Genomic DNA, 144179 nt, shown 5'->3' with positions numbered 1-144179 from the left:
TGCTTTCCCTGCATCTCCCTCGGAGCCTCTGAGTCCAGTGCCATCACTCCCCTTCCGCTTCCTCTCTCTATACCCTGCCCTGTCCCTCTCACCCTGTCTCTTTCCCTGCCCCTGCTTCTCTGTGCCACTCTTTCCATTTCACTATCAGTTACTGTCCAAGCCTATTGCTTTCTTTCACTGTTTTCTCACCCTAACTCTCTGTGTGTGGCAACATCTCTCCCTCTCTCTGTCTGATGTTTTACCTGCGTGACAGTCCCTGTTTCTGTCTCTCTCACTCCCTGTTGCTCTCTCTATTTTTATCTGGCACTTTCTTTCTATCTGTCTCCCTGCATCCCATTGACTCCCTGTTTCTCCAATGCTGCTCTACCTTGTTGTTTCTGTCACTCTTTGTTTCTGTTTTCAGTCTCCTCCGCTGTCTGTCTCTCTCCCTTTCTCTGTCCCTTTCCTTAATCTCTGTCTATTCCTTAGAAACATTTTTTTCTGCCTGTTTTACTTCTTTGTTTCTGCCCTGTGCTGTTTCACTGTGCCTGTCTGGTTTACTCAAGCTGCCTCGGTCACTCTGTCTCTATTTCACTTTCTGCGTCTCTCTCTCTCTCTCACTCCATCTCCCCATGACTCTGTCTCAATCTCTCTCTCTTTGTCTCACACACGCTATCCTTATCTCTATCTTTCTCTCAAACACGCACACTATCTTTGTCTCCCTCAGGCACTGAATTTATGACAATCCATGTATCTAATAAAGCCACTTAGCCTTAAAATAATGTACAATCTCACCTGAAGACCAGGCGTAACTAAATCAGACCCTGAATCTAAAACAGATTCTAATACAGACTCTGACACCAGCGCAGAACCTGAGCCTGAAAGAGACCCGGTAACTCTAACAGTCCCTGAAGTAAATACCGAGTTTCAAATCACATATTTTCGCCTTCTTCCAACAAGCTCGTATATACCCTCTCCCGGTCGAACTTAAATATTCACCCCACCTTCGCCCTGGTGAACCTGGTAAACCTCCCCTCTCACCCATTGTAGCAGTTCCCATCCTCCTGTGTACCTGATCTATCAGATATTCACCCTGTGTATGGAGTAAATCTGTCCCCTTGTGTAACTTATATATCACAGTGTTCATTCTCTGCAGCTTTTATAAATCTCCCTTTCTGCATTATCTCCCTCTCCAAGGGTGCCGAGAAAACTTGATGCTAACTCGGTCAGTCAAGTCTATCTCTAACGATGCGTGTACCTCTTCTATCTAACTCCCTGCCCCAGTGTACAGGATATAACCCCCCACCCCACGCGCAATGTGCAGCAAGTATATCTCCTTTCTCACTTGTGGACAAAGACCACCTCCCACCCGGAGCAGCTGGTATATCTCCCCTTAACGACGGATTCCTGTGATATCACCATTCATCCAATGTCCCTGAGATACCAGCCCCTAACTGTGCGTTTTCTGTTTGGACAACTTTCCTGGTTGCTACGGCGGCAGCAATGGGAGCGGTCACTTGTGACCCACGTGTTCGAGAGGGGCTTGTCCACTCAACTTGAAAAGGTGAGCGCTTTCCCCATAGCCACACCCACTAAATCACTGAACCGACAGGCCCCACCCAACCCTGACATCACAATGGCAGCACCCGCACGCACCCTGACAATGGAGCAACAGGCCCCGCCCCGCTCTGACAATGAAGCAACAGGACCCGGCCCCGCTCTGACAATGGAGCAACAGGCCCCGCCCCGCTCTGACAATGAAGCAACAGGACCCGGCCCCGCTCTGACAATGGAGCAACAGGCCCCGCCCCGCTCTGACAATGAAGCAACAGGACCCGGCCCCGCTCTGACAATGAAGCAACAGGATCCCGCCCCGCTCTGACAATGAAGCAACAGGACCCAGCCCCGCTCTGACAATGAAGCAACAGGACCAGGCCCCCTCTGACAATGAGGCAACAGGACCCGGCCGTGCTCTGACAATGAAGCAACAGGACCCGCCCCGCTCTGACAATAAAGCAACAGGACCCGGCCAGGCTCTGATAATGAAGCAACAGGACCCGGCCCCGCTCTGACAATGAAGCAACAGAACCCGGCCCCGCTCTGACAATGAAGCAACAGGACCCTGCCAGGCTCTGACAATGAAGCAACAGGACCCGGCCCCGCTCTTACAATGAAGCAACAGGACCTGGCCCCGCTCTGACAATGAAGCAACACGACCCGGCCAGGCTCTGACAATGAAGCAACAGGACCCGGCCCCGCTCTGGCAATGAAGAAACAGGACCCGGCCACGCTCTACAATGAAGCAACAGGACCCGGCCCCGCTCTGACAATGAAGCAACAGGACCCGGCCCGCCCAGGCGATGAAGCAACAGGACCAAGGCCCCGCTCTGACAATGAAGCAACAGGACCCGGCCCCGCTCTGACAATGAAGCAAACAGCCTCCGCCCCACTCTGACAATGAAGCAAACAGGCTCTGCCCCGCTCTGGCAATGAAGCAAACAGGCTCCGCCCCCGCCCAGGCAATGGAGCAAAATGCCCGGCTCGGGTAAGACAATGAATCAAACGTCACCGCTGCGCGCTTATAGAATGGAGCAACAGGACACGCCTCCGCTCGGACAATGGAGCGTCAAGCCCCACCCCTGCTCTGACAAAAGAGCATGGGGCGCGGCCCAGATTCTGAAGATGGATCAAGAGACTCCGCCTCCGCTCTGATAATGGAGTAACAGGAACCAACCCTGTTCTGAAAATGGGGTGTTATTCCCCGCCCCCTCTCTGACAACGGAGAAACAGGCCCCGCCCCCGCTCTGAAAACAATGTAACAGGCCCCGCCCCCATCATGGCAATGGAGTAACAATCCACGGTCCCGCTCTGACATTGGAGTAGCAGGCCCTGTCCCCACTCTGACAACACAGCAACATGCCCGGCCCCCGTGCTGACAATGGAGCAACAGTTCCCGCTTCCTCTCTGACGCTGGAGAAACAGGCCGCGCCTCCGCTCTAACAATGGAGCAACAGGCCCCGCCTCTGCTCTGACAATTCAGGTACAGGCCCATGCATCCGCTCTGACAATGGAGCAACAGACCACCCTCCGCTCTGACAGAAGAGCATCATGCCCCGCTCCTGCTCTGATAAAAGAGCAGCGGGCGCAGCCACCGCTCTGACAATGGAACAACAGGCCCCGCTTCCGCTCTGACAATAGAGAAACAGGCCCCACCCAGCTCTGAAAACAAAGTTACTGGCCCCGCCCCCGGTATGGCAACAGAGAAACATGCCACGCCCCCGCTCTGTCAATGGAGGAACAGGCCATGCCCCCCTCTAACAATAGAGCAACAGGCCCCGCCCCCGTGCTGGCAATGCAGGAACAGGCCACGCATTATCTCCGACAATGGATGAACAGGCATTTCTCTGCTCGACAATGGAGGAACAGGCCTTCCTCTGCTCTGACAAAAGATCATCATGCCCCACCCTGCTCTGAAAAAAAAGTTCCTCGCCCCACCCCCGGTATGGCAACAGTGAAACATGCCACGCCCCCGCTCTGTCAATGGAGCAACAGGCCCTGTCCCCACTCTGACAATACAGCAACAGGCCCCGCCCCCGTGCTGACAATGCTGTAACAGGCCACGCATCCTCTCCGAAATGGTGCGAAAGGCCCCGCCTCTGCTCAACAATAGAGCAACAGGCCTTCCTCTCCTGTGACAAAAGAGCTTTATGCCCCGCCCCTGCTCTGACAAAATAGCATTGGGCGCAGCCCCGCCTCTGACAATGCATCAAGAGGCCCCGCCCCCGCTCTGACAATGAACTTACAGGCACCGCCCGCGCTCTGTCAATGGGGCTACAGGCCCCGCCCCCACTCTGACAATTGATCAACAGGCCCCGCCTCCGCTCTGACAATGGAGTAACAGGAACCACTCCCGCTCTGACAATGAAGTAACAGGAACTGGTCTCGCTCTGACAATGAAGTAACAGGAACTGATCCCGCTCTGACAATGAAGTAACAGGCCCCGCCCCCGCTCTTTCATGAGTACTTCAGTCTCCGACCTGCTCTGGCAAAATAGCAACAGGCCCCGCCTCCACTCTGACAATGGAGTAACAGGCAACGCCCCCGATCTGACAATAGAGTAACAGGCAACGCCTCCTCTCTGACAACACAGTAACAGGTCACGTCTCCCCTCTGACAATCCAGGAACAGGCCCCGCCTCCGCTTCGACAATGGAACAAGAGACCCCGCCTCAGTTTCGAAAATGGAGCAATAGACCCGGGCTCTGCTCTGACAATGGAGCAACATGCCCCGCCTCCTCTCTGACAAAAAAGGAACAGGCCCCACGTCCGCTCCGACCATGGGGCAGCATGCCCAGCGTCGGATGTTTCAATGGAGCAACAGGCCCCGCCCCGCTCTGGCAAAAGAGCAACAGGCCCCGCCCCGCTCTGGCAAAAGAGCAACAGGCCCCGCCCCGCCCTTGCAAAAGAGCAACACGCCCCGCCCCACTCTGGCAAAAGAGCAACAGGCCTCGCTTCCGCGCTGACAAAAGAGCAACAGGCCCCGCTTCCGCGCTGACAAAAAAGGAACAGGCCCCAACTCAGCTCCGACCATGGAGCAGCATGCCCAGCCTCCGATCTGAGAATTGAGCAACAGGCCCCTCCCACGCTCTGACAATGGAGCAACAGGCCCCGCCCCGCTCTGGCAAAAGATCAACAGTCCCCGCCTCCGTTCTGACAATGAAGTAACAGGCCCCGCCCCCGCTCTGACAATGAAGTAACAGGCTCCGCCCGCGCTCTGACAATTGATCAACAGACCCCGTGTCCGCTCTGAGAATGAAGTAATAGGCCCCGACCCCGCTCTGACAATGTAGTAACTGTCCCCGCCCGCGCTCAGACAATGGATTAACAGGCCCCACCTCCGCTCTGACATTGGAGTAACATGACCCGCCCCTGCTATGACAATCGAGCAACAGGTCCCATCCCCGCTCTGACAACGTAGCAACTGTCCCCGCCCCTGCTATGACAAAAGAGCATCCGGCGCAGCCCCAGCGCTGACAATGCATCAAAAGGCCCATGCTGCGCACTGACAGTGGAGTAACAGGCCCGCCCCCGCTCTGACATTTGATAAACTGTCCCCGCCCCCGCCCTGTCACTGAAGCAACAGGCCCCGCCCCCTCTGTGACAATGGATCAACAGGCCCCGCCTCCGCTCTGGCAATGCAGTAACAGGCAACAGAGTATCTGGTCACATCTCCGCTCTAACAATATAGGAACAGGCCCCGCCTCCGCTTCCAAAATGGAGCAAAATGCCCCGCCTCCGTTCTGAAAATGGAGCAAACGGCCGCGCCACCCCTCTGACACTGAAGCAACAGGTCCCTCTTCAGGTCCGGAAATGGAGCACCAGGCCCCGGCTCTGCTCTGTCAATGGAGCAACAGGCCCCGCCTCTGCTCTGACAATGAAGCAACAGGCCCCGCCTCTGCTCTGACAATAGAGCAACAGGCCCCGCCTCTGCTCTGACAATGGAGCAACTGGCCCCGCCTCCACTTTGACAAAAATTAAAAGGCCCAGCTCCTCTCCGACGATGCAGCACCAGGCCAAGCCTCCGCTCTGACAATGGACAAACGGGCCCCACCCAGCTCTGGCAAAACAGCAAAAGGCCCCGCCTCCGCTCTGACAATGGAGCAACAGGCCTCGCCTTCGCTCTGACAATGGAGCAACAGGCCTCGCTCCCGCTCTGACAGTGGATCAACATGTTCCGCCCCCACTCAGACAAAGGAGCATCATGCCCCGCCCCTGCCAATGTTCGAGCCAGCCAATGTTCTATCCGTGTTACTGTGTTACGCGCTAAACACTGAGCTTTTGTTTTCTGCAATAGCCTTTCATGTGGCAGCTTATCAAATGCTTCTGGAAGCCCAAGCACAGCACATCTACAGGTTCCCCATTTATCCACGGCGCAAGTTGCAACATCAAACAAATCAAATAAATCGGTTAACCATGATACTTCTTGCACAAAACCATGCTGACTCTCGCCCATTACCTTGAGGTTTTGCAAGTGCCCAGCTAGAACCCCGTTAACGATCAATTCTAACACCTTCCCCACGACAGGCGTCAAGCTAACTGGCCTATCGTTCCCTGATTTCCTCTCCCTCCCTTCGTGTTCAGAGGGGTTAAATTTATTGCTTTCCAGTCTGATGGGACCTTTCCAGAATCCAGCGAATTTTGGAAAATTAATGCCCACACATACCCGACCTCTACACCGAACGTTGCAGAAACAGAATCTGTCCACGTCTCAGGCCTGTGAATGTGACCATGCACGTGGATAAGATTGTTAGAAAATACATATTTCGAGTCATAGCAGCACTCAGGAAGGAGACACCTGTTCCATTGGGTGCTGTCTGGCCCCCACATTAAAGGGACAATATACTTGTGTCACAATCTAGTTGGGGATTGCTTCACTGCGGCTCTCCCAGTTGCTGCTAAACAATCTCAAGAATCTGGCAGATCTACTGAAACCACAGAATCTCCGAAAACTCCAACAGTCTCCACGGTGACCTGGCATTTTCTGGTATCTTGTCAAATAAACCTTTAGTTTACGCATCCGTAATTTGAAAATGTTTCACTGATATGAAGAAACATATCGACCCTACAGACCCTCAATGTCCATTGATTACACTTGAACTAATTTAGCTCCAATACTTAAAAAAAAAATATTTTGACCGCCGGCCCTGAGTGAAATGATTGCAACCGCCAACTCTAGACAACAAAGCTCACAGAGAGATCATCCATTGTTTCAGTACCGTTGCCTTGTGACTCTTACCTTTCCAATCCGGCCTGTTAAATCTGGCTTGAGGGGATGGAAAGATTGATTCACATAGCAAATGGTTCTGGACTGCAGTGGACTAACTGGAAGTGTGTTGGGTGCAGGTTCAATCGAGGCATTCAAGAGGCCATTACATGATTATTCATATGGACACAATGTGCAGAGTTACATGGAAAAGTCAGGAGGACGGCACTGAGCCATGATGCACATTCGGGCGGCAGGAAGAGCCACGATGGGCCGCATGGCCTCTTTCTGCTCAGTCGCAATGCGGCGATTCTGTGATTCTCTTATTATTTCAGGTGTCCAAACCTTTAACAGTGAGAACATGTCGGTCCACTGAATTCACGACTACCTTATTGTATAAGAGCGGTGGAGGTGGGGCTCAGTGCTAATTGAAGGGAGCGGGGGAATGTCAGACGTTCAGTAATGAGGAAGTGCTGCACAATCGGAGTGTCAGTACTGAGGGAGTGACGCACTGTCAGAGACTCTGTACTGAGGGGGCAGTGCACTGTCAAATGGTCATTGCGGAGGGAGTGCTGCAATGCCGCAGGGTCTGATGTGGATTATTACCTTGATCCATAAGGGGCTGTCCCAGATAACGACCTCTTCCCTGATAATTACTTTCACCTGAATTTAAAATGTACACCTCTCACATACTCTTGCTTGGGGACTGAAGAAATGATCCACCACACACTGAGTGAAAGATTCCAGCAGCGATCGTACCCTTCAGTAAGGTTGTCCTTTGAAAACAATATAATGCTCAGCTATGTAACAAATACACAGATATTATAATGGTCCGTGGCTCTCGTTATAAAAGTTAATTCCCTCATTAGGAAGGTGCACTGTGGAGCTCTGTGAAGTCGTATACAGAATACTGAGTGAGACATTATGTTTCCTACATTATTCAAATATTTATTCAAGAGCCAGAACATGCAAGTTACCTTAAATAGTTAAGTACATGAAACGTTAAAGATACACACAGATGGAAAGCATAATCTTAGTTTTAATATAGAATCCATAACATAAAACTATACAATGTACAGTCAGAAATATCTTATAATGTTGCATCAAGCTTTAAAGCAAATTATTACTTTCAGTGCCAAGAAGAGTGAGCCGATTATGGTCAGCGCAATGAAGTTCGAAATGTCTAGCCATGCAGACAGCTCTAGTGAGAAGCGGTAAATTGAGGATTTTAATACTGCTGGCTTTTTCAGCGGTATGATTTCCTCTCTATCTGTCAATTCTGATTGAATTACGTTGCCCTTGGCAACTGTGGTGTTGCTTCTTTGTCTAAGCTGCTTTCTCTTTAATCATCCTCTTAAGGTTCTATTATTCAGTGTTTTTGATAATGGTGTAATTATTGAGGACTGTGTCATTATATGGTCACTCTGAGTGTTTAAATGGTAAATATTTTTTTCTAATATGTTCTAATAACAACTCTTACAACCAGTATACCTTGTTTTAGTATTCTCATCATCTGTATTTGTGTGAACTAGATTATTAATTTTTTACAGAATGCTCCTACAATATATATATATATATATATTTCCAATTCGGTCATTGAAAGGCTATATCCCCGCCGCATCGGCCCTTCATAATGGTTTCTGATAATGTTCATTTCTTATTGAATATAGTCCACTAGAGCTTAGTGATACACTGGACCAGGTTAAAAGGATTCATTCTTGAAACTTCAATGACTCCAAATTGCACATTAACTTATAATTAATGAATGGTACTATCGTTTTAACATGCCTTTGCTAAAGGGTGAAACTTTATCACATGGACAGAATTTACATTTCCTGATTTTTTTTTTCCTGGAGATTGCCCATATCTGGTACTGGATTCCGAAAAGGCTTCTGAAATGTCAGTGAATTCTCACATCATCAGGGAATGTTCCAATGGTCCTCTGAAATGACTGTACGTGCAAAGTATCCTGTGTGAAGACTTTAACCGTTTTGTACGCCTTAACAAAGAGTGACCACTGATTTAACTCTAAAGTAAAATGTCCTAATGATATTCAACCTCACTATTTCTATCTTCCACCACAGGCTGGAGGGTCAGTGGTGGGAGAATAATGCACTCTTGAAAGGTGGAGAATTAGAGAGTGATGCACAGTCGGTGGGTTAGGACAGGTGGAATTCTGCCCTGTCGGAGCTTCAGTGCTGAGGGAGGGCCAGCGTGTCGGAGAGTGAGTACTGAGGAAGTGTTGCACTGTCGGGAGGGTGTGTAATCAGCTGGTGTTGCACTGTTTGTGGTTCAGTATTGAGGTAGTGCTGCACTGTGGGAGTGTCAGTATTTAGACATTGATGCACTGATTAGGAGGTCATAGACAGTGAGAGCTGATATAAAGGCGGGTCAGTAAAAACGGGATTCTGCAGTGTTGTGGCGTCAACATTTTCGGAGAGCTGCACTGTGAGACGGTCAGTACTGATGGAGCTCTGCTCTATGGGAGAGGCCGTACTGATGGAAAGCTGTGCTGTCAAAGGGTGAGTGTTGAGAGAGTGCTGCACTGTCAGAGGGTCGGCACAGGGGAGTGCTGTACTATCGGTGGGTCAGTGCTGAGGGTGCGCCACACTGTCAGAGGTTCAGAGCTGAAGGAGTGCTGCACTGTTGGATGTCCAGACCGAGAGCGTGCTGAACTGGCAGAGGGTGAGTACTGAAGGAGCTATGAAGTGTCCGCTGAGGGAGCACTGAGGAAGTGCTGCACGATCAGATGGTCAGTACTGAGGGATAGCTGTATTGCTGGAGAGTCAGTATTAAGGGAGTGCTGTACTATCAGTTGGTAAATGCTGAGGGATTGTTGCACTGCTGGAAGGTTAGAACAGAGCGAGTGCTGCACTGTTAAAAGGCGACTACTGATGGAGTGCTGCATTGTCATCGAGTTAGTACTGAGGTAGTGTTGCATTTTTGCGTGGATTGTAATGAGAGAGTGCTGAACTGCCAGAGGGTCAATACTGAGAAAGCTCCACAGTGTTATTGGGGGAGCACAAAGGGCTGCACTATCAGATGGTCAGTAGCGAAGTAGTGCTGCACTGCTCGAGGGTCAGTGTTTAGGGAGTGCTTCACTGTCAGAGGGTCATAGTGAGGGAGACCTGCACTGTTGAAGGTTCAATACTCAGCCAATGCTGCACTGTCAGACGGTCAGTACTAATGGAGTGCTGCACTATCGGAGGATCAGCACTGACGGATAGCCGCACTATTGCAATGTCAGTGCGGAGTGAGTGCGGCACTGTCAGAGGTTCAGCACGGAAGAAGCGCCGCATTGTCAGAGGGTGATAACTGCAACAGTGCTGCACAGATACAGGGTCAGAACTGAGGGACTGCTTCACTGATATAGGCTCAGTGCTGTCACAGTGCTCCATTATGAGAGGGTCAGTACTGAGGGAGCAGTGCACTGTAAGAGAGGCATCATTGAGTGAATGCCGGCACTGTGGACGGATGAGTACTGAGGGAGCGATACATTGTTGGAGAATCACAGTACTGATCAGTGATGTGCTGTCATGGGTCAGTACTGAGGTATTGCTGCACAGTTAGAGGGTCGGTATTGGTATAAAAGCCCGCTATACCACGTTTCCTCGCACGCTATACTTGATATATCACATCGCTACACCGCCACATCTAGTGCACAAGGTATGATACCCTTCCTCCCGCGGTATACCTGGATTATCACATCGCCGTACCCCCACAGCTTGTGTACCCGGTATATTACCTTTCCTCATTCGATTTCCTGGAATACCATACACCTTCCGACGCTGCACCTGTTGTATGACCCCACTTACTCGGTGTAACAGTTATGGGCGCCTCCCCCACTGTTGCTGCTATATTACCCTCCTGCCCTGGTGTGCCCGGAATACCCGCCAAACACAATTACCTGACTTAGCACTCCCCCGGCCAATGATAGACACCATCACTACTTGTTGTTGCTGCTTTTGTTGATGCCCTGGTTGCTATGACAACCAGGAGTGGGCGGGCTCAATGATGACACGACCCTTTATATCTCTGTGCTCCAGTCAGTATGAGCCTCTGTGCAGGGCTAGCAAACAACATCCTGTGGAACAGACTCTGTCCATTTGCACTGTCACCATAAAGATAACAGCACCACCCTGCTCTTTGCCTGCTGTCGGCACAGTAACAGACCCGCCGCCAATGGAAATACAAAATTAAATGGACATTTTCAGTCAGTCAGTGTTAATGTCATTCAATGGATTGAAGAATTGGAGTAGAGGGATATTTCAGCACATTCTTCAACTGCTCCCTGAACTTAGTCTGGGTCACGGCGTAAATCCCAGTGTTTGTGCAGCAGCTCAGGAGCTGCAACATGAAGCCCAATTCCATCACAATATAATCTAGGTCAACTTGCACATTCCCCAAGAATGATATCCGGCTCCATATAGAAAACAATATTAACAATGCCCACAACAGGATGAAATTGGCTGAGATAATGACTAGTAAAATTATGGATTTCCTCCGACTCTCCATCTCTGGGTCTCTGGGACTCTCCCCACTGCTGTGAGCCCGGAGTCTCCTGCGGGTTCTGCTGCTGACTAAAATATGTCTGACGGTGAGAACATTGAGCAGCAGAATCAAGAAAAATGGGGCACAGGGGGTAAGAATGTAATGGAGAAATTCTATAGTCATCCAGACCGTAGAGAGCTGAACAGCAAAAGGTATATATCAAAACCAGGGCCGGTTACTCAGAAAATACCGACCTGTGAGGGTAAAATACCAGATGATGTTCTTTAAACAGCTCAGCACAGTCACTGTTCCCAGAACAACAGTCGCTGTTTTCTCGGTACAATATTTAACTTTCATATTCTGGTGACAAATAGCCAGAAATCGATCAAAGGTGAAAGTGACAGTGAACCAGACAGAACAGTCAGTGGCGGCATATAGGAAGGCAGCATGGATATTACACACAGGGATAGAATACAGGAAACGAAACTGTTCCGCAAAAACGATTGGAATGTGTCTCAATATCAGGTCGAGGATAACGACCAGTAGATCTGCCGTTGACATGGCCACCAGGTAGCGAGAGACACATTTAGATAGACCGCAGTTTCCCCGAGACAGAATGACAATTGACAATAAATTAACTGTGTGGAAGAAAGATAAGCATAGAAATTAGCTTGGGACAAAAGTGACCAGTTTGATTAGGCTAGTCTTGAAATGTTGAATTGTGCTCTTCTTTCCTGAGCTGTGTGAATATGATTGTGTCGTAACGAATAAAGGAAAAGCCAGTGATGATCTGGAAGGCTGGAGAGATTAAAGCGATAAAAGGTTGTTACTGAAATATTTGAATTAAAATCTATTCCAAATTCTGTTTTACTTTCCCTGCATGGCTTAAAATCTGTTGACCCCCTACCCTCAACCAAATCTAAGCAACCTTCCCCCCTTCCTACTATCCCTGGTGAAATTGAGTTGTCACAATGCTGAACGCTAAACTATGAGTTTTGGACTGGACAGGTTATTTTCTTCCAGCTGTGTAATCCTCCTTCCGCTGCCCTTCTCCTTTATTCGCCCAGGGGCTGGTAAGACAAACGCTGGTTTGCCTGGATTACTGACTGGGTTCTCCTTTTGCCAACAGTTTTGTGAGTGGATCTCAAACCCGGGGCTTCGGCTAGGCTGTATCTGACAGGTCCTAAACCCCTCCATTATCAAGGCTCAGCGACCTGAAACATCACATTTGCTTCCTCGCTGCAGTTTCTGCCTGACATGTGGAGCATTTAAAAAACAACAACAAAGACAGCTTACAATAATATAGCACCTTTAGTATAACCAAACATTTCTAGGCTTTTGACAGGAGCAACATCGGACCAAATACTACACCGAACTGAAGAAGAAGCTATTGAACCCATTAAACCAGAACTGGAAAACAGAATTACAATTTACAAAAAGTTTTAAAAGGAAGAAAGAGAGGTTGGGATGGGGAAAATATTGGAGAGGATACAATCCAGTATAAGGTAACGAATACAAACTCCACTGTCCAAATCAGAGGCAGTGCAAGGACAGAGAGACCTGGGCTGTTTGTGCACAAATCTCTGCCGAGGGCAGGACAGGCTAAGAACGCTCTGAATAGAGTTTATGGCATCCTCCACAGTGTTAATAGAGGCAGAGGGAACACCATGCGCGGTGGTATAATAAAGCTACGTAAAGCACTATTTTGGTCCCGTCCTGTATGTTGTTTCAAACATCGGGCGCCAAACTTTCAGAAAGATGTAAAGGTTTGGGAGGGAGTATAGGCGATATTTACCAGAGTGGATCCAGTGATGTTTGATACATGGACAGACTGGAGAAGCTGCAGTTGTTCTTTCCCCAACTGATCCCCACCTCGTACCCCAGCTCCAGCGCGCCATGGATGCTGGGCTCAAGCAGGGATGAGGCAGCGCCGGGGCAGTGGTTGGTAGGGACATGGAAGGTGGAAAGGGAATGGGCCTTGCGTTCTGGTCTTCTGGGGGCTGTTGGCAAAAGTCAGTCTAGGGAAGAAAATGAGGGGACTCAATTGTGGCGCAGAACTGCTCAACTGTGGGTCTGAAATGGGAATCTTGGCTGGCAGTTTCTGTGTGTGACTCAATTTCAATTCTCCCCGCGGGGTGCGAAGCCTGGCAACACCCTTGACAATGCAGAGAAGGGAGGGCCACCTGAGCCCTCAAGTTCAGCCATGACCCAGAACCTTAGAAATGAGCACATTGTAGGTGTGGGGTCCGTGGATCAGGAATGGAGATTGTGGTCAGAACTTCATACAACGACTTTGGTCTCAGCAAAATTTAGACGACATGCACTGTAGTGAAGTTAAACATGCTGCACAAGTTAATGTCTGAATAAAAAAACTTACCAGGGACACCGAGAATAGCGAGGATGGGATAGTAAACCCCTTGAAGAACCAGAAGCGCCCATAAAATGCGTCAATTTAATATTATCCAATGATCTTCTGCAGAAAGTAAGTTTAGCGCCGTGGTGAAGCTCCTGCTGATTGTTGTAACATTCCAATCTATTCTTCTCAGGTTCTGATCCATTGTTGTAACATTCCAATCTATTCTTCTCTGGTTCTGATCCATTGTTGTAACATTCCAATCTATTCTTCTCAGGTTCTGATCCATTGTTGTAACATTCCAATCTATTCTTCTCAGGTTCTGATCCATTGTTGTAACATTCCAATCTATTATTCTCAGGTCCTGATCCATTGTTGTAACATTCCAATGTATTCTTCTCAGGTTCTGATCCATTGTTTTAACAAATCAATCTATTGTTCTCGGATTCTGTCCTCTCCTCTGCCTCCCTATTAAGCCGACGATCCCGGCTGGTTGAGGATGGAATGCTCCCGATAATACTGTCGGATAACGCATTGAAAGGCGTCGCTTTTAAATAGAAGAGGGCAAACTGTCAGAGGCACAGTTAAATTCCATGGGGACTGACATTAATTACAACCACCGAACAAACAGCTTCAGTTAACTACTTTCATTCCAGCACTCTTGTGTCAGAACAGAGATGTACGAGTTTTGCTGAGTGAAGGGTGGTGGTCTTAGCAGAGGCACTGATCATAATCTTTCATTCTTCCTTGAATACGGGAGTGACGCCCGATCACTTGAAGCTTGCAAATGTTATAACCTGCTTTGAAAAAAAGAACAAACACTCTAACTGCAGCCCGCCAGTCGAATGACGCTGGTGACTCAATTTCTACAGGCCATGATGTAGGGCAAAAATAGTGACTGCTCTGTAAACAATGTATCGGTTCATAGAATATAAGTGACATGGGAATCTTAATAGGAAAGCAAACATGTCTGATGAATTGGATCGTGGCCGCTTCCGGAAAAGCTGAAAGTGATGAAGATATTCAATTTCTTGTCATATAGATAGTACTGCAAAAGGCGTGCGATCAGACGTCAATAGTTAGAAATATAATGAAAGCGGACACCCATGGGGTGTCGAGGCAGTGGCAGAGTGGATGTGACATTGAATTGGAGACAGAAAACTGAGAAAGGGTGATCAGCTTTTTAAAAAATTCTTTCACCGCCGTGGCCTTCACTGGCTGGCCCAGCATTTATTGCCCATCCATAATTGCCCCTTGAGAATGTGGTGTTTAGCTGCCTACTTGAACCGCTGCAGGCTATAGAATGTGAGTACACCAACAGTGCTTTAGGGAAGGAGTTCCAGGGTTTTGACCCAGCGAAAGAGATGGAACGCCGATGTATGTCCAAGTCAGAATGTCGAATCACTCGGAGGAGAACTTCCAGGTTGTGGTGTTCCAAGTTATCTTTTGTCCTTGTCCTTCTAGATGTTAGCCGTCGTCTGTTTGGAATGTGCTGTGTAAGGAGACTTGATGAGTTCCTCCAGTGCATGTTCTAGATGGTACACACTGCTGTTACTGTCTGCCGGTGGTGCGGGGTATTTATATTTGTGGATGTGCAGCCAATTAGGTGGGGCTGTTTTGTCCTGGACGGACTCAAGCTTTTTGAGTTTTGTGGGAATTGCACTCATAAAGGCAAGTGGAGTGTATTCCATTGCACTCCTGACTTCTGGCTTGTCGATGGTGGACAGGCTTTAGGGAGATAGGGGATGGGTTACTCATTGCAGAAATCCTAGCCTCTGAGCTGCTCTTGTAGCCACAGTATTTATGTGGCTGGTCCCATTCAATTTCTGGCTCATATGAACAGTGTGAAGAATAGCAGCTGGCTCATGGAGGATGCAGGCAGATTGGTGAGACTAGCAGCTACATGGCAGATGGAATCACAAATAAAAGGACATGAGGAAGGCATCTGGTACAATTACAAAGTATTTTCTTTAACAGAGTTGTATCGATGCAAGTTAGCTGGACAAGCATGTCCGGTTGAAAGGATAAGTAAGATATTCTTCCTGAGGAGGAACTTCACACTGACATGTTATAACTCACTGGTTAGTCCTCGGCTGGAGTATTGTGTCTAATTCTGGATATATTACTTTACAAAGCAGGGCAGGTCCCTGGTGAGGCCGTTGATGATATTTCCAAGAATGGTTACACGGATGAGGGATTCCAGCCACCTGGAGTGGCTAGGACTGTTTTTTTAAAAAATATTATCATGTAAAAGGAAGTCATAAAAGAGGCATTGGAATCGGGATGGGTTTTTCACAGAGTCAGAAGGCATAAACAGGTTCCATTTGAGTATGGGTCGGAAAACACTTCCCGGGTGAGTGCTGTTCAAACAATACTCAGAAAGCAGGACACCATCCAAGCCAAAGCAGCCCCGCTTGATTGGCACCCGATGCAGGAACATTCACTCCCTCCACCACCGGCGCACATTGGCAGTGGTTTTCAGGGATAATGGAAAAGATCAGTGGAGGAACTAAAATGATAACGTTTGTTTGTTTGTAAGTGTGCACATAACGACTTGTTTATTGCTTTATGGGTATGTGTGTAGCTAACCATTTAGTTATTATTTGCATTTATGTATGTACATAATCAAATGATTACCATTTGTGTATGTGTGTTTGAATAACTAATTGTTTACTATTAGTGTGTATCATCTACTCTCTGCTGTTTGCTTTCTTTTTTCTCGGACTGTCGGTTTAAAATGTGACTGCTGCTTTAAAAACGACCATAGCTACTGTTTAAAAGAAAGTTCTCTGGAATAGGAAGAGGAATATCTACAATCTTGCTACCTTGGAAAATAGTGTGCCATAAAAGAACAGGATGGTTCTGGAAAGGAGCCCTGGACTAACGGGATTTGCCTGCCGACAACATTTGAATTAGCTCCTGACCAGGTGACAGGGTTTTGTGTGGTAACAGTGCAGGCAGTTCAGATCCTGGCCTGCAAAGAGGGGAGACATAAAACCTCTCTCTCTCCTGTCTTTGTCAGGATTCCAGTAAAGAGCTGGCTGGCTATTTCTCACATTCTTGCATCCAGCTTTCTCTCAAACCCCCTTTCAAGAAGATTTCTCAGGCCTGCTCTGCACCTACAGCTCCACTCTCTTTACCCCTGAGACCTGATCTCTCTCTACAGCTCCACTCTCTCTAAACCTGGACCTGCTCTCTCCCTACGGCTCCACTCTCTCAAACCCCCAGACCTGCTCTCTCCCTACAGCTCCACTCTCTCTACACCCCATACCTGCTCTCTCCCTACATCTCCACTCTCTCAACTCCCAGACCCAAGCTCTCCCTACAGCTCCACTGCCTCAAGCCCCCAGACCTGTGCTTTCCCTAACACTCTACAACCTCTGCACCCCAGGCCCGCACTCTCCCTACAGATCCACTCTGTCTGCCGCCCCCCACCCCCTCAGACACGCTCTCTCCCAAAAGCTCTACTCTCTCTACCTTCGAGACCCGCTCTTTACTAACAGCACCAACTCTCTAACTCCCAGATTCGCTCTCGCCCGAAAACTCCACTCTCTCTACTCCTGAGACACCCCCTCTAACTACAGTTCCAATCTCTCTCCCTCACCAGACCCGCTCTCTTCCTAAAGCTCCACTCTCTCAACCCTTCAGACACACTCTCTAACTACAGCTCCAATCTCTCTCCCTCACCAGGCCCGCTCTCTCCCTAAAGTTCCCTCAGGCTTCCCCCCACAGATGCGCTCTCTCCCTACAGCTATACTTTCTGTACATCCCAGACGCGCTCTCCCCCTACAGCTCAACTCCCTCTACTCCCCAGAACCGCTCTCTCCCTGAATCTCCATTCTCTCTCCCTCACCAACCCGCTCTCTCCCTAAGTCACCAATCTCTCTACCCCCCCAAGACCCGTTCTCTCCCAAAAGCTCCACTCTCCCTCACTCACCACACCCGCACTCTCCCAGAAGCTACACTTTCTGTATACCCCAAACCGCTCTCTCCCAACAGCTCCACTCTCTCTAACCACCACACCCCCTCCCAGACCCGCTCTCTCCCTACAGCTCCACTCTCTCTAACCACCACCCCCTCTCCCAGAACCGCTCTATCCCTACAGCTCCACACACTCTAACCCCCTCAGCCCCAAGACCAGCTCTTTCTCTACAGCTCCACTCTCTCCACCCCACCCCCCCGCCCCCCCAGACACGCTCTCTCCTAAATGCTCTAATCTGTCTACCTTCCAGGCCCGTTGTTTCCCTACAGCACCACTCTCGGTAAACCCCAAACCCCCACTCTCCCTAAAGCTCCACTCTCTCTATCCCTCAAACACCAAAACATTCAAATTAAACAATCAGACAAATAATCACCATACCCCACTCAAATCAAACAACCTGACCAATACCTATCCCATCCCATTCAAATCAAAAAACCTGAAAAATAAACATCCCACTCCTATAAAATCATACAATCTCTCCCATATCCACCCCTCCCCATTCAAATCAATCAAACTGACCCATAACCACCCCACCCCATTCAAATCAAATAACTAGTCTCTTAACCACCACGCCCCACTCAAATCTAACAAGCTGACCTATAACCAACCCACCCCATTCAAATCAAATAACCGGATCCATAACTAAACCACCCCACTCAAATCAAGCGTCCCAATACAAACTCCACACCCAATTCAGATCAAACAACGTGACCCATATCCATCCGACCCCTTCAAATCAAACAACCTGACACATAACCACCGCACCAATTTCAAATCTAACAATCTGTCCCACAACCACCCCATACCTTTCAAATCACAAACTGTCCCATAACCATCCCATCAGATTCAAATCAAACAATCTGACCCATAACTACCCCAGCAAATTCAAATAAACAAAAATTTACCCATAACCAGCCCACCACATTGAACTTAAAAAATGTGACCCATAACCACCCCACGGCATTCACATCAAACAATCTTACAAATAACTACCCTAAAACATTCACATCAAACAATCTGTCCCATTACCAACCCACCTCACTGAAACCAAACAATCTGACACATGACCACTGATCACATTTAAGCCAAATGACCTGACCCATAACCACCTCACCCCATTCAAATCAAACAACCTGAGCCACAATTACCCCACCCCATTCAATTATATCAAACTGACGCCTAACAACACCAGCCCATTCAAATCAAATAAATCTAACTCATAACCACACCAAAGCATTCAAATTAAACAATAAGACACATAATCACCCCAACCCATTCAAGTCAAACAACCTGACCAATAATTACCCCACCCCTATCAAATCAAACAATCTCCCCCATAGCCAGCCCATCAATTCAAATCAAACAAACTGACCCATTACCAAACCACCCCATTCAAATCAAATAACTTGACCTTTCACCACCACACCCCTTTCAATGAAAACAACCCGACCAAAACCCACCCCCACCCCATTCAAATCTAACAACCTGACTGATAACTACGTCACACCATTCAAATCAAACAGCCTGACCCTTAACCGCTCCACCCAATTCAAATCAAACATCCTGACCCTTAACCAACCAACCCCGTTCAAATGTAACAATCTGAACCTAAACCACCCCACCTCATTCAAATCAAACATCCTGCCCCAAAACCATCCCACGACGTTCAAAGCAAACGATCTGACCCTTAACAAGCCAAAACATTCAAATCAAACAACCTGTCCCATGAACACCTCACACCATTCAAATCAAACAACCTGACGCATAACGTCCCCACCCCATTCAAATCAAACAACCTGACCCATAACCACCCCACCACATTCATATCAAACAACCTGTCCAATAACTACCCCACCACATTCATATCAAACAACCTGACCCATAACGACCCCAACCCATTCATATCAAACAATCTGACCCATAACAACGCAACCCCGTTAAATTACGAACAAACTGAGCCAAAAGATCTCCACACCATTAAATTAAAACATACTTACCCAAAACCACTCCATCCCTTTCAAATCAAACAAACTGACCCATAAAGACCCCAACCTATTCAAGACAAACAACGTGGCCCATAACCACACCACCCAATTAAAATCAAAAAACCTGACCCACAACGACCCGACCCCATTGAAATATATCAAACTGACGCCTAACAACACCAGCCCAATCAAATCAAATAAATCTAACTCATAACCACACCAAAACATTAAAATTAAACAATCAGACACATAATCACCACAACCCATTCAAATCAAACAAGCTGACAAATAATTACCCCACCCCTATCAAATCAAACAATCTCCCCCATAGCCAGCCCATCCATTCAAATCAAACAAACTGACCCATTACCAAACCACCCCATTCAAATCAAATAACTTGACCCTTCACCACCACATCCCATTCAATGAAAACAACCCGACCGAAAACATCCCCACCCCATTCAAACCTAACAACCTGACCGATAACCACCCCACGCCATTCAAATGAAACAACAGGATCCCTAACCTAACCGCCCCTTTCAAACGAATCATCCTAACCCAAAACCTCCGCACCCAATTCAAATCAAGCAACCTGACCCATAACCACCTCACCCCATTCAAATCAAAAAACCTGACCCATAACCACCGCACCACCTTAATATCAAACAACCTGACCAAAAACCATCCGTCCCCACTCAAGTCAAACAACCTGACCCATAATCACGTCTGGCAGCATCGGTGGAGAAGTGAAGAGTCGACGTTTCGAGACCACATGACCCTTCAACAGAACTGAGTATAGTTAGGAGAGGGGTGAAATATAAGCTGGTTTAAGGTGGGGAGCGGGGGGAGAGAAGTTGAGGGTGGAGTGGTTGTAGGGACAAGCAAGCAGTGATAGCAGCAGATAATCAAAAAATGTCACAGACAAAAGGTTCAAAGAGGTGTTGAAGGTTGTGATATTATCTAAGAAAAGTTCTAATTAAGAATGGATGGCAGGACACTCAAGGTACAGCTCTCGTAGGGGTGGGGTGGAAAGACTGACAAGGTATTAGTTGTAGATTTAAAAATAATGGAAATAGGTGGGAAAAGAAACAGCTATATACATAAGCACCCCACCCCATTCAAATCAAACAAGCTGACCCATAACCACTGCACCACGTTAATATCAAACAACTTGACCAAAAAACATCCCTCCCCATTCAAGTCAAACAACCTGTCCCATAACCACCCCATCCCATTCAAATCAAATAACCTGACCCATAACCTCCTTCCTAATCCAGTCTGACCGCTTATCCCCTGATTCTCATATAACCTATCAACTTCAAGTGTCCCCCTCTGTTCACTTGACACGATTGGACCTCTGTCCGTTGATCCAATGTCATCCCTGATTCCCCATGACCCTCTGCCTAACCACTGATCCTCCGCCTAACCTCTGGCCATCGGCCCAACGCCTGACCATCTGTCTAACCCCTCCCCATCTGACGAAACCTTGACCCTCCGCCTAAACACTGACATTAATTCTAAACCGTGACCCTTTGCCAAATGCCGACCCTCTGTCCAACCCTGACCCAGCCTGTTCCGTTACCCACATATAACCTGTGACCTCGAAGCTGACCTTGGTTCTCCTGACCCAGTGTGACCACTGCTCCCTCGACCCTGCGTCTCACCTTTAATACCACGACCCTCGGCCTCACCCCTCACCCTCTACTCGGCCTTTCTGCTCCGACCCACACAGTAGCCTTAGACCATCAGCCTATCTCCACCTCGGCCAATCCCATCACCAACCCAACCTGAGCCACACCCTATGCCATCCCGACCCCTGACAATGTAGAAAGTGTGTGTGGGGATGGGGAATAAGAATTGTTATTGAGATGGGAGGATTCTCGATTGCAGCCAAAGCAGTAGAATTCCCTGGATATTGTCAAGCGCCTCGTCCACTATTCTAGATCCTATGGATTCTCTGTGAATCTGATTCACTCCATTCCGGCTGGATCAGCTCCTATAGGCTGCACCAGTTTAATGAGGACGGTTAATGTTATAGACACTGAGCCGCCATCTCACAGCAGTGGGGTGAGTTTATCATTGCTCCATCAGCCTGGCAGCTGAAGGATCAACTTACTGGTGATGGATGAACTTAGAGAGATCGGTCAGTTGATTGGAGTTGATTCAGTTTATGGACGCTGAGTGAGCTTTTTGTGTCTTAGGTGCTCTGTCAACTTATTAGTGTTTTATTGTCTCTCTGCATCTGTAAGTGTCTTTACCAGTGATACCATATCTGTCATACACCCCATCGCTGCCTTTGAATATTGGGAACTGTATTCTGACATTTGGGGATATTATTTTCACACACAGTTTAACATAAGTTGCGAGGTGTGGAAAATAATAAGGGAGTGTTGACCTTGGTTAAGCTAATCCCTTTGGTCAGGTAATTAGCACCAGTCTGCCTGGATACACACTCACTCTGCCACCAACAGGGTTCCCAATGATATTAATGGCAAAACCATTCCAAAGTGTCATTGCACACAGTCAGTGTGAACATCAGCATCGTCTCTAACACAGACCAGGAGCTCCACAGAGAGGCCCACAATGCACTCGGGTTATTCACTGGATCTGAGGATTGAAATGTTCCTCTATGAGCTTCAAGATATTTTCTATCCATTGCTTGCTGCTCTTGCAGTTCCTGGTAAGTCTCTCCAACCAGCATTGTTTCTGTCAGACAGATATTATTTCATTCATGTTTCTGTCATTGAGTGTCTCTTCGCTTCACTGTTACTGCTGTTCCTGGTAAGACGCTGTATTCAGTAATTATTCAAGCGGCTATCATTTGTTGCATTACTCTTACAACTCATTAAGTCCCAACACACATCATTATTTTATCCTCCTGTGCTGCAAATAGGCGTTGCCTGCTACTTGTGTGCTGCCAATGTTGTTGCCGCTGATCAGCATCAGCTGAATGTTGCCTGTGCGGTGCTCTGTGTCGAGACTTTCCGCTTCAGTTTTCCAGGAGTGACGAATAGTGCTATGCAAGTTATAATGATCAGTGAACAACTCGACGCCTGTCCTTATGATGTAGGGAAATTCATTGCTGCAGCAGTTGAAGATGGCTGGGAGTAGGACACTACCCGGAGGGTCTTTTGGAGCTCATCTACTTAGACTCAAACAATTTAAAGCACGTTCCTTTAGCCGGGCTGCTGGCCAACACAGGGTCAAACGAGGACTAAACTCAAGGGCTGTCACCACAATCTTATATCTTGAATAGAGCATTTTCCCCTGTTAGGCCCACGGCTGTAATGAGTGCTGCCAACCAGTGGCCTTACTGAACACAGAGTGATCCTCGGTGCACAGGTTTGACCTGTGTAAGTGGCACCTGCTTTCACTGCCTGTCAAACCTTCCATCACATTGTTGATGACTGAGATCGATCCCGCTTTTCCATTTCTTGTGTGTTGTTCTGTTCTGCTGTTCTGCTTTACTCAGTCACAGATTGTTCTGTCTGGTTCACTGTCACTTATACATTCGATCGATTTGTGTCTATTTGTTGCAGTAAGTTGAGAGCAAAATATTGCACCACAAAAACTGCATCTGTGGTTCTGGGAACAGTCAGTTTGTTGAGCTGTTTGAAGAATGTGTTCTGGCGTTTTATGTATAAGGCTCAGTATTGGGGTATGAATTTCCCCCGGTTTTGTTTTGTGACATTGGATGTTCAGAATTCACTGACATGGGCAGCAATCGGGTTTCTTCATTACATTGTATCGCCGGGTGTCCCATTTTTCCTGATTCTAGTGCTCAATGCTTTAGCAGTCAGGTATAGTTTAGTGAGAAGCAGAGCCCGCAGGAGACTCCGGGCTCAGAGCAGTGGGGAGAGTCCCAGAGTACCAGAGATGAAGAGTCGTAGGAAATACATCATTTTACTGTTTATTATCCCATGAAGTTTTATCCTTTTATCGACTGTCTTAACGATGTTTTCCATATGGTTGCGATTGGTAGGTTTCGGCTACACCTACCTAAGACCACCACTTTATATTTCGGAAATAGGCTTCATGCCGCAGCTCCTGAGCTGCTGCACAAACACTAGTTTGTATGCAGTGACCCAGACTAAGTTCAGAGAGCAGCTGAAATACGCCTTCACTCCGATTCTAAAACTAATTCAGTGCTGAGGTGAACTGAATGAATTCACAACCAGAACACGCTCACTCCTCATGCTCTGCCCGACCCAACTCTCCACAGCAGGTCCAGTGATAGTGATTAATTATAAATCTCTGTGACACAGGGAGAGCCATCCTCAGGCAGTGTCAGAGATATACTATACTGAGAATTGGGAAAAGACACCGGCTACCATCTAGATTAGATATTGGGTTTTGGAAAAGTGTAGGGTGGGATTATTCTACCTGGAGCCCCTGTTTGAAAAGACCATATATCTGCATCTCACACAAAGTACCATGTGACTGCCCCCCACACCAGTCAGAAAGTGGCTCCCATCACACCCAGCATAAAGGTTCCCTCCACAGCAAAACACAAAGTGATTCCTGTGGTCCCAACACCCGACAACAAGCTGGACCTCCACTTCCGAACTCATTAAGCCAAATCAAAATAATTCTCTCCTTTAAGACTGATCATGTCCAATAGAAACCTCAGCAGTGATGTTATTCACAGTCAATGTGGTATCAATGTGTATTCTGGGATCAATGTCACTTCATATGGGCTTTTAAAGGCTTCCATCCCAATTCGACAATGACTGCCTCAGCCTGGACTCGCATCTTTTGTCAGCGTTTTTGTCTCTTTGGATCGTTTGATCAAGGAATGAATTTAAAAAGGGTCAAATCCTCTTGTCAAACCCGTTTCACCGTCTTGGGATTAAAATGATACAACCCTACCCTCTGCTGGCCACTCCCCGCCACTACAGGCCCTGCACTTTGCCAGCCTCAGAGAAGTTCAGTTACTGCATGGCAGCATTTGGAAACAGCTCGAAGAAGTATGCATATTGAGCAATATTGTCAGGGATTGAAGTTTGCAGCATGTCGCACAGTTCACTCGGGTGGCGCATTCGCCTTTTACCACCTGACCCTGTAGATGAACTCTCTCCTCATTTCCCATTGGAGGTATTGTTTTGAGATAGTGTTTGGGGATTATTTCAGAAAGATAGGTGCACATTTTGTTCAGTTATCTGGATATACTCCAGTTCAAATTGGGAGTAGATAAAATTTGCTGTACTCTGTAAATCCTCTGCAATTGATTGTCAATGTTTAAACCGACAACTTGGATTTTGATAAAGATTTTTATTAAATATTTTTCCAAGATAATTGTCTCGGTTTCTTATACAGAGTCTTTGTCCGAGAAAAAAAAACATGGAAAACACAAACAATAAATGGGAGAAAATTTATTTTTACATCTATACAGCCTCCATTCACATTGTGTCCGTGCTGGCATAGATATGAAGAGCCTTGCCATCTATTCCCATTATACGGTTCTTGGTCTCCACTCCTTTCCGACACAGTATTACAGAGAGAGGCCAGCTGAGTTGGAGTCCAAATGCATTAACTCCACTCATGCCCCTTTTTTAATCCGCCAGCCACAAACATCAAAAAATCTCCAAAAAAATTGTCAAGGAAAGTTTTCCTTTCATAAATCTCTGTTGCCAATTGTGAAAGTGGTGACGCTTCTACAACGCACAATAGACATACAGAGGCTAAAAGATATCTCAGTAATTTTTGGAAACAGTTAACATCAACAGAGCACAGGGTGCGTAAAGTGATTCTGTTCCAAAGGTGAAATGTGTTGCTGTTTTACAATGCCAATCACACACTCTCACACACACACACACACACACGTAGACAGATACATACACACTCATGTGCAGACAGACATAATCACACTCACCCAAATTCTTACACATAGACTCATTCTCACACACACAAACACACACACAGACATACACAGACACACACACAGTCACACACATGTATGGACACACATATACAGTGACACAGACACACAGCACAGATGGTTAATGTCAATATCAGTCTAGTCAGTTGTTTATTAGAGGAATAAGACAAGCAGAGTTGAAACTCACTCTGTATTTTGATTCTGAAATGAGCCAATACAAATGCAAGAACAACCTCAAGATTGAAAATCACCAACAAATTCAACTACACCCTCAACTTTAAAAAACACTAACAAATTCAACAAAATCAACATTGAAAACACGAACAAATGAAACAACAACCTCCATATTGAAAAACAACAACAAATTCAACAACAACCTCAACGTTGAAAAGCAACGAGTTCAACAACGCCAACATTGAATGACACCAACCAATTAAACAACAACCTCAACTTTGAAAAACACCAACAGTTTCGACAACAACATCAAGATTGATAAACACCAACAATTTAAATATCCTCAAAATTGAAACCATAAACTTTTTAAACAAGAACCTCAAAGTTGAAAAAAAACAACAATTTCAACCACAAACTCAACGCGGAATCACCACAACAAATTCCACACCAACCTCAAAATTGAAAAACGCCAAGAAATTCAACAACAACCTCAAGATTTTAAAAAACACAACGAACAGAGCAACAAGCTCAACTTTGAAAAAACAACAACAATGTAAACAACCTCAACATTGAAAACAATAACTTTTTCAACACGAACATCAGCATTGAAAAAAACTAACAATTACAACAAAAAATTCAACGTGGAATGACCCCAATAAATTCAACAACGAAATCAACATTGAAAATCGCCGACAAATTCATCAAACAACCTCAACATTGAAAAACACAAGCAAATTCAACACAAACCTTACATTTAAAATCACCAATAAATTCAACAACAACCTCAACTTTCAAAAACACCAAGAATTTAAACAACTTCAACACTGAAAACAAAAACTTTTTCAACAAGAACCTCAGAATTGAAAAAGAAAACCATCAATTTCAACAACAAACTCAATCACCACAACAAATTCAACAACATCATCAATATTGAAAACACCAACACATTCAAGAACAACCTCAACATTGAAAAGCACCAGCTAATTCAATAACAACCTCAACTTTGAAAAATACCAACAAGTTCAACAAAATAAAAAATGAAAACGCCAACAAATTCAACAAAAATATAAACGTTGAAAAACACCAACAAATTCAACAACAACCACAAAATTCAAAATCCTCAACAAATTCAACAACCTCAACATTGATTAACAACAAGTTCAACAACAACCTCAAATTTGAAAAACAGCAACAAATTAAACAACCTCAAATTTGAAAAACAGCAACAAATTAAACAACCTCAACATTGAAAACGCCAGCAAATTCAATAACAACATCAACTTTCAAAATCACCAACAACTTTAACAAACTCAGAATTGAAAACACCACCAAATACAAGTAGCTCCATATTGAAAATAACAGTTATTTCAAGATCAACCTGAACATTGAAATCACGAAAATTTTCAACAACAAACTCAACGTGGAAAAACCACAATAAATTCAACAACAACCTCAAATGGAAAAGTTCGCTCAAATTCAAGAACAACCTCAGCATCGAAAAACACCAACAAATTCAACAGCAACTGAACGTGGAAAAACTACATCAAAATGAACAACGACCTCAATGTTGAAAAACACCAACAAATTCAACAACAACCTGAGCTGTGAAGAACATCAACAAATTCAACAACCTCAACAATGAAAAGACCAAAAAATTCAGCAGTAACCTCAAAATTGAAAAACACCAACGAATTCAACAACTTCAATATTGAAAAACACTAACAAATTCAACAGCCTAAATATTGAAAACACCAACGATTTCAACAACAAACTCAACGTCGAAAAACCCCAACTAATTCAACAACAACTGAACGTGGAAAACGAACATCAAAATGAACAACAACATCAATATTGAAAAACACCAACAAATTCAACAACAACCTCAACTTTTGAAAACACCAACATATTCAACAACCTCAACATTGAAAACACCAACACATTGAAGAACAACATCAACATTGAAAAACACCATCAAATTCAATAACAACATCAGCATTGATAAACACCAACATTTTAAACAACAACATCAACTTTAAAAAAAAACAACAAATTAAACAATCTCAAAATTGAAAACAACAACTTTTTCAATAAAATCGACAACATTGAAAAAAACAACAATTTCGGCAACAAACTCAACAAGGAAAAAAAACAAAAAATTCAATAACAAACTCAAGGTTGAAAAACACAAATAAAATCAGCAACAACATCAACATTCAAAAACCTCAAAAAATTCAACAACTTCAAGAGTGAAAAAGAACCAACACATTCAACAACAAACCGAGCTTTGAAAAACACCAACAAATTCAACAAACTCAACCGTGAAAACACTAACAAATTCAACAACAACCTCAACATTGAATAACATCAACAAGTACAACAACATCCACATTCATAAACACCAACAAATTCAACAACAGCATCAACTTTCAAAAAACGCGAATAAATTAAACAACCTCAAAAATTTAAAAGCACCAACAAATTCAAGAACAACCTGTAGATTTTAAATACACCAACAAACTCAACAACAACCTCAATTTTGAAAAACGCCAAAAAATTCCAGAACCTCAGCATTGAAAAAAAAACATCAAATTCAACAACAACCTCAACATTGAATAACACCAACACATTCAACAACCTTGATATTGGAATACACCTACATCAACATTGAAAAACACGAAGAAATTCAACAACAACCTCAACTTTGAAACATACAAATTCAACAACCTAAATTTGAAAAAAACAACAAATTCAACAACAACCTCAACTTTGAAACATACAAACAAATTCAACAACCTAAATATTGGAAAGCACCAACAAATTCAACAACAACCTTAACATTGATAGCACCAACTATTTCAACAACATCTTTAGCATTGAAAACACAAGGAAAATCAATAACAACTTCAAAATTGAAAACAAAAACAATTTCAACATTGAATAACACCATCAAATTCACAACAACCTCAACATTGAAAAGCACCAACAAATTCAACAGCAACAATAACATTGGCATACACAGACAAATTCAACAACAACCTCAACATTAAAAATACCAACAAATTCAACCACAATTTCTACATTGAAACAACAACAATTTAGCAACCTCAACAATGAAAAACAGCAACACATTCAAGAAGAAGCTGAACATTGAAAATCACCAACAAACTCAACAACAACCTCAACATTGAAAAACACCAAGATTTTAAACAACAACATCAACTACAAAATCGATATTGATAAACACCAGCAAATACAACAACAACATCAACTTTCAAAAACACCAACAAATTAAACAACCTTAAAAAATTAAAACGCACCAACAAATTCTAGAACAACCAGAATGATTTGTAAAACACCAACAAACTCAACAACAATATCTACTTTGAAAAACACTAACTAATTCCTTAACCTCAACATTGAAAAAAAACCTTCACATTCAACAGCAAACTCAAGATTGAATAACATCAACAAATCCAACAACGTCGATATTGGAAAACACCTAGAAATTCAACAACAACCTCAAGATTGAAAAACACCAACAAATTCAACAACAACCTCAAATTTGAAACACACAAACAAATTCAGCAACCCAAATATTGAAAAACACCAACACCATTCAACAACCACATCAACACTGATAGCACCAACAGTTTCAACAACATCCTTAACATTGAAAACACAAACAATTTCAATAACAACTTCAACATTGATAACACTGACAAAATCAATAACGACCTGAATATTGAAAACACCAACAATATAAACATTGGATAACACCATCAAATTCACAGCAATCTCAAAAATGAATAACACCAACAAATTCAACAAGAACATCAACATTGGCAAACACCGACAAATTCAACACCCTCAACATTCAAAACACCGACAAATTCAACAACAACCTTATCCTTGAAATACACCAACAAATTCAACAACAAACTCAATATTTAAAAACACCAACAAATTCAAAAACATCCTGTACACTGAAAAACACCAACACATTCAACAATATCTTCAACACTGAAATACAAAAACACATTCAACAACAATTTCAAGTTTGAAGGACACCAACATATTCAACAATAACCACAGCTTTGAAAAACAACAACAAATTCAGCAACCTCAACATTGCATATCACCACCAAATTCAGCAACAACCTCAGCAATTGAAAAAAAACAACGCAAATTCAACAACAACCTCAACATTGAAAATCACCAATAAATTAAACAAAATCAACATTGTAAAACATAAAAATGTTCAATAGCAACATCAAGATTGAAAATCACCAACAAATTTACCAACAACTTTAACTTTGAAACACACCAGCAAAGTTAAAAAGATTGAAAACCACCAACAATTTCAACATGAGCCTCAACATTGCAAAACTCCAAATAATTAATTAACGAACATAACATTGCAAAACACCAACGCATTCAATAAGAAGATTAGCATTAAACATCACCAAGAAATTCAACAACAATTTGAACATTGAAAATCAGCAACAATCTCCACATTGAAACGCATCAAGAACTTAAACAATGTCAACATTGAATTACTCCATTAAATTCAACGACAACCTCAGCTTTGATAAAGAAAACACCAAATTGAACCACAACTTCAACGTTAATAAGCAACAAAAAATTCAATAACGTCAACATTGAAAACATCGAATACTTTAACAACAAGCTCAACATTGAAAAAGTGCAACAAATTCAACAACAGTCTCAACACCGGGAACAACAACGACAAATTCAAAAACGTCAACATTAATCATCACCAACATATTCAACAACAACCTGAATATTGTAGAACACTGAAAAATTGTACAACTACTTCAACATTGAAAAATACCAAAAAATTCAACAACAACCTCTACATTGAAAAAACCAACAATTTAGCAACCTCAACAATGAAAAACAGCAACACATTGAAGAACAAGCTGAACATTGAAAATCACCAACAAACTCAACAACAACCTCAAATTTGGAAAACACCAACAAATTCAACAACTTCAACATTTAAAACACCAACAAATTGAAGAACAACATCAACATTGAAAAACAGCAACAAATTCAACAATAACCTCAGCATTGATAAGCACAAGCAAATTCAACAACAACATTAATTTTCAAAAACACCGACAAATTAAACAACCTTAAAAATTAAAAAGCACCAACAAATTCAAGAAAAACCTGAAGATTTGAAAAACACCAACAAACTCAACAACAATATCAAGTATGAAAAACACCAACAAATTCCAGAACCTCAACATTGATAAAAACCTTCACATTCAACAGCTAACTCAACATTGACTAACAAAAACAAATTCAACAACCTCGATATTGGAAAACAACGACAAATTCAACAACAACTTCAAGATTTTAACACAGCAACAAATTCAACCACAACCTCAACTTAGAAACATACAAACAAATTCAACAACCCAAATATTGAAAAACACCAACACATTCAACAACAACCTCAACATTGATAGCGCCAACTATTTCAACAACATTCTTAACATTGAAAACACAAACAATTTCAATAACAACTTCAACATTGATAACACGGACAAAATCAATAACAGCCTCAATCTTGAAAACACCAACAATTTCAACATTGGATAACACCATCAAATTCACAGCAATCTCAACGTTGATTAACACCAACAAATTCATCATCAACATCAACATTGGCAAACACCGACAAATTCAACAACAACCTCAACTTTGAAATACACCAACAAATTCAACAACATGCTCAACATTGAAAAACACCGACAAATTCAAGAACTTCATCAGCACTGAAAAAAACCAAGAAATTCAACAAAATCTTCAACATTGAAATACACCAACACATTCAAGATCAATCTCAAGATTGAAAAACAACAACATATTCAACAACAACCTCAGCTTTGAAAAAAACAACAAATTCAGCAACCTCAACATTGAACATCACCAACAAATTAAACAAAATCAACATTTTAAAACATAAAAATGTTCAATAGGAAGATCAAGATTGAAAATCACCAACAAATTTACCAACAACTTTAACTTTGAAACACACCCGCAAAGTGAAAAATATTGAAAACCACCAACAATTTCAACAAGATCCTCAACATTGCAAAACTCCAAATAATTAATTACCAAACATAACATAGCAAAACACCAACACATTCAATAAGAAGATTAGCGTAGAAAAACACAAAGGAATTCAACAACTGCAACATTCAACATCACCAAGAACTTCAACAGCAATTTCAACATGGTAAAACAGGACACATTCAGCAACAACTTCAACTTGGTAAAAACTCTGACAAATTCATCAACAACTTCAACATTGAAAATCAGCAACAATCACAACATTGAAACACATCAACAACTTAAACAATATCAGCATTTAATAACCCCAGCAAATTCAACGACAACCTCAGCTTTGATAAAAAAAACAACAAATTGAACCACGACTTCAACGTTAATAAGCATCAAAAAATTCAATAACGTCAACATTGAAAACATTGAATAATTCAACAACAAGCTCAACATAGAAAAAGAGGAACAAATTCAACAACAAACTTAGCACCGAGAACAACAACAACAAATTCAACAACGACAACATTGATCATCTCCAACATATTCAACTACAAGCTGAATATTGAAGAACATTGACAAATTCTACAACTACTTCAACATTGAGAAACACCAACAAATTCAACAACAACAAGATTGAAAACACCAACAAATTGAAGAACGACATCCACATTGAAAAACAGCAACAAATTCAACAACAACCTCAGCACTGATAAACACCAACATTTTAAACAACAACTTCAACTACAAAATCGAGATTGATAAACACAAGCATATTCAACAACAACATCAACTTTCAAAAACACCAACAAATTAAACAACCCTAAAAATTAAAAAGCACCAACAAATTCAAGAACAACCTGAAGATTTGAAAAACACCAACAAACTCAACAACAATATCAACTTTGAAAAACACCAACAAGTTCCAGAACCTCAACATTGAAAAAAACCTTCACATTCAACAGCAAGCTCAGCATTGACTAACAGCAACAAATTCAACAACCTCGATAATGGAAAACACCTACAAATTCAACAACAACCTCAACTTTGAAACACTCCAACAAATTCAACAACAAACTCAACATTGATAGCACTAACTATTTCAACAACATCCTTAACATTAAAAATACAGACAATTTCAATAACGACTTCAACATTGATAACACCGACAAAATCAATAAAAACCTCAATCTTGAAAACACCAACAATTTCAACATTGGATAACACCATCAAATTCACAGCAATCTCAACATTGAATACCACCAACAAATTCAACAAGAACATCAACATTTGCAAACACCGACAAATTTAACACACTCAACATCCATAACACCAACAAATTCAACAACAACCTCAACCTTGAAATGCACCAACAAATTCAAAAACATCCTCAACACTGAAAAACACCAACAAATTCAACAATATCTTCATCATTGAAATACACCAACAAATTCAACAACAATCTCATGATTGAAAAACACCAACATAAGCAACAAAATCCTCAGCTTTGAAAAACACCAACAAATTCAGCAACCTCAACAGTGAAAACCACCGACAAATTCAGCAACCTCAACATTGGACATCACCAATAAATTCAACAACAACCTCAACATTGAAAATCACCAACAAATTAAACAGAATCAACATTGTAAAACATAAACATGTTCAATAGCATCATCAAGATTGAAAATCACCAACAAATTTACAAACAACTTTAAATTTGAAACACGCCAGCAAAGTCAAAAGATTGAATACCACCAACAATTTTAACAAGAGTCTCAACATTGCAAAACCCCAAATAATTAGTTTACAAACATAACATTGCAAAACAACAACAAATGAAATAAGAAGATTAGCATTGAAAAACACAAATAAATTAAACAACTGCAACATTGAACATCACCAAGAAATTCAACAACAATTTCAACATTGTAAAACAGCACACATTCAGCAACAACCTCAACTTGGTAAAAACACTGACAAATTAATCTACAACTTCAAAATTGAAAATTAACAACAATCACAATATTGAAACTCAGCAACAACTTAAACAATGTCAACATTGAATAACCCCAACAAATTCAACAACAACCTCAGCTTTGATAAAAAGCAACACATTGAACCACAACTTCAACATTAATAAGCAGCAACAAATTCAATAACGTCAACATTGGAAACATCGACTCATTGAACAACAAGCTCAACATTGAAAAAGAGCAACAAACTCAACAACAAGCTCAACACTGAGAACAACAACGACAAATTCAACAACGTCAACTTTGAATATCACCAAGATATTCGAAAACAACCTGAATATTGAAGAACATTTACAAATTCTACAACTACTTCAACATTGAAATACACCAACATATTCACCAACAGCCACAACATTGAAAAAAAAGGTAAACTTAACAAAAATTCAACTTTGAAAAACAGCAGCAAAGTTAAAATGATTTGAAATTATCATCAAATTCATAAACAGAGTCACAATTAAGAACCATCAACAAATTCAACAATTCTTTGTTAAACGTTGAGGTTGTGTTTGAAAATGTTTGCGCTTTTGGTTGATGACGTTTTTGTTGAACTTGGTGTTTTTCTGCGCTGCTGTTGAATATCTAGATGTTCTTCAATGTTGACGTGAACTTGTCGGTATTTTTCAATGGCGAGGTTGCTATTGAACGTGTTATTGTTTTTCATTGTTAAGCTTGTTGAATTTTTTTGATGGTTTTCATTGATGAAGTTGTTGTTGCTTTTTTTGGTATTTATCAATGCTGATGTTGTTCATCGGTGTGTTGTTCATTTTCTATGGTGACGTGGTTTCTGGATTTACTGGTGTATTTCAATCTAGTTGAATTTGCTCGTGTATTTCAATGTTGAAGTTGTTGGTGAATTTGTTGATGTTTTACATTGTTGAGGTTGTTGCTGAATATGTTGGCGATAATTAGTGTTGAGTTTCTTTATTAATTTGCTGGGGTTTTTGAATGTTGTAGTTGTTGCTGAATTTGCTGCTGTTTCCAATGTTGGGTTTGTAATTGAATTTGTTGGTGTTTTTTGAATGTTCACGCGCTAATTGAATTTCTTGGTGTTTTCAATGTTCCTGTTGTTGAATTTCTGTGTGTTTTGCAATGTTTATGTTGCTGAATTTGTTGGTGATTTACAATGTAGAGTGTTTTTGCTGAATGTATACATATTTGTCAATGTTGAGGTTGTTGTTAAATTTGCTGGTGTGTCTTAATGTTGAAGTTGTTGTTGAATTTCATTTGTTTTTTCAATGTTAAACAACTTATTGAATTTGCTGGTGCTTTGCAATGCTAACCTTATTGTTGAATTTGTTCGTGTTTTTCAATGTTGAGTTTGTTAATTAATTAGTTGGCGTTTAATTTGATACAGCAATGTATCAACAGGTGAACGAACCCTGGTTATGTTCTGTAATATTATATTTTTATTACTGTACGGTCTGGGTAACAATCGAGTTTGTCCATTACATTCTAAACCCGTTAGCCCCATTTATCCTGATTCTGCTGCTCAATGTTCTCACCGTCAGACGCATTTTAATGAGCAGCAGAGCCCCCGGGAGAGTCCGGGATCACAGACGTGGGGAGAGTGCCAGAGAGCCAGAGATGGAGAGTCGAAAGAAATCCATCATTTTACTGTTTGTTATCTCGGCAAATTTCCTCCTGTAGTGGGCACGATCACGGTGTGTTCTGTATGAGTCCGGATGTATAATTTGCGCTATGTTATTGCTGCATCCTTCTGCGCAGGAATTGGGCTCCTGAATTGCTGCACACATTCTTGCATTTATGCCCCGACTAAATTCCGACAGCAGTTGAAGGATGTGCTGACATGTCCCTTTGGCCCTATTGCAAAATTCATTCAAAAAGGAGAGGAGCTGAGTCAGGGAGTTTCCAGCATTATCTCATTTTAATTCTCATTCCCAATGAATGAGTACGGTGCAGCGGATTTGGGGGTGGGGAGGGTGGGTTGCTTTCGACCGATTGTTGGGAGCAAATAAGTATCTCCACCAATGGAATTGGACATGTCGGCAGGGACCTTTTCCCAATGGTGTCCGGCTTGTGGTGTGGAGCCTGACCAGCGCAGGTCCCGGGGAGAGGGCTGGATGGACATGTTCCCCATGCGTGTGCAACCTGATCCCCAAAGATCCAAGAGAGCTGGCGGGCAGGAGGGACCTTTTCCCTATGGTGTCCGGCTTGTGTTGTGGAGCCTGACCAGCACAGATGCCAGTGAGTGGGTTGGAGGGACATGTTGCTATTCGGCAGGGAAATTCGGGCTGCGCCTATTCGCTTTGCTGGTCGCACAACGGGCAGGGGGCGGAAAATGGTTCCCATGGCGACGGCATCATGGGAGGGGCGGCTCCTAAAAGGAACAAAGGGCAAGTGGCCGGACCTGCTCCCCATGCTGACGGCATTATGGGAGGGGAGACTCCTAAACGTCACAAAGTGAAAGGGGCGGGAGCAGGTCCCCATGGTAACGGCATCATGGGAGGGGAGGCTTTTTAATGTCACAAAGGGCAGGGGGCGGGACCTGCTCCCCATGGTGACGGCATCATGGGAGGGGCGGCTCCTAAACGTCACAACGGCTTGGTGGCGGGACCTGGTCGCCATGGCGACGGCATAATGGGAGGGGCGGCTTTAAACGTCACAATGGGCAGGGGGCCGTACTTGTACCCGTAATGACTGAATAATGGGAGGGCCTTGTGCCCATGACGAACGCCCTACGTTCGGTCCGAGTCTTGTGACGGCACAATGGACATGGTGGAGGGACCTGGTCACCATGATGACGGCTTAATTGGAGGGGCGTGTCCGTTGACTGCACAATGGAAGGGGGAAGGACATGGTCCCCATGATGACGGCAAATACAGAGGCGTCGTCCTTGTGACGGCACAATGGGCAGGGGTTGGGGCATGGTCATCATGATGACGGCATAACAGAGAGGGGTGTGTCCGGAAGCGGCTCATTGGACGGGCCAGCGACCTTGCCCCTTTGATGAAGGCACAATGGAAAGGGGCGTGCCCTGCTTTCCTTGGCCAGTGTAAGCTGGACTGGGTTGGAGCAGGGCTCCCGCCGGCCCCGCCCATGACACTCAGCCATTAGAGCAGGCAGAAAATGTGAGGGGGCAAATAGTCACCGCCCCACCATTCCCACCGGCGCTCTCCTGAACAACCAATGGACCAGCAGCAACAGGTATAGAAAAGGTATTGTGAAAATTCATGCTGAATATTTCTCCTGCGTTGCATAACGCCCTTCAGTTACCCTTTGATGTTTTAATAATCCTCAGGAAAATCAGTAAAGAGGAATCTGGTTGTAACAAAGTCAAATTCTGGCCTGTAAAAGCACTACATGATCCCTGGGGTACCTCCACGAATTACACCGTGAATATTTCACCATCATCACACAGCAAACACGCCCCAGTTAGAAACCACAGGATCAGAAATGATAAGCATTGGCTGAGGCCTATACTGAGAGACCCCCGACACACACAGACACACATCCACCAACATAAAGGACACACACACATGCAGACACATACACACGCACACACACAGAGAGACACACACTCACAGGTACATACACACAGACACACACACACAAACATACATACACACGCAGACACACATGGACACACACGAACAGACACATACACACGCAAATGCTCACAGGCACAAACACAGACAAACATACACACACAGACACAGACACACACATATAGACACACACACAGACACACCCACACGCACACACTCAGAGGCACAAACTCAGACACGCACATGCACACACAGACACACAGATACGCTCTCACACACACAGACATACAGCCACACACATACACACACACACACACAGACGCACACACACACAGACAGGCGCACACACGGACAGACACAAATAATTCACACGCAGACACAGAGACAGACACACAGGTTCCACAGACACACACTCACACACCTCTGTTAGTTGCAGGATTTGTATTAATTTCAGGGTCTGCATTATTTTCAGTATTTGTATTGGTATCGTGGTTTATTATATTTTCAGGGCCTGTATTAATTTCAGGTTCTATATTAGCTGAAGGGTGTGTATCAGTTTGAGGGTCCGTTTTTAGCTTCAATATCAGTTTAGGTGTCTGTATTAATTTTAAATTCTGTATTTCTTTAAGGATTTTATTAATTTAAACATCTGTATTAGTTTCAGGATCTGTAATAAATTAAAGATCTGCATTAATTTAACGATCTGTATTAAATTACAGGTCTGTATTGGTTTAAGGATCTGTATTATTTTCAGGATCTGTATTGTTTTCATACAGGACATTGCAGATTTTTTTGAACCAATAATTGTTCATCCCTTTTCAGCTTTTTGTCAATAAATTTAAAACTCTGTCAGCCCGTGAATGGCCCATATTCCAGGATGACCAGTTCCTTGTTACTTACCCTATCAAAACCGATCGTGAATTTAAATCACACTATTATACCTCCCCTGTGCCTGATCTGCTCGATGGAAAACAACCACAGCTTCTCCAGCCTCTCCACGCAATTCAAATCCCTCATCCCTGTTCCCATTCCAGTATAATTCCTCTGCGCCCTCTCCAAGACTCTAACATCCTTCCTGAAATACGCTACACAGAATTAGGCATTATACCCACCAAGCCTCACCAAGGCTTAAGGATTTATACATCCTTTGTCTGAATTTCGTATTTTTGTAAACTCTGATTCTCTTTATCAATAAACACTAATTGTTGTTTAAATGCACTAAAAAGCTTGTTCTGCCCTTTTCAAATATTTGCTTATATCTGCCGAACATATTGTTGAACAACTCCAAAATTTGTCTACGTTACATTCCTCTATATACAATATTCCGTCCCTCTAAAACCATCGTACATCTCAGCTAGACCAGGGTAAACTTTACCACTTTAGTGTGGTGCAAGACTAATTGTATTGAAAGGGTTATCTGAGGGATTCCCACTCTTGTTTAAAATGGAGTGCCTTGAAGGCGTTACCTGACATTGTCAGCGGGAGCATCGGCTTTGTCACTAACAGGGACCTGCAGTTTCAAGAGAGGGAGAGGCGATCTCAAAATCTGAGAGCAATGGATTGGAAAGTTACAACAATGGATCAGAACCTGAGAACAACATATTGTAATGTTACAACAAAAAGCAGGAGTTTATCGGAAGCTCTTTATGAACTTTCCACATATTATAATTGGATGCCATTAAATTACCAGATCTATTGGGCAATCCAGCTTATTCTGCCATTTTACTATCCGATCATCGGTATAATTGGCGTCTGTTGTAAGTCTGATTGTATCCGACAAGCAATTCTATAAGCCATGTTTAACTGCATTAATCTTCTTCACCAAAATTAGAGTTGTTCCGAGGTTCCAAATTTGACTAAACTAGTTCAAGTGAGCAGGGGCGACAGTTTAATGATTAACATCTTTTTCAGAAATGTCACTATCATATGTATTCCTTTTTAACATCTGCTTTCTTCCACCATATCACAGAAATTTCAGTTTGTTATCGCATGTAAAGTAATTTCATTGCTTCACTGGATGCAACAACATCATGGATCAATTCAGCACCTTCAGCCAACCTGAAATTTTTTTTTTCCTTTAAGCTTGATGCATAATTCCACTGTTTTCTCTGTTCCTTGCAGTGAACGTAGTGACAATTGTGATCTTAACTCAGGGAAATTGTGGTCTCTCCAACTGTGTCAGTCGCTACCTGGTGTCCATGGCAGCAGCGGATCTACTGGTCATTAATGTGGACCTGATGTGGACCTGATATCGAGGCACATTCCAATTGTTTATTGGGAATATTTTAATTTAATGAGGGCCATACGTGTGTGTAATATCCATGCCGTCCTGCTTTATGCAGCCGCTGACTGTTCTGTCTGGTTCACCATCACTTTCACATTTGATCGGTTTGTGGCCATATGTTGCCAGAAGCTAAAAAGTAAATATTGCACTGAGAAAATGGCGGCTGTGGTTCTAGGATCAGTGAGTGTGCTGAGCTTCTTAAAAAATATTTTCTGGTATTTTATGCTATCAGGTTTGTATACGCTGATGAACAGACCCTGGTTTTGTTTGGTAACATTCGGAGTTCAGAACAACCCGGTCTGGATAATCATCGAATTCCTCCATCACATTCTTACTCCCTGTGTCCCATTTGTCCAGATTCTGCTGCTCAATATTCTCACCGTCAGACACATTTTAATGAGCAGCAGAGCCCGCAGGAGAGTCCGGGCTCACAGCAGTGGGGAGAGTCCCAGAGACCCAGAGATGGAGAGTCGGAGGAAATCTATAATTTTACTGTTTGTTATCTCGGCTAATTTCATTCTTTTGTGGGCGATGTTAATGGTGTATTCTATCTGCAGGCGAATGTTTTATATGGGGGCTGATTCTCTATGGATGGATGAATATGTGCGGGAATTGGGCTTCATGTTGCAGCTCCTGAGCTGCTGCACAAACACTGGGATTTACGCCGTGACCCAGACTAAGTTCAAGGAGCAGTTGAAGAATGTGCTGAAATATCCCTTTACTCAGATTCTTCGATGCTTTCTATGATTTGAAGAAATTAATCAGTGAGAGTTTCTCCTTTTCTTCCTTTTGATGTCACTCTTCCAGCGGGGCAGTAAGGTGCCTCTGTTGTGGCAGAGTGGTGACCATCCCTGACCCATTGTAAAATATGGGGGCCAGGGCGTTTCCCTGTCACGGCAGAGCGGGCTGCCGCCTATCGCCCTGGTGACAGAGGGGATGATGGATCCTATGACCATGGTTAGAGAGCTGGGAGGGCACTGCGGCCATGGGGACAATGAGGCTCGTGGCTTTGCATTGGAAACAAAGAGGGAATCGAGCCTGGCTCTCTGGTGTCAGTGAGGGGCAGGGCCTGACGCTGTGCTGGGCACAGCGGGGCATTCCCTCTGGCTCTGTTGGCAGAGGGGGAGCAGAGTCTCTGACTCTGCTAACACAGTGCGGAGGGCGCTCTCTCTATGGGGACAGAGCCAAGCTAGAATCTGTCATCATGGCCATGGCCTAATCCCAATCCTGGCACCCGCTTCCTCCCTCTTGGGCCTTCACAAATTGGAGACTGGATGAAATGGGGGTGGGGGAGTGGGGGCAATGCCACCGTCGGCCTGCAGAGAAATAACAAAAGGAAGGGGGGGAGTCATACAAGGTAAACTACGCGAACTTGCTTCTACTGAATTTTACTGGGACAGACTGAGACATAGCAGGAAGATGGTGGAATGGGGTGTGTGAACAGCAGCATCACTGGGTGTTTATTATAAAAATAAATGTAACAATCAATTCTGTCCCATATATTGTTTGTGTTTTCAAAATATTTTCTACAGCCAAATCATCAGTGCGAGGAATTGAGAAAACGATCTTGGAAACAAATAGAAACTTTTATCAGGATCCAATGTGTCGGGAAAAACATTGCCAATGTATTGCAGAGGAATTACAGAGTACAGCAAAGTTTATCTACTCCCATTCTGAATGGGATTAGAATCTAATAACTGTACAGAATGTGCACATTGCTGTCTGGAATATTAACAAACTACAATCTCCAGCCAATATCTCCAATGGGGAATGAGGATTGAATTCTTATACAGAGTCAATTGGCAGAAGAGTGAATTCCCCACCCCAGTGACCTGTGCACCCTGCTGCAAACCTTAATCCCTTACTGTATTGTTCAATATTCACACTTCATCAATCTATTTCCAGATGCAGACAGGCAGTAACTGAACTTCTCTGAGTCTGTCAAAGAACAGTAGAGGCAGTGAGCTGCTAGAAGAGTTTGGGCATGCATTCCTTTAATCGCAGGCGAGTCCTGTTTCTGTCTTGTCAGAGGGGCCGGGGGCCTGTTACCTCATTGTTAGTGCGGGGGCGGACCCTGTTGCCGGATTGTCAGAGCGGGGGCGGGGTCTGTTGCTCCTTGGTCAGAAAGGGGACGGGCCTGTTGCTCCATTCTCAGAGGGGGCGGGGATTGTTGTTGCATTCTCAGAATGGGGGCGGGGTCTTTAGCCTCATTTCAGAGCGGGGGCGGAGCCTGTTGTACCTTTGTCAGGGCGGGGTCGGGCACTGTGATTGTGATGTTAGTGTTGGGCGGGGCCTGTTCTTGCATTGAGAGAGCGGGTGTGGATATGGGTTGAGCAGCAGAGTGGACGAGCTCCTCTCGGCCACGCGGTCACAAGTTGCCCTCCCACTATGGTATCCATAGTAACCAGGAAAGGAGTCCAACCAGAACACGAGCAGGCAGGGACTGATGTCACAGGGACATGGGAGGAGTGTTGATATCACAAGTATTCGCGGGTAGGGGGAGTTTTACCAGTTTCAATGGGTGGGAGGGTCTCCATGTCCCCCGATTGAGAAGGCCGATATACATGCTGCATTATGGGTGGGGGTGCATACCCAGTTCATCGGAGCCAGGAGGTAGACTGAAGAGGTACACGCATCGTTAGAGCTAGACCAGATAGGTGGAGGAAGGAGGTGATATGCCAGGCACTCTGGGAGAGAGCGAAGGTGGGGGTGGTGTGGATATTGCAGCTGAATCTTGGAAAGAGAGAGATATACCGGCAGTAGGAATGGAGCAGTGTGATATACAAGGTACAAAAGGCGAGATATTTACTCCATACTCCGTTCCGGTGGGGAATAGGCCAGGTACACAGGAGCAGCAGGGAGGAGCGATTGAATTTCGTAGGCAGTGCAAGGGAGGGTGATATATCAGGTATAGAGGGGCATGGATGAATGTACCAGCTACACCAGAGGAGGGATTCTTATACAATGTGCACTGGGGAGGGTGCTGATATACCTGGGGGACAGTGGGAGGTTTAGGTTTAAAGGGCAAAGTTGTGTGGAATATGCAAGTTGCCCCAGGGCATTGTTTGTATGACATTAATAGGGGAAAGGGGAGATATATGGACCTGTGCTGAAGCTCTATATTTGTTTCAGAGACTGCAATAGTTTCAGGAACTGTTTCGGGCTCAGGGTTCTTGTTTTCGTTTTCAGAACCTATACTGGGATCAGGATCTGTTTTACATTCAGGTTCTGGTTTATGTACATGTCTGGTGTTCATTTCAGGTTGTGTTATGGTCCCTTGGCACGGTTTCCCCTGGATAATCGTGATCCCAGTGTGGAGCCCAGCTTGATCGATCGTAATTTAATTGTTTGTTTAGATACGTGGAGTTTAGCTAATGAACAGAGTCAAGGTAGCCAGCTGAAGATCATTTTACAAATAAACGAAACATTTTTCAACAAGAAACGATGAACCATATTACACTACTCATTCACACACAACTATACCTTTAAGATAACTATATATTTATAAGGATAACACAAGTTACAAAAATCATCTTATGCCTTAGTGTCCACAGTAAGTACTCAGTCCAAGTAAACCGAAGAGATCCTGTGGTCAGACAGACAACACTCTGACCTCATGTGACAGATGTTTTCTCAACCAGATGTTATCGTTCTCTCTTCAGATCCCTCCAGACACTTGTAACCCCGTCTGCCAACCAGTCTCAATGAATTCTGTCCTTTTGTTGAGGGTTTCGCATCTTCACTCTCCAATACTTCACCTTGGAATCTTCTCCCAAATTGACATTTCCTCTCAGACACCTTCCACAAGGGTTCAGCTCCAGGATTTAGAACCATACTTTCGATGTTCCTCTTCCCTTTGACACCACATGCATTCAAGCTGTCTTCCAAGCACTGTCTTTCACAAGTTCAACTTTAACAGTACATCACTGCTTCACATGCCCATAGCAAAGATTTAAAGACCTTCAGTTGTCTCTTTCAAACTTGCTTTTTGCAAATTTCTCTCACTTTAAATCTAAAGCTTTGAGCCTTTCTCCCTGCCCCTCACTCTCAACAGCGATTAACATGACCTATCCCCTGTTTCCACAAGTTCGTTTGACTATAACTTCTCCTTTGGACTTAGTCATTCACTCCGCCGCCTTTTGGGGATTTTACTTTAGCTTGGTACATTTTTGTTCTTCTGGGGTTATCTGCAGCTCCGTCTCCCGGTGCCCAGTCTCTCTGGAGTCCTGGCTTCAACTGAACTAAAAACTGCTGTTTCTTTATTTCTGTGTGTATGTCTGTGGGAGGATCCTGTCTAGCTGGCTCCTTGTTGCTGCGCAGCAGCATTGTTTGTCTAATCTTATCTTTTGCATTTACCTTAGAGCAGACATAAACTCCAGGTTTGAAATGCAAGCAACGTTTTAAAGTGTAACTAAAGCTTCCATTTGACCTCTCTTAAAAGACACAGATACAGAAATACATATCAAAATTAAACTTTAATGCTAAAACTCATCCTAACTTCCACAAATTCAAATATAACATTCTTAAACAATCTCTATTTCCTAAGGTGGAGAATATTAGTTTAAATCGGTGTTGGTTTAAGTGCCTGTGCTAGTTTAAGTAGCCATATTAGATTCATGGCCTGTAAGTGATTCAGTGGCTGTGTAAGTTTCTGGAGCTGTATTAATTGCATGGTCCATATCAGTTTCCTTGCCTGTATTATTTCAGCCACACACTTGTGTCATCGGCTCTCTAGGTTTCACCGTCTACATTAGTCATAGACTCTGTATTAATTTCAAGGCCTGTATTAACATCTTGGGCCCAATTAGTTCCTTGGGCTGGAGGAAGTTAAGGGCCTTTGCGATTAAAGGTTCCTTAGTGATTTCAGTGACTGAAATTTGCTGACTCCAAACTGCAACAGCACAGGAGATGCCGGAAATTCTTACGGAAAACGAATGAAACTCAACCTTGCTCTGAACCAGAAAGTGGAGCTTCAGTTCAAGAACCAGAAGACAACAGTGTAGCAACAGATAACCTGGCAAAGCCTGAGAGCCCTGAACACTATCAAAGGGATGATGGTGACAGAGAGCTGGAGAAGTCCCCTTCTCATTCATAGTCACCTCGGTCATCATTCAGAATATCCAGTGGAAGAACTGAGAAAGGAAAAGCATTGAGACACGGAGATGAGTAAAATATAATCGAAAAATCGAAACAGTGAGAAGGAATAGATAAGACCTTGTGCGCTTGAGTTGCATAAAATATTTTAATTTAAAATAAGCAGAAACATCATGCTAATAACTGATTGTGGTTGTGGACTCAAGCATTAGATACCATACGGTGCTCTACCAGATACGACGTCACCTGACCTGAGGGGGGCTGAAGGTCAGAAAACACATGTTGGAAACTGTCTTGATAGAATTCAAACACTGTAGATAGGTATTCATGTTAGGTAGGAGGCAAGGTTTCTGCCTGGCTTAAAAAGTAGGGACATAGGACGCATGTACCTGTTTAATGTGAATCTATATGTTGTTGAGATTTGAATCTGGAAACTGTTCTTGTACATGACCGATAATGTGTAAATATGTTGAACACTTGTAATTTAGCAGAGTGCGATCTATAGCTGCTTTTAGATGGTTCTCTCCTTGCAATTGCTCGAATAAACGATGGTGACCTATCCCCGCGCCCCCTGTGGCCCGTTTGTGAAAGTAAACACAACAGTTTGGCGTAGTCGGCAAGATACTCAGATTGGATCCACGGGGCGGCTCTGCAATGTAGGCGAATCTAATTATTTTGCCACCTGTAGTTAGTGCAGTAAGCCTACGCGAGAACAGTCCGGTCAAGTTTAAAAATAATCGGGAGGACGACTCAGGACAGGAGATAGGAGGCGCCGATAGGCGGCAGAGCCGCGCAGACGGGCTACGGTTTTAGAAACAACCTTGACCGAAGCCCCGCACATCAGACCCCAGTTGAGAGGAGTTAGAGCCGTGCAGACGGGCTACGGTTTGAGATACAACCTTAGACGAAGCCACGCAGGCCGACGCCAGTTAAACAATTAGGCCGCATATACCTCAAATAATTAAATTGTTAGGGCCGCGCGAGCATACCGGGCTAAGACAAACGTGGATATAAGAACAGGAGCTCGTTAGCAAAACAGAACAGTGCTATGGAACTCGACGGGGAACCGTGGAATCCATTACTAGTTACATCTTGAACAACATTCAAGTTTGATCACAGAAATGCTGAAAGTGAGGTGCAATCTATAGGGAACCCTCGGAGAACAAAAACAGTGGTGCGTAAAATTAAAAGGATAAGGCAAAGAAAGGGGCGATGGTTATTCTTAGCTTGTATAATTGATCTAATTTTTAAGAGCTGCTTGTGCTGAAGTGAGAAAGAGGGAGAAAGAGACAAAATGGGGTAGCCCTATGAAGTTACTAAGCACCGACAGGCAGGAGCAGGGGAAATGGGAGCTTTCGTCAATTTCGTGGTCCCTAAATGTGGAACCTTCAAGATCCTTTTATTTCCCCCACTGCTATTTGAATTTTGATTTGGAATATGAGAGCTTTAAGTCGTTAAGTCAAGGATACAGGAATACAAATACACACCTCTAAGCATATGTTTGTTTGTGTGCAAGGAAGCATTTGTATGTGAGCTTGAATGTAATTCCTTCCGTAAATTGTCATTTGTGTGTGTAGATCAGCACTTTAGGGTCGAAAGCCCCATGTTAGATTAAAGAAAAAGTACAATGAAACATTGCAAAGTTTTGTGTATGAGGTTTGAATTGAGATTTCTGGCAAGGAAAGATCGCAATTTGAAAGCATCATGAAGCTAAACAGGGTTAGATGAGCCAATATTTGTACCAGTCCTTTGCAGACTAGTTCCACCAGCTCCCAAACTGACTGGGATTGACACACACGAGTTGGTGTTCTAAAATTATTAGGGGAAAAAAAGATTACCCGAAATTCAAAATGATTCTCGGAAAACCAAAAGGCATAAAAACACGGTCTAGGTTCCAATGTATAAAAAGGGGTTTATATTAAAGAGATTATCTAAATATTAATGGAAGTCGGCATTTTAACAGCACTGTAATTTGAATGTGGGACAATATTGAGATGCAACGTGCAGTGTAATTTAACAGATTACTTTGAATACCGAGGATGCTATGCTTAGATAAAGAACGTGTCGATAATCAAATGGGGCTTCTAATCAGGATACAAATCATTACACATGCAAAATAGGCTGTATAATTTTAATAGTTTAAATTACGTTTCTTATCAAGTTTACAATTTGAGATTTGGTTCCTGATACTTTCTCAAAAGGGGATTTTATTTTTTTAAAGGTTTGACAACAATTGGCACTGATTCAAATGGTGCAGGCTTTTGTATTTTTAAGTCAGTGCCCTAAATATGAAGATAAGCTCAAGACCTTGACAAAGTTTGGCAGAAATCCAATTTTCGGCGACTAATGAATCTGTGATAATTCTAAATAGAAAAGGCTAGACACAATTTAGTGGGTTACTTTTGGGACAATAAAATGTTGTTTGAGAAGATGATATGGAAGCAAAACATGTCAATTCCTGATTTCTGTTTTAAAACTGTTATGAGAATACTTTACTGGATTTCAAATTCTCTCCACACATCTGAACAAGATAAGATTGTAGACTGTTGTATGTGTAAAATGGTATGAGGAACGTAGGAGAAAGAGTTAGGGAAAGAGGACACAATATATAAACTCTTGTTAGGGAACTGAATTTGATCATCTGGCCATCAACTGAGACATTGGAACTGCACAGGGGAGATTAAAAAAAATCTGGAGGCAGAGATCCTCATTGACACAGAATAGTTAATACAGCCTAAAGAGCAAGGAAACATCATACACGATCAAGACAATGGGGACAGGGCTGGTCACCACTCTGCCACAACAGAGGCAGCTCACCGCCCCGCTGGAAGAGTGAAATCAAACGGAAGAAATGTAGAAACTCTTACTGATTAATTTATTCAAATCATCGAAAGCATCGAAGAATTAGAGAAAAGGGATATTTCAGGACATTCTTGAAATGCTCCCTGAACTTAGTCTGGGTCACGTCGTAAATCCCCGTGTTTGTGCAGCAGCTCAGGAGCTGCAGCATGAAGCCCAATTCCCGCACATAGTTATCCATCCATAAAGAATAAGCCCCCATATAAAACATTCGCCTCCATATAGAATACACCATTAACATCGCCCACAACAGAATGAAATTGGACGAGATAACAAACAGTAAAATGATTGATTTCCTCCGACTCTCCATCTCTGGGTCACTGGGACTCTCCCCACTGCGGTGAGCCCGGACTCTCCTGCGTGCTCTGCTGATCATTAAAATGTGTCTGACGGTGAGAACATTGAGCAGCAGGATCAGGACAAATGGGACACAGGGGCTAAGAATTTGATTGAGGACCTCGATGATTATCCAGAACGGATTATCCTGAACTTCGAATGTTACCAAACAAAACCAGCGTTTGTTCATCCGCATAAACAAAGCTGATAGCATAAAATACCAGAAAATATTCTTTTAGAAGCTCAGCACAGTCACTGTTCCTAGAATCACAGCCGCCATTTTCTCAGTGCAATATTTACTTTTTAGCTTCTGGCAACAAATTCCCACAAAACGATCAAATGTGAAAGTGACGGTGAACCAGACAGCACAGTCAGTGGCTGCATAAAGCAGGACGGCATGGATATTACACACACGCTTGGCCCACAGAAAGTTAAAATATTCCCAATAAACAATTGGAATGTGTCTCAATATCAGGTTCACAATAATGACCAGTAGATTCGCTGCTGCCATGGATACCAAGTAGCGAATAACACAGTTGGAGAGACCACAATTCCGCTGAGTTAAGATCACAATTGTCACTACGTTCACTGTAAGGAACAGAGAAAACAGTGGAATTATGCATCAAGCTTAAAGGGGAAAATAAATCAGCATGGCTGAAGGTGCTGAATTTATACATGATATTGTTGTATCCAGTGATTTATTGAAATTACTGTACATGCGACAATAAATTGAAATGTCTGTGATTATGGTGGAAAACAGCAGATGTTCAAAAGGAATACATATGATACTGATATTTCTAAACAAGTTGTTAATCATTAAACTGTCGCCCCTGCTCACTTGAACTAGTTTAGACAAATTTGCAACCTTGAAACAACTCTAAACTTGGTGAAGAAGATTAATGCAGTTAAACATGTTTTATTCAATTAATAGCCATGTACAGTGAGATTACCAGGGACGCCAATAATAGCATGGATGGGATCCTAATCCGCCTAAGTAACGTGGAGCGCCCAATAGACCCGACGTTTCAATGACATCAAAGTATAATGCGTAGAAAGTTGATAAATCGCAGCCGATAAACTTCTGCTCATAGCTGTAACATTCCAATCTATTGTTCTCAGATTCTGATCCATTCTTGTGACATTCCAATCTATTGCTCTCAGATTCTTATCTATTGTTATATAATTCCGATCTATTATTCTCAGATTCTGATCCATTGTTTGAAATTTATAATCTATTGTTCTCAGATTCTGATCCATTTTTGGAACATTCCAATCTATTGCTCTCAGATTGAGATATAACCTCCCCCTCTCTCGGAACTGCATGTCACTGTAAGTGAGAGAGCTGCAGCTTCCGCTGTCACTATGAACTAACACATTGAGGAGACTCCCTTATTAACAGCAGCCGGAAGGATCCATGGAGACAGGCATTTATTCCAGCCACTGAACAAACAATCCAATTGCTATTGCAAACCACTACATTTGTACATTTGCCTGGTCAAGCTGGGGTGTATGAGTGTTTTGTAGGGGCAGAATAGTGTAAAGAGAGGATGGAGTAGTAGAAAGTTTGGGAAATAACTGAGTTGTTCAATAAAAAAAGATGGGGTGGACACAAGCAATTCATTAAATATGGCAGGGCACACCATTAGGAGTATTAAAGTAACAATATATTTTTATTGAGAAATGGAACAAGAGTTTACAAAAGTAAGACAATCAGACAAAAAATGTGTAACTCTATAAGCCTTGGTGAAGCCTCAGCTGAAGTATCATGTCTAATTCTGTGGAACCCATTTCAGGAAGGATGTCAGGGCCTTGGAGAGGGTGCAGAGGAATTGGAACAGGGAGAAGGGGCTTGAATTAGGTGGAGAGAATTCAGGGGAGGTTTAATGGAGAAAGTTAAATTCATGATGGGCTTTAATAGAGTAAATAACGAGGAGCTGGTGATCCTGGAATCCGTGTCAGGAACGAGAAGAATGAGTTCAAAAGTGATTGACAGGGAAGCAGGGATGGGTTGAATAGTTGTTGGCGCAAAGAAGCCTGCAATGTCCAGCCTGAAAGTCTGGCAGAGACAGAGAGACACAAGACATTCAAAGTACAATTGGATGTTTACAGACAGTGGGAAATGGGACAACCATTTGAGGGGAGGAGATAACGATTGATTATATAGGCCTTGAAAAATGTGGTAAGAGATACGATCGGCCAAATGATCTTTTTCTCAACTCTATGATTTAATGACTGTGTTTCAACAGAGTATATTGGGTCCGTATATAATGTTTACAGTTGTTATTGAACAGATTCATTGAGAGACAGGTTGATCATATTTGTATGTTCATGGATGCCAGAGTGGATAAGAAAACACTCAGGAAGTAATGATTGCCCTGAAACTAATAAAGATCCTGAAACTAATACAGACCCTGAAACTAATACATGGCCTTGAATTAATATAGACCCTGAAACTAATTCATGGCCTGGAATTAATACAGACCCTGAAACTAATACATGGCCTGGAATTAATACAGACCCTGAAACTAATACATGGCCTGGAATTAATACAGACCCTGAAACTAATACATGACCTGGAATTAATACTGACCATTTAACTAATGCATGTCGTGTAATTAATACAGACCCTTTAACTAATACATGTGGTGGAATTAATACAGACCCTGAAACTAATGCAGAACCTGAAATTAATACAGACCCTGAAACTAATGAGTTCCCTGACATTAATACAGACCCTTAAACTAATGTATGTCATGGAATTAATACAGACACTGAAACTAATACAGACCTGAAATTAATACAGACCCTGAAACTAATACAGACCGAACACTAATACAGGGCTTGGAATTAATAGAGACTCTGAAAGAAATGCAGACCTGCAATGAATAACATAGTTCCAGAATGGAATTCAGGCATTGAAACTAATGGAGCCCCTGAGACTACGATTGACCATCAAACTAATTTTTGGCCCTGATCATTAGTGAGCGCCTGAAACTATTACTGAGCCTAAAATAAATATGGCCCCTGAAATTACAATTGCACGAGGAAAAATAAAGACTTCTAAATTTATTCAATCACTGAAACTAACAAAATTCCTGAAATCCAATATTAAACACTGAAACCCACACGGGCAGTGAAACGAATAAATATTCATAGAGGCCATTAAAGTAATACAGACACGATGGGCATGATGCCTCTTCCGCCGATGTATGATTCTTTGGGTGTGTGCTAACAGAGGCCACCGGAGGCCTGAGGCCTAACAGAAGCCGGGGGCCCTTAGGTCTTGGTTAAGGTTGTGCTGAACAGTTTCTTTGTGCCAGAGGCTGATCTTCCTTGTGCGGTAATAAATCAAGAGCAGAAACAAATACACCCAGCAACAACTGGATCCCCTCAAACTGATCAAAACCATAAAACAAACACAGGCCCCGAATCTAATAGAGACCCTGAAAATAATGCAACATTGAAACCGTTAAAGATCTCGATAATGATCCAGGCCGTGAATCGAATGCAGACCCTGTGAGTGTTACAGGTCCTGAAACTATCACTGGCCATGAAGTTAACAGGATACCCCAGTCCTTACCCAGTGTCAGCATGGAGCAATCCCGTGTCACGTACAATGTAGAGCTGTGCTCGGTCAATGCTCACCCACCATTGAATTCCACAGGGTATGTGCAATGCAGATATTCCTCAACATTCCATCAACCGTGTAATCTATTTTCCACCCAGTGTCAGCTTTGAGCCGAAAGGTGCAGGTACAATACAATACAAAACAACATGTGTGTCCTTACATTATGCACAACCTTCAGTTTGAGCACATCCATGGCCCATCGAATGCAGAGCTATATTTTCGTCAGAATATTTTTTTGGCAACATTGCACACTCAGCTCCACATTCAAGAACTCCAAAATCAGGTAAATCAAGAGCTCCTTCAAAATCACTTTGACAATCTGTCCTCACTATGCACTAAATAGTAGACAGCATATGAAGCTCCAACTACCTTACTCTGGCAATGCATTCCCACTTCATGCCGAGTGTCAGCATCCATCACTCACAGGACAGTTACAATACAATGCTCCAACTAAACACGATGGCCCTGTATCACACATTATCCGCAGTTTCAGCACCAAATATTCCAGGGAAAAGTACAAATTTGAGCCCCCAGGCAGAATGAAGGGGCAGGTTGTCTCCTAGTTGGTGAAGCAGTTAAAAAATAAGATAGGCGTGCATCCAAATGACCGACACGTTCTCACTTTCAAAAGCTTGGGCACGTGAAAGCTAGTTCAGGAACACCACTCTCTGCTTTATATCTCTTACCAATGCCATATTCACACTGTCACAGCTGTTTCAATTCACCAGTTACTGTTTCCTAACAAATCCATCAACTGTCACCTGATCAAACTTTGTCCTTATAGTTCACAAAAAACACACTATCATCATCTTCCCTCTCTGGTACTTCATCCAAAAACTCAAACAAGTTTCCCAGATGTATTTTTTTCATTAACATGTCTCTTCTGGCTGTTATATATACAGCCATGGTTTCTAATCCACAATCTAGGGGAAATTCATAACCCAATACTGAGCCATATACACAAAATACCAGAACACATACTTCAAACAGCTCAGCAAACTGACTGTTCCCAGAAACACAGATGCAGTTTTTGTGGTGCAATATTTTGCTCTCAACTTACTGCAACAAATAGCAACAAATCGATCGAATGTAACAGTGACAGTGATCCAGACAGAACAGTCTGTGACTGCGTAAAGCAGAACAACATGGATATTACACGCAGGAATAAAAAAAACAGGTTCATAAACTCGATATTATAACGAATTGGAAGATGCCTCCGTATCAGATCTATGATAACGACCAGTAGATCTGCCCCTTGCATGGCCTCAAGGTAGTTAGTGACACATTTCGAGGGACCACACTTTCCCCGAAAAATGATCACTATTATCAGTACGTTATCTGTGAGGAAGGGAGACAAACAGATGCATTAATCTTCAGGCTGGGTCGAGTTACCAGCTTAACAGAATATGGTTGAATTTTGTAAATGCACTGCTGTACCCAGTTCTGCCTGCAAATGCTTCTGCTCATGACACCACTATCATCTGCAGAAAGGTGCTGATTTTAAATAATGTAAACCTGTCAATGTTTGTTAATATCCGCGATGGATTAATCCATCTGCACAAGTCGCACCTCAAAATGAGTTAAGAACATGGAAAAGCTACATCAATATTGCAGGAACCCAAACAGCGGAGTCCAATGCGACTGGAAGAAATAAGACAATGTCCCGGTCAGATTAAAGCTCTGCATTTCTGCAACATTTAATGTTGGTTCCATTAAAAAAATAATAAACAGACTGGAGGAAGAGGCTCTGCAAACACCCACATCCTCAATGATCTGGGCACACAGCAGGTCAGCACAAAAGACTCTGCTGCAAGATTTGCAACCATCTTCGGCCAAAATGTCCGAGTGGATGATCCATCCCGACTTCCACCTCAATTCCTCTGAATCGTAGATGCTAGACTGAAGCCACTCGATTCACCTCGGTAATATCAAGGTACGTGTGAAGTCTCTGGGCACAGCAAAGGCCCTAGGGGCTGATTGCATCACAGCCAGAGCATTGAGGACCTGTGCCTCAAAATTTTACCGCAGCTCCAGCCAAGCTGCTGTAGGACAACTACATGACAGGCACCTTCTGGGAGAAGTGGGTAATTGGCCTGTTATGTCCTGTACACACGCACACAGACAATGAGGGGAAAAGCGGGATCGATCTCAGTCATCAACAATGTGATGGAAGGTTTGACAGGCAGTGAAAGCAGGCGCCACTTACACAGTCTAACCTGTGCACCGAGGATCACTCTGTGTTCAGTTAAGGCCACTGGTTGGCAGCCCTCAGTACAGCCATGGACCTAACAGGGAAAATGCTCAATTCAAGATATAGGATTGTGGTGATTGCCCTTGACTTAAGTCTTCGTTTGACCCTCTGTTGGCCAGCAGTCCGGTGAAAGGAAAGTGCTTTAGATTGTTTGAGGCTAAGTAGATGAGCTCCAAAAGACCCTCCGGGTAGTGTCCTACTCCCAGCCATCTTCAACAGCTGCAGCAATGAATTTCCCTCCATCATAAGGACAGGCGTCGAGTTGTTCACTGATCATTATAATTTGCACTGCACTATTCGTCACTTCTGGAAAACTGAAGCGGAATGTCTCCACACAGCACACCGCACAGGCAACATTCAGGCTGATGCTGATTAGCGGCAACAATATTGGCAGCACACAAGTAGCAGGCAACGCCTATTTGCAGCACAGGAGGATAAAATAATGCTGAGTGCAGAGACTTAAAGAGTTGTAAGACTAATGCAGCAATTGATAGCTGCTTGAATAATTAGTGAATAAAGCGTCTTACCAGGAACAACAGGAACAGTGAAGAGAGGAGACACTCAATGACAGGAACACGAATAAAATAATACCTGCCTGACAGAAACAATGCTGGGTGCAGAGACTTACCAGGAACTGCAAGAGCAGCGATCTATGGATAGTGAATTTCTAGAAGCTCATAGAGGAACATTTCAATCCTCAGATCCAGTGAATAACCCGAGTGCATTGTGGGCCTCTCTGTGGAGCTCCTGGTCTGTGTTAGAGCCGGTGCTGATGTTCACACTGATTTTGTGCAATGATACTTAGGAATGTTTTTTTTTTTCCCATTAATATCACTGGGAACCCTTCTGGTGGCAGAGTGAGAGTGTATCCAGGGGGACTGATGCTAATTACCTGAGCAAATGGATTAGTTTAACCCTGGTCAACACTCCCTTATTATTTTCCACACCTAACAATTTATGTTTAACTGGGTGTGAAAATAATATCTCCAAATCTCAGAACACAATTCCCAATATTGAAAGACAGTGATGGGGTGTATGACAGATGTGTCCTTCACTGGCAGAGACACTTACAGATGCAGAGAGACAATAAAATATTAATAAGGTGACAGAGCACCTCAGACACAAAAAGCTCACTCAGCGCCCAGAATCTGAATCAGCCCCAATAAACTGACCGATCATTTCTAAGCTCATCCATCACCAGTAAGTTGATCCTTCAGCTGCCAGGCTGGCGGAGCAATGATAAACTCACCCCACTGCTGTGAGATGGCGGCTCAGTGTCTATAACATTTACCGTCCTCATTAAACTGGTGCAGCCTATAGGAGCTGAACCAGCCGGAATGGAGTGAATCAGATTCACCGTGAATCCATATGATATGTAATAGTGGATGAGGCGTTTAACCATATCCAGCGAATTCTACTGCTTAGGCTGCAATCGCGAATCCGCCCATCTTCCTCATCTCAATCTAACTTCTCATTCCCCTCCCGACACACACTTTCTATATTGTCAGGGGTCGGGGGAGCAAAGGATGTGGCCCAGGTTGGGTTGGTGATGGGATTAATCGGGTTGGATATAGGCTGAGGGTCTAAGGCTACTGTGTGGGTAGAAGCAGAAAGGCCGAGTAGAGGGTGAGGGGTGACGCCGAGGGTCGTGGGAATCAAGGTGAGACGCACGGTCGAGGGAGCAGTAGTCACACTGGGTCAGAAGAACCAAGGCCAGATTGAAGGTCACAGGTTATGTGAGGGTTACGGAAGAGGCTTGGTCAGGGTTGGAAAGAGGGTCGGGTTTAGGCAAAGGGTCAGAGTTCTGAATTAATGTCATTGTTTAGGCGGAGGGTCAAGGTTTCGGCAGAGGGTGAGGTGTTAGACAGATGGTCAGGGGTTGTGCCGATGGCCAGGGGATAGGCGGAGGGTCAGGGGTCAGGCAGAGGGTTAGGGGGAATCATGGATGACATTGACTCAATGGACAGAGGTCCAATCGGGTCAAGTGAACAGAGGGGGAGACTTGAAGTTCACAGGTTATATGAGAGTCAGGGGATAAGCGGTCAGTCTGGATTAGGAAGGTTGTTATAGGTCAGATTGTTTGATTTGAACGGGGTGGGGTGGTTATTGGTCAGATTGCTTGGTTTGAATGTGTTGGGGTGGTTATTGGTGAGGTACTTTGATTTGAACCTGGTGGGATGGTTATGGGTCAGGTTTTTTGATGTGAATGTTGTGGGGTGGTTATAGGTCAGGTTATTTGGCTTGAATGTGGTGTGTGGTCATGGGTCAGATTGTTTGATGTGAATGGTTTGGGGTGATTATTGTTCAGGTTGTTTGATGTGAATGCCGTGGGGTGTTCATGGGTCACATTTTTTACATTGAATGTGGTGGGCTGGTTATGGGTTAGATTTTTTCGATTTGAATTTGCTGGGGTGGTTATCGGTGAGATTGTTTGATTTGATTCCGATGGGGCGGTTATGGGTCAGTTTGTTTGAACTGAATCCGATGGGGTGGTTATGGGTCAGTTTGTTCCAATTGAATCAGATGGGGTGGTTATCGGCATGTTTCTTTGATTTGAAAGGTATGGGGTGGCTATGGGTCAGGTTGTTTGATTTGAAAGGCAGGGGTGGTTATGGGCCAGATTGTTGCATTTGAATGGGGTAGGGCGGTTATTGGCCATGTGGTTTGACTTGAATAGGTTGGAGTGGTTATGGGTCAGTTTTTTTGATTTGAAAGGGATGGGATGGTTTTGGGTCAGATTGGTTTATTTTAATGGCGTCGAGTGGTTTTGGGTCAGTTTTTTCGAATTGAAATGGGTGGGCTGGTTATGGGTCAGGTTGTTTGATATGAATTGGGTGGGGTGGTTATGGGTCAGTTTGTTTGATTTGAATGGGGTGGGCTGGTTATGGGTCACGTTGTTTGATTTGATTGGGGCGGTGTGGTTATGGGTCAGTTTGTTTGATTTGAATAGGATGGGCTGGTTATGGGTCAGGTTGTTAGATTTGATTGGGGTGGTGTGGTTATGGGTCAGTTTGTTTGATTTGAATGGGGTGGGGTGGTTATGCGACAGATTGTTTGACCTGAATAGGGTGTGGTGGTTATGGCTCAGGTTATTTAATTTGAATGGGGTTGGGAGGTTATGTGTTAGGATGATTGATTTGAATGGGGCGGGGTAATTATTGATCAGGTTGTTTGAATTGAATGGGGTGGGGTGTTTATGTGTCTGATTGTTTAATTTTAATCTTTTGGTGTGATTAGATTTTTTTGATTTGAATGTGCTAAGGTGGTTATGGGTCAATTTGATTGATTTTAATGGGGTGGGGTGGTTCTGGGTAAGGTTGTTTGAATTGAATGGATTGTGGTGGTTATGGGTCAGGTTGTTTAAATTGAATGGGGTTGGGAGGTTATGCGTTAGGATGATTGATTTAACGGGGGTGGGGTAATTATTGATCAGGTTGTTGGAATTGAATGGGGTGGGGTGGTTTTGTGTCTGATTGTTTAATTTGAATTTTTTGGGGTGGTTAGATTTTTTTGATTTGAATGGGCTGAGGTGGTTATGGGTCAATCTGATTGATTTTAATGGGGTGGGGTCGTTGTGTTCAGGTAGTTTGATTTGAATGGCGTAGGGTGGTTATGGGTAGCGTTGTTTGATTTGAATGGATTGGGGTGGTTATGGGTAAGGTTGTTTGATTTGAATGGGATGGGGTTTTTAAGGGTCAGTTTGCATGATGTGAATGTTTTTGGGGTTGTTAAGTGTCAAATCGTTTGATTTGAATGCCGTGGGCTGGAAGTGGGGCAGGATGTTTGATTTGAATGTGGTGTGGTGGTTATGGGTCAGATTGTTACATTTGAACGGGTTTGGTTGGTTAAGGGTCAGGTTGTTTGATTTGAATGGGGTGGGGTGGTTATGACTCAGATTTTTTGACTTGAATGGGGTGGGATGGTTTTCGGTCAGTTTGTTTAATTTGAAATGGGTGGTGTGATTATACGTCAGGTTGTTTGATTTAAGTGGGTGGGGGTAGTTATGGATCAGAGTGTTTGATATTAATGTGGTGGGGTTGTCATGGGTCAGGCTGTTTCATTTGAGCGGGATGGGGTGGATATGGGTCAGGTTCTTTGATTTGAATGTGCTGTGATGATTATGGGTCAGGTTGTTTGATTTGAATGAGTTGGGGTGTTATGGGTCAGAGTGCTCAGGATGCGTAAATAAATACATTTTGAATAAGACAGGGCATGTTTACAGAGCGCTTAATAACACACACAATATCTTGGGCTTTATTAATAGGGACGGTTAATAGAAGAGTATCGAGGTCTTGCTGAACTTGGATAAGACACCAGTTAGGTCTCATCTGCGGTATTGCATCAAGTTCGGAGCGCCATATTTGAGGAAGAATGTGAAGGCGAGAGTACAGAGGATAGTCACCAGATTCATTCCAGGGTCAAAGATCTGTATGTATGAGGATAGAGTGGAAAAGTTAGTGCTCTTTCCCTTGGATAAAAGAAGTATGTGAGGAGACTTTCTAATGGTATTCAAGATTCTGAGGGGAATGAAGAGGGTAAATATTGAGAGAGTGCTTTCACTCAAGAGATCATCCAGAACGAGAGGGAAGAGATTCAAAATCAATTGTTAATGGAAGTTAAAGTGACATGAGGATTTTTTTTTCTCTTTCATGCAGATGGTGGTTAGAATCTGGCACGAGGTATTGGAGACGTTGCTCGAGGCGTCTTCGACCAAGATATTCAAAGGGCATTTGGATTGTTACTTTAAAAGAATAATGCACAAGGTTATAGGAATGAGGCAGGGGAGCAGGACTAGGTAGAATGCTCCTTCAAAGAGGCAGTTCAGATTCCGTGGGCCGAACGGCCTCCTTCGGCACTGTAACGTTACTGTCCTTCTGCGATTTTGTTCATTCTATGAAAGGGATACAGCAGCACATTCTTCAACTGCTCTCTGAACCTGGTCTGGATGAGGGTGTAAATAGCAGCGTTTGTACAACAACTGAGGAGCTGCAGCATGAAGCCCAAATCCAACACAAATTCATCTATATATGCAGACTACCCCAAAAACAACATACGGCTCGTTATAGAATAAACCATTATCATTGACCACAGCAGGATGAAATTGACCGAGATAACAAACAGTAAGATGATGGATTTCCTTCGACTCTCCATCTCTGGGTCTCTGGGACTCTCCCCACTGCTGTGAGCCCGGAGTCTCCTGCGGGCTGTGCTGGTCACTAAAATGTGACTGACGGTGAAGACATTGAGCAGCAGAATCAGGATGAATGGAATACATGGGTTTAGAATGTAATGGATGAATTCGATTGTTATCCAGAACCGAGAGAATACGATCGCCCACTGAAAATCATAAAACCAGGGGGAATTCAACAGTCCATACCCACCTAATAACATAAAATACCAGAAGACGTTCTTGAAACAGCTGTTCACAGTCACTGTTCCCAGAACCACAGCCGCCGTTTTCTCGCTGCAATATTTCCTTTTCAGACTCGAGCAACAAATGGCCACAAATCGATCAAAGGTGAAAGGGACGGTGAACCAAGACAGAACAGTCGGTGGCTGCATACAGCAGGACAGCGTGGATATTACACACAGGGATTAACTTCAGGAGGCGAAACTGATCAGGCAACACAATCGGAATTTGTCTCAATATCAGGTCAAGGTACATGACCAGTAGATCCGCCACAGTCATGGCCACCAGGTAATGAATAACAGGTTTGGAGAGGCTGCATTTTTTGAATTTCAGGATAACTATTGTGACTAAGTTCACTGTAAGGAACGGCAATAAACAATTAAATTGTACATCACTCTGGGGGGAAAATATCACATTAACTGAGAAATTGTTGAGATGTGTTACTGCATCCTGCAATGTCTTGAGGTAAATGGACCTGAAAGAACAAATGGAAAGTTCTGTGATACAGGGGAAGGAAGCAGAGATGAAACAACAAATGCTGGGGTTCAAGGCGGAGAAGAGGCAGGATTGACAGGGAGCCAGCAATGAGGTTATCGGCGAATCTGGGGGATAATGGGAGACTGAGGGTTGATTGAGAACTGGGGCTTACAGGGATGAGCTAGCGCTGACTTATGTGTTTCGGACAGTTTACTAACATATTATAATCTCTCTTTAGTCCCATTTCTCTACTGACTTCAACAGAGCGTATTTCTCAGACTGTTTAATGCCTCCAGTGCTTTACATGTTAAGGAAAACCACAAAACCGTATTTCTTTTAACTTTAAATATCAAATGAAATTTTAATTATTTATTCATTGCCCAAATCAAAACGCGAAAGGGAGCAAAACTCAATTCCCAAACACACAGAAAGGAATGTAAGAAAATATTAATTCTGTTAAATGGCATGAACTAAATTATTCGAATAGTAGAACAGAAACAGGTCCCTTATTTTCCATCCTTCAGATGCTGGTTGAAACGCTTTCGACCTGATGGGTTCTCTCGTAGTTTGTTGAAGACAAATGGAGCTTAGAAATTAAAACAGAATTACCTGGAAAAACTCAGCAAGTCTGGCAGCATCGGCGGAGAAGAAATCAGTCTTAAAAAAAACGTTTCGAGCCCTCATGGCCCTTCGGCAGAACTGAAGCATAGTTTCAACAAGGGAGAAATATAAATTGGTTTAAGGTGGGTGGGGGGGAAGAGACACATTGAGGGTGTGGTGTGAGCAGATAATCAAAAGATGTCAGAGACAAAAGGGTCAAAGAGGTGTTGAAGGTGGTGGTCTTTGTCTGGTCTTTGACTGATTTTTTCTCCGCCGATGCTGCCAGACTTGCTGAGTTTTTCCAGGTAATTCTGTTTTTATTTTGTTTTGGATTTCCAGCATCCGCAGTAGCTTTTAGCTTTTTGTTTTTATATTTTGGAGCTTAGAAATTTCCGGCTTTCACTCTAAATTGTGTTTCTGCCACTTTACTGAAGAAATGTAATATCAGGTGAAACATATTAGCCTATTTTAGCAGCTGAGGTGATTCTAAACAGGCTGTTTAAATTTGCCATCAGGGCCTTACTCCTTTCTTCAATTAACTGTCTGCCGGTATTGCAAAAAACATGGCATTTATACAACGTACATTAGTAATTTTCAGGGTTTTTTTATCTTTCACGGGAAATAGGCTTTGCTGACTGGGCCAGAATTTAATACCCATCCCTAGTTGCTCTTGAGAAGGTAGTGGTGAGCTTCCTTCTTGAACCTCTGCAGTCCATGTAGTGTTGATACACCCAAGATGCTTTTGGGAATGGAGTTCCAGGATTTTGACATGTCAAGTGTGTTTTTCCCGCTTGTTTGTTCCCGCACCACATGCTGCATATCCCGTTCAGACTTGACCAGCTCGGTCAGTGGTGGTGCTAACGAGACAATGTGGACATTAAACTCATTCACCCAGAGTGAATTATCTGCCGTTGCCAATTCTATGCTTCCTCCAAGTAGTGCTCAACTTGGAGGAGCTCTGCTTATCAGCTAAGGGAGGGCGGTAGGTGATAATTAGTAGGAGGGGAACACGCTTCCGACTGTGAACCTGTGCGCAGCCACCTCTGGCTGGTCTGTCCTGTTGGTGTTGCTTGACTAGCCTGTGACACACCTCAACCAATTTAGGCACCAGCCCGCAGATGTCACTAAGGAGGACTTTGCAGGGTGGGCAAGGCTGAATTTTCTGTTGTTTCCGGTGCCGAGCTCAAGGCCGGGTGGCCCTTTCAGTTTAATTCCTTTGTTGAGAATGTTTAGCCGTGTATACAACTGAATGGCTTGCTTGGCCATTTCAGAGGACAATTAAGCGTCAGCCACATTGCTGTGGGCTTGGAGTCACATCCAGGCCAGGCCAGGAAAGGACGACAGGTTTCCTTCCCTGATGGACATTAGTGAACCAGATGGGTATTTTTAAAAACAATCAACCAAGTTTTCATGATTAACATTCGACTTTTAATTCCAGCTTTTTATTCAATTAAATTTCCACCATTTGCTGGCGCAGGATTCGAACTCCAGTTGCTAGGGAATATTGCGGGCTCACTGGGTCATTAGCGCTGGGACAATAATGCTACACCATCTCTCGGCAGCTTCATTTTCAGAAGCGCTGAATTTTAATCACCTCTTTAACTTAATCATTTTTAAAAAAAAATACACATTGTTTTGAAGAATGTAGGTGTTACTGTGTGAGTGAATGTGTGCTTGGGTGTTTCTGTGTGTATTTCTGTCTGTCGATGAGTATGTGTTCCTGCCAATGTGTGTTTATGTCTCATCTTAAACTGCAGAACAGACTATAACCACCCAACCTCTCAGACCTGCAGTGGAAGCTCAAACTGCTGCCACCATGGCTGTAGATCTCAATGTTCAAGGGGACATCAAAAATCTGTCAGCTGTCAAGCACAGGGTGCTCCAGCATGTCACCAGGGTTTCGGAGGGTCCGCCCGATAGAATGTCAGTGACTCCCTGGAGAACAAACCTGCTGTCCTCTCTCAGGATGCAAGCATTTGTTCTCCCTTCTCTGCAGCTCCATCAGCACCTTGCACTTACCCATAGGGCAGCCTGGGCAGCTGCTGCACATGGCGAGGCGGAGCAGTCCGAATCTCAGCCCTCAAACTCAGAGTTGCTGCAGGGTGTCCTGGAAGGCCAGTCAAATTCGGCAGCCTTCCACCAGCCATGCTGTAGTCACTGGGGAAGCACTGAACAGCCCTGGGGAAGCGTTGATGTGTGGCTGAGTTAAGATTTCAGTGAAAAGTTTATTGCTGCTGATTTTCATTACAGGATGGTGGCCAAGGTGAAGCATCTCAGAATGATGTAACCGTGGAAACTGGAGGAAGTGTAGGTGGCTATGTTTTCTATATGGAACATAGCCTTTCAGGTGTGGAAACATTCAGGAAATGCCATCCCTGCCACTTCCTTTCCTTCCTGATTGGTTGTGGCAGTGTCCTCACTTTTGGCATGATATGAAGGGTAGAGCAGAACGACCTGCATTGTAGCAGCGTGTGCTGGAGTGTCGTTTCGGAGCAATACAGGAATCAAAAGTCTTGATCCATCACATTGATGATCTGCTCCACGATGATCCTGGGCGCTGCATTGCTCTCGGAATTCGGGTGTTATTGTCACGTTGTTGGTTTGTGCCGGCGGGAGGAGTGCGAGATGTGTCGCTTATGAACCATGTATGCAGGAGAAAACCCGGGTTCGGTAATGGAGCGCCCCCATTCTCCTCCCTCTTTACCTAGCTTCCCCACTCTGCAGCCTCTGATCCTTTTGTTGGTTATGACGCAGAACCAGACGCACCCTAACTCCATTCCCATAGCTCGACACGAGTTAGGACACCAAACCCCCTCTCCTCCCTGAATGTGTCCAGCAGCTGTGAAGACAACTTCTAGCGAACCATCAACAGCACCTCCACTGACTTTCCAATAACAGAAGTAAGTCAAAAGGCCCTCAGCAGCAAGTTACCTGCCCGGTCCTGTAAATAACACAAGCAAGGAGTTCGCCATGTCCTGAATGCATGTTCAGCTGAGGCTGACTAACACATGCGTTCGGTGGACAGGCACAGACCATGTTTCAAAGTTATGCATAAAAGCTGCTGAAACACCCGCCGGAAATATAGAAGCAGACGGGCGATTCCGGGGAGGGAATGACACTGCCACACGCACCACTTTATGGTCACTGCAATTCGTGTGCCAGCGCAACAGTGACAATGTGGAGATGAACAGCACACCCAGGGAGACAGAGGGAGAGAATTCAATCCATTTTGAATGGGAACTTCATAGAGCGTGAAGGGAAAGTATTTTCAGGAATATCGGAAGTGGGCAGAACAACTAGTTAAATAGGCAAGATAAGGACCTGGAAGGATTGAAAAACAGGCATGAGAATATTGCAATTCAGCATCTACCAGAGCAGGAAATAACGTATGTCCTTGAGAACCAATATAATGGGTGAATGGGATTTGGTGTGAGTTTCGAAATGGGCAGCAGAATTTTTGATGAAACTTTGGATTTGAAAAAAAAAATTGAGAAAGGTAACACGTGGATTGACGATTATACATTCAACAAAGCCACAGCTGAGTGTTAATGCAACCGCTGGGTTGAAACATAGATGTAGGGAGGTGATATGAAGGAACTGGTCGTGTGCATGATTGGGGTGGAGAGTATATGGAGTCGGAAATCAGATCAGGGTCAATGGAGAATGGAGGTTGTGAACAGCCACAGATATCAGCCAAAGAGCGGAGTCAACCAATGGATTGGGATGAGAGTTAATGACCAGAAATGCTGGGAATTACTTCATTATTTCCAAAATGTAATTAATAAGAACTTAATGCAGTTAAGCATGGTTCATAGAATAAATAACTGGATGGACTTACCAGGGACACCAACAATAGTCAGGGCGGGATACTAACCCATTTGAAGAATCTGAAGTATGCGTTGAGTCCAGTTAGCTAATGACAATGGTATCCAATCTTGAGAAAGCATGTAAAGCGCCCAGGATAAGCCCCTGTCCAATGTTTCAACATTCCAATCTAGTGTTCCAAGATTCTGATCCATTGTTGTAACATTCCAATCTATTGTTCCAACATTCTGATCCACTGTTTGAAATCCCCAACCTATTGGTTTCCGTTTCTTATACACCACTATCTGTCTTTGGAAGCAGTGATCTCTGTAAGTGTCGGTGGTGATGTTCCCGCTGACTCTTTGGGACTGCATGTTCAAATGAGTCCCTTATTTATAGAAGAGGGAAAGCCTCCAGTGTCACAATTTGGATCCATGGAGACTGGTGCTGATTACAGTCACTGAACAAACAAGCTAGTTATCCACTTTCAATCCAACAGGTTTAATATCACGAAAAAGTAGAACCTCTACCCCATCTGGGTGGGATGTGTGAGGGCGTCTAAGGGAAGGAGTGCTGGAAATAGCAGGGAGACTGAACGTAATCTTTGAAGCTGCCATGGCTATGGGAGTATGCCAGGTGGCTGCAAATATCCAGCATGTTTATTCAAAAGAGGGATATACCCCCGAACTACAGAGCCTCAGAATAACCTCTATTGTGAGGAAATTATTAGAGGATATTACTTTTTTTCGAAATAAAAGCGTTTACAATGACTAGTAGTATGGAAGTGTTAACAGAAAATCATATCTGACACATTTAATACACTTCTTCATCTAAGGAATGAGAGGGTTGATGGAGGAAGTGAGTTTGGTATTATGTATATTAACGAAGTGCTATAAAGTCCCATTTAATGGTATTGTTTAACGATCATTATTCAGACTGTGCAGGGAGTAAAGTGATGCTCACTAGGGGTCAATACTTTGGACACTGCTCTTTATGATACACATAAATAGCACAGGCTACTTTTTGATGGGCATGTTTTCAACATTTGGAGCTAAAGATTGTCTGAAATGTAAACAGTGGTGAGGAAAGTAATAAGATTCCATAGGATATGTACAATTTGGCGAAATAGAGAGTCACAAGGTATATGGAATTATAATTCAGGGATACATTTTGGAGGGGGAATGATGAAAATGCAATGTAAATCAACGGGGTCTATTTTAAATGGGGTGCAGTAACAGAGCGAAACCATGTAACCACTTATGAATCAGGGAAAACAGATTTAGTTAGTATCTGACGTGAAACTAAACAGTTTTATTTTTTGCCCTGAGCTTTTTTTTAAAATTATCTTCAATTCACTGACTTCCTGCCTTGCAAAAAAATGTCAATTGCATTATGTTTTTAAAAAAATATCCATTATTGATTGTCAGTTAAAACGTGTTTTTATTTGAATGGAAAATGTCTCCCTTCCCTGTACCATGATCTTAATTTTGCATTGTTCACACATTAGAATTGCTGTTTTGAACCAAATCCGAATCCCTCATCCATCCTCCGGACAAGTTACATGGCGATATTGCGTGACCATAGCAGAGCTGACAGGAGGGAGAGACGGGAGTGTAGGTGGAAGGGAAAGTGACAGGGGGAACACAGTTTGACTCATCAGCCGACACACTTGCAGACACACCATACCTCACTTTTGTAGTTCGCACATGGTTCCAGAAACAGAAAAGACGAAACACACCCATCGTCTAAGGTAGAAACAGAGACACACACACACATTCACACATTCTCTTCCAGACTAGCAACAGACACATTCACACATTCTCTCCCACACTCGCATATACTCTCTTCTAAACATTGTGCATTTGTTTTACTTTTTCTTAAGTTAAAGAGTTGGATAAAAACGAGTTGAACGTTCAGTGTTTCTGAAAGCAAAGTTATCTAGCAACTGGAAGAGAGACAGTGGTGCTACTGGAATGCTGCTGTGCTAGTATGCTGCGGATTGAATCCCTCTGTAGATGGTGGAATAGAATTCAATAAAAATCTGCAATTTAAAATCAATTGATCACAATAAAATCATTTTTGATTTTCGTAAAAACCCATTTCTCTCACGAATGCCTTTCTGGATTTAAATCTGCAGTCCTTACCTGGTCTGGCCTACAAGTTACTCTGCAGCCACAGAATTGTGGCTGACTCTTAAGTGCGCTCTGAAATGCTTGGGCGAGAAAATCAGTGAAATGAAACCGCTACAAAGTCTCAAAAAAGGAATGAAGCCAGGCGACATCGGCAGCGACACCGGAAACTACAGTGGAAATTTCAGCCGTCTCGACACTGCAAAGTCGTCCTTCCTAACTTAAATTAGAGTGCCTTAAAACAAGTTTTTCACCCACAAGGGAGGAATTAATTATATTGCATGCAGGAAGAAGAATCAAAGCTGCAGTCAGATCAGCATAACCTTATTGAATCGCGGCACAGGCTCAACATGGGAATCGATCAGCTCCTGTTCATTTATTTCTGTAACATATTGCTCCATGACTCAATAAATGATATATCTCTATAATCGCATTTCTTAATTCTGTTTATTTAATGTCACTATTTGACATACAGGCATGATCCCATTGCTTACACGTGGAAATGCTTTGCTAAACTGCAATAATTGATGTTGCACAACTTTTTCACTGTTGTTACCTAACAGCAAATCAGCCGAAGTTAATGTTTCTCCCATCATACATCTCTACATCCGCATATCAACTGCAGCTTGCCTTTGAATATTGTGACTTTGAATTCACATGCTTTTAGCTGTGACAATGTCACACAACGTTGATTTTTTTTTCACAGTTCATAACTCATCAGCCTGTACTGAACACAAACTCTCAGACTGTTAGAAAACAAAGGCAGCCTTTAGGAGCTGCCACATTTCAGGCTTCAGAGTCATTGGCAAATGTATGTCGGAAGTCTACATTTTCAGGAATACATTGTGTCCATAGTTAACATATGTGTGCGTGTGTGAATGTGAGTGTGTGGATGGGCCTGTGTGTGTCTGTCTGTCGGTCTGTGTGCACAAGTGTGTATGCAGGCGCAGGTGTGCCAATGTGTGTGTGTGTTTGTGTATGTGTGTGTCTGCGTTTGTGTGTATTTGTGTGTGTGCCTGTGTGTGTCTGTGTGTTTCTGTGTGTGTGCGTTTGTGTTTGTGTGTGTTTGTGTGTCTGCGTGGGTGTCTGTGTGCGTACGTGTGTCTGTGTGGGTGTCTGAGTGTATATAGGTGCGTGTGCGCGTGAGTGTGCGTCTGTGCGTTTGTGTATGTGTGTGTATGTGCCTGTCAGTGTGTGCTTGTTTGTCTGTATGTGTGTGTGTGTCTGCATGTGCCTGTATGTGTTTGCGTCTGTCTGTTTGTGCCTGCATGGGTGTGACTGTGTGTGTGTGTGTGTCTGCGTGAGCGTTTCTATATGGGTGTGTTTGTGTCTGTGTGCATCTGTGTGTGTGTGTGTGAGTGCGTGTGTTTGTGTATGTGTCCGTATGGATGTGCGTGTTTGTCAGAGTGCATCTGTGCGTGTGTGCGCGTGCTTTTGTTTGTGTGCATGTGTTTGTATCTTTGTATGTGTGTGCGCATTTGTATTTTTCTGTGTGTGTGTCTATCTGATTATGTATGAGTCATGCTGCTTAGCCTTATTAGTTACCATCAAATTGCTATAATGTTACAGATTGTTGATCCAGGAGAACATTGACACTGATTTAACAAACAGGGTGATAAAGTGGGATGTGATGCTGGGGGCTGACTGGTCGAGAGTGGCGAGAAAATTTCAGTAGCTTGCTTTCAGTTTTCAAGGAGCACATCGAAAAACGAGGAAAGAGTGAAAACCCTTCATTGAAAATTGCGACAAAAACATCAAAGCAGAATGCAAGTATGCAGCAACATGTTTGCAGAGGTGCATTAAATGTGAAATAGTAAAGCAATCATGTTTCTAGGTAGAGTGATATGACGTGTTGTTTCTGGAGTTCCAATGTTGATGAGTTCAATCCCAAATTGCGCCCGTTTGTGAATCACTGAACTCAACTTGTTCACTTGAGAAGCATAAGTGGATTGTACAACATCATTAGCTACAGGCTGACGTCTTCATACAGGCTGTCTGCTGCGCTTGAAGACAACCCAGGAGCTTCCATGAACCGGGAATGAGACAATGATTTTTCTGTGGCAGTAAAACACACACATATCGATCAGGTAAAATGAATGCTGTAGTTGCAATGTCAAGATGATGTTAATAATAACAGAATAAAACACGTGAAGTTTCTCGGACATGTTATCCGTGTAACAGTTTTGAAGTGCTTAACCCTCACTGGCAGAGTTAACAGAGGAAGAGCAAGAGGCCGACTATAGAATAAGCAGCCAGGCAACAACAAAGCTTGGGTAAGCAGAACTCAAAAGCGGGATCATCCATTGTTCCTATATTCGGGAATGTTGGCCGCCTGCGCCAGTCCGCATGACAGTTGGACAACCATAATTATGGTGATGGAAACAGACAGATAAACAGCAGGCAGAAACTCGTACAATGTGAAACCAAATTCTGCTTCTGGAAAGAGGCAGTTGTGCATTCAACTATTTTAAAGGGGCTATCTAAATTCAAATTGTTTATGTCAGTCTATCATTGTAGGAGACGTGTTAACTGGTTTATTTATTTAAATGTCATGAAACCCAGGTCGGAGTTAAGATGATCACAAAAGATGGAGAATCGATGGATCAGGATCAAAATGATCGCCTGAACTAATACACAGAGCGAGGGCGTTGAGAAGCAATTGTCCACGTCATTCCTCTCAACTGGGGAGATGGTGGCGTAGTGGTGATGTGGCTTAACTAGTAATGCAGAGACAAGGCTAATGCTCAGGGGGCAGTTAATAACTCTGAAATGAAAAATAAATATTCCCGGTGGTGGAGACCATGACACTATCATCGAGAGCTGTTACAAACCCATCTGCTTCACTAGTGTCCATTGGAAAATGTAATTTGCTTTCCTTAGCTGGTCTGGACTACATGTGACGCCAGACCCATAGCAAGGTGGCGGACTCATAATTGCCCTCTGAAATGGCCTCGCCAGCCATTCAGCTCAGGGGCATTTAGGGATAGGCAACAATTGCCAGCGATGCCCACATGCAATAAAAGAAGATAAACAAATGGCCATGGGTGAGATACCAAGGCTTCAGCGGTGGGTGTATATTTCCGATGCAATCGAAATTACACCTGCCTGGCTCTGGTTTGGAAGCGCTGTATATTTGTAATATGAGGTCGAAATTTCGATAAAATCTCAAATAAAAGCAAAATAGTGCGGATGCTGGAAATCTGAAATAAAAACCGAAAATTCTGGAAAAAACTCAGCAGGTTTGACAGCATCTGTGGAAAGAGAAACACAGTTCACATTTGGAATATCTATGACACTGATTCAGGGCTAGGGAGCTTTCTTCATCCTTTCTAATCATTTTTTAAGCTTTATTTTTGTTCAGCTTTACAATTTATTCGTTGTCGTATCACTTTTTGAATCATTTTTATGATCCCTTCCACTATCCATTTTACCAAACCAGGGCACCTTACACCCAACCCCCACCCCGAACCCTACCACAACACCACCCCCTCACCCCCGCGCAAAACAGCCAATTGTTGCTTGTTCTATGTCATTCTTTGACAAAGTGAAGACCCTTGTTCAGCTATTAGCACATTCTGCTTCCTTTATCTTTATGCCACTATCAGCACATTCTTTATTATTTAGCACCACGACTAACACTCCCTTTGTCTCGTGTCGATGACACCCTTGTCAATTCATCCTTAGCCCCCACCTATCTACCTGACCTTCTATCCAGCTTCAGATGGTCCAGCCCCTGTCCTCCCTTAAACACCATCAATTCAATCACGTATCTACTTCTTTTTAGCACTGCGGTCATACGGGTACAAAACGTCCACTCTGTTACTCTGTCCACAGATGCTGTCACACCAGCAACGTTTTTTTTTTCTTCCCAGCATTTTCTGTTTTTATCCCTGTCAAACTCCTCCATTTTCAGAATCAGAATACAGTGCCAAGCGACCGGATTACTGTTAATCTTTAATGAATCATGCACTTTGCCTGGAAGATAGTTGGCATTTTCAGAGCATTGCTGCAGTGTAAACCCTTCTTCCCCCATCCCTCACGGACACTAATTTCTTCAGTGCTTCTGTATACAAGCAGCAGCCTGGGGGGGTATCTGTGAAACATTCAAAATAGTGATGGTAAAATGTATACCGAGTGCATTGAATTATCCACACATGTATCACAATTGTTGTAATTTTGATAATCCGCATAGGGCCTAATCTGTGAGATGTGCTGCTTGAAAAATCAGTCCAATATTATAAAAAAGATGGAAAAATAAATCACCGATTTCTAAATATAATGTGTTAATCAATTCACACGTATATTACCCAAGTTGCTCCTTTTGCTCCTGTGATTAATTTTCAGTTGCGTGGCGATTAAGATCACAGCCAGGACCAGCAATACAACAGAAAGACACAGGCGGATTAGTCCTTCCACATAATACTGACCTGTAGTAATAATAAAAATAAGCGTTGGTAAATCTGTATAACCGATATTAAAGTGAACGAATTTGTGCAAACGATCATTAATTGTGCAAATGTGCATACATTTGTTTAGTAACTTTTGAAGGGACATGTAGCATTAGATCAAGTTACTGACTTGAACGTTAAAATATGTTTTTTCTTTCTAGCACATACGCTGTGCAATGTGTAGAAACATCAGCAATTACAAACAGTATCATGATATTCTACTTGTTCAACTCAGATAAATCTCTGATTATAAATGCAGAAAGGTTATACATGCTAATGCATAATATTTATTTTAGGAATGTCATTGTGGGGGGAGGGCTTAGCAAGGCTGACTGTTGGCATAGGGCGATACTCTTGCATCGTTCCTGACTATAGCACCAGTAAAGCCCGTCGGTAGGTATTCAATTCTACTTACTCAAGTAAGTAGTATAACATACTCTACCGTGTGTTGCTACTAGGTTGAATTGACAGTCATTGACTCCGCTGCTGCGAATTATGCCAGTTCTATTCTGGTGACCATTATATTTAAACATTAACTTTGCTGCTTTGTCTTTTTGTCGATGGTTGCTGTTTTTCCCTTAAATGAGTACTCAATTTCCAAGTCCACATGTTGAGCCATAAAGTCCCCTTGTTAATTAAATTCTTAGAATATATTTGTCCGGTCAGAAACTGGGCGAAAACCGGAGATTTATAGATAGACTCATAGACGTCAACATCGCAGAAGGAGGCCATTCTGTCCATGGTATCAGTGCCGGTCAACAAAGATCTGACTACAGTGACCCCATTCCCCTGTGCTTGGCCAATAGCCCTGGAGGCTACGGAAACGCAATTGAATAGCTCAATATTTCTTAATTGTTCCGAGAGATTCTGACTCAACCAACCTTTCAGGCAGTGAGTGCCAGACTCAACTTTCTCCTCCACTCCCCTCTTAGACTTCTACATTTTACCATAAATCTCTGCCCCCTGGTTATTGCGCCTTATATATTTAAACAAAAGGTAAATTTGCTGCGGTCAGCACTAAATGAGAGGGTCTATAATTGTGGAAGAGCAACTTCCAATTGTGTGACACATTTCATGACCAAAAATGATCTGCTGCCAGTGATGTACTTTTGAAGGTCAGGTACAGATATAATCTTGGGGAGGTGCTGGTCAACGGTGTTTCTTACTGTTAGATAAACAGAAGATAGATACTGACCGGATAATTTGTTTTATTGATGCTAATTGGATGATAAATGTTGACCAGGTCACATATATATATATAGATATATATATATATCTATATATATATATATATATACACCGTGGCCCGCCTCATAAACCACTTCCGCCCGGTGTCCCCGCCCCCACCCCCCAAACTTTTCAACGTTTAAATATTTTGCTAGGCTCTCTTACGTCAGCTTCAGCGCACAGGCGCCACTTTCCTCCACTGTCTCATCCAAAAGTTGGCAAAAAAAGACGAAATGCAGCAATCCTTCTCAACTGCACCGGAAATTTAACCCACATTTTGTGCTCAGGTCCAGAACCAATGTTGGATATTCTCACAACAAGGCGCTGGTTGGACCAGGGCTATAGTGTTGCATACAGTTCTGGAATCCGCGTTATAGGAAGGATGTGATCGCATTAGAGAGAGAGCAGAGGAGATGTACAAGGATGCTGTCTGGGATGGAGAGGTTTAGTTATGAGGAGAGTTTGGATAGGCTTGGATTATTTTCCCGGGAGCAGAGGAGATTGAGGAAGGACATGATTGAGGTGAATACAATTATGAGGGGCATAGATAGGGTAGACAGGATGGAACTTTTCCCCTTGCTGGAGGGATCAATATCCTGGGGGCATAGATTAAGGTAAGGAGCAGGAGGTTTAGAGGGGATGTGAGGAAGAATTCTTTCACCGAGAGGGTGGTGGGAATCAGGAACTCACTACCTGAAAGGATGGTAGAGGCAGAAACACTCGTAACATTTAAGAAGTATTTGGATGCTCATTTGCTATGCCAAGTCATTCAAGGCTTTGGGCCTATTGGTTGGAAACGGGATTAGAATAGCTAGGTGCTTGTTTGACTGGAGCTGACTCTATGGGCCGAAGGGCCTGTATCTGTGTTGCAGGCCTCTATAACTCAATCACGGAAGAGAGATTGGTACGTCCGAACCCTGGTCTAGATGGAAACATTTATGTCCTGGCAGCTTTCAAAACGTGATTCGATAAATTGAGGTGAACGTGGTTACACAACGTGGGCAGGTTCAATGAAAGCAAAGGACATAGGCATCACGCCCAGCAAATTCGGATTGAGCTAGAACCGCCCATTAACAAAACTATGCCCTTGTTCAAAATATTTCCTCAAACCATTGCCTTGCGCACTCAGAATAATGCTTTCAGTCAATCACTCGTCTCACATTGCATCACAACGCTGCCGAGATGGGGCTGAGCCATAGCACGTGAACGTAGGGCTTGTCAGTCGGGGTAGCCCATTCAGCCCATCGAGACTGCCCCGCCATTCAATCGGATAGTGGCTGGTCTGTTTGTGGTCTAAACTTCACCTTCTCTCTGCACTCCTCACTCCCTCTCTGTCACCCTTGTTGCATTTGTTTCTCAAATATCTGTCTAACTTTACCTTGAATAAATACATTGACAAAGCCCCCACTGTTCTCTGGCAAGAGAATTCCACACACTAACGATAAATATGGGCGAAGAAAATAATCCTTATCTCTTTTATAATTTGTAACTATCTTATTTTTAAATTGTGTCCCTTATTTCTAGCTCCACCCACAAAAGGAAATATCCTCCCTGCATCCAAGCCATTAGGTGCCCTCAGGACCATAAACGTTTGAATAAGTCCAGCTCTCCTTCCTCTGAACCCGAACGTGTTTAAATTTCTCCACAAGATAATCCCTTCATCCAAGAGAATGAGGCGAGTTAGAATTGAGACACGTTCAGTTATAAAACATGGGGTGGAAATTTAATTCAAGCGACACTATTTCGAGTGGCGTGAAGTTTAGGTTCTTAATAACAAATGTTAGACGGCGTCAGGGGAACATCCTGGCGCACTGGTAATATCACCTGACCAGTAAAACAGAAGCACCCGGCTCATGGTCTGGGGACCTGCGTTCAAATCACTCACGACCACGTATGGAGGTTCAATTCATTTACCAGATATGGAATTGAATGCTCGTCTCAATGGTGATGACCAATGCACCTGTCAAATTCACCCAACCTCAACTCACCTGGTCTGGCGATGACTATGTATGAAGCTAAAGTGCAATGTGTTCTACATTATATAGCCCATCTGCAAGCCTTTCAATTAAAGTGCAGTTAGGAACAGGTGACCAATGCTGACGTTCCCAGTGATAAGCAAATCCCACGAAGGAATAAGAAAATAACAAGCTGCTTTAAAAAGTGCAACAATTTGTAAAGACCGATCACTGAACAGTAACAAAATAGCTTTCAAAACAAACGGTACGTCGTTACCTAGAATGAAGGGAGGGAGTTTTTTGGATGGAGTTGAAGATTTGGGTCCCAACCCAGGACTTGATTGCCAAGGCCGTACTTTCGAAAACACAATTGGAAGGGGGAGGAGGGGGGCGATTGCTGGGCCACGATGTAAATGGAAATCAATTTGGCGTACACCATCCTTACTCATAGCGTCAGGCTACAATTCGCAACTAGAACTGCAACGTTTCGCTCAATGAGGCACAGTAAAGAGACCAATATCAGACTATAGACATATTGGAAAACCGTCAAAGAGTAAGAGGGGAGTTTCCCAAGCCTCGCGAGCATGGATGACCGACTAAGGTGCCAGATTCTATGCAGCTCCGTTTGTCCATACAGGACAGGTGGAAAAATACTAAACGTTTTTTGTTGTCTGAGACTTTTTGATAGGGCGAGAGTTCCCTCTGGCAGGTGAGTGGTGGCCGCAAAATTGAACCACCTTAGCCACTGATTTATTTCCGCACTATTGATGCCTGTTTTGCATCACAGGTCGCGTTATACGTCGCCCACGCACAAACTTCCGCCACTGGCTCCACTTTAATCCGTTTGGCAGCCAAGGTGGGACTCGCGCCCTGGCGGAATTAAACAGAGCAGGTGGCTCATGCAGTCAGTCTGCTCACAATGGTGATTTAGCACCAGTGCTTCAACCTTGGAGCTCAGCACTCCAGCACATATCATCTCTTGGAAATGATTGCAAAAGATTGTATTCCTCTGGACAGATAGATGAAATCAGGCGTTATCCCACTTTCCCCCTCCCCTCCTGTCCCCTATATATATATATATATATATATAAATAGATGCAGATATTCATTATTTTTTTACCTGAACAAATAACAGACGCTGCCTCTGCTGAGGTGCAGTTGTGTTTCCCCCAGGCATTCGCTCGACACTGGAATAAATTCGCCTCTGTTCCTTTGCATGCAACATCATCCAGCCAAAAAAGGCCAGGGGCCGCTCCGAAATGGCCACCTTGCGGAGCTGATTTAGCGACCCCGCAGCCCAGCTGCTGACAAGCAACTTTGGCGTCAAGCATGTCCCAACCAGCACCACAGACAGACCCCCAGGTGTTGTTATAATTCAGCTCCAATCTCCCGGAACAAGTCTCCGTCCCATTCACCAAACGCATCTCAATCGGATCTAAAGGCAAAAGGATGTATGTTTTAAAGATATACGTTGCCTTCAAATGAATTATCAATTTAAAAGGAAAGAAAATGAAGTAGTCAACATTTTTGTCACCTGTGCATTCATATTTTGAGCTTCAAACCTGATTTCGCTCCTGGAGATGTATATTCAAGTCTAGGACACGCTTGTATTTGAACCACTGTTGCGCGAAGCCCTTAATGGTTAGCAACGCCATTGGCTTAAAATCCTGGAACTTCCTTCCTGGCAGGGATGTGGAACTTTCTAGAACGATTGGACTGCAACCCTCCGAGCAGGAAGCTCATCATCACTTTCTCAAGGGCAGTTAAGGATGGAAAGGTTTTCTGATGCGGCTAGAGAGGCCTACATCCCATCAACGAACTAAAAATATAATCTCCGTAATGTGGTGTCGGGAATTGATAACATATCCCACACAGCGCAACAGAACAAGGTCTATCTTCAAAGCAACATTTAGAACAGTTTGTCCCGCGCATTAAATACATCATTTGTTCCGGTAATTGAACGAATTCAGCGAGTGCTTTTGATACAGGGGCCGTGATGCAACTTAGTGCCTGCTCGCAGATACCTGATATTTGCCACTTCTTGTGAAAGGATATCATATTCTAGAATGGATTATTCTCCCCTTGGACACCGCCTCGTGTTTCTATTTTTTTCCCCCTTTGGATCCATTAAATACATCGCTGAGAAATTTAATTTCGCGATCTGTGAGCTCTGCTTTAAGCACAGCGTCGGCATTAATCCGTGTTAACATGATCCCTATGAACCTGGATGCTGATGAGACTCTTTTCTCTGTTAACTTTCAGAATAAAGGCTCTCCTACCTTCTTAACTGGTCCAAAACCAAGCTCCTCTCCAGTCTCCCCTGCCATCCCGCTCCCCACCCTCATCTCCCATCCCTAGCCTCTCCTTCCCTCTCAACCCTCTGAACCCTCCTGTTTTTGTTTAGATAATCAACCAGTGCCCTCTGGAGTTGCCTCAGTTGGAACCTGCCTCCTCCATACATGGGGGTTGTGGGCATCGCTGCCAACGTTCAGTGTGAGTTGCCCATCCCGTTCCCAGAACCCCACCCTCACACTAATTACTCAAACACACACACTCACCCCCCACATACCCACATTAACCACCACACCTCCACACACTCAGCCCTCACAGAACCACACTCAGTCCCCACATACCCACACACATCCTCAAACACCCACACCCCACCCACACACACACATTAACCCCCACATCCCCAACTCCACACACTCATCCTCAACACTCCCACACTCACCGCCCATCCACACCTACACCCCCACACTAACCCCCAGCAGACACACACTCACCCCCCACAACTCCACCCACATTCCCAAAAACCCACACTCCACCGACATACAAACAATATCCCCACACCCCACCCCACATACCCCCACTCACCCCACACGCAACCTCCACACCCCCACACAAACAACCAAAATCACCCCTACACCGCCACACTCAACGTCCCCCCTTACACAACAGCCACTCCCCCACACACACTCCCAAACTCACTCCCACACTCACCCCCACACCCCAAACACTCACACCCTACACTCACCCACAGAAAACCACATTCATTCCGCACAACACATACCCCACATCCTCACCCTCACACACACTACCCTGACCCCCCACAATGCCGTACTAACCCTCCATACACCCACCCAAACACCCACACGCAAACAACTTAAACACCCACGCGCTCCATCCCCACCCTCAAAACCAATTGTCCCAACCCTCACACCCTCAAATCTCACCCCCCACATTCCCCATCCCCCACATGCCACTCACTAGCCCCCCACAAACCCACAGTCACCCGCCACACGCCCCGCTCTCACCCCCTAGATCACCCAACCCCCCCTCTCCACACTCAACCCACAAATGGCCCACCCTCTCACACCCCACCCCTCCCCCACGCCCAATCCTGATTCCCCAGACACTTTCCCCACCACATGCCCCAACCTCAGCTCCCAAACCCCCGCTCACACCAAATTAGCGGTCGCTCTTTTCGGACAGAGATGAGGAAATTGTTTCTCTCTCAGAGTGTTGTGCAACTTTGGAATTCTTTCCCTCAGAAGGCGGTGGAGGTGGTGTCACTGAATAATTGTAAGGCTGGGCTAGCGAGACTCACGTTGGGCGAGGCAGTGAAAGGTTATCGGGGGAAGATGGGATAGTAATTGGAAACAAAAAAAGATCAGCCATGATCCTATTGAATGTCGGAGCAGGCTTGAGGGGCCGAATGGCCTACTCTTGCTCCTATTTCGAATGTTTGCATGATTTAGGAGATTAGTATCCGCGCCGTCGGGTTGGTTCGGGGGGTGGGTGTGGTGTTGGGGTAGGAGTTATTTGCAGCTAATGATTAACGAAATTGATAAATTATTTAGAGGGAAATGAAGTATTCTAGTGAAGAGGGAATGCAGCGAAAAGGGACACATCATTCAGGCTATGAGCTAGGTTGTTCAGGGCTGACATCAAGAAATTCTTCTTCACCAAGGGGGAGTGGTGACCTGGAAAAACTCTCCTGTAAGGAGTGATGCAGCCTGCTGGGGATGGGCGATGGGTACATTCCTAAGCAACAACCAGAAACCATAGCTGAAAACGGAAACACTCATCCCGCCTAATCCTGATCCCACCAAGAAAAGTCCTATCTCAGGGCCGGTCACCACAAAACCTTGAGTGCACCCTGAGACAATAATTTATTTTTTTCCGTTTGATTTGGATTCCATTGGCTATGAGAGAAAATGCGAACTGGGGCTTACATTTATCAGGACATCGGCATGTGTAGAATGCTTTACAGCCAATGAAATACCTTTTTTTTGACGTGCAGCTACTGCTTTAACACAAACTTAATTAGTTCCTTCTGCCCCTCGAGACAGCTTCACCGTTCAGGTGGCCCTCATTGATCTTCGACCTCATTTTTCATGCTAACTCCTGGCCGCCTGTTACACTCTCCAATCCATATCTAGTGTATCTGAAGTCAATCGGCTGAACAATAGGAGGTGTGACAGATGATCGAATTCATAGCAGATCTTTGTCATCACACCCAAGATGACCCTAGGCTTCCTAGCAATCAAAGCTTCATCATTTCATGTGATCAAGTGTTATAATTTGCAAAATAAAACTTGGGCGTTGGTGAATAAAGGTGCCGCATTAAATGTCTGACACCTCTCTGGTTAATGTATTGTGGAGAATAACCTGCCACACTAAAGTGAAAGCAAAAAACAAACAACCACGGATGTTGGAAACGTGAACAAAGAACAAAGAAAAAAGAAAAGCACAGGACATGGACTGGCCCTTCGGCCCTCCAAGCCTTAGCCGATCATATTGCCTGTCAAACTAAAACATTTTGCTCTTCCGGGGTCTGTATCACTCCATTCCCATCCTTTTTGTGTATTTGTCAAGCTGCCTCTTAAACACCACCATCATATCTGCTTAAACCACGTCCTCTGGAAGCGATTTCCAAATACTCACTACCCTCTGTGTAAAAAAACTTGCATCGCACATCTTTTCTAAAGTTTTCTGCACTCACCTTAAATCTATGTCCCCTAGTAATTGACACTAGCACACTGGGAAAAAACTTCTGACTATCGACTCTGTCCATGCCACTCATAATTTTGTTAACTTCTATCAAGTCGCATCTCAATCTCCGTCACTCTAGTGAGAACAATCCGAGTTTCTCCAACTCCTCCTCAGAGCTCATAACCTCCAGACCAGGCAGAATGCTGATAAACCTCCTCTGCACCCTCTTCAATGCCACCATATCCGTCTGGTAACGTGGCGACCAGAATTACACGCAGTAGTCCAAGTCTGGCCTAAACAAAGTTCTATAAAGCTGCAGCCTGACTTCCCAGCTTTTATACTTAATACCCTTGCCGATGAAGGCAAGCATGCCATATGCCTTCCTGACTACCTTATCCACCTGCGGTGCCACTTTTCAGTGACCTGTGGAGCTATACACCCAGATCCCTCTGCCCGTCGACGCACTTAAGGGATCTGCCATTTACTGCATAATTCCTACCTGTATTAGACTTTACAAAATGCATTACCTCGCATTTGTCTGGATTAAACTCCATTTGTCATTTCTCCGCCCAAGTCTCCAACCGATATATATCCCATTGTATCACTTGACAATACTCTTCACTATCTGCAACTCCTCCAAACTTAGTGTCGTGTGAAAACTTACTAATTAGCCCAGTTACATTTTCCTCCAAATCATTTATGTATACTACAAACAGCGAAGGTCCCCGCACTCATCCCTGAGGAACACCACTAGTCACTGCTCTCCATTCAGGAATTCACCCTTCCACTGCTACACTCTGTCTTCTATGAAGAAGCTAATTCTGTATCCATCTTGCCAAATCACCTCTGATCCCGTGCGACTTTACCTTCTGTACCAGTCTGCCATGAGGGATCTTTTCAGAGGCCTTACTGAAATCCATGTACATAACATATACTATCCTTCCATCGTCGATCATCTTTTTCGCTTCCTCGAAAAACTCGATGAAGTTAGTGAGACACGACCTCCCATTCACAAAACTATGCTGCCTCTCACTAATACGCCCATTTGCTTCCAAATAGTGTTAAATCCTGTCACGAAGAATCTTCTCCATTAGTTTCCCTAACACTGACGTATGGCTCACCGGCCTGTATTTCCTGGATTATCCCTGCTACCCTTTTTAAACAGTGAAACAACATTGGCCATTCTCCAGTCCTGTGGGACGACATCCGTCACCAGTGAGGATACACATATTTCGGTCAAGGCCCCAGCAATCTCCTCCCTTGCCTCCCTCAGCAATGTGGTTTAGATCCCATATGACCCTGGGGAACTATCCAACTCAAATTAAAAAAAGGAAACGCTGGGAAATCTCAGCAGGCAGGCAACATTTGTGGATAGAGAAACAGTCACGTTTTGAGTCAGATCCACATGACTCTGCTTCAGAACTATTTTACCAGAATTTTCTGATGATACTCATTTAAACCTGCCATATGATAATGGTTGTGGATAATGTTTGCTTTAATACGTCTACACGAATCAAATATCTCTGTTAGAGCAACCATTTCCTGAAATATGTTTTTTAAATTATTCATTTGCGGGATGTGGGCGTCGCTGGCTCGGCCAGCATTTATTGCCCTTCCCTAATTGCACTTGAGAAGGTGATGGTGAACTGCCTTCTTGAACAGCTACAGCCAAAATGGTGTGAGTACACTCACTGTGATGTTAGGAAGGGAATTCCAGGATATTGACTCAGCGACTGTGAAGGAACGGTGATATATTTCCCAGTCAAAATGGTGAGTGACTTGGAGGGGAACTTCAAGCTGTTGGTTCCCCATGTGTCTGCTGCCGTTGTCGTTCTAGATGTTATTGGTTGTTTGCTTGGAAGGTTGTTGGCTGTCTCAGCGGCCTTGGAGAGTCCCCGCAGCGCATCTTGTAGATTCTGTATACTGCTGTTACTGTGCGTCAGAGGTGGGGGTGGGGGGGTGTGGGGTTGGGGGGGTGGGGGGGCGTGAATATTTGTGGATTGAATGTCAGTTAAGCGGGGCTTCTTTGTCCTGGATAGTGTTGAGCTTCTTGAGTGTTGTGGGAGCTGAACTCATCCAGGAAAGTGGAGAGTATCGCATCACACTCCTGACTTGTGCCTTGTCGATAGTGGGCAGGTTTTGGCAACCAGGAGGTGAGTTACTTCCCACAGGATTCCCAGCCTCTGGTCTGCTCTGCTCTTGTAGCCATAGCATTTATATGACTAGTCCAGTTCAATTTCTGGTCAATGGTAACCCCCCAGGACATTGATAGTGGGAGATTCAGTGATGGTAATGCAATTGAATGTCAAGGGGCGTTGTTAAGATTTCCTCTTTTTGGAGATGGTCATCATCTCACATATGTTTTGCGCGAATGTTACTTGTCACTTGTCAGTTGTTTGTGTATGGACTTCTTCAGTACCTGCGAATTCGCGAATGGTGCTGAACATTGTGCAATCACCAGCTAACTTACCAACTTCTGACCTTTTGATGGACGGAAGATCATTGATGAAGCAGCTGAAGATGAAGGGTCTGAGGAGCTCAGGGGAGTTCTTTCATTCAACTGCGTAATTGGGAAAACGTTAGCATACTCAAACGCTATTATGTGCATCAAGTCTTACCTGTGATGCTCAGCCGAATGGTGTTACTGTAAGCTGTGTGCAGCGTAGAGGTTGTTGTGTTGATTTTACATTTGTACACTCCGGTATAGTTCAGTGCAGCTGCCTCAATGATGTAACTTTCACTCCCGGTTATGTCACCCTGACCATTTATATTCCAGAAGTAATTTATTGAGCCGGGAGTTTTTCCAACTTCGCATTTGAGAATGATCCGGTCACCAGTCAAGAATCTCTCCCAGGGAGGGTGCTTTGTCAGTCTTGGTGTCACAATACCGCCTGTGAAGTAGACAATGGCGATTATATTGGAAGATCGTGACGTTTAAGACATCATTCATATCAGACCAGCACGAGCCGACCAGACATGGTGTTGCGATAGCTGGCGGAGTTTGTTTCAGACAGCCGAGGATACCTCAGATGGGGTTTTACGTGTAGACGGCAGCAATAGAGGTGTTATTATTCACCTCCTGGGCATCGCTATCATCGTGAACGGACATGAAATGGGCACTGGTCCTGCAAAAGTAATATTTTCCATATTACCTTGAAGATGAAGATGAAGCACTGGGGAAATGAGTCAAACAAGATAGCCTGAACCAACATGGTCGTGAATAGGCGACTAAACCCAGCTTAAACAGCACATCCAAGCCCCATTGGCCCAGCTGATCAGCAACACCGAAAGACAGAATCTCATCTGAAGTAGACAATTGGTCGAAACTGATACCTGGATTGAATCAATGTCAGTGAGTGGCCAGCCTGTCGTGAGCCAAAAATCGCTGCGCTATCCACGGTGGGAGGTTGGTTTTGGACGGGAGGCTGAAATGGGCGTTTGGGAAGTGACAGACCTGCACAATTTTACTTCATATTTATTCCACCATCCGCCAACTCCCACCTCCCAACACCTCCACCCCCTACTTGTTCCCTCCACTAGCCATTCTCCCCAATGCACGGTGATGTTCTCTCTCCCATTGATAATATACAGATGAAGATCTGTTCACACAGAGCGAGGCTTCAGGCCGTGTGAATAGCTAAGTTATTACTCGGGAAAGTCATCACACGGTACTAATCCTCCAGTTAACTGCTACTCTGCCAAAAAGCAGCTGCGGATCATTCTCATACTTGTGATCGGTTATTTTACTTGTTACCATTCTCAATTTTGGGGTAAATGCAAAATTTCCCCAAGCTGCCCTTGTGGGGTGGGGTGGGCTTGGTGCGGGTATAGGGGAGGGTATAGAATTTAAAACTCGCCGGGCAGCAGGAAAATGAAAAGTCGGAGTTCCTCCTTTCGCATCGTGTGAATTTAATCCACACTAACTGAGGAGCAGAAGGAAATCTGGCTGGAGGGCAGGATTAGGCCATGCGGCCCTTCAATTCCTGCTATGCCATTCGATACGATGATGGCTGATCTGGTTTTACTATCACTCTTCCACCGGATCTGGACTTCTCAGGCTGGTCCAGCATTTACTGCCCAACCCTAGTTGACAATTGCGAAGGGGGTGAGCTGCCTTCTTGAACCGCTGCAGTCCATGTGGTGTAGGTGCACCCACAGTGCTGTTAGGTAGGGAGTTCCAGTATTTTGTCCCAATGAGAGTGAAACAACCGCAGATATATTTCCAAGTCACGATGGTGGGTGACCTGGAGGGGATCTTCCATGTAGTGGTGTTCTCATCTACCTGATGCCCTGGTCCTTCTAGATGGTAGTGTTTGTGAGTTTGGAAGTTGCTCCTAAAGAGCCTTGGTGAATTCCTGCAATGCATCCTGTAGATGGTACTTATTTCCCAGACTCTGCGCTGGTGGTGGAGGGAGTGAATATTTGTAGATGTGAGGTGAATCAAGCGGGCTGCTTTGTCCTGGATGGCGTCGAGCTTCTTAAGCATTGACGGAGCGGATCTCATCCAGGCAAATGGGGAGTATCCCATCAAACCCCTGACTTGTGCATTGTAGATAGCGGACAGGCTTTGGGAATCAGCAGCTGAGTTACTCAACTCACGATCCCCAGCCTCTGACTTGTTCTTGTAGTCATACTATTTATATCGCGTGTTCAGTACAGTTTTGGGTCAATGGTAACCCCCAGGATGTTGATAGTGGCGGATTCAGTAATTGCAATGCCACTGAACATCAAGGGACGATGGTTGAATACTCTCTTGTTGGAGATGGTCATTGCCTGACACTTGTGTGGTGCAAATGTCACTTGTCAGCCCAAATCTGCATAATATCCATGTTTTGCTGCAAATGTTCATGGAACGCATCAGTATCCGACGAGTCACGAATGGTGCTGTACATTTTGTAATCATCAGCGAACATATGCCTATCTGACCTTATGATGGAAGAAAGGTCATTGATGAAGCACCTGAAGATGGTTGGGCTAGGTATGACAACAACCAGTGGTGATTTTTCCATCTGTTTCCCATTGACTTCAGTCTTTCGAGGGCTCCTTGGTGTCAAATGGAACTTTGATGTCAAGAGCCCTCACTTTCACCTCACCACAAGAGTTCAGCTCCTTTGTCAATGTATGAACCAAGGCTGTAATGAGGTCAGGAGCTGAGTGGCCCTGGCGGAACCAAAACTTCGCATCAGAGAGCAGGTTATGGATAAGCAGATGTTGCTTGATAGAATTGTTGGTAACCCCTTCCATAAATTTACTGATGATCGAGTAATCACACTTTGAGAATTCAATTTTCAACAGCTGCAACTGGTGGGATTTGATCCCACGTCCCCTGGGAGCACTACCCTGCTCTCCGAATAAATAGCCCAGTGGCAACAGCACTACACCACCGCAACAGTGCGTAGGTTCCCTCTGTCCACACATGCAGGCTGTGGGTTCTAATCCGACTCCAGGAGTCGACGGCAACGGAGTGGCCAATCATGTTCAGGGCCAGTTTGTTCAAACTTCCTGCTCTATGGAATAGTAATGAAAGAGCGGGAGAGTCTCCTGATCAGCCAGGCAGTTGAGATATAGGAACCTCCAAAATCGCTATCCATGGCACCTGGCTACAACGCTGCACACCCCCACACAACGTCGCACACAGAGGAACCACCAATCCCACACTACCCACACTCAGTCCCACCTACACCCTTAAAATCACACCCCCACACTCATACCCACACACTCACCCCCAGACGCACTATCCTCGCCCACCATCACACACAAACTCACACCCCCCAACACACACCCTCCTGACCTCACACCCCCTACCTTCCCACCTCACTCCCCCACACTCACACCCCAAACTCCCCACCTCACATCCCCACACTCTCCACCAACAACCTCACCCCTAGCCTCATACACAAAACCTCACCCCAAATCCCCCACATACCCCTGCACTCACACCACATGCCCAAACTCAACCGCCACACCCACACCCCGAACCTCACACCCAGTCTCAAGCCTCATACCCCCACACTTAACCCTATATCCCCACCCTCACAACCGACATGCCCGCCCTCACCCATCACAACACGACATGCCCAACCTGAAACCCCAGACCCCCATGCTCACAGCCCATACACCCACACACACAACGCACAAGCCCACCCTCAAAACTCCCACCAACAAAATCATCCCCACAATTAGACCCAACACTCACCAACACAAACCCCCACTCTCACACCCTACAGGACCACACTCACACCCACAAACCCACACTCCCAACCTTCACAACACACCGCCAAACTCAAACCACACAGGCCCACTATCACTCCCCGATCCTCACACACCACATGCCTAACCCCATCCACCACACCCCCGCACTTAACCCTAAACACCTCAACCACACACACGCCCCTCGCCACCCACACGACCACACACCCCTACACTCTACCCTCACCCACCACACACCCCGCCCTTAACCGACCAAATCCCCACAAATCCCACAATCACCCTCAACACCCCCACCCTCACCCTGACCACCCACCCCACCATACTCACTTCCAAACACCCACAGACACAACTCACACACACCCAGCCTCACGCTAAACACACCCACACTCACCACACCAAGCCCAACACACCCAACATCACACCCCAACACTCAACCCCCAAACCACGACCCTTAAACCCACACGCTCACCATTTCACCCACATGCCTCACCCTCAACCCCCACACCACCACATTCTCCAGCACACACGCCCACAGTCTTTGCCCACAAACCCAAACTCACCTCCCACACCCACACACCCAACCCCACACACACAAAACAAACCCTACACACCCTTACACACACATACCTACCCTCACACCCACATACACGCAAACTAAGTCCCCACACCCCCACACTCAGCCCACAACCCCACCCTCAAAGTCCACATTCCCGCCCTCACCCACCAAAACCCCACACCCACACGTCAAAACCCCACATGCTCACCCTCACATCGCACACGCCAAACCTCACACCACAAACTGCAAACCTCATACCCCACATAGATACCCTGACAACACACACACCCACACTCACACCCATACAACCCCAGACTCATACCCCACACATCACCAGACACACCAGCACTCACCCCCACACTCACATCCCACAGGCCCAAACTCACCCCTACAACAAAACACCGACATACTCACACCTCACAATCCCACACTCGCATCTCACACGCCCATACTCAACCCCCCAACCCACAACCTCACTCTCAAACCCCACACACACCCTCACACCCCACATGCCTGCCCTCACCCCCACAACACCTCACCAGCACACTCAAAACCCACACCCCCACCCTCATACCCCACACCCCCAGAATCACACCCCACAAGCGAACACTCAGCCCCATACCCTCACACACCCCATGCTCACCCCCACACCCTCACACACCCCAAGCTCACCCCCACACCCCCACACACCCCACCATCTCCCCCACACCCCATGCACCCTACATTTATCCCCCAAACTCCCACGCTCTGCCTCAACACCCACATTACCACTCTCAACCCCACACACCACACCGTCACACCCCACACCGTCACAGCCCACACGCCCACACACCCTGCCCACTCGCCACACAACTCCACCATCATACACTTCATCCCACACCCTCCCCCTCTCAACCTCACATCCCACTCCCCACAAACTCACCCCCCCATGATCACACAATACATGGCCCTAACTCCCCAAACCACAGTAAGATTTATAGACATCACTCCCTCGGGTGCTGTGAATGTTGAATTCCCTTCACACTGGGCATGCTAAATTGTTTCACAGGACAGTGCACAATTACGCAGAAAGAGGCCATTCAGCACATGGGAATGTGTGCCAGAAATCGGCCTTAGCGAAAAACATAGGTTTATGCCGACGGGCAGCCCATTCCATGTCGGCCGTGCTGCAATTCAAACCAGACTGGGCGGAGTCAGTCCAATGGGATTGAATATCAGGCGCTGTGTGGAAATGGCCGCCCCATTCACAGAAACACACAGTGTGGAAGAACCCTTCGGCCCATCGAATTACCACGGACACATACGAAACACCTGACCTACCTACCTAATCCCATTTGCCAGCACTTGGCCCATAGCCTTGAATGATATGACGTGCCAAGTGCTCATCCATGTGTTTTTTAAAGGATGTGAGGCAACCCGTCTCCTCCCTGATCTCTGGCAGCGCATTCCAGAAAGTCACTAACCCTTTGGTTATAAAATAATGTTCTCACATTTGCCCCCAAACCTCCTGCCCCTCAACATGAACTTGTGTCCCCTTCTGACTAATCCTTCAAATATGGGAGTCAGCTGCTCCCCATCCACGCTGTCCATGCCCCTCATAACTTTGTACACCGTGATTAGGTCACCCCACCGTCTTCTCTGCTCCAAAGGAAACAACCCAACTCTCTAGAAACTCTCCTCATATTTTAAATGTTTCATGCCAGCTAACATCCTGGTGAATCTCCTCTGCACCCCCACCAGTGCAATCACATCCTTCTTATAATTTGGTGACCAGAACTGCAAACAATTCTCCAGCTGTGGCCTCACAAGTTCTGTGCAACTCCAACATGACATCCATTCTTTTGCAATTAGTCTCGCCTTCCCTTTCCAAATAAAGGTTTCGAACCCTTGACCAACCCACCTCACCCCACCAACCGAAAACGGATATTACTCACTCTTGACAGTGATCTGCACACTTTGGGCTGTGTGTTTGAAACTGTTAATGAGAACAGAGCAATGATACATTCCGGAATCCCTCACGGTGGCTCGCTCGATTCGATAGACATCAGGAGTGGCGGAGTCTGAATTCACAAGGGCGCCGTTCTTAAGGAATGAGTATTGTCCATCCCCACAAGCCTGGGGATCCGTGCACTCACACCTCAGCGTTACGGTGTCACCGTCCGTCGGTGCTTCGGGCTCCACTGACAGCCGCACCGGACTTTCTGAAATTGAGGAGAGGAGAAAGGAGATCACTGTTCACCATGGCTGGGCATTCGCGACTGTGAGTCTTTGGCTGTGCCTGGCCTCATTTGAAGGGAATGTCGATGATCCCATTCCAAACGGATTGCGCTGGGAGAGCAAATCAGATGACACATAGACTAGCAGGAAAGCGTGTTGTCCAGAGAACATTAAGAGGATGTGAGCGGATATGGATAGGTGGAGTGACTGGGAAAAAATAAATAGCAGGTGTCCCATTATGTGGGAAAATGTGAAGTTGTTCACTTTGGCAGGAGGAATTTAAAATTGGTGTCTGATTTAAATGGAGAAGGACTGCAGAAATCCAAGGCACGTAGGGACCTGTGTGTTCGATTGCATGAGTCACAAAATGTCAGTGTGCAGTTGCAGCGATTACCTAAGAATGCTAATGGAATATTATCCTAAAATAGGAGAGGGACTGGACATGAAATTAAGAATGTTATGCTTCAGTTATACAGGACATTATTGAGACCACTCCTCGAATACTGTGTGCAGTTTTGCTCTCGTTATTTAAGGAAAGGTGTAAATACATTGGAGGCGGTTCAGAGGAGGTTTACGAGATTGATAGCTGGAATGAGCGGGTTGTGTTAAAAGGAATGATTGGACAGACTGGGCTTGTTTCCCCGGGATTTTAAAAGAGTGAGGTGTGACTTGATTTAAGTTACACCGGAGCTGAAGGACCTTGACAAGGTGGACGCTAGAAGTATGTTTCCTATAGTGTTTGAGCCCAGAACTAGCGGGCACTGTTTTAAAATTAGAGGTCGCCCTGATAGGAGAGAGATGAGGAGAAACATTTCTCTGAGAGGGTTGTGTGAGTTTGGAACTCTCTGCCTCAGAATGTGGCAGAGGCGGTTTACTGCTATTACTTTGAAAGCCGTTGTAGATGGATTCTTGCTGGGCGACGGAATCAATGGTCCTGGGGTGCAGATGGGAATGTGGAAATCAAAACACGAATACATCAGCCATGATCATAGAAAATGGAGGAGCAAATTTCGAGGGGCCGAATGGCCTACACCGCTCCTCTTTTGTACGCTCGAATGCTCAACCCAGTGGGCGATATTATAGATGACCATCCAAAATGCACGGTAACACATACCTTTAATATTCACCAGCTTGTGAGTGGATGAAAATATGGGTCCATCGGGATACAGAAGAAAGCCTGCTTGGCAGCGATAGCGTCCTCCTTCCTCCAAAGTAACACTCTCGATATGAGTTGTAACACTTTTATCCATGGTACGTATCTCAGTTAAATTAGATCCTTCCAGGTAAAATGTGTAAATAAATTCATGTGATAAAGCGTAACTGAAATTACACCTCAAAAATAGTCTTTGGCCGACCCATATAATCTCCGGAGCAGCCTCAATGGTAACCAACAAATCTGGTTCTGTTGCAAAGAAATAACCAAAAGTATTATCAGGGCTAGGAATATTTACTGATATTACAGTCAAGCGTGCTTTAAAATAAAACTCGCTGTGCTCTGAGGTGTGCAGTGGAGGGTTTGGTAAATCCAAACAAAACTGGTCCAAAACAACATTCCCGAAGAATTTTCGACTTTATCCAAAGCGACTGTAATCCCAATGGATTGAAGGTGTGTTACCGAGTTATAGACCCCTGGTTAGACCCCATGTTGAATGCTCCAAATTCAGCACCACATCTCAGGGAGAATATGTTGCCATTGGAGCGAGTGCACAGCATTGTTGAACAACATGATACTAGGAACATGAAGCTTGCATTATAAAACCAGTTCTATGTTGCCTTGTTTCCTTTCATAAGGTGCCACACGAATGGGAATTGCGGAACATAAAGGCTAATGGCGCAGGGGGTAACATTTTAGCATGGACAGAATATTGGCTGCCTGTCAGGAAACAGTGATTATGCCCAAATGGGCCCCTGATTTGCAGTATGTGTCACGTGCAATCCTCCAGGGGACTGTGCAGGGGCCTCAACTTTCACATGCGATATCAATACCTTAGATAAGTGGAGTAAGACATCGTCGTAAACATTGCAGGTGACTCAAAGGTTGGTAGGAAAGTATGTTGTGAAGAAGACAGGAGGAGTTAAGCTGTTGGAAGATGAATACAGATAAGTTGTGTGAGTGGGCAAATATCTGGCAGTTGAAGTATAATGTGGGAACGTTTGGAAATGGTCACTGTGGAAGGAGAATATAAATCCGAGTATTAATTAAATGGAGAACGACTGCAGAATTCCAAGGTGCAGAGGGACCTGTGCGTTCTAGTGCATGAGTCACAATAAGTCAATATGCAGGCACAGTGAATAATTAAAAAGGCTCATGGAATGTTACCCTTTAATACAGGATAAATTGAACATAAGAGGAAGGAGTGAGGAGGTCAGGCAACAACTGTGGAGAAACAGAGTTCATGTTTCGAAGAAGAGTCATACGGACTCGAAACTCTAACTCTGTTTCTCTCTCCACAGATTTCCTGAAAAAAACCTGAAATAAAAACAGAAAATGCTGGAAATCTCAGCAGGCCAGGCAGAATCTGTGAAGGCAGAAACAGAATGAACGTTTCGAGTCAAGTCTGTTTGCTCCAAATCTCTTTCTACTGTATTTTATGTTTTTATTCATTAAAATCTGCCATATGGTAATGATTATGGATATTGTTTTCTTTAGCACAACTACACGAATCAAAGATCTGATGAAGAGTAACCATTTCCTGAAACATATTTTCTTGTTATGAATTCGTGTGGATTGGGGCGTCGCTGGATGGGCCAGCATTAATTGCCCATCCCTAATTGCCCTAGAGAATGTGGTGGTTAGCTGCATTCTTGAGCCGTTGCAGCCCAAGTGTTGTAGGTACACCAACAGTGCTGTTAGGAAGTGAGTTCCAGGATTTGACCCAGCGACAGTTAAGGAACGTCCGATATATTTCCAAGTCACGATGGCTTGGAGTGGAAATTTCTGGTGGTGGTGTTCCCGTCAATCTGCTGTCCTTGTCCTTCTAGATGGTAGTGGACGTGTGTTTGGAAGGTGCTGTCTAAGGAACCGTAATGAGAGGCTGCAGTGCATCTTGTAGTTGGTACACATTGCTGGTACTGTGCGTCGGTGTTGGAGGTAGTGAATGTTGTGGATAGGGTGCCACACAAGTGGGGCTGCTGTTCCGTGCATAACGTAAAGCTTCTTGAGTGTTGTGGGAGCTGCACTCATCCAGGCAAGTGGCGTGTATTCCATCATACTCCTGACTTGTGCATTTCTGATGGTGGACAGGCTTTGGGGAGTCAGGAGGTGTGTTACTTGCCTCAGGATTCCTAGCGTCTGACCTGCTCTTGCAGCCATATTTTTTATATGGCTGGTCCTGTTCAGTTTCTGCTCAAAGGTAACCCCAAGTATGTTGATCGCGGGGATTCGGTGATGGTAATACCATTGAATGTCAATTGACGATGGCTAGGTTCTCTCTTGTTGGAGGTGGTAATTGCCTGACACTCATGTGGAGCGAATGTTACTTGCCACTTGTCATCCCAAGCCTGGATATTGTGCAGGTCTTGCTGCATTTGGACATAGACTGCTTCAGTACCCGAGGAGTCGCCAATGGTGCTGAATATTGTACAATCACCAGCGAACATCCCAACTTCTGACCTTTTGATGGAAGGAAGGTCATTGATGAAGCAGCTGAAAATGAAGTGTCCGAGGACAGAAACCTGAGGAACTCAGGAGAGTTATTTCATTCAACTGCGTAATAGGGAAAAGTATAGCATATTCAAGCGCTATTATGTGCATCAAGTCTTACCTGTGATGCTCAGCCGAATGATGTTACTGTAAGCTGTGTGCAGCGTAGAGGTTGTTGTGTTGATTTTACATTTGTACACTCCGGTATAGTTCAGTGCAGCTGCCTCAATGATGTAACTTTCACTCCCGGTTATGTCATCCTGACCATTTATATTCCAAAAGTAATTCTTGGAGCCAGGAGTTTTTCCAACATCGCATTTGAGAATGATCCGGTCACCAGTCAAGTATCTCTCCCAGGGAGGGTGCTTTGTCAGTCTTGGTATCACAATACCGCCTGTGAAGTAGACAATGGGGATTATATTAGAAGATAGTGGCGTTTAAGACATCATTCATATCTGACCAGCACGAGCCGACCACAAATGGTGTTGCGATAGCTGGCGGAGTTTGTTTCAGACAGCCCAGGAGCACTCAGATGGGGTTTTACATGTAGACGGTAGCAACAGAGGTGTTATTATTCACCTCCTGGGCGTCGCTATCATCGTGAAGGGACATGAAATGGGCATGGGTCCTGCCAAGCTAATGTTTCCCATGTTGCCTTGAGTGGCAACTTGTCCCACACACTAACCAGCTTCCAATCACTTTCAACGTCAGTGTGGTATCGCCTGAAGATGAAGCACTGGGGCAATGAATCAAACAAGATAGCCTGAGCCAACATGGTCATGCATAGGCGAATAAACACAGCTGAACCACGTCATGCACCTTGGCCCTGCTGATCAGCAGCACCCAAAGCCGGAATCTCATCTGAAGTATCTAACTGGTCGGAACTGATACCTGGATTGAGTCAATGTCAGTGAGTGGTCAGCATGTCTTGACCCACAAATCGCTGCGTTATCCACGGTGGGAGGTTGGTTTTGAACGGGTGGCTGAAATGGCGTTTGGGAAGTGACAGACCTGGACACTATTACTTCATATTTATTCCACCATCATCCAAACCACCCCTCCGCCAACCCCACACGCCCCCACCTTATTCCCTCCACTCGCCGTTCTCCCCATTGACGGTGATGTTCTCTCCCCCCTTGATAATATACAGATGAAGATCTGTTCACACGGAGAGAGGCATCAGGCTGTGTGAATAGCTAAGCCATTACTCGGCAAAGTGGTCACCCGTTACTAATGATTCAGTTAACTTCTTCTTTGCCAATATGCAGCTGCGGATCATTCTCATACGTGTGACTGATTATCATCATTTTTACCGTTCTCAACATTAGGGTAAATCCAACATTTCCCTAAGCTGCCCTAGGTAGGATGGGGTGGGCTTGGTGCGGGGGAGGGTGTCGATTTTAAACTCGCCAGGCAGCAGGAAAATGTAAAGTCGGAGTTCCTCCTTTCGCACCGTGTGAATTTAATCCATACTAACTGAGGGGCAGAAGGAAATCGGGCTGGGGGGCAGGATTAGGCCATGCTACATTTTGTTTCCTCCTTAGCCATTCGATACGATGATGGCTGATCTGGTTTTACTATCACTCTTCCACCGGATGTGGACTTCTCTGGCTGGGCCAGCATTTACTGTTCATCCCTAGTTGGCCATTGAGAAGGTGGTGAGCTGCCTTCTTGAACCGAAGCAGTCCATGTTGTGTAGGTACACCCACAGTGCTGTTAGGGAGGGAGTTCCAGTATTTTGACCCAATGAGAGTGAAACAACCGCAGATATATTTCCAATTCACGATGGTGAGTGACCTGGAGGGGAACTTCCAGGTAGTGGTGTTCCCATCTACCTGCTGCCCATGTCCTTCTAGATGGTGGTGTTTGTGGGTTTGGAATGTCCTCCTAAAGATCCTCGGTGAATTCCTGCATTGCATCTTGTATATGGCACATTCTGCTCTGAATGTGCGTTGGTGGTGGAGTGAGTGAATGTTTGTGGATGTGACGCCAAACAAGCGACATGCTTTGTCCTGGATGGTGTCGAGCTTCTTGAACATTGACGGAGCGGTTTTCATCCTGGCAATTGGGGAGTATTCCATCAAACTCCTGACTTGTGCATTGTACATAGCGGACAGGGTTTAAGAATCAGGAGCACTGTTACTCGTCTCACGATCCCTAGCGTCTGACTTGTTCTTGTAGCCACAGTATGTATATGGCTTATTCAGTACAGTTTCGGGTCAATGGTAACCGCCAGGATGTTGACAGTGGGGGATTCAGTGATTGTAATTCAACTGAATATCAAGGGACGATGGTTGGATACTCTCTTGTTGGAGATGGTCATTGCCTGACAGTTGTGTGGCACGAATGTCACTTGTCAGCCCAAATCTGGATAATATCCAAGTCTTGCTGCATTTGGAAATGGAACGGTTCAGTATCTGAGGAGTTGCGAATGGTGGTGATCATTGTGTAATTATCAGCGAACATATGCCCTTCTCACCTTATGATGGAAGGATGGTCATTGAAGAAGCTGCTGAAGATGCTTGGACTATGTATGACTCCAACCAATGGTGATTTTTCCCTCTCTTTTCCTTTGACTTCAGTCTTGCGAGTTTTCCTTGATGCCACACTCGGTCAAATGGAACTTTGATTTCAAGAGCAATCACCTTCACCTCACCTCAAGAGTTCAGCTCTTTTGTCAATGTATGAACCAAGGTTGTAATGAGGTGAGAAGCTGAGTGGACTGGCGGAACCCAAGCTTGGAATCAGTGGGCAGGTTATGACTAAGCAAGTGCCGCTTGATAGCACGGTTGATGTCCCCTTCCATCAATTTACTGATGATCGATTAATCACACCTTGAGAATTCAATTTTCATCAGCTGCCAACTGGTCGGATTAAAACCCAGGTCCCCTGGGAGCAGTTCCCTGCTCTCTGGATTAATAGCCCAGTGGCAACACCACTACACCACCGCCACCGTGGGAGAGCCCCTTGTCTGGACCTGCAGACTGTGAGTTCTAGTCCGACTCCAGGAGTCGACGGCCACGGAAGTTGAGTAGAGAACGTGGCCAGTCATGTTCCGGGCCGGCTTGTTAAACCTTCCAGCTGGCAGCAAAGTTAATGAAAGAGCGGTAGAGTGTCCTGCTCAGCCTGGCGGTTGAGATATAGGAACCTCCAAAATCACTCTCCATGGCACCTGGCTACAACGACCCACACACCCACACACCATTATACACACCCCCACATCCCACACTCAGGACCCACACATCGCTCACTACCAACACTCACCCCCACCTTCACCCTCAGCACCATACCCCCACACTCACACCCACAAACTCACCCCCAGACTCCCCATCCTCACCCCCCCACACATGCAAACTCACACCCCCAAACTCCCACCCTCCCCACCTCACACCCCCACGCTCCAAACCTCACTCCCCAACACTCAATCCCCCACACCCCAAACCCCCCACCTCAGATCCCCACACTCACCACCCACAACCTCACCCCCAGCCTCACACCCAAACACTCACTGCCCAAACACCCCACACACCCCCGCACTCACACCACATGCCCAAACTCAACCGCCACACATACACCTCAACCCTCACACCCACATGCCCCACTATCAAACCTCATAACCCCACACCCCCACCATCACAAACCACATGCCCTCCCTCACCCACAGAACACCACATGCCCTCCCTTAAACCCCAGGAACCTACACTCACAGCCCATACCCCCACCCACGCATCCCACACGCCCACCCTCAACACACACACCGCCGAAATCACCCCAACAAACACCCACACTCAGACCACAGACTCACCAAAACACACCCCCACTCTCACAATCTACACGCTCACACTCACTCCCACAAACCCAAAATTCCAACCTTACACAACACACCACTGCCCTCAAATCACACACGCCCCCACTCACTTCCCAACCCCTGACACATCACACGTCTAACCTCATCCACCACACCCCCGCACTCAACCCCAAACACCCTCATCCTCACCTGGCACATCCTCACACTCAACCCCACACACCCCACTCTCGCAACCCACACAACCACATAGCTCCACACCCCACCTTCAACCCCAAAACTCCACCCTCACCGACCAAATCCCCACACATCCCACACTCACCCCCAACAATCCCACCCTCACCCTGACCACCCACACCCACACACTCACCCCCACATACCCCAACACAAAACCCACACACACACACAGCCTACAATAAACACACCCACACTGTGTGGGACAGCCCAATCCACCCAACATCACACCACCACAATCAAAACCCAAACCATCACCCTCACACCCACACGCTCCCCTTTACATGCACATGTCTCACCCTCATCCCCCACACCACCACACTCTCCAGCACACACGCTCACACTTATTGACCACACACCCAAACTTACCTCCCACACCTACACGCCAAGCTTCACACTCACATGCTACAACCTCACCCGCCACAAAACCAAACTCAGCCCCACAAACGCCACTCAAAACCTACAAACCACACACACAGGATACACCCCTATCATCGCACCCCACATGCCCGCCCTCACCACCCCCACAACCGCGCACACCCACATACCCACCCTCACACCCACACACACGCAAACTAACTCCTCACACCCCCACACTAAGCCAACAACCCTACGCCCAAAACTCAGATTCCCACCCTCACCCACCACAACCCCACACCGACACCCTGAAACCACACAAACCCAACCTCAAAGCGCACTCGACAACCCTCACACTCCACACTACAAACCTCACACCCCACACGGATACCCTGACAACACATACACCCACACCCACACCCACACCCATACACCCCCAGCCTCACACCCTACACATCCCCAGACACACCAACACTCGCCCCAACACTCACAACCCACAGGACCACATTCACCCCCACAACACCACACCCACATACTCACGCCCCACACCCCCACACTAACACCCTACTTGCCCATCCACACACTCCACACAGCAAAACCCCAACCTCACAACCCACAACACAAACCTCAGAACCCACGTGCTCACCCTCACAACCTACACGCCCAACCTCAGCCCCCACAGCCCCGCACTCACCCCCAAACACCCCACACACACACCCACAAACAATCACCACCCTCACATCCACATGCCCAAACCACTCCCTCACACTCACTCCCCACATTCCCACACACACAGCCTACACCCCTAACATCGCATCCCACATCACCACCCCCACAACCGCGCGCACCCACCCTCAAAACACACAGCCCAAACCCTCACACCACACACGCCCACCCTCACACCACATATGCCCACACTCACCCCCAAACTCTCGATCACACTGAGCCCTTACACACCCCCACACTTGGACTCCACACACCCCGACACTGACACACAAACTCACACCCCACAAACCCAAACTCACAAACCTGACACCCACCACCACACCCCACATCGCCAGCCTCATTCCCGTACCGCCACCCTCATACAACACAATCCCAAACTCACCCCCGCACCCTCACACTCCCCTCATGAACAGAAACTCACCCCCACACCCCCACACACCCCACCCTAACAGCCCACACCCCCAGTCACCACGTACTGAACCCATACACATCACCCTCACGCTCACCACCCACATCCCACACTCACCACCACACACTCATAACTTACACACTCAGAGCCTCATCCTCCTCACACCCACAGTCATAGCCCGCAGCCCAACCCTCCACCATCACACTCCTACATGCACACCCCACACCACCACGCTCACACCCACAAGCTCACCATTACACACACATGCCTCACCCGCACCCCCCTCACCCCCACACTCTCCCCCAAACACGCCCACACAAACTCCCCACACGCCCAAAATCATTTCACACACGCGCCCCCCCAACCTCACGCTCACAAACTTCACCCTCTGCCCCCACACCCCCACACTCAGCCCCACACAGCCCACAAACTCCCCCACAACCGCATCCCAAACCTCACACACACATTCCCCACCATCACCCACATACCCACAATCACTCCCCACACCCCAAAACTCACAGCCCACACCCACAATCTCACACACCACATGGCGGCCCTCACACTAGACAAAGCCACAGCCCAACCCTCAAACCCCACAACCCCACATTCGCATCCAAAACACCAACCCTCACACCCCACGACACAAACCTCATACCCGACACGCCCACCCTGACCCCCACACACCCACACTCACACACGCACACTCAGACACACATGCACCTCAACCACCCCCACACACCACCACTATCACCGCCACACTGAGACCCAACAGACTCCACACTCGTACTCGGCACACTGCCACACTCACACCCAAACTGACATGCAAGACACCCCCACACTCGGACTCCACATACCCCCACACTCAATATCACACTGAGTCGCAAGACACCCCCACACTGGGACTCCGCACACCCCAAAATCACCCCCACACTGACACCCAACACACCCCGAAACTCGGACTCCGCACACCCCCACACTCACACCCACAATCATATATCACACTCCCATGCTCACCCCCCAAAGCAAAACGCCTCTCACACCCCACACACCCACCCTCACACCCCACATGCCAGCCCTCAACCACACAACACCAGACAACCACCCTCACAACCCACAACCCCACCCTCATACCCTACACTCCCACAATCACACCCCACACGCACACCATCAGCCCCCACACCCTCACACACCCCATGCTCACCCCCACACCCCACACACCCCACTTTCATTCCCCAAACTCCCACCCTCCGCCTCACCACCCACATTACCACTCTCAAACCCACACACCACAGCATCACACCACGGACACCCACACACCCTGCCCACTCCCCGCACAACTCCAACCTCACACACTTCACCCCACACCCTCACCTTCTCAACCTCACATCCCACACCCCACAAGCTCACCCCCCCAACATCCTCACACAACACATGCCCCTAAACCCCCAAATCACAGTCAAACATATAGACATCACTCCTCGGGTGCAGTGAATGTTGCATTCCCCTCACACTGTGCATGCTAAATTGTTGCACAGGACAGGGCACAATTACGCTGAAAGGGGCCATTCAGCACATGAGAATGTGTGCTAGAAATCAGCCTCAGGTCTAAACATAGGTTGATGCCGACGGGCAGCCCATTCCATGACGGCCGTGCTGCAATTCAAACCAGACTGGGCGGAGTCAGTCCAATGGGATTGAATATCAGGCGCTGTGTGGAAATGGCCGCCCCATTCACAGAATCACACAGTGTGGATGAACCCTTCGGCCCATCGAATCTCCAGCGACACATAAGAAACACCTGACCTTCCTACCTAATCCCATTTGCCAGCACTTGGCCCATAGCCTTGAATGTTATGACGTGCCAAGTGCTCATCCATATGTTTTTTAAAGGATCTGAGGCAACCCGTCTCCTCCCTGATCTCCGGCAGCGCATTCCAGAACGTCACTAATCCTTTGGGTTAAAAAAAAATTTCATCACATTTCCCTCCTAAACCTCCTGCCCCCCACCTTGAATTTGTGTCCCCCGTGACTGATCCTTCAAATAAGGGAATCAGCTGCTCCCTATCCACGCTGTCCATGCCGCTCATAATCTTGTACCACTCGATTAGGTCACCCAACAGTCTTCTCTGCTCCAAAGAAAACAACCCAACTCTCGACAATCCCTCGTCATATGTAAAATGTTTCATGCCAGCCAACAACCTGGTGAATCTCCTCTGCACCCCCTCAAGTGCAATCACATCCTTCTTATAATTTGGCGACCTGAAATGCACACAGTACTCCAGCTGTGGCCTCACCAAGGTCCTGTACAACTCCAACATCACCTCCATACTTTTGCAATTCGTCTCATCTGCCCTAACCAAACAGAGGTTTCGAACCCTTGAGCAACCCACCGCACCCCACCCTCCGATAACGGATATTACTCACTCCTGACAGTGATCTGAACACTTTGGGCTGTGTGTTTGAAACTGTTACTGAGAACAGCGCAATGATACATTCCGGAATCCCTCACGGTGGTTCGCTCGATTCGATAGACATCAGGAGTGGCGGAGTCTGAATTCACAAGTGCGCCGTTCTTAAGGAATGAGTACTGTCCATCCCGACACGCCTGGGGATCCGTGCACACACATCTCAGCGTTACGGTGTCACCGTCCGTCGGTGCTTCGGGCTCCACTGACAGCCGCACCGGACTTTCTGAAATTCAGGAGAGGAGAAAGGTTATCACGGTTCACCATGGCTGTGCATTCGCGAGTGTGAGTCCTTGGCTATGCCTGGCCTCATTTGAAGGGAATGTTGGTGATCCCATTCCAAACGGATTGCGTTGGGAGAGCAAATCGGTTGACACATAGATAAGCGGAAAAGCGTGTTGTCCAGGGAACATGATGAGGCTGCGCGCAGATATGGATAGGTGGAGTTACTGGGAAAAAATAAAATAGCAGATGTCCTATTATGTGGGAAAATGTGAAGTTGTTACCTTTGGCAGGAGGAATTTAAAATCGTTGTCTGACTTAAATGGAGAACGACTGCAGAAATCCAAGGCACGTAGGGATCTGTGTGTTTGAATGCATGAGTCACAAAATGTTAGTATGCTGGTGCAGGGAGTACCTAAGAAGGCTCATGGAATGCTACCCTTTATTAGGAGAGGAACTGGACATGAAATTAAGGATGTTATGCTTCAGTTCTACAGGGCATTGGTGAGGCGTTGGAGGTGGTGCAGCGGAGGTTTACTAAATTGATACCTGGAATGAGCGGGTTGTCTTACGTGGAAAGATTGGACAGACTGGGCCTGTTTCCGCTGGATTTTAAAAGAGTGAGAGGTGACTTGATGGTTGTTATAACAGACACTCTAGGGCCTTGACAAGGTGGACGCTGAAAGGATGTTTCCTATTCTGTGTGAGCCCAGAACTAGAGGACACTGTTTAAAAATTAGAGGTCGCCTTGATAGGACAGAGATGAGGAAAATTGTTTCTCTCAGAGGGCTGTGTGAGTTTGGAACTCTGTGCCTCAGAATGTGGCAGAGGCTGGTCACTGATATTGATTTGAAAGCTGTTGTAGATGGATTCTTGTTGGGCGATGGAATCTAAGGTCCTGGGGTGCAGATGGGAGTGTGGAAATCAAAACACGAATAGATCAGCCATGATCATATTGAATTGTGGAGCAGATTTCGAAGGGCCGCATTGCCTACTCCCGCTCCTCTTCCGTATGCTCAGTCCCAGTGGGCGATGATATTACCGATGTCCATCCATAATGCACAGTAACACATACCTAAAATGCTCACCAGTTTGTGAGCTGATGAATATACGGGTGCATTGGGATATTGAGCAAAGCCTGCTTGGCAGCGATATCGTCCTCCATCCTCTCGAGTAACACTCTCGATTTGAGTTGTAACACTTTTATTCCTGGACCGTATCTCAGTTAAATTTGATCCTTCCAGGTAAAATGTGTAAATAAATTTAACTGATAAAGCGTAGAAAAAATTACATCTCAAAAGTAGTCTTTGGCCGACCCACAACATCTCCGGAACAGCCTCAATGTTCAACGACGAATCTGGTTCTGTTGTAAAGAAAAAACTAAAATTATTATCAGGGCTAGGAATATTTACTGAAATTACAATTAAGCGTGCTTTGAAATACAAATCGCTGTGCTCTGAGATGCGCAACAGATGGTTTGGGACATCCAAACAAAACTGGGCCAAAACAACATTACCGAAGAATTTGCGACTTTATCCAAGAGACTGTAATCCAAATTCACTGAAGGCGTGTTACAGCGTTATAGTCCTCTGGTTAGACCCCATGTGGAATGCTCCAAATTCATCATCACATCTCGGGGAGAGTATGTTGCCATTGGAGCGCGTGCACAGAAATGTTGATCAACAGGATACTAGGAATATGACGCTTACATCATATAACCAGTTCTATATTCCCTTGATTCCTTTGATAAGGTGCCACACGAAAGGGAATTGTGGAAAATAAAAGCTCATTGTGTATGGGGTAACATATTAGCATGGACAGAAGATTGGCTGCCTGTCAGGAAACAGTGAGTATGCCCAAATGGGACCCTGATTGGCAGGATGTTACACATGCAATCTTCTAGGGGGCTGTGCAGGGGCCTCAACTTTTCACAAGTTTATCAATGCCATAGATGAGTGTTGTGAAGACATCGTCGTTAACATTGCAGGTGGCACAAAATTAGGTACGAAAGTACGTTGTGAATAAGACATGAGGAGTTTAGTTGTTGGAAGATGAATAAAGATAGGTTGAGTGAGTGGACAAATATCTGGCAGGTGAAGTATAATGTGGGAACTTTTGAAGATGTTCACCGTGGAAGGGGAATATAAAAGCCGAGTATTAATTAATTGTAGAACGACTGAAGTATTCCAAGGTGCAGAGGGATCTGAGTGTTCTAGTGCATGAGTCACAATAAGTCAATATGCAGGCACGGTGAATCATTAAGAAGGCTCGTGAAATGTGATCATTTATTGCCAGAGAAATTGAACAAAAGAATAAGGAGTGAGCATGTCTGGCTGCAACTGTGGTGAAAGAGAGTTCATGTTTCAGATGAAGAGTCACGCGGACTCGAAACGGTTACTCTGTTTCTCTCTCCACAGATTTCCCGAAAAAACCTGAAATAAAAACAGAAAATGCTGGAAATCTCAGCGGGCCAGGCAGCATCTGTGAAGGGAGAAACAGAGGTAACGTTTCGAGTCTAGTCTCTATGACTCTGCTTCAAAACTCTTTCTCCTGTATTTTGTGTTTTTATTCATTAAAACCTGCCCTACGGTAATGGTTATGGATATTTTTTGCTTTAACACGACGACACGAATCAAAGTTCACTTGTAGAGCAAACATTTCCTGAAACATATATATTTTTTAATTCATTCATGGGGCTGAGGGCGTCGCTGGCTGGGCCAGCATTTATTGCCCATCCCTAATTGCCCTTGAGAAGGTGCTGGTGAGCTGCCTTCTTGAGCCGCTGCAGTCCAAGGGTTGTAGGTACACTCGCAGTGCTGTTAGGAAGGGAGTTCCAGGATTTGACCCAGCGACAGTTTAGCAACGACCGATATATTTCCAAGTCACGATGGTGAGTGGCTTGGAGTGGAACTTCCTGTTGGTGGTCTTCCTATCTATATGCTGTCCCTCTTCTTCTAAATGGTAGTGGCCGTGTGTTTGGAAGGTGCTTTCTAAGGAGCCTTGGTTAGTTGCTGCAGTGCATCTTGTAGATGGTGCACACTGCTGCTACTGTGCGTCGGTGCTGGAGGGAGTGAATGTTGTGGACATGGTGCCACTCAAGCGGTGCTGCTATGCCCTGGACAGTATGACGATTCTTGAGTGTTGTGGGAGCTGCACTCTTCCAGGCAAGTGGAGGGTATTCCATCATACTCCTGACTTGTGCATTGTAGATTGTGGACACGTTTTGGGCAGTCAGGAGCTTAGTTATTTGCCACAGGATTCCTAGCCTCCGACCTGCACTTGTAGCCACAGCATTTATATGGCTGGAATTGTTCACTTTCTGCTCAATGGTAACCCCAGGATGTTGAGAGTGGGGATTCAGTGATGGCAATACCATTGAATGTTACGGGACGATGGCTAGGTTCACTCTTGTTGGAGGTGGTCATTGCCTGACACTCATGTGGAGCGAATGTTACTTGCGACTTTTCAGCGCAAGCCCGGATTTGTTCAGGTTTTGCTGGATTTGTTTATGGACTGCTTCAGTAACTGAGGAGTCGCGAATGGTGCTGAACATTGTGTAATCATCAGCGAACATCCCCACTTCTGACCTTACGATGGAAGGAAGGTCATTGATGAAGCTGCTGAAAATGGTGTGGCCGTGTGTCATTCAGAAGAAACCTTTCATTCAACTCTGTAACTGGGAAAATGTTAGCATATTCAATGGTTATGTTGTGCAACAAGACTCACTTGTGATGCTGAGTTGAACGGTGTTACTATAAACTGTCTGCAGCGCCGGGGTTGTTGATTTGATTTTACATTTGTAAACTCCGTTATCGTGCAGTGCAGCTGCCTCAATGATATAAATTTCATCCCCGGTTAGGTCACCCCGACCATTTATATTCCATATGTAATTGATGGAGCGGAGTTTTTTCCCAGCGTCACATTTGAGAACGATCCGGTCACCAGTCAAGAATCTCTCCCAGGGAGGGTGCTGTGTCAGTCTTGGTGCCACGATACTGCCTGTGAAGGAGGAAAAGGGGGTTATGTGGGAAGATAGTGGCAGTTAAGACATCCTTCAATTCTGTGCACCACACACCGATAACAAATGGTGAACAATAGCTGCTGGAGCCCAGGAGCACTCAGATGGTGTTTGACTTGGAGACGGCAGGAACAGGGCTATTATAATTCACCTCCTGGGCATCGGAATCTGCGTAAAGGGACATGAAATGGGCACTGGTCCTCCAAAAAGAATGCATTCCTTGTTGCCTTGAGTGGCAACTTGTTCCACAGACTAAGCAGTCTTCAATCACGTTCGATGCCAGGACGGTAGCGCCTGAAGAGGAGGCGCTAGGGCAATGAGCCAACATGGTCGTGCTTACGTGACTAACGTCAGCTGATACAGGTCATCCAAGTCATATCGGTCGAACTGATGAGCAGCACCCAAAACCAGAATGTCATCTGAAGTGTTTGATTGGTAGCAACTGATTGCTGGATTGAGTCAATCTGAGTGAGTGGCCAACATGTCCTGATCCATAAATCACTGCACTCTACAGAGTGCGAGGTTGGTTTTGGACGGGCAGCTGAAATGGGCGATTGGAAAATGACAGTCCTGCGTAATTCTACTTTACATTTATCCCACCACCCAACCGCCCACCCTCCACTACTTATTCCCTCCATTAGCCATTCTCCACATTGCACGGTGAAGTTCTCTATTCGCCATTGATAATATACAGATGAGGATCTGTTCACACAGAAAGAGACTTGAGGCTCTTTGAATAGCTAAGCTATTAGTCGGGAAAGTGATCACCAAGCACTAATCCTCCACTTAGTTGCTTCTCTGCCAAAATGCTGCTGCAGATCATTCTCATCCTTGTGAACGATTTTTTTTTTTGCATCCATTCTCAATTTTGGTGTAAATCCCACATTTCCCCATAGTGCCCTCGGGGCAGTGGGGTGGGTTTTGTGTGGATTTTAACCTAGCCAGGCAGCAGTTCCTCCTTGCACACAATCTTTATTTAATCCACACTAACTGTGGAGGAGAAGGACATAGGGCTTAGTGGCTGGTCTAGGCCATTCGGCCCTTTGTTTCCTGCTCAGCCATTCGATACGACGATGGCTGATCTGGTGTCATTGTCACTCTTCCGTCGGATCTGGGTTTCTCTGGCTGGGCCAGCATTTATTCCCCACCCTTAATTGCCCCTTGAGAATGTGGTGATGAGCTACCTTCTTGAGCCACAGCAGTTCCTGTGGTACACCCACAGCGCTTTTGGGGAGAGTGTTCCAGGAACTTGACCCAGCGGCAGTGAACGAACTGGAACAGCTTGGTTAGGGGCGCGGCAAGTTCTGGAGCACAAACCTTCAGTAATATAGCTGGAATATTTTCAGGGTCCACAGCCTTTGAAGTATCGTTTGCCTTCAGCCGTTTCTTGATATCACATGGAGTGAATAGAATTGGCTGAAGGCCTAGCTTCACAAGGTTCACGCGTCATTTTTAGGTATGTCTGGTGCTGCTCCTGGCATGCCCTCCTGCACAATTCACTGAACCAGGGCTGATCCCCTGGCTTGGTGGTAATGGTAAAGTGGGGAATATACCGGGACATGAGGTTACAGATTTTGTTTGCGTACAATTCTGTTGTTGCTGAGAACCCACACTGCCTCATGGATGCCCAGTATTGAGTTGAAAGATCTTTTCGAAATCTATCCCATGTAGCACGGCGGTAATTCCTTACAACACGATGGAGCGTTTCCTTAAAGTGAAGGTGGGACTTAATCTTCACAATGACTGTGCGGTGGTCACTCTTACTGATACTGTCATGGACAGATGCATCTGCGTCAGGCAGTTTGGTGAGGATGAGGTTTGTCCCTCTGGTTGCATCCCTGATCACCTGTCGCACACCCAGTCTAGCAGCTATGTTATTTAGGACTCGGCCAGCTCTGTCAGTAGTGGTGCTACTGAACCGCTCTAGGTAATGGACATTGAAGTCCGCCACCCAGTGTACATTCAGTGCCATTGCCACTCTCATTGCTTCCTCTAAGTGACGTTCAACATGGAGGAGCACTGATTCATCAGCTGAGGGAGGGCGGTACGTGGTTATCACCAGGAGGATTCCTTGCCCATGTTTGACCTATTGACATGAGAATTCATGAGGTCTCGAGTCGATGTCGAGGACTCTCAGTGCAACTCCCACCCGGCTGTATACCACTGTGCCATCACCTCTGTTGGTCTGTCCTAATGGTGGGACAGGACATACCCAGGGATGGTGTTGGTGGTGTCTGGGACATTCTTTGTAAGGTATAATTCCGCGAGTGTGACTGTGTCAGGCTGTTGATTGACTAGTCTGTGGGACAGCTCTCACAATTTTGGCACCAAGCCCCAGATGTTAGTCAGGAGGACTTTGCAGGGTCCACAGGGCGGAGATTGCCGTTGCCATTTGTGACTTTGAAGCGGTTTGAGTCCAACTGAGTGCCTTGTTAGGACAATACAGGGGGAATTTAAGAGTGAACCGTAATTGCTGTGATTCTAGAGTCACACGGTGGCCAGGCCAGGTAAGGAAGGCAGATTCCCTTCAGTAAAGGGCATTAAATTGACCATCATTCATCTTTAAATTCCACCATCTGCCGTAGCAGGATTTATGCCCTGGGGCATTACCCCTGGTCCCTGGGGCACTAGTCCAGTGATAACACCACTGTGCCACTGCCACCCCATGTTGTGATCCCACCGCCAAATTCCTCTTTGTCCCCCTTCCTCCCATAACCTTTGATTCCCTGACCTGACAAAAATCTGTCTAACTCAGCCTTGTTTTTGTGCAGTGACCCAGCCCGCACTGCTTTCTGGGAAAGATAATTCCACAGGCTGGCACCCGCTTGACAGTTCACCTCCATCTTAAAATGCAGACCTCTTTATCCTTACACTCTCTCCGCTCGTTTTAGCCTCTGTGACAGCTGAAAATTTTGCTCCTTGTACCTACACCGTGAACTCCCCTCGCCATCTTGTACGTCCCAATAAGATCACCTCTCATTCCTCTAAACGCCAGTATGTGCGGGGTCAACCTGCTCTGCCTCTGTTCTGAGATACGCTCAATCTGTCCCCCCAGGAATGAGTCGAATGAGCCATCTCTGAACTGCTTCCAGTCTAATTCTAACCTTATTTTAAAAAACCGGAGAATGTACGCAGCATTGGAGACGTGGCCTCAGCAATGCAGTGGGTAGCTGCAGTAAAGCGTCCTTACTTGTAGATTCCACTCCCTTTTCTGTAAATTGCAACATTCAATGTGTCTTATCAATTCCTTGCAGTACCCTGCATGCTAACATCTGAGCGATTTCATTCGCAGAGTCCGCAGATAACCTCAACACCATCGAGTTGTACAAACTCTCTCCATTTCAGTAATTATTTTTTCTCTTTTTTCCTGCCAAATTGTAAAAAAAAATCGCATTTTCCACATTACACTTGCAAGGGGCAAGCCATTATATCAACTCCCCCTCCCTGATTTCTATCCATTGACTAATCCTCAATCTATTGTAACATGTTAACCAAAACCATGGCTCCAATGGTTAATAACTTCAAGTTTGGGCATTTTACAGAATAATTTTTATTGTTAAAAATCTGACTGCACTACATCTAGCTGTTCCTCCTTATCTATCCTGCCAGTACGTGCAGACAGAAATCTCTAGCAGAATTCTCAAACGCAATTTCCCTCTCATAAATCCACACTGACTCTGCTCAATCATACCAGGGCTCCCCGAAAGCTCCATTGTCGGGAGCCAAATTATCAAATCTGGCATGTGCTCTACCACTGCTGTCATGTTTAGCGGTCTGTCATGAGGCATTTCCTACCGTCCTCCATTCTGTCCTCCCTTCCTCCTGTCTCTCCTCCATTTCTCCATTCACATCTGCCTTCCTCCATCCTGCTCTCCTTTACTCCATTATGTCGTCCCTTCCAACATACTGTTCTCCCTTCCTCCATTCTGTCCTCCCTTCCTCCATTTCCTCCTACCTTCCTCCATTCTCTACTCCCTTCCTCCATTCTGTTCTCCCTATCCCCATTCTGTCCTCCCATCCTCCATTCTGTTATCCCTTTCTCTTTTCTCACCTCCCTTTCTCCATTCTGTCCTCCCTTCGTCAATTCTCTCCTCCCTTCCTCCATTCTGTCCTCCCTTCCTCCATTCTCCCCTCCCTTTTTCCACAATTTCCTCCTTTCCTCCGTTCTGTCCTCCCTTCATCCATTCTCCCTCCCTTTCTCCATGATCTCCTCCCTTCCACCATTCTCTCCTCCTGTGATCGATTCTCTCCACCCTTCCTCAGTTCTTTTCTCCCTTCCACCATTCTCTTCTCCCATTCACCATTCTGAAGTTGATGGGTAATATTAGTAACTTTCCAACTCTTAAGAACGGATCAAAAATTAAAGGAATTGTGTAAGACTCAAAACAGTGCAGTTATGCTGCAACAATTAAAAATAAAACCGGGCCCACATGTGGTTCTTTAGCTCTGAGGCCATTGTTGCCATTCGCTCCACATCATTTGCCCAGTATTATCCTAAACTATCATTTCATATTTCTCAACCTCATTTGCTCTCTCGGAATTATTTTTTATTACATTACCGCCACCTGGAGGTTCCACTCCAAGGCATTCACCATACTGACTTGGAAATATATCGGCCGTTCCTTCACTGTCACAGGTTCAAAATCATGGAACTGCCCTAACAGTGCCATGGGTGTACCTACACCACATAAACAAAATCCTGAAGCCCCCTCCATAACAGCCCTTTGAATGTGCCTACAAAACACAGACAATATCCCCGAACTCCCACCCTAAGAGAACTGTGGGTGTATCTACACCACATGGGCAAAATCCTGGAACTCCCTACCTAACAGCGCTGTGGGTACACCTGCACCGAATGGACACAATCCTGGAACTCCCTCCCTAAAATTGTGATGGGTGTACACACACCACACGGACAAAATCATGGAACTCCCTCCCTAACAGCGTTATGGTTGTATCTACACCGTATGGGCATAATCCAGGAACTCCTTTCCTAACAGCGCCGTGGGTGTAACTGAGCCGCATGGACAAAATCCTGGAACTCCCTCCCTACCAACACTGCGGTTGTACCAAAGTACATGGATAAAATACCGGAACCTATTCTCTAACAGCTCAATGTGTGTACCAAAGCCACATGGACAAAATCATGGAACTCCCCCCAAACAGCACTGTGGGTGCATGTACGCCACACGGATTAAATCCTGGAAATCCCTCCCTAACAGCACTGTGGGTGTACCTACACCACACCGACAGTATCCTGGAACTCCCTCCCTAACAGCACTGTGGGTGTACCTACACCACTCCGACAGAATCCTGGAACTCCCTACCTAACAGCACTGTGGATGTACCTACTGCATCAGTTCAAGAAAGCAGCACACCACCACATTCTCAAGGGGAAATATACGGATGGGCAATAAATGCTGACCCAGCCACCGAAGCCCGCACCCCGTAAATGAATTAAAAATGGCAACAGAGAAACAGCTGTGCTGACTAAACAAAGATGTTCCAACGCCCTTCATTTAAAACCGCACATGGGCTAATTCCTCTTTCTAGCTCTGTTCTCGAAAACGAGAACTTGTGATTTAAGAACCAGTTAACTAGTTGCACTGCCAGGATAATCTGGGTCTCTCTTGTTTTCAACCAGTCTTGGTGCTGTTGAAATCCACTTCCAGACGCCTTATAAAGATGTGTGTCCAACCTTTTCTTTTTAAAAATGTTCTGATAGTCCCTCATTTTAATTTATGTTTGACCACGTGCCCTTCTGCCGTTGCAATCAGAGAAGATTTCACTAATTATCAGGCTCCATACAATTAAAAGCCACTATTCTTAATTGCCCTAGTGTTAGAGCATTTAATGCCCTGAGTAGATCGTGGCAATTTATTTGTGGGGTAGCTGATCACAAAAGTAATGGGGATTTTGCTTGAGATGCACAGGACACTGGTGGGACCACATCAAAATACTAGTCTCCCTATTTAAGGAAAGATGTAAATGCATTAGAAGCAGTTTCAAGGCTGACTAGGCTCATGCCAGGAATGGGCGGGTTGCCTTATGAGGCAGGATTAGAACCATGGAACCATAGAAAAGTTACAGCACAGAAGGAGGCCAATCAGCCCATCATGTCCATGCCAGCCCGAGGGCACACAGATGCCCTTTCTAATCCCAGCTTCCTGCACCCGGCCCATAGCCGTGCAGTTTAGAGCACTTAGGGTGCAGATCCAGGCACTTTTTAAAAGTGTTACGAGTTTCTGCTTCGACCATCAACTTGGGCATCGAATTCCAGACAACCACTATACCTAGGCTTGTATCCACTGTAATTTGGCAAGGTAAGAGTCGTCTTAATTGAAACCTTTAAGATACTGAGGGGTACACGATGGATGTGGAGAGGATACTTCCCCTTGTCGGATAATCTAGAGCTAGGGGTCACTGTTTAAAAAGAAGGCTTGCCTCATTTGAGACGGAGGTGATCAGAATTCTTCATTCTCTGTCAGAGATTCCTGATTCTGTGGAACTCCCCGCCACAAAAGGCGGGAGCGGAGACCTGAAGATTTTTTAAGGCAGAGGGAGATAGATTCTTGAATGACAAAGGGGGCGAGAGGTTATGGGGCGGGGTTTGGTAGGCAGGGTTGGAGGTTACGACAAGATCAGCCGCGATCTAACTGGAAGGCAGAGCAGGCTGGAGGGGCCGAGTGGCCTACTCCTGCTCCTAGTTTGTGTGCAAGTGTTTTCGTACGCTCTGTGAAAGTGCATAGTAAGGTCAAGGAAAACGGGGGATGGGGATCATCGTGTGAATGAATATTACAAGTCAAATTCTTGATTTTTTTCTTGCCCGGTTCCCCTTTTTGGATTGACTCATTCTGAATCTTGCACTGTACACTTGGAAGGGATGTGGCCGGACAGAAACTCTGGGCCTCTGTAACAATGTGACCTGCCGCAAAGAAAGAAAAGTACAGCACAGGAACATGCCCTTCGGCCCTCAAAGCCTGCGCCTGTCATATTGCCCGTCAACTAAATAATTTTGCACTTCCGGGGTCCATATCCCCCTATTCCCATCCTATTCATGTATTTGTCAAGCTGCCTCTTAAACACTACTATCGTACCTGCTTCAACCACCTCCTCTGGCAGCGAATTCCAGACACTCACTGCCCTCTGCATAAAAAACTTGCTCCGCACATCTCCTCTCTAGTTTTCTCCTCTCACCTTCAATCTATGGCCCCCAGTTATTGACTCTTCCACACTGGGAATAACATTCTGACTATCTACTCTGTCCATGCCACTCATAATTTTGTTAATTTCTATCAAGTCGCCACTCAGATTCCGACGCTCTAGTAAGAACAATCCGAGTTTCTCCAACTTCTCATCTGATCTAATAACATCCAGACCAGGCCACATCCTGGTAAACCTCCTCTGCACCATCTCCAACGCCTCCATATACTTCTGGTAATCTCGTGACCAGAATTGCACGCAATATTCAAAGTGTGGCCTAACGAAGGTTCTACACAGTTGAAACATGACTTCCTACCTTTTATAATCAACACCCCTGCCAATGAAGGCAAGCATGCCATATACCTTGCAGACTGCCTTTTCCATCTGCGTTGCCACTTTCGGTGACCTGTGGACCTGTACACCCAGATCATTCTGCCCATCGATGCACTTAAGGTTTCTGCCATTTACTGTATAATTCCTGCCTGTATTAAACCTACCAAAATGCATAACCTCGCATTTGTCCGGATGAAACTCCATCTGCCATTTATCTGTCCAAATCCTCAACCGATTTTTATACCGTTGCATCCTTTGACAATAATCTTCACTATCTGCAACTCCTGCAACCTTAGTGTCGTCTGCAAACTTATTAATTAGCCTAGTTACATATTCCAACAATTATGTATACTACAAACAGCAAACGTCCCAGCACTGATCCCTGCGGAAATCCACTAGTCACAGCTCTCTTTTCAGAAAAGCACCCTTCCACTGCTACCCTCAGCCTTCTATGACCAAGCCAATTCTGTATCCATCTTGCCAGCTCACCTCTGATCCCGTGCGACTTTACCTTCTGTACCAGTCTGCCACGAGGGACCTTGTCAAAGGCCTTACTAAAATCCATGTGGATAACATCCACTTCCCTTTCATCGTCGATCATCTTTGTCAATTCCTCGAAAAACTCGATCAAATCAGTGAGACACGACCTCCCTTTCACAAAACCATGCTGCCTCTCCCTAATACGCACGTTTGCTTCCAAATTTTAGTGAATCCTGTCACGAAGAATCTTCTCCAATAATTTCACCACCACTGACGTAAGGCTAACCGGCCTTTAATTTCCTGCATTGGAACAGCATTGGCCATTATTATGTCCTCTGGGACCTCACCCGTAGCCAGTGAGGATACAAATATTTCTGTCAAGGCCCCAGCAATCTCCTCCCTTCTCTCCCTCAGTACTCTGGGTTAGATCCCATCTGGCCCTGGGTCTTAACCAACTTAATATTCTTCAAGACGTCTAACACCTCCTCTTTTTTGATCTTAACATGATCCACGATATCATCATACTCTCCCCTAGACAAATCGAGCGCTGAGTCGTTCTCTTTGGTGAATAATGATGAGAAACATTCATGAAGTATCTCTCCCATTTCTCCTGGCTCCATACACTGAGTGCCACCACTGCCCCTGATTGGGCCTACCATTTCCGTGGCTACCCTCTTGCTTTTTACATATGTATAAAAGCCCTTGGGATGTGCCTAAATCCTGGTTGCCAGTGACTTTTCATGACCCCATTTAGCCTCCTGACTCCTTGCTTAATTTTCTTCCTACTTTCTTTGTATTCTCCAGGGGTTTCTTCAGTTCCTAGCCTTCTAGCCCTTACGAATGCTTCCCTTTTATTTTTGACTAATCTCACAATATCCTTCGTAATACAACGTACCTGAAACTTGCCATACTTATCCTTCATCCTAGCAGGAACATGCCGGTCCTGAATTCTTATCAACTGACGTTTGAAAGCCCCCCACATGTCAGTTGTTGATTTGCCCTCAAACATCCGCCTCAGTTCCTCAGTTCCTGCCTAATATTGTTATAATTAACCACCCCCCAATTAAGAACCTTAACCCGAAGATTCCCGTTATCCTTATGCACCGGTACCTTGAAACTTACTGAATTATGGGCACTTTCACCGAAATGCTCTCCTACTGAAACTTCGACAAACTGGCCGTGTTCATTCCCTAATACCAGGTCCAGTATTGCCCCTTTCCTAGTTGCACTATTTACGTATTGTCACAGGAAGCCCTCCTGGATGTACCTTATAAATTCTGCACCATCCAAACACCTAGCACTAAGTGATTCCCATTCAATATTGCGAAAGTTATAATCACCCACCACAACAACCCTATTGCTTTTACATCTTTCCAAAAACTGCCAATATAACTGTTCCTCCATCTCCCGCCGGCAATTGGGAGGCCTATGGTAAACCCCCAACATTGTGACTGCACCCTATTTTTTCTGGAGCTTTACCCATATTGCCTCGCTGCATGAGCCCACCGAGGTATCCTCCTGTCATACAGCTGTGATAATCCCCTTAACGAGCAGTGCAACTCTCCCACCTCTTCTACATCCCTCTCTATCCTGCCTGAAACACCTAAAACCTGGAACGTTTATCTGCCAATCCTGTCTATCCTTCAACCATGTCTCTGTAGTAGCAATAACATCATAGTCCCAAGTACTAATCCAAGCTCTAAGCTCATCTGCCTTGCCTGTTATACTTCTCGCATTGAAACAAGTGCATTTCAGACCCCCAGACCCACTGTGTTCAGTAATTCCTCCCTGCCTGCCCTTCTCTTAGTCCTACTGGCCATATTCACTCTTCCCAGCCAGTCATTTATTTCGCCTGCTGACCTATTGCTCTTTTTCCCAACCCACGGCCATAGTAGTATAAATACTCCCGAGTGACAGTAGCAAACCTCGCAGCCAGGATATTGGTGCCCCTCCAGTTTAGATGCAACCCGTCCTTCTTGTACAGGTCCCACCTGCCCAGGTAGAGATCCCACTGATCCAGATATCGGAAACCTTCCCTCCTACACCATCTGTTCAGCACTAGATAAAGCAGAACTGGTGCAGCGGCAAGCCCGATGGTGCCATTGAGAAGCGCCCGCCACCACTGGACTGGCTGGACTCGGGATGGGAAATGAGTGATCATCCGCAGCAGCAACAAAAACGTGCCTTTGGATAGCCCCTTTTCACTTCATAAAATGCCCCAAAGCTGTTCACAGGGTCATTGAACAAAAACAAATTTTATACCACAGCATCTTTTTATTTGCTCTTTCACGGGGTGTGGGCGTCGCCGGCAGGGACCAACATTTATTGCCCATCCCTAATAGACCCTTGAGAAGATGGTGGTGAGCTGCCTTCTGGAACCGCTGCACTCCCTGTGGTGTAGGTACACCCACAGTGCTGTTTGAGAGGGAGATCCAATATTTTGTCCATTGCGTGCAGGTTCAGCCACAGTGTTGGTAGGGAGGGAGTTCCTGTATTTTACCCCTGTGGCATAATTACACACATGGCACTGTCATGGAGTGGGGTCCAGGATTTTCTCCATGTGCTGTTGGTACACCCATGGCGCTCTTAGGGAGGGAGTTCCAGGATTGTTTCCATGTGGTGTACGTACACATACAGCGCTGTTCGAGGGGGAGATCCAATATTTTCTCCATGTGGTGTACATACACCTCCTGTGCTATTAGGGAGGGAGTTCCAGGATTTTGACAGTGTGGTGTGTGTACACCCGCAGTGCTGTTAGGGAGGGAGTTCCAAGATTTTGTGCGTGTGCTGTAGCTACACCCACAGTACTGTTAGGGAGTGTGTTACAGGAAATTGTACGAGTAGTGTTGGTACATCCACAGTGCTGTTAGTGAGGGATTACCAGGATTTTGACCCAGCGACAGTGAAGGAACAGCTGATATATTTCCAAGTCAGGATGGTGAGTGACATGGAAAGGAACTTCCAAGTGTTGGTGTTCCCAAATGTCTGGTACCCTTGTCATTCTAGATGGCAGTGGTCGTGCGTTTGGAAGGTTCTGTCGAAGGAGTGTTGGTGAGTTGCTGCACTCCATCTTGTAGATGATCGGCACTGCTTGCTACTGTGCTTCGGAGGTGGACAGAGTGATTGTTTGTGGATCGGGTGCCAATCAAGCCGGGCTGCTTTGTCTTAGATGGCGTCGATTTTTTAGAATGTTGTGCGTCTGGGGTAATTGGAGAAGTTGACCAAGAGGCTGTTCAAAGAGATGGGCTTTCTGGCACATGTTGACAAACGGCTAAAAGGTTCCAGGAATGGAAATCCGGGGCTGAAGAACCAGTTAAACAAGTAATTAAAAAGGGGTCGATCTCCAGCACAGAGTCAGAGGGGTGCATATACCTCAGAGGGCACTGGGCCTGGAGGAGTTTACGGAGGTAGGCAGGGGTTTGAAGTATGGTGGCGTCCGAAAACAAATATGCAACTTTCAAATTTGAGGTGATGCTTGGCCAGGAACCACGTCAAAGCAGGGAGAGCCAGGGCAGGTCAAGGAACACCAGGGCAGGACAGGGATTCCCAGGGCATGGCAGGGAGCGACAGTGTAGGTCCGGGAGCGCCAGGCCAGAGCAGGGAGCGTCAGGGCAGGGCAGGGATTCCGAGCGCAGGGCAGTGAGAGCCAGGGCAGTGCAGGAAACGCCAGGTTAGCATGTGAAAGCGACTTGGTTTGACTTAGCAAACGTGCATTTTGAATGGTTTCAAAGATGATGGGCAGAATGTGGCAACTCCCAGGGAGAATATCCAGGTTGGGAGTTTAACAATTAAGGGGATGCGTTTCTTCCACATATAAGCCTGTCGCTTCGTGAAATTGTCCCTGGGCTAGTGCCGCATGTACCTGGGTTCTAATCCTGCCTTTGACCAGATTGGTAAAATTTGAACTCAATTTTAAAAACCTGGAATTAAAAGTACAATGATGACCGTGAAACCATTGCTGATTGTCGTTTTAATTAAAACAAACATTTGGTTCACTAACACACTTAGGCGAAACCACGCCTCCTGACCTGGTCTGGACTGAATGTGACTCCAGACCCTCTGTGGTGTGGTTGACTCTTTTCCTGGCCGAGTAAGGCACTCATCCCTTCGAGGGGGCATTAAGGATGGACAATAAATGCCGGTGCCCACATCATCAGGCGTGAACTTAAATGGAACTGGGCACAAGAGTAAAATGGACGTTTTTGGGTTGTAGTAATAGCCGCCGATCTGCTGCTGGAGTTCAAACATAACAGCGAAGTTGTGTATGGTCTGATTCAACCCTCGTTTTACCCCCTCAAGGGGGTGGGAGCTGGTCACAGAGAACGGGAGGGAGTGGATTTCCACTCCTTTGCATTTAGCACAAAGAAAATTGTGTCAGATGAGATGGGGTCCTTCGGGGCAAGAGCGGTAACTGACACTCTGTTTTTTGGACAGGGAAGCAAGTCTCTCAAGGGATGGCGGCATCACTGACTAGGTCGTGCATTGATGCCCCCCTTCATAATCACCCTTGAGCATTCAAGTTTCACCAGCTGCCGTTGTTGGGATATGAAGACTAGGCGCCCTGGGAGCATTACCCTGATCTCTGAGTTCATAGGTCAGTTGCAATGCCACTGCACCACAGCGGGTATGGTGCCTCTGTCTGGACCTGAAAGCTGTGGACTGGTTCACGACTCCAGGAGTGGAGGGCCACAGACAGTGCGTTCATAACATGGCCAGTCAGGATTAGGTCCGGCTTTGAAACCTTCTAATGGTAGGCCTGATGGAGCGGGAGAATCTCCTAGTCTAGCCAAGCGGCGGAAAGATATTGAAGCCTCCAACATCACTTTCCAGGGCACCTGGCTACAAGGTGCAGGGAAAAATCCATGTAGTCACAGCAACTCGGGCTCCTTGGGGCTTTGGGAAGGGGAGAGGCCGCGGGAGGGGCGGGGGGCGGGGGGGCGCTCACTTCACTGCGTCACCCCACTCCAGCTGGTGTGGAGTTGTCACCTCCCTCGTTTCCCCTCATGTGGTGCGGAACTGTCTTTGGACAGAGCTCTGAAGAAAAGTCCACACTGGTGGATCGCTGCTATTCTGTAGTTGCTTAATGGGCTGAAAAAGAGACACAACATATTTTCAATTCCACATACCTTGTGCTGTCACCTGTAGCGTCACTGCCACTGAAAAAGAACAAGAAATATAAACATTTAACGTTCATTGATTTGCAGAGACCTTATGTTTGCAAGAGGAAAAAAAAGATTAACTTAAACTCTATTCATCAATCTTTCTTAAATCATTGTTCTAAAATAGATCTTTCGACTGAAATATTCAATGATCCTGAATGGCAAATAAGACAATTCAATTCCCAGTGATGGCAGTTTCTTTAATCTCTTATGCTGAGTTAACTGAAAAAAGAGTCCATTATAAGATGTACTCTAGTCCAACAACATTGGGTTGGTTGTGGTTTGTTTGTGTGTTTTGGAGAGAGAGAGGGAGAGAGAGAGAGAAACAGAGGGTCGTTGTGCGTGTGTGCGTGATAGAGAGAGAGAAAGGGAGAGAGTAGGTGTGTTTGTGTGTGTGTGGGAGAGAGAGAAATAGAGATTCGGCGTGCTTGTATGAGAGAGAGAGGGAGAGGGTGTGTGTGCGTGTGAGAGAGAGAGGGACAGAGAGTGTCTGTATGTGTGTGTGTTGATGTTTGTGAGAAAGAGCTGGTTGTGTGTGTGTGAGGGAGAGAGCAAGTGTCTGTATGTGTGTGTTGAATGTTTGTGCGAAAGAGCGGGTCGTGTGTGTGTGTGTATGAGAGAGAGACAGTGTGTGTCTGTACGTGAGTCTGTGTTGAATGTTTGTGAAAAAGAGCGGGTCGTGTGTGTGCGTGAGAGAGAGAGAGTGCTCTTACGTACATGTGGTTGTTTATGTGCGCAGTTGGGAGAGGGAGAGAGAAAGTGTCTTTATGTGAGTGTCTGAAATGTGTATGTGAGTGTGTGAGAATGTATATCTGTCACAGAGAAGAAAGAGACAGTAGTTGTAGGCGAGTGTGTGAGTTTGTTTGTGTATGTGTGTGCATGTGTGTGTGTTTGTGTGTGTGTCAGCTTGTCTGTGTATGTGTCTGTCAGCTTGTGTGTTTATGAGTGTATGTTTCTGTGTGCGCACGTGTGTGCGTCATGAATCTATTAATGTATATAATATTATTGGGAAATGTTTATCGTTTAAAAGAGAGGTACAGTATGTGGGTGTGTCCTAATTGTATTAAAGCCAGCTCGTCATTGAGTCACAGAGGTCTACATCACAGAACAAGGCCCTTCAGCCACTCGACTCTGAGCTGGTCAAACAAGGTTCCTAAATATTCTAATCCCATTTCCAGTACTAGGCCTATAGCCTTGTATGCCATGGTATGGAAAGTGCACGTCTTAATTCTTCTAAAATGTTATGAGGGTTTCTGCATCTACCACCTTTTCAGGCAGTGAGTTATAGATTCCCAACACCCACTGGGTGAAAAATATTGTTCCTTACATGCTCTCTAAACCTTCTGCCCCTTAACTTAAATCTATGCCCCCTGGTTATTGATCCATCAACCAAGGGGAAATATTCCTTCCTGTCTACCCTACCTATGCCCCTCATAATTTAATATACCTCAATCATGTCCCCTTTCAACCTCCTCTACTCCAGGGAAAATAACCCCCGTTTATCCAATCTATCCTCATAACTAAAACTCTCCACCCCAGCCAGGATCCTGGTAAATCCTACCTGCACTTTCCCTAGTGCAATCACATCCTTCCTATAATGCCGATTCCAGAACTGCATGCAATATTCTAGCTGTGGCCTAACCAGCGTTTTATACGGTTACAGCATCACTTCCCTGCTTTTATATTCTATGCCTCGGCTAATAAAGGCAAGTACCTCATATGCCTTCTTAAACACCTTATCTACCTGTCTGACTACATTATAGGACCGGTAGACATGCACACCAAGGGACATCTGGTCATTGGTAGTTATCACTACCAAGTAGTCCTAGCACTCATCGTGAATTCATGTGACTTGTTTGTCCTGTCCAAATGCATCAGCTCACACTTATCTGGATTAAATTTTATTTTCCACTGATCAGCCCACCTGACCAGCCTCTGTACATCCTGCTGTAATGTAAGGCTATCCTCCTCACTATTTAACACCCCACCAATTTTTGTGTCATTTGCGAACTTACAGATCAACCCTCCTACATTCAAATCTACATCATTTATATATTCCACAAAAACCAATAAACCCAACACTGATCCCTGTGGTAACCCCAATGGACACAGGCACCCAGTCACAAAGACGCCCCTCGACCATCACAGTCAGATTCCTGCCAATCAGCCAATTCTGGGTAAAAAAATGCCAAATTGCCTAGGATCCCATGGGCTCTTAACTTTGTTCTCAGTCTTCCATGAGGGACCAAATCAAAAGTCATTTTGAAGTCCAAGTAGAATACACCAAATGCATTGCACTCTTCAAACCTGTTCACGTCTTCGAAAAATTCAAAATATTTTGTCAGACATGACCTCCCCTTACCAAAACCATGCTGACTGTCCTTGATTAATTCCTGCCTCTCCATGTGTAGATTAACTCTGTCCCTCAGAATTGCGTTCAATAGTTTCCCCACCACTGAGGTTAGACTGACTGGCCTGTATTCCCCTTGTCCATAATTTCCTCCCTTCTTGAATCATTGTACCACACTGGCTGTCCACCAGTCGTCTGGCACCTCTCCTGTGGCCTGAGAGGTGCTGAAAATTATTGCCAGCGCCCCTGCTATCTCCTCCCTTGCCTCACTCAACAGCCAGGGATAAATTTTATCCGGGCCTGGAGATTAATCTACTTTTAATCCTGCCATACCACTTAGAAGCTCCTTCCTTCCTCAGCTAATTTATTTAATTATATCATAGTCCTTCTGCCTGATTTACATACCCTCTTTTCCCCTCACACTTGTAAAAACCGAGACAATGTATTCATTTAAAACCCAAGCTAGTCTGGGAGCTTTGATGTGTACTAGTTTTGAGATATAAGAGAGTGCATTTTCATTTCTTGAATAGAGCATTCTAGAAGTGGGTTGAAATCTTGCACCTAGCGAGCAGAGAACAACAATATGTTTATATTGTTAATAAAATTGGTACCTTGCAAGGGTTTTTATTGTTAGAATACGCTATTGATACTATGAGAATTTGCATTCAATGAACTGTGCTAGGTATAACTTCAGCGCTTTTGTGTGTGAAGGGCAGAGGCAATGTAAGATCAAAAGCAACTGTAAGTCACCAACTGGCTCCACTGGAACCAAAGTGAAAGGAAGCTCATTTTGAATTTGTAAGTTGAAAACGCATTGCCTGGTGTCTGGTTAAACCTTGGTACTTTTGCTGCCTAAATGGAGATTAGTTTGAGAATTTGTTACAAGTTATGTTTGTTGTAATTTTTTGCATTTGCATAGATTTGACTTGTGTAAATTAATAAAATGTTTGATTTAGCTTACCATAAAACCACTCGAGTACTGGTGGTCTGATTGCTGAGTTTAGAGTTGCATCGCAAACATAGCACTTAAAATTACAGGTTATGATCGTTACTTAAAGTTCCCCTCTGCGATTTTTAAATATCTCAACTTTAACATCTGCATTGGTCATAGCAGTGTAGGTGTGCGTGAGTGAGTGAGTGTGTGCGTGAGAGAGAAGGAGGCAAAGAGAGGAACTTAGATTTAAAGGCCAACTTATCCATAGACAATTTGTTCAAAAATTAAGCCTTAAAGACAAGATTGAACTATTCCAACAAATTGTTACAAATAATGGAGCAAGACTAATTGGATTTTTGTGATCAGATGAAATTGTGAAGAAATTATATGAAGGATGCAAAAGCTGGAAATTATACATAATGCAAAAGCCTGTTCTTTAGCTTACTCAAGAGGAATTACGTGATTACCAAACAAACAAATTTTCCAGTTTCAGTTTGATGAAAATAATGTATAGAATATCTATTTCCTTCATTTCAGAGGGATACAATAGAATGCTTATTTCAAGTGCACTCGTTAACAATACTCTGCTTGAATTGGATGTGCAGTGGATAAATTGTATTTGTGTGCATGAGTCTGTTTGTGTGTGCGCACAATACTCCGCTTGCAATGGTTGTGCAGTAGGGAAAGTATTTTTGTGCCTGTGCACGCAATACTGCAGTTGCAATTGACGTGCAGTAGATAAAGTGTATTTCTGTGTGTGTGTGTTTGTGCAATACTCCACTTGCAATCGACTTGCAGTAGATAAAGTGTATTTGTATCTGTGTGCTTGTGTGTGCGCAATACTCCACTTGCAATGGATGTGCAGTGGAGAAAGTGTATTTGTGTGTGTGTAATACTCTGATTGCAATGGATGTGCAGCGGGGAAAGTGTATTTGTGTGTCTGTGTAATACTCTGCTTGCAATGGATTTGCAGTGGAGAAAGTGTATTTGTGTCTGTGTTTGTGTGCGTGTGTGTGCAATAACCGGCTAGCAATGGATGGGAAGTAGGGAAAATGTATTTGTGTGTGTGTGTAAGTGTGTGCAATACCCCGCTTTTAATGGATGTGCAGCAGAGAAAGTGTACCTGTGTGTGTAATGCTCTGCTTGCAATGGATGTGCTGTAACGTGTATTTGTGTGTGTGTGAGTGTGCGCGCAATAACCCGCATGCAATTGTTTATGCATTAGAAAAAGTGTATCTGTGTGTGTGCGCAATACTCCTCTTGCACTGGATGTGCAGTACAGAAAGTGTATGTGTGTGCGTGTGTGTGTGTGTGGAATACTCCTCTTACAATGGATGTGCAGGAGAGAAAATGTATTTGTGTTTTTGGGAGTGTGTAACAACCCGCTTGCAATCGATGTGCAGTAGAGAAGGTGCATGTTTCTGTCTGTGTGTATGCGTGTGCAATTCCCCGCTTGCGATGGATGTGCAGTGGAGAAAGTGTATCTCTGTGTTTGTGTGTGTGTCTGTGTGTATGCGTGTGCAATACCACTTTTGCGATTGATGTGCAGTGGAGAAAGTGTATCTCTGTGTTTGTGTGTGTGTTTGTGTGTGTTTGCAATAGTCTGCTTGCAATGGATGTTCGGGGGAAAAAGTGTATTTGTGTGTGTGTGGGAGAGTGTGTGTGTGTGTGCAATATTCCACTTGCACTGGATGTGCGGTAGAGAATGTGTATTTGTGCCTGTGTGTGAGTGTTTGTGCTATACACCGCTTGCAATGGATGTGCAGCAGAGAAAGTGTATGTGCGCGTGTTTGTAATACACTGCTTGCATGGATGTGCAGTTTGAAAAGTGTATTTGTTAATGTGTGTGTGTGAAATACCCGCTTGCAATGGATGTGTAGTAGAGGAAGTGTATTCGTGTGCGAGTAATACTCCACTTGCAATGGATGTGCAGTGGAGAAAGTCTATTTGTCTGTGTGTGGGCAATACTCTGCTTGCAATGGATGTGCAGTGGAATAAGTATATTTGTGTGCGTGCATGTGTGCAATACTCCGCTTGCAATGGATATGAAACAGAGAAAGTCTATTTGTGTATGTGTGCAATACCCTGCTTGCAATGGATGTGCAATAGAGAAAGTGTATATGTGTATGTGTGTACAATAAACTATTTGCAATGGATGTGCAGTGGAGAAAGTGTATTTGTGTGTGTGTGTGCAACACTCCGCTTGCAATGGATGTGCAGTGGAGAAAGTGTATTTGTGTATGTGTGCAATAAACTTTTTGCAATGGATGTGCAGTGGAGAAAGTGTATTCGTGTGTATGTGCAATACTCCGCTTGCAATAGATGTGCAGTGGAGAAAGTGTATTTGTGTATGTGTGCAATAAACTTTTTGCAATGGATGTGCAGTGGAGAAAGTGTATTCGTGTGTGTGTGCAATACTCCGCTTGCAATAGATGTGCAGTGGAGAAAGTGTATTTGTGTATGTGTGCAATACCCTGCTTGCAATGGATGTGCAGTAGCGAAAGTGTATTTGTTTATGTGTGTGTACAATAAATTTTTTGCAATGGATGTGCAGTGGAGAAAGTGTATTTGTGTGTGTGTGTTTGTGCAATACACCGCTTGCAATGTATGTGCAGTATAAAAAGTGTATTTGTATGTGTGTGTGTAATATTCCGCTTGCAATGAATGAGAAGTGGATAAAGTTTATTTGTGTGTGTGAATGTGTGTTTGTGCGTGTTCAATACACTCTTCGCAATGGACGTGCAGTGGAGAAAGTGTATTTTTGTGTTTGTTTGTGCAATACAGCGCTTGCAATGGATGTGCAGTGGAGAAAGTGTATTTTTCTGTGGGTTTGTGTGATTTATTTTAAATCAGTGGGGATTTAAGGTGTCTTTTTCCTATACTGAAAAGGTTGGGTTCCCTTGGTAGTTGACAGTCAATCTCCTGTAAGCGCTCCCTGACTTGTTGATTGCCGTGGCTGGAAATTTATTGAGCGGGTTACTCTGACAGGTAGAAATATGGGTGAGGTATTCGGGAAAGCTCGGAGATTGGGCGCAGAGATACGAGAGATGTTGGACTGAAGTTACCTGTTTACAGTTTTGAGATATTAAAGGTTGAGTTTAGTAAGGGTTGGAATCCTGTGAAGGTGAGCTTGGCAGTTTTACTTAATTGAACTGAATAGGCAACAATAAACAATTAAACAGATAAATAAATAAACAATGATTAGGAAGGGGGAGCTAAAATTAAGCGACCTATTTAAAGGGATTGCTATTGCGTAGAAAAAATCTGCATAACTAATAGATTAGGGCAAGGGGATATTAGGCTAAACAGCTATATAATGTACGTTGGGTTTCTAAGACGTTGGAGGCTGCAGGTTGAAGACTGGAGATGTCAGCAAAGGAACAAAGAGCAGGAGTAGGCCATTCAGCTCCTCGAGCCTGCCCCACCATTTAATAAGATCGTGGCTGATCTGATAGTAACCTGAAAACTGCATGTCACCTCTCGCCACAGCCCCCTCCCCACCCCCACCCACCTCCCCCCCACCCCCCCCCACTCCCCCAGGATACCTTATCACCCCCTTGCTCACCAAGAATATCACTACCTCTGCCTGAAAAATAGTCAAAGTATCTGCTTCCAACTCCTCTGCAGGAAGAGAGCTCCAAAGACTAACCACCCTCTGAGAGAATAAATTTCACTTAATCGCTTTTTTAATTGGGAGAGCCCTTATTTCTAAACAGTGACCAATAGCTCTAGATTCTCCCACAAGAAGAAGCATCCTCTGCACATCGACCTTGTCAAGACCCCTCAAGACCTGACATGTTTCGATCAAGTATGCATATCCCATTTCAATCAGAGGAATGTGTGTTCCATGGGATGCCAGCCGCAAAGCTACAGAGAACTTGGAAGGAGATGTGAAATGTTTGGCTGGACTATACGCTTCGCCGGGGCGTTCCGTGCAGAAGCTCCACCCGCCACCCCACCCCACCCCCACCCCACCCTCCCCTCCACCACCACCGACCCGCAGTACAAGGGCACCCTCGAAGCTGAATTAACCTCGGAGCACCGCCGAGTTTGACAGCACCTCAAGGGGAGGGAATGTAGAACAAATCCACGCTACCATGGAGCACGATGGGAGTACACAAGTGCAACCGCCTGGGCGCCTTGGGAAGTCCGAGGATTGTCTCTGCAACAGAAGTTCTTAGTCTGGGTTGTTCATAGAATCACAGAGTGCAGAAGAGGCCCTTCGGCCCATCGAGTCTGCATGGACTTTTCCTGCCCTGGCAAAGGATACATACACTCACACAAAGCAATAACTGCTGCCAAGATACGACATTTTTGTCTGGAAGGCTACAGTGGAAATAATTATTGATGCTGGGTTCATTCCAATGTTTCGAAAAGGGAAACCGAGCGGAATTGGGATCAGTAGGCAAACGAATAAAGTAATTTCTTCCTTCATGGGGTGGGTCAGTAACTTATTGCTGTATTTATTTAAATTTACTTATACATATAGTCTGGTGAGCCACATGTAGGCCAGGCCAGGTCAGGGTGACAAGGTTTCCAGCGATCGTTGATGGTTCTACGATCATGCGTAGACTTTTATTTCAGGTTTTTCCTTTTTAAGTTGCGGTTCAAACTCCACCGACGGCCCCGCCGAAGATGCTCGAACCCAGGAGCATCACTCTGTGATCTCTGGATGGCCAGTCCGGCGGCAAATGCCCCCAACGCCTCTCCCAGCAAAGTGTAAGGACCTTCAAAGGGGAGAGAGTTCTCATGTAGCCCCAGTTAGATCGCTACGAGAACGTAGCGAGAGCAACCAAGACGGGAACTCCCTGGGTGACTGAAGAAATGAATCTTACATTTAAAAGAATGCACTTTCAGGATTGAGTGGAGAACCGAGCCGAGAATATTTTATAAAAAGGAAACAGACGAACTCAGAACGCAGCATCATCGACAGAGATAAGCAGTAACACGAAAAGGGGCCTGGGAAGGCCTATATCAGCGGTACTGGGAGTGGTCAGATGGCACGTCTCTGTGGCTTATGCGCTAAAGCTTTATTTCGCGCCCACCCCCCCCCCCCCCCCCCCCCACCCCCACCACCCCACCCGCTCAGTAAGATATGAAACTTTATGGTCAATAGAACTGGAAGGGAAATTGTGAAGGGTGTGAGAATAAAATAAACCTCAAGGGGAGGTTAAAGGTGTAGCAGTGCTCACTGTAAATTGTGAGGCAGGTCACCATCATTTCAAAGAGAAGCATCATGAAAGCACGAGAAAGCACTGAGATATCCAGCTGATTTATTGTAGACTGGGTGCTGAGAGAGAGGGATAAAAAATAGAGTCACAATCTATCGATCCTCCTCACACGCGACAACAGAGTCACATGGGAGTGAGCTTTGTGAATGGCAAGCCACTATAAATTCTGGGGTGAGGGGGAAGTGAGGATAAACATGTAAATCACTGGCCACTCAAACTTACACTGGGGGTGGGGGGGTGAAGATACACCTGTAATTCACAGAGCATTCAAACTTACACTGGGGGTGGGTATTGAGGATACAGCTGTAAATCACAGGCCACGCAGCCTTACAAATGGGGTGGGGGTTAAGTAAATAGCTGTAAATCACAGGCCACTCAAACTTACAATTGATGGGGGTCGTGAGGATACAACTGTAAATCACAGGCCACTCAACCTTACATTGGGGTGGGCGGTGTAAGCATACACCTGTAATTCACAGGCCATTCAATCTTATATTGTGGTGGGTGTGCATGAAGACACACCGGTAAATCACAGGCCACTGAGACTTACAATGAGTGGGGGGCGGGGTGAGGTTACACCTGTAAATCACAGGCCACTGAACCTTACACTGCTGAGATGTGGGTGGGGGTGTGGTGGGGGGGCGGGGTGGGGGGAGAAGGGTGTCACAGAGATTAGTCCAGGACCAAATGGATTGTCACCCGGTCCCAGTGGGATGTTTTGTCAAGAGTTTTAATCAATGTAGTTCTTTGGTGTTGCCATGAACGGAGTTAAAGAGGGCAGTGTGGTTTGTGTCATTGAGCCACAGAGCCATTCACGCTACAGAAGTAGGCTGTTCTTCCCATAGAGGCCTTGCTGGCTCTCCACATAGAAAAATACAGTCAGTCCCCTCCACCACCGAACATAGTAGCAGCAGTGTGTACCATGTACAAGGTGTATTGCAGGGCCTCACCAAGGCTCCTTAGACAGCACCTCCAAACCCACGACCGCTAACATGTAGAAGTAATAGGGCAGCAGACACATGGGTTCATCACCCCCTGGAATATCCCCTCCAAGTCACTCATCATCCTGACTTGCAATTATATCGGCTGCTCCTTCACTGTCGCTGGGGCAAAATCCTGGAGGCCCCTCTCTAACAGCACTGTGGGTGTCCGTACACCACATGGACAAAATCCTGGAACTCCCTCCCTAATAGTGCCGTGGGTGAACCTACACCATATGGACAGCAGCGGCTCATGAAGGCAGCTCACACCCACCTTCTCAAGGGGCAACTAGGAGTGGGCAATAAATGCTGGTCTATCCAGCGACTCCTCCAGCCCGTGAGTGAGTAAAAACAAGTAGCATTCCCCGTAGAGCTGTAGGTATCTTACCTTCCAATGCCCGTACAATTTCCTTCTGGAATCATTCACTGTTTTCACCTCCATCGCCATTGTGGGCAGCGTGTTCCTGGTCATGAACACTCACTGCGTCAAGAAGTTCCTCCTCACACAAACACACAAACCCATACCACAAGCACTGCAAATCTTGCTGAAAACCTTAAATCTGCACCACCACGCCCCCCCCCCCCCCCCCAACAAACCCCCGCACGCCGCCTCCCCACCCCCGCCTCCCCCCACCCCCCCACCCCCGCCCCATGAGCCCTTTTACGGTCGGCTAACAGCAATTGATTATCTTTCCCTGCCTCACCTAAACATGTCATAATTGTGTTCACCTCTATCGGGTCAACCTCCCATGGCCCAAGCTGAACAATCCCAACTTTTCCAAACCAAACCTGCAACTGAAATCCCCCCACTTTCCTGAGCACTTCTCCAGACCCCACCTACCCCCTACATCCGCCCTAAGATGGGATGGCCGGAAGTGGGTGATGCTCATTGCATTGACCGTCAAAGAAAATATTGACCGTCAGAAGAACTATTAACCGTCAGAGGAAATATTGACCGTCAGGAGGAGCATTGACCATCAGAGGAAACATTAACCATCAGAGTAACAATTAACCATCAGAGGAAATATTGACCATGAGAAGAAGTATTGACCGGCAGAGGAAGCATTGACCGTCAGAAGATATTTGCTAAAAGCCAGAGGTGCGGACATTTCAGCAGAAGAATGGCAGCCTGCTGGCATTGAAGAAGCAGAGCTGACTGGAAAGTGACAGCGGTTAAAGGGAAGCAGAGTCCAAACTGAGTGGAAGTGTACAGCAGTTTATTTCTGTAACAGCAACAAGCAACCAGCACCAACACCACCACCCCCTCCAGAAAAACCCTGGCACCCTGCCCCAGGAATCGGTGTTGGAAGTATTGGCAGGATAGACAGAGAGAGAGAGAGAGGCAGAGAGAGAGACAGAGACACAGAGACAGTGAGACAGAGAGACAGAGAGAGGGATACAGAGATAGAGAGACACAGAGACAGAGAGACAGAGAGAGGGAGACAGAGAGAAACACAGAGAGAGAGAGAGAGAGACAAAGAGACTGTTGGAGAGAGAGAGACAGACCGAGACATATAGAGAGAGACAATTAGACTGATAGAGAGAGAAAGGGAGGCAAATAAGCATATGGAGACAGAGAGGGAGCTGGAGAGAGAGAGAGAGAGAGAGAGAGAAAGGGACCGATGGAGAGAGAGAGACAGAGAAATAGAGTAAGGGAGACAGATAGAGATAGAGAGAAAGTGACAAAGAGACAAATAGAGAGTCAGAGCGACAGAGACAGAGAGAGAGAGAGAGATAGAGATAAAGGGAGATACAAAGACACCGATAGAGAGAGAGAGAGAGAGAGGAAGAGGTAGAGGAAGAGAGACAGGTAGAGACAGACAGATAGATAGAGGGAGAATGATATAGATATATATATATATAGCTGTATTTAGAGAGCGGTGCAGACAGAGAGACAGAAAGAGAGAGACAGATAGATAGAGAGGTAGAGTTACAGTGATAGAGTGATAGGGAGAGAGGTAGAGACATGGAGAGAAATAAAGGCAGCTGGAGTGGAAGAGTGACAGTGTGATAGAGAGATAGATAGAGAGAGAGATATATAACTAGAGACAGAGAGGCAGAGAAAGATAGACAGGTAGTTTGGCAGTGTGATCGAGAGAGAGAGATAGGGAGATGGATATATTGTTAGTTCGACATATAGATAGATAGATAGATAGATAGATAGATAGATAGATAGATAGATAGATAGATAGATAGATAGATAGATAGATAGATAGATAGATAGATAGATAGATAGATAGATAGATAGATAGATAGATAGATAGATAGATAGATAGATAGATAGAGTGACAGATAGAGATCTAGTGGACAGATAAAGAGACGGAAATGCAGACACATGGATAGATAGTTAGTGGGCATTGAGTGCCTTCAGGAGCACATATGGTGCTGGTGAGATTGAAAGGTGTGAAGCAGATGTAATTTTAGAGAGACATGTGTGTCGATAAGGAAAAACAATCAGCCGAGGGTATCTGACCTCCACTGGAAAGCAATTCAAGACAACTGGGCCAGACACCAAACTCGTTTTTCCATCACCAGCCTGTGCTGTTGTGGCCAAACTTCGCAATCCTTTTAATATCTTTGCTTTATCATCAGTGACATGGAGCGCAATAGGATACATGCCCTGCTAACCCTTCTTAAAACTTGCGCCATCACCCCATTCAGTTCTGGGCAGTTTAGTAGCGATGCCAATGTCTCAGAAAGGAGGCGGATTTATTAATTACTTTCAAAACCATTAAGGGTTTCGAGCGAGTAAATCTTCCGTTTGTTTTAATTTTACAGTGCATGAAGAGGTGAGTAACCAAAAGGGACACATTTAAGGTTCTTGGCAGAACATGCAGAGACAACATGAGCATGGATGAGTTGGTACCAAACAAGTGAAATAGTGACAGAGGCAGATTCAATCAGAACATTAGAAATGGGGAACCTGGGTTTAGAAAATCGGACTCTACCGAATGAACAGGGAAGTGGCACGAAAGGGAGAGGGTGGAGTAGTTCGAATTGTCACTAAAAAAATTCTGGTTCACTAATGCCCTTTAGGGAAGGAAATCTGCCGTCCCTACCTGGCCTGGCCTTCTGGTGTATTCAGACCCCATTGCAACGTGGCAGACTCTTAACTGCCCCTCTGCTGTGGCCAAAGAAAACACCTACTTTCCAGGGCAATTAAGGGTGGGCAGCAGTGAAATAATATAGGAACAGAAGTGAATAAAATTCTCAAATGGCGAACAATGGCACAATGGGCTGATTGGACGTGTTATGTGCCCAAGCTATGATTTCCAAATCTAAAGCCATAGGAGCCGGGCCATGGCTCTTTACTGTCCCCTAGTAGCACATGATGTCCTCTCCCAGGCATTCGTCCCCCGCCCCCACACAGTCTTCTAAATAACCCACCATTGTCTCGAAAATCCAAAACTGTCTCTTCAAATATTCACCCAGTCTCACACACAGGAACTGAGACTGCGTGAGAGAGTGAGAGATGGAGAGACTCTGTGAGATAGAGGGTGTGTGAGAGATTTTGTGTGTGAGAGAGTATGTGTGAGAGATTGTGTGTGTGAGAGAGCGTGTGTGAGAGAGAGAGTATTTGTGTGTGAGAGAGAGATAAAGTGTGTCTATGATAGAGTGTGTGTGAGAGAGAGAGAGCGAGATAATGCGTGTGACGGTTTGTGTGAGAGGAAAATTGTCGGAGAGAAAATGTGTGAGAAAGAGAGAGAGACTGCGAGAGAGAGTGTGTGAGAGAGAGAGAGTGTGAGCGAAAATGAGTGTGAGAGAGAGAGTATTTGTGAGAGAGAGAGTCTGTGTGCGAGAGATCGAGTGCTTGAGAGAGAGAATGTGGGAGAGAATGTTAGAGAGTGTGTGAGAGAGGGGCTGTGTGAGAGAGAGTGTGTGGGAGAGAGAGTGTGTGAGCGAAAATGAGTGTGCGAGAGAGAGTGTTTGTGAGAGAACGTGTGAGAGAGTATGTGAGAGAGAGAGTGTGTGTGTGATAGTGTTTGTGAGAGAACATGTGAGAGAAAGTATGCGTGAGAGAGAGTGTGTGTGCGAGAGACCGCGTGCTTGAGAGAGAGAGGGAGAGTGTGGGAGAGAATGTGTGTTAGAGAGAGTGTGTGAGAGAGAGTAATTGTGGGTGAGAGAGAGAGATAAAGTGTGTGTGTGAGAGTGTGTGTGTGAGAGGGAGCGAGAATAATGCGTGTGACGGTTTGTGTGGGAGAAAAATTGTGGGAGAGAAAGTGTGTGAGAAAGGGAGAGAGACTGCGAGAGAGAGTGTGTGTGACAGGGAGTGTGCATGTGAGAGAGAGGGCGTATGGGAGAGAAAGTGTGTGTGAGAGACAGAGTTTATGTGTCAAAGAGTGTGTGTGTGTGTCTGAGAATGAGAGTGTGAGGTACAGCGCGTGTGTGAGAGAGAGTTCACATATCAGAGAGAGGGCGTATGTGAGAGAGAGAGAGCGTGAGAGAGAATCTGTGTGTGAGAGAGAGTCTGTGCGTTAGAGACTGTATGTGTGAGAGAGTGTGTGTGAATGAACGAGAGTGTGAGAGGGAATTTGTGAGAGAGGAATAGATAGTATGTGTGTGAGAGAGGGAGTTTATGAGAGAGAGAGTGTGTGAGAGAGTGTGTGAGAGTGAGTGTGTGAGTGACGGAGAGTGTGAGAGAGATTGTGTGAATGAAATAGAGTGTGTGTGTGTGAGAGGGGGCGTGGGAGAAATTGTGTGTGATAGAGAGGCTGTGTGAGAGTGCTTGTTAGAGTGTAAATGAGAGAGTGTGCATCAGAGCGTTTGTGAAAGAGAAAGAGAGAGAGTGTGTGATAGAGAGAGCGTGGGAGAGGGTGCGTGAGGGAGAGGGTGAGTGAGAGATAGAGTGCGTGTGTGAGCGAATGTGTGTGTGATAAAGAGGGTGTGTGCGAGCGAGAGATGTTCTGTGAGAGAGGGGGATGTGAGAGAATGTGAGAGAGGGTACGTGAGGGATAGTGTGTGTGAGAGAGAGTGCATGGGGGATAGTTTATGTGAGAGAGCGAGTGTGTGTGAGAGAGAGGTAATGTGATAGAGAGGATCTGAGAGTTAGAGGATGTTTGAGTGAGAGTGTGTGTGAGAGATTGTGTGTGCGCGAGACTGTGTGTGAGAGAGTATGTGTGAGAGTCTTAGAGAGTGTGTGTGACAGAGAGAGAGAGAGAGCGCGTGTTTGAGCCAGTGCATGTGTGAGAGGTAGTGTGTGTGTGAGGGTGTGTGTGAGTGTGTTTGGGTGTGTATGAGAGAGAGAGTGAGAGAGAGTGTGAAAGAGATTGTGTGTGAGAGAGAAAGGTGTGTGAGAGAGTAAGAGAGAGTGAATGTTTGTGTGAGAGTGCGTGTGTGAGAGAGAGTGATTGTGTGTGTGACAGTGTGAGAGAGAATGTGAGAGAGAGCTTGTTTGAGAGCATGTGTGTGAGAGAGAGAGTGTCATTGTGTGTGTAAGAGAGAGAGTGCTAAACAGTGTGAGAGAGAATGTGTGAGAGAGAGAGTGTGTGAGAGGTTGTGTGTGTGAGAGAGATTGTCCTTGTGTGTATGAGAGAGAGAGTGAGAGAATTTGTGATATAGAGAGAGTGTGTGAGAGTGAGTGTCCGTGTGTGTGTGAGAGAGTGAGAGAGAGTGTGAGGGAGAGTGTGTGTGAGAGACAATGACTGTGTCCATATCTCCATAGAGAGGATTGTTCCTGATATGTTTCCCACAAACATCCAAATGCACCCCGCTACTTACAGAGGAGTACAAACGCCCACAGAAGATGCATCTCGAACCTTCTGTGTAGCAGGAATCCCGTTCTCAAAGCCAGAATCCGGTTCGCAACCCCTGAAGCCTCTTTCACGCTCCTCCTCGGCTCGCTTTCGATCCTGTTCGGAGACACCGGTGGAGCCGAGAGCTTGGTGGTCATGTAGGAGGGAGCAGTCACCATCTCAACAGGCAGGAGGTAAAGTCACGGGCACAGGACGAGTCCAAAGGGGGTGGAGAAAGAAGGAGTGAGACCGCCATCATAACATTGCACAGGATGGAGCGCAGGATCCAGGAAGGGAGGTGGTAAATCTCCAGGGATAGAAATTGGACCAGCAGCAGCGATGGGTGAGCTTCAAAATCAGATTGCCTTAAACCAGCAGTGTCCCCATTTAACTGCTCCGAGCATAAACTCTGTTGCCTCTACTCCGGAGAGGGAGCGGCCTCTCAACAGAAGTGGCTGCACCAGTTCCAGTCCTTGAGGGGGGTGGGGGGTTGGCGAAGCTACTGGCGTTCATAAGCTTTGAGGGTAGACCGAAAAATAAAGAAATAAACCGAGTTCATCTTCCCCCCACCCCTCTTGCTTGGCTCCACTTGCAAAGTAGACGAGTTGTGTGCGGCTATCAGATGGGAGATTGGCAAAGGACTCATTCGGGTAGAGAATTCACAGGTCGACAGAGAAGCTGGGGAGAGACGCCTGAAATTTATTGGGCGATAATTCAGCTGTTGATTGCAGAAGTCAATTTCAAGCACGTCAACGGTCTAGAGGGCACCAGGAAGTTAGATAAACCCAATGAGGAAACTGTTCTATTCTGATATCGAGATGCCTTTTTAAAAAAAAAACAACCCACTGGCTCCTCCAAACCACACGCAGGAGTTCTAAAAGGAGAGTTTCTGTTCTCTAAACTTCAACAGAGGGAAAGTGACATTTCGCCTGTTTTTTTTTAAGCAGAGATTGTGACACTTCTGCAGCTCCGCACCCCACCATCGGCTGTGGTCTCTGCATTTACCCGGCAAATCAGTACTTTCGCTTATCCATTTTTTTTTACTTTTATTCGTTCGCGGGATGTGGGCGTCACTGAAAAGGTCAACATTTGTTTTCCCTTCTTATTTGCCCCTTGAGCTGCTAGGTCCTTTTCATAGGGCAGTTAAGACTCAACCACATTGCGGGGCAGGTTTGGAGAAGTGTGCAGGCAAGGCCGCTGGTAAGAGAGGAAGATTTACTTCCCTAAAGGACATCACTGTCTTTACAAAGAAGTTAGGCTCCACCTCGTCACAACCTATCATAAATAGTATTCGTGCCACACAGATGCCAGTCTATGGCCATCTGCCACAAGAGAGGATCTAGCCATCGCCCCTTGATGTGCAATGGCATTACCATCACAGAATCCCCCTCTATCAATATCCTGTGGGGTTACCATTGACCAGGAACTGAACTGGACTAGCCATGTAAATACTGTGGCTACAAGCGCAGGTCAGGGGCTGGTAATCCTGTGGTGAGTAACTCACCTCCTGACTCCCCAAAATCTGTCCACCATCTAAGAGTCACAAGTCAGGAGTGCGATGGGACACTCCCCACTTGCCTGGATGAGTGCAGATCCAACAACACTCAAGAAGCTGGACACCGTCCAGAATAAAGCAGCCCGATTGATTGGCACCACATCCACAAACATTCACTCCCTCCACCAATGACGCACAATAGCAGCATTACGTACCATCTACAAGACGCACTGCAGGGATTCACCAAGGCTGCTCCGACATCAAATTCCAAAAACACATGACCGCTACCATCTAAAAGGACAAGGGCAGCAGGTAGTTGGGAAATTATAGGTTGTCACAGTTGTTTAAAGTTTCCCTCTAGGACTTTTCAAAAATAACTCAACTTTACCAACAGCATCTGTTATAACACTGGACACCTCTTAATGTTAAACTATATTGTTTTAAAGCAAAGGAGTTGGTCGCTCAGCTACGAGGGCAGACCGAGGTTCCCTTTAGCATTGGAACTGGCAGTCTTGCAATCCCTCAGTGCTTCACGTGAATTGCCAAACGAAGTCTTTACGCTGAAGTGTCTGGAAGAGGTTGGGGAGGTGGTACGGGAACCCACTGCCTTGTGGTTGATATATTAGACTGAGACTCATTGCGCTGGGGTATAATTTCCACCTGGGAGTTCCCGTCCGAGCCACTCACCACCCTGATTTTGAAATATATCGGCCATTCCTTCGCCTCCGCTTGGTCAAAATCCAGGAACTTCCTCCCTAACAGGACGGTGGATGTACCAACAGCACATGGACTACAGCGGCTCAAGAAGGCAGTTCAAGACCACCTTCTGAACGGGCAATTAGGGATGGGCAATAAGCGCTGGCCCAGCCAGCGAAGCCTATATCCCCATGAAATAATTGTGAAAGTGATCCTTCTATAGCACCTGCGCACATGTGTTGATTTATAGCCCTCCCTCCCTCCTTTAAATTGGCCCATTTCTTTCCTTGGCTTTAAAACAAAATAGATAAACTTTAAGAGGTGCCTAGTGTTATGACCGATGCAGCTGGCAAAGCGGAGTTACTTTTAAAAAGTCCCAAAGAGAACTTTATACAGCTGTCATAACCTATAATTTTATGTGTTATGTTTGAGATGCGACTCTAGATTCAGGAATCAGACCACCTGTTCTCGAGGTTTTACATTAAACTAAATGAAGTTTTTGATTAATTTACACAGGTTAAAATATATATACACATGGCTTCAAATTAATACTATCAGAACTTTCAACAAATTCCCAAACAAATCTCCATTAAGGCTACAGCAGCCCACAGACTTAACTAAACAGCAGGCAAAGCATTTCCACCTTCCGAAATCAAAATGGGGTCCCTTTCACTTTGGTTCCTTGCAGACACAGTGGTGGGCTTACAGGCTTTGATCTTACATTGTCTCTGTTCTGCACACCCGAAGACTACTGAAGTTATACCTACCAGCTTCATTGAATGTTACTTCTCGCTGTATCCACAACCTCTTAACTAAACCTCTCTAACAATAAAACCCCTTTCATGGTACCAATTTTATTAGTAATATAAATATACGGATTGGTAGCTGCTATATAGGCATCAGTTTTCACCCCATTTCTAGAATGCTTTGCCGAGCATCACCGTGTACTAACCCAGCGTGAGGAGGAGGGATGATGGTTCCCCTCCCCCATTCCCCCCATTGGGACAGCAATTAAATCCGGGGAACGCTCAAAAAGCAAGGATTCAAGGCCTTGCAGAGCTTGGAGGGGCTTACTGGGAAGGAGAGAATCGGAAAAATCCATCGAGGAGGTAGCACGAGAGTCATTTTTAAACCCGAGCCCGGGTTATCCATTGGGCGCTTCATGGCAACGGTACACTGGCTAGCGTTTAACCCTCAACACTCATCACTAAGAAACAGCGAGGTCAATGTAAACTGCTGCGGGGGGTGGGGGCTGGATGTTCCGAGATAAAATAAGAAGCTCAGCAGGGACCAGAGGAACCTGCTGTTTGGGGGGGGGGGGGGGGGGGGGGTCGGTGGTGGGGGAGTGGGGGGGGGGGGGTGGTTGGGGGGTGGGGGGGTGTGTGGGTGGGGCGGTGTTGGAGTGTTGGGTGGGAGAGAGAGAGTAGCAGAGTTAACTCTTCGAGTCCAATGTGGCTCTTCCTCAATAACACCGATGAGTTGAATTGAGAGGGACCCTGAGGGAGCTCTGGAATGCCTGCGGGAATTGTAATTGGGAGGGCTCAATTGGAGTGAGGGCTGAAAAGGAGGAAGACGAGTTAAATTACGGGGGAGAGATGATGGAGGGCGAGCTAAGCCAGGAAGGATAAAGAGTTATTGGAGACGAAAGAGAGAGGGAGAGAGATGAATGCGGGAGGGGCCTGATTTGGATGTAAGGAAGCGCACATGACATGGATTGGTCAGGGGTAAAGATAAGCGTTTGAGCGCAATTAGATTCGTGCTTCCAACATTGTGGTAGTGGCGGGGTTATCAACTTTGAGTGATGTCAAGCACAAGTGTCTGCAATGACAGTGGTAACCACCACCTTCTGATGCAGGGAGGTGGAGTAGTTCTGATGCACAGAAAAGGAGGTGGGGTAGTTTTGTTATTAAGGAACGAGATCGTTGCATCCGTAAGGAAGGTACTTTGATCCAAGGATCAAGGTTTAGAATCAGTTGTTGATGGAAATAAGTCATAGCAATGGGAAGCAAACATTGGTGAGTGCTGTTTTCCGGCCACCAAACAGTAATGGTAACGTTGGTCACGGTATAATTCAGGAAATTAGAGATGCATGTAACATCGGCAATACAGTAATAATGGGCGAATTCAATTTACATGTAAACTGGATCAACTTAATCAGTACTAGTGCTGTGAAGGATGAAATCCTGGAGTGTGTACTAGATGAGTTTGTGGAGCAGTAGATTGAAGAACCAACTGGGGATCCGGCTATTTTGGATTTAGTATCATGTAATGACAATGGGTTAATTAATAACCTTGCTGCGAAGGAACCGTTGGTAAATAGTGAGAATAATATGACAGATTTTAACTTTAAGTTTGAATGTGATAAGGGTCCTTCTGAACCGAGGGTCTTTAACCTGAACGAAGGAAACTATTATACATGGGCAAGTTCTCTGCCGTGGATTTGGAACATACAATAAAACGTTTGATGGCAGACAGGCAATGGCGAGTTTTTAAAGTACTACGCAGTCTACAACAGAACTACAGTCGTCTAAGGTACAAACACCCAGCGACTCAGCCGTGGATAACAAAAGGAGTTAAAAATTGCCTTAGGTCAAAGGAAGTGGCCGAAAAGAATGGCAGAAAAAATGGTAAGGCTGAGGATTGGGAGCACGTCAAACCCAGCAAAGGATGACCAAGGAAACTGGTTAAGAAGGGGAAAAGGGAATAAGATGGAAAACCAGCCCGAAACAGAGCGGTGAACTACAAAAATCTTCTTTTGGCATCTGAAAAGGAAGGAGTAGCTTGCACAAATTTGGTTCCATAACAGGCAGGAGGCTTTATAACAGAGACCAGGGAAAAATGGTGGAGAAACTGAACAATTAGGCTATGTCTGTCTTCGCAGAGGAAGTTACCTGAAAATCTTCCAGAAATACGAGTTAACCCATGGACTCTTATACGTCTACAGCACCGATGGAGGCCATTCAGTTCATCGTATCTGCACCAGTCAACAAAGACCTGACTACACTAATCCCATTTTCCAGCGCATGGCCCATAGCCCTGGAGGCTTAAATATATGCCACCTGGTTATTGACCCCTCTACGAAAGGACAAAGTGCCTTCTTAGCCACCCTATCTATGCCCCTCATAATCTTATGCATCTCTAGTAGGTCCCATTTCAACCTTCGCTGCTCCAAGGAAAACAACCCCAGTTTATCCAATCTTTACACATGGATCAGACCCTCCAACCCAGCCAGCATCCTGGTAAATCTCCAATGCACCCTCTGCAGTGCAATCGCATCCTTCCTATAATGTGACGACCATAACTGTACGCAGTACTACAGTTGTGGGCTAATAAGTTCTTTATACATTTCCAGCATAACCTCCATGCACTTATATTCTATGCCTCAGCGAATAAAGGCAATTATCCCATATGCCTTCTTAACCACCTTAACTATCGGTCCCGCTACCTTCAGGGATCTTTGGATATGCACACCAAGGTCTCTCTGACCTTCCGTCTTTTGCAGGGTCCTACCATTCATTGTCTAATCCCTTGCCTTGTTATCCCTCCCCAAGTGCATTACCTCAAACTTTTCCAGGTTGAATTCCATTTGCCACCTGACCGGTGCATTGATATCATCCTGCACTTTACGGCTAACCTCCTCACTATTTACCACCTGACCAATTTTTTTTTCATTCGCGAGCTTATTGATCATACCCCCTACATTTAAGTCGGAAACATTTATCTACACCACAAACCACAAGGGCCCCAGCACCGAGCCCTGTAGAATCCCACTAGAAACAGACTTCCAGTCACATAATCATCCCTTACCATCAACCTCTGCTTCCTGCCGCTCAACTAATTTTCCATCCAACATGCCATTTTGCCTTGGACCCAATAGTCTCTTAATTTTTTGACCATGAGGGACCTTATCAAAAACCTTTCTAAATTCCATGAAGTCCAGATCAAATGCATAACCCTCATTGACACTCCTGCTTAGCTCCTCAAAAAATTCAATCAAATTTGTCTAACAACACCTTCCCTTAACAAACCCATGCTGAATATCCCTGATTAATCCGTGTCCCTCCATGTGCAGATATATTCTTTCCCTTAGACTTCTTGCCAGTAACTTCCCCACCACCGACGTTAGGCTGACTGGCCTGTAATTTGTAGGTCTACCCCTTCCTTCCTTCCTTTATTAATAATGGGAGACCGTTAGCACTCCTCCAGTCCTCCGGCACCTCACCTGTGGCCAGAGAGGTTTTGAAAATGACTGCCCTGGACCTGATATCTCTTCGTTTGTCTTCATCAACAACCTGGGCTAAATCACATCTGGGCCTTGAGATTTATCTACTTCCAAGGCGACTATACCTGCATGTACTTCCTCTCTCTCCATGTTAACTTCCTCTGACACTTCACATTCCTCCACCCTGAGGTACATACATGCATTGTCCTTTTCCATTGTGATGACTGACACAAAGTTTTCATTGAGGACTGCACCCACATCTTCTGGGTCCACAAACACATTACCTCAATGAGCCCTAATTTGCCGTACTCTTTCCATAGACATTCTCTTGCCCTTTATATATTTAAAAAAAACTCTTTTGGGTCTTCCTTTATTCTACCCACCAATGCTTTCTCATGCACTCTCTTTGCTTTCCTAATTTCCCTTTTAAGCCCCCGCCCCCACCCTGCAATTTTCATACTCCTCTGTGTACTCTGCCATATTGAGCCCTTGGTATCTGCCATAAGCTTCTCTTTTTTTTTCTTAATCCAAACCTTTACGTCCCTTTACACCCAGGGTTCTCCGGACTTGCCCCTCCCCCCACTTTATATGTACGTGAACACATTTGCCCTGTACTCTTGCTATTTCATCCTTGAATGCCTCCTACTGCTGCATCACAGTTTTACCTGCAGTAAATGTCCCAAGTCTACTTGAGCCAATTTGCATCTCACCTTAGTAATATTAACTTTTCCCCAGTTTAGAATTTTTATTCCCATCCCAAAATTATACTTTTCCATAACTATCCTAAACCTAACTGAGTTATGGCCACTATCTCCAAAATACTATCCTACTGATATGCTTTCCATTTGCCCAGAGTCTTTTACGAATAAGAGGTCCAGAACTGCCCATTCCCTTGTTGGGCTTTCTACGAACTGGCTAAAAAAGTTCTCCTGTGTGTAACTAAAGAATTTAGATCCCTCCCTAACTTGCAAACTAAACCTATCCCAGTCAATACTAGGGTCCTGAAAATCCCCTACAATTACTCCCCTATTAGCCTGACACTTCTCTGAAATTTGATTACATATTTGAACCTCTATCCCTCTCCATGTCTGTTTGGGGACTTATGAAAATCAGGAACTGAATGAAATTAGGGAGCACTTGAAATGTGTACTGGACTGAAGGTTGATAAATATCTTGGACCTGATGCGTTACATCCCTGAGTGTTGAAGGATGTGGCTACAAAGACAATGGGTGCATTGGTGGTTAACTTTCAAAACTCTATGAATCCTGGTAAAGGCTCTTGCAGACTGGAAAGCAGCAAATGTAACCCCATTAGTTAAGAAGGGAGACAGAGTAAGTATTACAAACAACAGACTTGTTAGTTTTGTGTCAGTAGTGGGGAAAGTTTTCGAATCTACAATAAAAAATGTGATGACTGGACATTTAGAACATAATGGTAAAATTTGGTAGAGTCAATACTCAGTATACAGAACAGGGAGTCTGCTATTCAAAGTGTTAAGCATTCCAGACTAGTATCCAAATAGGGTGTCTGCTATTCACATTGTTGAACACTCCACACGAGAAAACAGAAAAGGGAGTCTGCTATTCACATTGTTGAACACTCCACACTAGAAAACAAAACAGGGAGTATGCTATTCACAGTGTTAAACACTCCACACTAGAAAACAGAACAGGGAGTCTGCTATTCACAGTGTTAAACACTCCACACTAGAAAACAAAACAGGGAGTCTGCTGTTCACACTGTTAAACACTACACACTAGAAAACAGAACAGGGAGTCTGATATTCACAGTGTTAAGCACTCCAGATTATTATACAGAACAGTGAGCCTGCTATTCACAGTGTTACACACTCCACACTATTATACAGAACAGGGAGTCTGATATTCACAATGGTAAACACTCCACACAAGAAAACTGAACAGCGAGTCTGCTATTGAAAGTGTTAAGCACTCCACACCATTATACCGAACAGGGAGTCTGCGATTGACAATGTTAAGCACCCCACACGAGTATACAGAACAGGGAATCTGCTATTCACAGTGTTAAACACTCCACACTATTATACAGAACAGGGATTTTGCTATACAGAATGTTAAACACCCCACACTCGGATACAGAACAGGAAGTCTGCTATTCCCAGCGTTAAACACTCCACACCAGTACACAGAACAGGACACTGATAGGAAAGTCCCACTGTAGTTTGTGGTTATTTGAATTGGGTGGTGTGGGGGAGGATGAATGGGGTTGAGGTGGTGGTAAGTGGGGAGTGGGACCCATTTCCCTCTCACTACTTCCAGCTCTGTGAGGTTTGGGCTGAGCTGTGGAGAGAGAGGAATATTTTGTTACGCTGGGGCCTGTTCCTGTCCCTGAGCTTTGATGCAGCGTTTTGTGACTAGGCCCAATTCACGTCCTAATTTTAAGACCTTCAGGAGGGGGTGCTGTGCATTGTCCGAACTCCCCAATAAGGCCTGTGTTTTAAGCCACCAATGTGACGATGAAAAAAACGTGCAGCAGCCACTTGAATTCATTTGATTTGAGGATGTGATTCTGTGTTTTCTTCCTGTCTCTCTCACGATCTCTCTCTTTCTCTCTCTCGACTGTGAGTTATCAGGGAGGGAGGGAGAGAGAAATTGGAGGGGGAGGGAAACAGGGATAGAGAGTGCCATGGAGGGAACAGACGAGGATATGAGGTTCTCCGGCGTGCAGTCACTGCCCAGCTCCCACCCTCTGGAGAAAAGACCCTCACCCCCAGCCTCCCATAAGTTTGGATTTTTGAAAAGTAACTATGTCACTAAGAGCCAATCAGTGCCACTTTGTTTGAGGATATTCTCCTGCCTTGTCTTTTCCATCAATTCTCAACCCTAAAACACTTTGACCTGACTGTGAGCACGTTGCAATGTGTGGGATCTTTCTGTGCGCAAATACCAAACAGGGTTTCCTAAATGACCAGCAGGGAGCACACTTTGAAAATTAATCCCCGAACTGTTGTAGCAGGCGGCAGGGCCTGAAGTGAAACTTCTTCACGTGAGGCTGTTTCCCCGAATAATGCTGCTATTTTAGACACTGCGATGAAATGAGGCTTTAATGAAATGTGTGGGAAACATTTTGAATTTGGTTTATTGAGGCCCTGACTGTGTCTTTTCTCTCTCTCTTTGCCTCTCCATATTCTGGCATGTGAGAAACAGAGTGGGGGAGAGAAAGAGACGGTGGGAGAGAGGTGGGAAAGAGGAGAGAAAGTGGAAACTATTCAGTGGGTAGGTAACAGATGGTGGGAGGGCCGGATATGAAGGAGAGAGAGAGAGAGGCAGGATCAGGAGTTTGTCCATTACACGTCCCTCATGGGGCTTTTTGTGGGATCCTGCTGAGTGCTGCAATTGAAAACATTGAATTAACCACTTTTAATGCTTCTGAGCTCTTCGAATTGAATGTCTAAGTGCAAAGTTGCGTAAAGGACTGTAATTTTTATATTGCTTGTTTATTGTTACATTTCCTGTGTTGAAGTACAGATGATGAATTTGACTAGGGGGTGGGGGTTTTCATATATTTTGAAAAACAATCAGTTTCCCCCCCACCAACCCCCTGCCCTCTGCCCAGTTTTAAAGAGGGGAATTAGCCTTCTCTGGGGGTGGGGGGCGATGGACACCTGGCTATCAGCACCTTGCTGGTGGGATCTTGCTGTGCATAGCAGACCTGCAGCCTGCCCTGCACTGAAACCGTGGCTGCCCTCCCCGAATTCAGTATACTGACGGGCTGATTGAGGATTGCTCCCATTTCACCCCGCTCCCCACCCACCCAGCCCCCACATTTCTCTGAGGAAGTCATGGATAAATATAAAACATGGCCACAGCCCATCATTATTTAAAATGGTCAGACAGAAGATTTTACGAGTGCCTTTCAATCAAGATTGATACTGAGGTAGAGAAAACCAACAGAGCCAGCCACAGATTATCGAGTGGGAGAGAGAGGGAGAGATGAACATAGATAGAGGGGGGCGCTAGATAGGTAGGGAGAGGGGGAGAGAGACAGAGGGAGAGCGAGGGAGAGAGAAGACAGAGTTAGAAGTGGAACGTGCAATGTGAATATTTAGTGTGCAAACCGCAGCAACCTTGGAGAGAGCAGGTAGAGGGGGTGAGGACAGTGAATGGGAGAGAGACGGAGGAGGGAATGATCAGTGTTTATGTGGTTTTTGTAATGAGGCATTAAAGCAGCCGTATCTGGCAGGTTAAACATAGAGGGAGAGACACAGCCTGTGGGAGTTGGGGGAGGGGGGGGGGAAATGGGGGCACTAGTGTGGTCTCCAGCGTTTAGTCACAGCCCATCCTCTGTGAGTAAAGGCCCACAAACACCTCTCCCATTTGATTGAGATTGTGGTTGTGAGTGAGTGAGAAGTGTCTTGAGATCTTGCTTTGTCTTTTTTGCTTTAAAATTATTTGCTTTATTTTTAATGAATTTCCATTTCTCTCCCTCTCTCTCTCTTCCCCAAGGAGATGGATTTGGAAGCTGCAGATTTGACGGTGCAGAAAGAGAATCAATTTGCCGCAAGGAATCCTCGGAGAAGAGCTATAACTGGAGAGAAAAATAATTAATGTACCGGTGTCTTTTTCACTCATTCTCATATCCTGAGAAAGGACGTGTAGAGTTTTTGCACTGACGATTTATGTCAGTGGGGACCCGGGGTTGGGGGTGGGGAAAGGGGAGTGTTATTCACAGGGATCCAGGTTGAGACACGGTTCTGCATAGAGCCCAATATAATCCCATCGAGTTCAATCCCTCCACCTCTTCTTGCCACTCTATTTCTGCTCCTCCCTCCATGTTTCTAACTGTTACCCCGCATCTTTCTTTCAATCCCCAACTCTCCACATCGTTTATATCTCGTCCTCTCTGAATTATGACAAGTTTCCCTTTTTATCTCTTCCTACAACTGTCTCTGCATCGTTCTCTCTGAAACTTTGTCACTCTGTTCTTTCCAATTTCCCCCCACTCCCTCAGCTCCTCTATTTCTCACTACATCGCACTTTGTCTTTGCCTCTCAGCATCTGTCTGTCTCTGCACGTCTCTCTCTCTCTCTCTCTCTCTCTCAGTGGAGGGATGTCTAAAGGGAGCATCCATTGCCAAGTACCCGGTGAGAACCATGACACTATCATTCCAACCCAGTGCTATCTTTCCCTCTCGACGTCGCTGCTCCCTTACTGGGTTGTGCGGTGAGGTCGGGATAGTGGGGCCTTTAGAATACAGGGGACTGCTCAGGGGAAGGGCAATTAGCTGTAAAGGGGGAAAATAGACACATGGGGGTAAATTGGAGAGAGTGGGAGGATATTAGACACTGAAGGGGAATTAGACACACGGGGGGGAATTGGAGAGAGAGGCAGGAACTTAGAAAGAGAGGGTGATTAGGTACATAGCGGGGTCGGCGAACTGAAGAGAGTAGGAGGAAGTTAGACAGAGAGGGTAATTCGACACATGTGGTGGTAAGTGGAGAGAGCCAGCAAGTTAATCAGAGAGTGGGATTAGATACATGTGGGGAATTGGAGAGAGGGAGGAATTAGACACATGGGGGTAATTGGAGAGATAGGGGTAATGTTTTGCTTTTATGTTGTTGTGTTGCAGCTCACTCATTGGCTGAGGAGGCATTGAGTCATTGAGCGGTGTTACATAATTGGCTAAGGGCTTTGCGATTGTTTGAGGCATCTGTCAGTCATCATCTGACTGGTTGTCAATGTACCTGGGTTGTTCTCAGTTATTGCTGTTTCTTACTTAATTGAATCATT

General features: G+C 45.3%; 2 protein-coding genes and 1 long non-coding RNA gene across 3 annotated transcripts; all 3 read right to left on the bottom strand.

The window, feature by feature from the left end:
• Nucleotides 1-69994: 69994 nt before the first annotated feature.
• Nucleotides 69995-88802, bottom strand: LOC144672820 (scavenger receptor cysteine-rich domain-containing protein DMBT1-like). The gene is made up of 4 exons (XM_078534801.1): nt 87434-88802; nt 81352-81624; nt 74859-75173; nt 69995-70535 (listed from the first exon to the last, which is right to left on the bottom strand). The coding sequence occupies exons 1-4, from the start codon at nt 87501-87503 to the stop codon at nt 70396-70398; spliced, it is 798 nt and encodes a 265-aa protein (XP_078390927.1). The 5' UTR covers nt 87504-88802; the 3' UTR covers nt 69995-70395.
• LOC144672822 (Fc receptor-like protein 5) lies at nt 87735-107359 on the bottom strand. The gene is made up of 7 exons (XM_078534802.1): nt 107287-107359; nt 103304-103576; nt 100653-100940; nt 99315-99581; nt 91481-91753; nt 88831-89118; nt 87735-87856 (listed from the first exon to the last, which is right to left on the bottom strand). Exons 1-7 carry the CDS (start codon nt 107357-107359, stop codon nt 87735-87737), a joined length of 1584 nt encoding a protein of 527 aa, XP_078390928.1.
• Nucleotides 107360-113869: 6510 nt separating this feature from the next.
• Nucleotides 113870-132419, bottom strand: LOC144672824 (uncharacterized). The gene is made up of 3 exons (XR_013574185.1): nt 131984-132419; nt 116738-116767; nt 113870-114912 (listed from the first exon to the last, which is right to left on the bottom strand). It is a non-coding gene; the product is annotated as an uncharacterized LOC144672824 (long non-coding RNA).
• Between the last annotated feature and the right edge of the window lie 11760 nt (nt 132420-144179).

This window comes from Cetorhinus maximus, unplaced genomic scaffold (genome assembly GCF_964194155.1).
Source record: "Cetorhinus maximus unplaced genomic scaffold, sCetMax3.hap1.1 HAP1_SCAFFOLD_57, whole genome shotgun sequence".
NCBI lineage: Eukaryota > Metazoa > Chordata > Chondrichthyes > Lamniformes > Cetorhinidae > Cetorhinus > Cetorhinus maximus.
Note: the sequence above shows the minus strand (reverse complement) of the source record. Positions and strands in the feature narration are given on the sequence as shown.

Excerpts from the sequence above, each read along its gene's own strand:
- LOC144672820 (XM_078534801.1), bottom strand. The coding sequence starts at position 87,503 with ATGTATCATTGCTCTGTTCTCATTAACAGTTTCAAACACACAGCCCAA. Across the intron at positions 81,625-87,433 it reads TGTGCAGATCACTGTCAAGA|GCGGTATTGTGACACCAAGA; the intron begins GTGAGTAATATC and ends TCTACTTCACAG. Across the intron at positions 75,174-81,351 it reads CATTCGGCTGAGCATCACAG|ATCCGATTGAGATGCGTTTG; the intron begins GTAAGACTTGAT and ends TTTTGCCTTTAG.
- LOC144672822 (XM_078534802.1), bottom strand. The coding sequence starts at position 107,359 with ATGACAGCAGTGGTAGAGCACATGCCAGATTTGATAATTTGGCTCCCG. Across the intron at positions 99,582-100,652 it reads CAAACTGGTGAGCATTTTAG|AAAGTCCGGTGCGGCTGTCA; the intron begins GTATGTGTTACT and ends CCTGAATTTCAG. Across the intron at positions 91,754-99,314 it reads TGTTCAGATCACTGTCAGGA|GCGGTATTGTGATACCAAGA; the intron begins GTGAGTAATATC and ends TCTACTTCACAG.